The sequence below is a fragment of the Pseudochaenichthys georgianus genome, chromosome 10 (assembly GCF_902827115.2).
Source record: "Pseudochaenichthys georgianus chromosome 10, fPseGeo1.2, whole genome shotgun sequence".
Classification (NCBI taxonomy): Eukaryota; Metazoa; Chordata; class Actinopteri; order Perciformes; family Channichthyidae; genus Pseudochaenichthys; species Pseudochaenichthys georgianus.
The window spans coordinates 26,524,286-26,666,921 of NC_047512.1; the positions used below are offsets into that span (position 1 = coordinate 26,524,286).

Sequence of the window (142,636 nt, forward strand, 5' to 3'; positions counted from 1 at the left end):
GTTAGCTCACGTTAGCTGGCAACGACCCGGGTTCGCGGTTTAAATGAAGAGTCTAACCGACGATGAGCTGGTAGTAAAGCAATTGTAACAAAGGCACGTTATTTGTTTTGTTTAGGCAACAACATTCTTTGTAGCATTGAAAAACCACAACATTGTGATTTTATTGATTTGGTTCATAACGATACCCGTTAGCAATATCAAACGGTCTCAAGATGGCGCTCCCAACTTATTCACATTTAACGTCTTTAAGATGTATAGCAATTTAGTTTAGACAGAAAACGTTAGTTCAAGCATGTTATACACAATTGTACCGATACGGTAGACCTGCAGGCGTTTAAGAAAAATTGCACTAAATTCCCCTATCTGATGATAAGTACGGTGTTCTTGGGATTTACTTGGACACTAATGGAAAACTAGGTTGTTGGATAAACACCTCAACAGAAGATTGTATCCGTATCCCCAACATACTTAATACTATGTGTTTCCCCCTCAGGTATCTTCAACAGTCATGGCTGATGAGGGATATGTCGTGCGCATCAGGGGTCTCCCATGGTCCTGCTCAGTGGATGAAGTACAGAGGTTTTTCTCAGGTAGTTATCTATATATTATTATGTCATTAAATACCTAGAGATATAACATTTATTATACGAACTGACTCAATGGAACAAATTCCCTATACAGAGAGCAAAATCATCAGCAGTGGAACTGCCATCCATTTCACCTACACAAGAGAGGGGCGTCCCAGTGGAGAGGCCTTTGTGGAGATGGAAACAGAGGAGGACTTGAAGATTGCTGTGAAAAAGGACAGAGAAACTATGGGCCACAGATATGTAGAAGGTGTGCAAACTTGCTTTTAGATCGCGACTCCTTCTGTGAGTTGTCTCAACTTTTTTGCTGTGATCGCTAATGGTTATGTGTCCTGTGATACAGTTTTTAAATCCAACAATGTCGAGATGGATTGGGTCATGAAGCACACAGGTCCAAACTGTCCAGAAACAGCAGGAGATGGGCTCGTCCGGCTCCGAGGCCTTCCCTTTGGTTGCAGCAAGGAGGAGATTGTTCAGTTTTTCTCAGGTAAGGATGCGCCTTGCTCAGTGGTTAATGATAAAACTGCTTTAATGTATGTTGGTTATGTTCGTTTTTCTTCTTCCTTTTCTTGTTTCCTTTCTCCTGTGGACCCTTAACCAATTCTTGCATCTGATTTTTACAAAGATGTCAATATTCCACTGGAAAATGATTGTAACCTTCTTTATTTTTTGACAGAGTAGTAAAATAACATGTTTTTAGATTTGTGATCAGTGAGGAAATGATGCCAGAAAAGGAAACTGTTTCAACTTTAATTGTAACAACTATTTAAATACTTTGTTTAGTTCAAGGGCAGGAATCTGTAACGCAAAACAGCCCCTGCCCATCATATCCATGTTCAGCCCATTTCATCGCTATTTTCTCTATCGGTTCTGATATTTCAAAACGGCATAGTTTAATATCTGTTTTTAATATTTGGTTTAAATGTTATCTGTTTCTACTGGTAATTTACTAATGATGGAATGGGTCTCACTCACTGATTATACAGTCTCTTACCTAACATTTATAGTTTCATTTACTCAACCTTTTTAATGCATTTTCTTAAATGAACTGTAGAGCGAGTGTTGCATTGATTCTAAATGCACAAGTCATTTTAACCCTTATCACCAACCAGGTTCTTTCTCTCTCTCCATCAACACACCAATACTAGCCCGATGTCCCACACAGTGCCCTTTTCCATATTCTTCCTCTATCCTCTCATTTCTCCCCAACGTACAATAAATAAAAATCATTTATATGGCCAGTCATTGGTAAAATTAATACTGACCTGGTATGTGTGATGATGTATAGAGTTTTCCATAAGTTTTCTATCTCTCTTTAGAGAATCTTCTCTCTGTGATTGGGCATGTGATTTAATATGTCCCCTGCTGTCCTTGGGTTGAAGGGTTGGAAATCGTGCCAAATGGGATAACATTGCCGGTGGACATCCAGGGGAGGAGTACGGGGGAGGCCTTCGTGCAGTTTGCTTCACAGGATATAGCTGAAAAGGCTCTAAAGAAACACAAGGAAAGAATAGGGCACAGGTGGGGATGGTTGGTTGGTTGGTTGGCTGGATAAGTTGCTTTTCTTATGGTGTGCACTCTCAACATCTGAACCAAATGCAAAACGTACACTGCACTAATCTTGGCTAATTTAAGCATATCTGTAATAAATAACACATATACAAATTACCATGTTAGAATCAAATATGCCACACATTCACAATGTTCAATGGGAAGGTTAGTGCTTGGGCACCATTCACAAGGATGACACGAATCGTGAATTAGAGAACATGCTTAACTATGAGAACAAATGGTGTCTCAACACTAAACATCAGTCTAGGATAATGAATGGTTAGGAGTCTCCTGGTGGTAAAATCAGAGGGCCGCTGTACACATGGATCTGGAGCCACCTTCACAGGTAATGCTTATTAGAGTGAGCTGCAGAAGGGCTGGAGCCCTCTCTGTCCCTCTAAAACCAGGACAATGGCTGTCATGGCAAGGACACAGGACGCTCTATTGAATCAGATATAAACTTGACTTCAGGTTACAATTAGAAAAGTGTCAGTTAATTAGGCCCTTAACAATTTGGAAAGCTTAAGTTTTGCAACTCTGTTAATAAGTTCAATTTTTTTGTCTTTCAACAACTAGCATTAAGCACTCAAAGATATTACTACCTATGGACTACAGCCTCTGCATAGCCCAGTTTCATCAGTATTGAGCAAATGCAGCTGTGCCTGGTCCACTCCCCATGCGCTCATTGTGCTATCTCTATGCTCTTAGGTACATTGAGATCTTCAAGAGTAGTCGCGCTGAGGTGCGGACCCACTACGAACCCCAACGGAAGCCCATGGGCATGCAGAGACCCGGCCCCTATGACCGGCCCTCTGGTGGTCGTGGCTACAACATGATGGGCCGAGGGGGATCCTATGACAGAGTTCGTCGCGGAGGTTATGGAGGAGGTGGGTGCCAAGAGGACTGAAGAGAATCAGATTTAGTGATTATAAGCCTATGCTCTTGTTGTTGATAATCACTCAGCCTATCGCCATTCAATCTGCACAATATGATTAATAAGATATGAACTCATCAAATCTTGTGTTTATTCCGATGGCCATTATATTCAGGTGTGTCTGATGGACGGTATGGTGATGGTGGCTCTTCCTTCCAGAGCACAACAGGCCACTGTGTCCACATGAGGGGCCTTCCATACAGAGCCTCAGAGACAGACATCTACAATGTAAGTCGGAAGAACTCCTGCAAATAGTTTATTCAGTGCATATTGAGGATGTAAAGGTTGCATCTTACGTTTCCTTGTTTTTCTATGTCTAGTTTTTCTCGCCATTGAATCCAGTGCGGGTCCACATTGAGATTGGTCCAGACGGCAGGGTAACCGGGGAGGCAGATGTAGAGTTTGCAACACACGAGGATGCAGTGGCAGCCATGTCCAAAGACAAAGCTAACATGCGTGAGTTTTAAATGAAGGGACTTTCACCACTTCAACCGTGCATATAAATGAGATAACATATTATTTGAATTGATGTTCATGGTTTCACTCCCCTCTGCCCCTCAGAACACCGCTATGTCGAGCTGTTCTTGAACTCAACAGCAGGTGGCAGTAACGGCGCCTACAGCAGCCAGATGATGGGTGGCATGGGTGAGTTCAGTAATGGAGGTTGTAAGACTAGTGGCGTCTGTTGGTTGGGAGTCTAAGTCCTTGTTGCCTTGATCGAAAGGAAAATACTAGGTCAGGGTTTGAAGTTAATACCTGTTTTCTATTTGTAGGGTAGGGTGCTTTGTTTTGTTAGTCATTGTATTAGGGATTCTGTACATTGTGTGATGTCTGGTTGTATTACATCAGGGACCATGTTGGAAAAGTTAATACTTCCCATGGTGCCATCAAATCAGTTAAGCTTGATGCTTGGCCCTTTACTCAGGCAGCAGCAGACATGTATTTGGAATAATTCAAATTGGGTGAGGTGTTCCTGACCCCGGCATCTTCTGTCCTTTAACAGGGAACCAGTCGTCATACAGCGGGGGCCAGCTGAGCTCGGGGTATTCTGGTGGATACAGCAGCCAGGGGAATATGGGAGGCTACAGTGACTACAGTGAGTGTCAGCTGAGTGATAATGGGGTTCTTCTAAATACAACCAACGTAGAACCTTTCCTGTTCCCGAACACATTTACTGAGTGCACTTAAGTATTCATTTGCATCCCAGTGAACCCTTTAGAACAAAATGCGTTTGCTTGCTGGAGCTCCTCGGTCCTATAGTGTGTATTCTCTTTCTCTTGTTAGGTAACCAGGGCGGAATGGGAAGCAGTTACTACGGCGGCGGTGGAGGAGGAGGAGGAGGAGGAAGCAGAGGCTCTATGAATGGAATCAGTGGGGGATGGGGAATGTAGTTTTTTTTTTTGTGTGTGTGCCTCCTTAATGACGTGTTTTTTTAAGTCAGCATTTTGCTGGAAGGACTGGAAAGGCAAGTCTCACCTAGTTAACATAGGGTAGGATCAGGTGAGGTTTTTTTCAAAATATCAAGGGGGGGGTAGGGTTTGTATTTCTTTTTTTAAGTGGATGATCTTCAGCAAGAATTGAGATCATCTGTTGTCAGAGAGAAGCGTTGTTTGTCTTCCCCATTCCCAACAGTTTTGACACATCACAGAAACCGTGCTTTACATTTTACATTACCAGGAAGTGTGTCCTTTGTGTTGCCATTACCATCAGAACCCTGTCTGTTCCCCATGTTAACTCATAAGGCCGGTGGTCTTAACATTACTTTCAATGGCCGAGTGCATGAACAAAACATTTCTATCTTCTGATGTTTGAACCTTGTTTCACCTTCATAGTGTTTAGCTTTTTTAATTCCCAATCTGAATTTCAGTCTGAGCATGTTATGTTTCCTTAAGGTTTGACTGAAAGTTGGGCCGTGTTTTCTGGATGAGGGATATGTCAGGGCAAGTGAATTTCAAATCTGTTGACATGAAGGTTTCTACTGCTTTCGAATGCTATTTGTATTTCCTGTGCACAAAGTGAATAAACTAGTCTGGAATATCTAATTGAAACAAGCTTTGCAAAATGAGTTTTATTCATTTATCAAATGGCTAGATAAAAAACGTTTAGTCAACATTCCCAAATTAATTTAAGAAAATGGCTTTGTAGCAGTCGACACAATCCACAAAACCTTTGTAATACATTCTAAAATAGTTAGCTTTGTTAACATTCTACAGTCATTTACATAATGAGTTTGTGTACAGTGGGGCCAGAGCTGTAAACATAAGAATGGATGACAAGATGGAACAATATCAAAGTATATATTGGTTAAATGTAATTGCATACATGAGCCACAGTAACAACCAGTATTGGGACGTTATTACAATCTAAATCTGATTTTAAAATGGCGAGTTTATGGAGAAACCAAAGTAGCCTTGATCACAAATATAATGTTTAAGCCAAGTCAAGATTGTTTCTGAAGTATTATAGCTCATCCTGTCAGTGTTAAAATGTGGCTCCTAATTTCAGGTAGCTGAACCAAAGCTCCTGAATTTCAGGTAAAGTGGAAATGAAAAACACCAAATCACATTTCCATAAAGATTTGATGACATGTTCTGTAACGAGTCGTTTAAAAAGCATAGTGGTTGAGTATGTGCAGTGTTAGAAAGCCGCTGAAGCTTCAGATGTTTTGTCAGGAAGCTGTGGAGACGCTCCTCTGCAGCAGCAGGGCGTGGCACACATCACACACCCTCACAGGCCGGGGGTACGAGGGTAAGGCCAGCTCGTTACTGGAGCAGTTGTTGCAATAGATGTCCCCACAGTTTCTACAGTGGTGCTGCAACACAAACAAGGACACCTCAATGTCATTGCTGGGAGGATCAATACAGTGTAAATCCTTTAAAGAGATTAAACTCATTGTTATGCAAGTTTCCTAAATCGATTGAAAGACTGCAAATGCTAAGACATGGGAACAAGGATTTCATGATTTGTGACCAATTCCAAAATTGGTCATAAAATGTTTTGAATCAACTAAAGGCAACTCCAATTGATGTCATGCAGAACTTGTGGGTAGAATTGGCCCCTAAATGTGGTATTAAAACTTCTCCATCTTAAGCTGTATGAACATTAGTGGAAAATAAAATGAGAAAGGAGGCTACCTTTCTGCGTGCGATGGAGAACTCCTTATCGCAGTGCTTGCACTGAGTGGCCTCGTCGTCTTTCAGCCAGGCGTGGCCCTGCGAAGTGAACAAACAAGATATGACTTGTTAGGATTCTGTTCAATTATACAAGTACACCATTATTCACTTTTTTTTTTTTTTTACCTTCAGGGCTTTATTGACCTCTTTGAAGTCCTCCATCTTCAGCTTAGATCTTTGACAAAAGATGACAACAACCTCAGTATATGACATGGTATGTGATTTAACGTTAAAAGAGGGTAATAGAATGAGAAGGACTGACTGGCTGAGATGCAGGCCCATCTCCTGCAGAGCCTGCTCCTGCTGCTCACATGTCTGCCGCAGCTGCTGCTTCTCGTGCTTCAAATCCTGCAGCTCCTGCACCGTCACACAAAACACCACCTTAACACACAGCACTGCACAGGAGGATTCAGTGTTTCCATCATTCCTGATCCTCTAAACCTTAAATAACATTTTACTGAGGCCATTTCACCAAATGTAATTACTGCATCCCTAATATCGATTTATTAAATAAATAAAGTTGTGAAAGATTTCTAATTTATACATACTTTTAAAAGCTTTAGTTACAAGTAACTTTTCTGATTGAGATTTCCCCCTGATCAAACATTTTCTGTTCTACCCCATACTTGTGATGTTATAAAGTCTTTAATGTGGACCTGTGAACTTAATTAATGTATGCCAATCAAACTTTGCCAGACATAATTATAAATGTCATGGTGAACATAGAACTTAAGAACATTATAAAGTGATAAGGTTTTCATCAATTCCAGAGAAGAATCCACTTCTACAGCTGACTGATGCTGATAACTTGTGTGTGCGTGTCACGTACGGCATTCAGGCCCTGCAGTTGCTGCAGCTGTGTGCGGAGCTCGATGCTGTTGTCTTGTTCCCGCTGCAGAGCTTTCTGCAGGCTCTGTCTCTGCTCCCTCTCAGTGCGCAGCTCATTCTCCAGACCCAGCCTGAGAGCAGAGGAGACTTATTAACTTAGAGTATAAGTGGTACAGGAAGTACCAACCAAAATCTATTTTGGAGATACATTTGACTAAATCATCCAAAAAGTGAGCTCCAAGAAGAGCTTCTTAACTGCTCCTAAGCTTAATGTTAGCCATATTAGTACAAGGTTTAAAATCTCATCTTGAGCATTAGGTTAACTGACAGCCGTTTCTCCTCAATGTTTTGCAGTTTGTGCACTTGTTCCACTATCCTTCTTATTTTGTTCAAACTGTGTGTTAACCTTAGCGAATCCAGGTCAGTCAGTTGTTTCTGCAAAGCATCCACTTTCCCGTCGAGGTCCACCTTCATATCTTTGTCTGACTGGTCACTCTGTTTGCGCTCTCGCTCTGAGTTCTGTAATCTGTGACGTACAAAAATAACAAGAAGAACATTAGCTAAGAGGAAAATCACTAAAGGAAATGGGACAAGCACAAAACATACCTCTGCTCTAGTTCCTGCATGGATTTCTCCATTTCATCCATCTTCTGCTCAAGCTGTGAAGCCTCCGCATGCTTTTTTTCTGCCTCTCGTTCAGAGTCCTTAAAAGCCACGTAGGTTGTGTTAATGTGCGTTCTATCTGATGTGAGGGAAAGAACAAGTGTATCCATGTGTGTGTACCTGAGCTTTGTGGAACATCTGCAGGTTAAGAGTCTTCACTTGGTCGAGCTGGAGCCTCAGGGCTGCCAGTGTGTCCTGTTTCTGGTGAGAGTCCTTCTCCAGCAGCTTCATGGCCACCTCTATCTCCTGCTTCAGGCCCACCTGCAGCTCCAATTCACGCTCCAGCTCCTGATGTCAAGCAACATACAAGAGGCATCAGTTCAATTCAGTTCTAGAGTGTAATCTGTAAACAGCAGGATTGCTGATGTTTCAGCTAGATTACAGATATGTAATTACTTTAATTCTCTCTTCCAAAATGTCAACTTATTCAGGACTGTACTGTTAGCCTGATATGATAAAGTATATCATAATTTAGCTATACTCTATTTACTCCCAGTGTCTTCACACTTTTTGTCGTGTTATAATTCTTCACTAGCTCTCAGATCTTGTGCTGCTGGGTTTTTAAATACACATAACTACGCAATTATAAACACAAGGATACGGTCAGTTTTTTAACTGCATTTTGTTGAATGCTGATTCAATGCGGATAGCTCTTGGAATTCTTTTTTAAGAGAGCAGAAAACTATTTCTTAATAATAAAATTAATAAAAATAAAACAATTTCTTTAATTTAACCTATAGTTAAAGTGATTATATATTTTTTCTTTAGCAATTCTCTAATTTACATTGTCTATTTTTTTTAATTTCAGTTAAGTTTTTATTTAGCATTTACTGTCTTTCTATTGTCTATTTTTCCTTTTTTTTTGAAAGGCACTCCATGTCTGGAAAGCATTATTATTAATACTATGTGATCATCATCACACTCACACTGCTGGATTCTGTCGAACTATGTAATGACTGTTGATAATCAATACTTGTTTTCCATATGCATGACATATTATTGTGCTATAGACAGTGATTTCTGACCTGGCGAATTCTCTTTTCCTCTTTGTACTGCGTCCAAACCACATTGTACATCTCATCCAGGCCCTGTCGAGTCTGTTTGTATGTCTCCAGCTCCAGCTGGCTGTCCATGAGGGCGACCTGGGAAAACAAAACATCAACATCATACAGTATAGGTATTTGTTTAGGTTAGGTGAGGTTTAGTGAGTGACTGGTGGATTCTGACCTCTTCCTTTTTCTGACTGGACTGCACGATTGTCTCATTCTCCTTTCTCAGATGTTCCTGTTCCTCCCGCAGGGAGTTGATTCGGTCTGTCGCTGCCGTCAGCTGAGGACAAGAAAACACACGCTTGGTGGTTAAACCAACCTTACGCACGCAAATGCTTTGTTGACATTGGATAGGAATGCCTTCTAACACAGTCCACACCTCTATTACAAGCTTGCTGTTGGTCTTCTCTATAGAGTCCATCTTAGCCTGCAGGTCAGTGACGGTGCCACTTAGGTGTCGATTCAACTCCTCAATGTAGTGCTTCTGATCTAGTATGGCGGTCATCTTTGAATCGCTGAAAGGGAAAATATAAAACTGTTCAAGATTTGAATGTGCAAATGTGTCTCTTTTGATCCTTCCTGGGGTTAAAATAACAAAAAAAGATCATAAATCGGCTCAAACATGATCATTAAATCCATCTGAAAGCATGAACTCACTCTTTTGGAGTCTCACTGTTGGCAGTGTCTTTCAGATAAAGGGAAAAGTCAATAACTCCAACCTAATAGGAAAAGAGAAACAGATCACTGTGTGTAACCCTACATTTTCTCAACGATTAAAATAGGTGTGACTGGGATGTGTAGGCCCATAAAACCTGTCAGCACTCACCTGAGAATCCAGATCCTCTCCTTTTATACAGAGGTTAGCGTCAATTACATTGAGGCCTACCAGCAGTCCCCCAATCACAGCCCCCTCGTCCTCCATCATCATTGCTCCAGAGTCATAAAACTCACTAGAAGGAGAAAGACAAGGAGGGATTAAAGGAAGCGTATGAGAGGATAAGAATGCATGGAAAATGCACCAACGTAATCCTTAAACATGTTAGTATTCTAGCATTAAATAACGGTTATAATAAACACACAAAATGTCAGGCTACTAACCTCAGGAGATCTTTGCGGTCCAGCAAAGCTTTCATATAGTCAGCTACAGTCTTCTGCATGAGCGTTAAATGTAGCCAAGCCCTTCCTCTACCCAAGCCGGTCCTGAAAAGAAGAATAAGTAAACATTTAACAACCAATGTTTTACAGTTTTTACACTGTAGGTATACTGGAGAGTTGTAATAGCATACTTAATGCCGGGCAGGTCTCTGGCACTTGTGGCAATATTAACAGACTCCGGACACAACTTCTCAACAAGTTCCAAAGGTCCCCATATGGACTTGTTCTGACCAATGAAGGATTTCTTAGCTGAAAAAACAAATTGTAATAGTCATTTATGCTTTCTCTGGTACTGATATTGAATCATTAAAAACTAATCCTGTCAAATGCCAGCCTGATGGACCATCTCACCTTTCAGCCCATGTTTGAGGCAATGTTCCAGCACGACAAAGAATTGCTGCAAAGGAGGGTAATCCGAGTCCAGCGTCCTGCCCAAACTCAAGGAGGACTGAATTAATACTTTGATGCTCAGCTTCATCATGCTGAGGAGGTTGGATCTTTCTATAGCCATGGGGTCGTTGGGGGGAAGAACTGTAAGGAATGCAAGGGGAAAGGAAAAGCATTGCAATAAAATCAGTCACACATATGCAGGCTAGGAGGAGATGTCATGCATGTCTTAAATTGCAGGATAAACACTAGATGTAGTGAGAGAGGAAACAGCGTTATCTTGTCCACGCTCATTAACCCCTGAAATCGATGTTTTGCTTCTGAAGTCATGTGTCCTGACAGCTGACCAGCAGTTTACAAGAGGAAGTGAGATCAACTTGATATCTGCATGTTTTATGAATGTTAGTTTGAGTGCGAAAGTTAGTTGTAGTGTCAGCCTACCTGGAAGTTTTTTTGAAGTGTTGTTGAGGTCATTTTCTGACTCCCTCTCCGTCCGGGCGCTTGCAGCAGAGGGGTTTCTCGGGGCAGCAGCGTAGCTTACCCCGCTGCTAATCGTCTCCGTGGCCTTCCGAGCCAGAGACAGGATGGGAGCCGACCAGCTGCTCTCTGCCGCCGCAGGAGACGCCTTCTCCGGCCGCTCCGGCTCCTCGCTGCCGCCGGACTCGAGGTCGGGTGCGGCTTCAGAAACTTCTGGCTCATGTAGTTGTTGTTCTGCTTCGCCATCTTCAACAGCTGTGTTTACTTCCCCTGCCTCGTCGGCCATGTTTGTCCCCCCTCCCCTTTTCCCGTTTTCCCGAGTATTCACGTGACCACAGCAGAGCAATCAGGCCAATCAGGCGCGCTGTGAGAACGTTATTCTTCTTCTTTGGTGTTATTGGCGGTTGAGGAGTCAATTAATTTGCACTACCGCCTCCTATTGGATATAACAAAAACTCAGTCCTGCAGTTTAACTAGGTTAATCTTGAAGTCTTGACCCACTTTAAAGCCAGCACTAAAGCGCCCTACCCACAGAAGACACTTAATAAGTCACAGTAGTACAATACAGGTGTACATGATGAAAGTAATGATAAATACCATGTAGGTGCTCCAGTGTTAGGGTACTGGTATTTTGCATTCTATCACACTGTCACACAATATAGAGGCTATGAATGATACTATATTCAAAAAGTATTGAACAATAGAACAGTTACACTACTCTCACATAGCTCAGTTTCTCCTGTAGGCCTTAGAAATAGAAAACAATGAATATCCATTATTTTACATTGTTTAATAAAATATGATGTTATATGTTCCAGACTTGTGAATACATAATCTTACACATATTAAAAACATGAGTATATTTTAAACAATATTTATTAACAGTATTTCAGTGTTGCCTTGTCTGATTTTACAGTAAATAGTCTGATTATTTGCTCTGAAGTAGTCTATAATGGTCACGGTAATGTTACTATTGGTATCATAATGCTAACCCTATACTCCCAACTTGTTAAATCTCACTCTAGTAACATTAAATTGAGAAATTTGATACTGAATTGAGACAAGTACCACTGCAGTCCTCTGTACACTCAGAGCAGGTGTGGTGTAGTTCATAGTTTCAGCACCTGGTGGTGCAGACAAGCTGTGAGTTTTTCGCCTGAAGAACATCTTTACTTTAAGATCTTTAAGGTGCTCTCATCTTTAAGGTGCTCTCATTATTTATAGACCTTTAGAAATTCACCAGTCTAGTTTGGACCGTACAGCTATTATTGTTGGTCTGCACGCTATTATTGGTTGTGTCAGCCAACCATTTTTAAATATCACAAATTATTTTTACTTTAAATGTTTATGAGGGCTACTTTGCACTTTCACACTGCATATTATTAGCCTGGAGTGCAGTGTGAAAAAAGCATTAGTGTGTACGTGTTTGTAGCCTTAGGGCCCTCATCTGGATTCAATAACAACACATCCATCCCTAGCCTTATGCAGATTGAAAGTGTGAGTGAATGGGTGGATATAGGTCAAGTAGTAACAGGTAAACACCAACAAAAGTTGTAATTATTATACTATTATACTATGTGTATCTATGTGTCTGTCTGTCTGTCTATCTATCTATCTATCTATCTATCTATCTATCTATCTATCTATCTATCTATCTATCTATCTATCTATCTATCTATCTATCTATCTATCTATCTATCTATCTATCTATCTATCTATCTATCTATCTATCTATCTATCTCTATATATCTCTATCTATCTCTCTCTCTCTCTCTCTCTCTCTCTATCTATCTATCTAATAACTATCTCTCTATCTGTCTGTCTGTCTGTCTGACTTTCTGTCTGTCTGTCAAGTCTGTTGTAAGTCAAGTGCTATTCAGTTAGGCTAGGTAAATGTGAGAAAAAATGTGTAGCCTACATTAAAAAGGCGAGGAACATCTCCTTAATAATTAATACCGTAGTAATGCTTACCACTGCAGCCATCAGTCTACTTTTTCTCATTTGGCCCTACATAATGTAACTGCACACCAAAGTGATTTAGCCTGATAATCCATGAATCAAAGCACTTATGTTGTTACATTTTTCAAAAATAAAACACTCTTTGCACAGTATATTCCTGTGTCTTGCATGTCACAGCAGCAGTCTCTCCTACTGTAAAGCTCAGCCTCTGTAGGCGTGGTGAACTTAAGGCAGCAGGCCATAAATACTGCGGAGACTCTGTCCGGGCGCTCCTTCACTCTGCGCCTCTCTCACTGCAACATACGGGACACTCCAGCCCTCTCAAGTAACGCCAAGTGTTCGCAAACAGGCGGAATTAATTCAAACGAAAAAATAACCCCAAAAAGCGAAAAGAAAGGAATATTTAGAGCCGGATCAAGAGAAAGGAATACAACTCATCGTATTTTTTCCCTGATAAAAATTCCGGGACGTTTTGACATCATGAGGATTTTCAGTGCTGTGCTCTTGCTGGTTCACGCCTTGGGTGAGTTTCATGTGCGCACATTTTTGGATAACAATGTACCTTTCTTTTAAGTTGCCTATTCCGTTTAATATTACATTTCTAGCTGTGTGACATCTTGCTTATAACACTTCTCTAGTATGTCTCGTAAACTGTAAACCGGTTTTCATGATGCCAGGCTATTCGGGAGCTAGTGGGGTCATCTCTCTATTTTAGAGCATGCTTTATGTAACTGGATACATTTATTTTTAACTTATATTCTTGCCTGACATTAGCTAACTGTCTGTAAATGCATTTCATGTGTCTGTACGTACGATACATATGCCAACTTCTATTTGCCCTCCCACTACATTTCCCGTCCAAAGACCTTAAACTGTCCCACAGAGGAAGGGCCTGGCTTATTACTTCAAGACCCACTTTTCCGTGTGCAGCTGAGCAAGGCAGTGAATACCTACCAACCCTAAAAGATCATACTTTGTATCAGAGTGTGTCCATTTCCTTACAGGGATCAGTAAGATTGCACTGAAAGCCAAAAAGCCTGCCTGGAGCTTCCTTGCTCAAAACATGTTTCAACTTGTCCTCATAGTTCCTCCCACCTTGGCTCTCTAACCTGTGTGCATTAATTGCTCCCTAGGGGAAGAGTTTGTGTTAGGACTATGCCAAACCAAATTTAGATGCAATTTAATCATTCTAAACACTTTTATTCTCTCCTACAGTGGTGTCCAGAGGGGTCAGTGGAGCTGCGGTCGACAGGTATGAGAGCGACAGGCAACGGCACACAGTTGTTATCAACTTGGACACGACCAGAGGCAGGAGGGTGGAGGAGGAGAGCAGAAGCATGAGTGCTACTACAGCGGAGTATGGTCAGCAAGTCGACGAGGAGGATTATGAAGATTATTACGATGAAGAAGAGTATGAAGATGGCATGTCTGGGGACTATGATGAACTGCCACGAGGTAAGGGAGTTTGTCATTTCTCAAATTCATCACACGATTTTACTTTAGTCTTAACAAAGATTAATATATTTTTGTTTTCTGTTTTCTGTTTAGTTGCAATGGTAAGCAAACCAAAAGACCCGCTTGCCATCCTGGAGACTGAAAACCCAGAAGGAAACAGAAGAAGAGGAAAGGGAAAAAGGAAGGGGAAAGGCAAGGGAAAGAAGAGGAATCCTTGCCTGAAGAAGTATAAAGATTTCTGCATTCATGGCACCTGCCAGTACTATAGGAACATCCGCGCCCCATCCTGTGTGTAAGTATCAGCTCTGCAGACATCTACACACCACCTCCCACACTCAGAGTCCAACCAAATGATTAATGATTCCCTCTCTGTCCTGTCTGCAGGTGCCACCAGAGTTACTCTGGGGAAAGGTGTGAGTTTTACACGTTGCCCGTGGAGAAGCCCCAGGAGGGCTACAACAGGACCACAGCTCTGGCGGTTGTGGCGGTTGTGCTGTCGTCTGTGTGCCTCACCATCATAGGCCTCTTATTGTTGCTAAGGTAAGCAAAACACAAAGATTCACTTGCAAACACACACTGGCCACTATACACACATAGATAAAGGGTTTTTCTAGCAGCTTAGCTGATACTTGCCACGGTTAGACACTGAAAATAGTCTAAACAAGCCCCTTTTCTTTTGTGGATTACAGGTTTCACAAGCGGGGAGCGTATGATGTAGAGAATGAGGAGAAGGTCAAACTAGGGTTAGCGTCCAGCCACTGAAGAGACAAAGACAGGTGAGTTGTGAGGAACATAGAGACATACACTGACAAACATCTTCATTTTTTTTTCTTCCGTTGCCTGAATGAAATAAGGTTTTACTCATTGTCTCTCTCTTTGTTTCATTTTTAGGCAAAGATGTGGAAATTCTACCTCAAAATAGAAAAGGAGAAGTGAACTGCGAAAGGAGGTCCTAGAGGGAAAAGGATTGTACATGAAGAAGGGAACTGAGGTTGTCGTCTGCCTTGACCCTATGTAGACACTCAGATGAACAATGGGCAGAGGAACATATTCCTGAAGGCCTCAGAAGACGCTGGCCCAAACTGAAACTGGAATACTAACGGCCCAGAGGACGGACTGGAGATGTGAGCACGAAGGAACGAGAAGAAGGAACGTGTCTTGACTCTGTGCTGCTTCGTGTGTGAGAAGAGGTTGCTTCAGACTGAACTGAGCAAGATTTTTAACAAAAGCATTTTGTATTTTCCTGCACAAGTCCATTTCTTTTTGTGTACAGTCAACGTTATATTTATAATTTTTATTTATTTATTTAAGCTTACTGTATTTATAGAGAATTTAACCACCATCAACCGTTTTGAAAATAATGATGTTACAGTTGTTTTTTTATATTTCTTATTCGACAATATTTATTTATGAAACGAAAAGCAAACAATGCAGAAGCTCTTTGAGATATTCAGTAAAGAGATATGATGCATAATAAAATAATAAAATAAAAAAATAAAATAAATGGCACTCAGATGATCAATTGCACTGTGATTATTACATTGATCGTTAAATAGAGAATCGTTTTTTTAGTTATTCAGGGTAGTTTCAGTAAGTGCAAGGAAAGCCCTGCTCGCCCTGACACAGTTACACATATTTATACCTGGACGCTGCAAAGTGAAACTGGGTGGATGAGTCAGCAACAAGGCAGCTCTGCCGTAGAAGTTGCTCAAAGGCACATCAGCGGTGATAGTGGGGCATAGGCTGCTTTTCCAGCCCACATGTTTATGGATCTTTAGTCCACCTTAGGCCTAGATGTATGCCTTAATGTAATAAGGCAATGCGTTGCCCTGGCATATATTAATTACAGGCAAATTAAAAACTGCACTTAGCGACTGAATTGCAAAAAAAAGCCTTTAAAATAAAAGAAAATATCAGATGCACTGTAACAAGAATTTGGTATAAATATGTTGTCATGTTGTCTTACCATCATTTGCGGAGAAACTCCCTCAGATCTATGTTAAGCTGCCAAGCAAAGAAAAATGTGAATCAAAGTGTTCCACCCTTTCAAATCTTGCAGTTTTGAAGTGATTTTTATTTATGTGATTTTTTTCAAAACAAAATAAAGAGAAGAATTATTAGAATTTTGGACTCATGTAGTTTTCTCTGCATTGCATCAAACCAACGCGTTCTTGGCATTAATAGGAGTCACACATGTTTTTCTTGCAGATTAGTTGGGTAAGTTCAAGTTTATATTTGCTCTTCAGTTCACTTCCTGAGAGGCCCACACATTAACGTGATATTTTAAAGTGGCCGGTCTGACATTTGCTCCATTTAGGAGCTTTAATTATAGTACAAATTATATTTTAATTTCCCCTGTCCCTGACGTGTGAGCAGTGAGGCACCTGTATCCTGGCCATTAGTGCTATTATGTTCAGAGATCAAAATGGCTTCACAACACCTTTCTAGTTTATTATGTTACATATCTGGATATCAATGTTTGATCACTATTTTCATTTCAATTGTACTGTTTAAAATGGTCTTTTAAATTCTAATGTTTCCCAGAGTCCTTTGGACCAAATTCAAAAGAAGACACCAGCAGTTTCATGTGTTGACAACAGCATCATGAGGCTCACTGACAGATCAATCCCACTGAGTGCGGTCAGGACTCTCTTACCGCTGTGTGATCGTACCGAACCACGGGGAACAGATGTGCGGCGTATAGGCCGGGGAACACCTGATATTGAGCCACAACACATCATGCTACAGCACCACATGCCATTACTCACACAGCCAACAGATGTCAGGTTCAAAGACACACCACCAAGTATAACATCTGAAACCTCAACCAGCCCTGAATGCCAAGGAGTTCAGAGAGACCACATACGGCAAATACTAGCAGGATGCAACAATGCTGTCATGTATGCCTCACACAGATTTAATGGTGGGTAAGGAAAGTCAAAAGACCCAGCTGGATTCAAAGGAAGGCTGAGCGCCAGCCAAATGTTAGTCACCCCTTGAAGTCACCTCCTACACGGATGTTGTTACACCGACACTGTGTGTGTGTGTGTGTGTGTGTGTGTGTGTGTGTGTGTGTGTGTGTGTGTGTGTGTGTGTGTGTTTAGTAGAGAAATGCTCGGATGCTGGGTCTGCGCGTGGGTTACAGGGGTTAACCGAACCCCTCCAAGCTAAAATCTAAAAGCTAAATAGTGTTTACATGTTTGCAATGGGATTGTTTCAATGCTGTTTGTGGCTTTGATTCCCATACTTTCTATATTATACTGAATAAACAAGATACTGTAGGGCTAACATGTTCACACTGGGGAATGGTATAAAGACAGATGTGCAGCTGAACCATAAGGGTGTGGCACCTGATTCAGGACTTCGCACTCTTTATACCATCATGGGGAACCAAAAAAACAGCAGTTCAGCATTTATTCTTCAAAAGACTTTGATCTGGAAAATGTAAACCCTTAGATTATCCGACAAAAGCGTATGGTCACAAAGCTGACCACAGACCTTTGGCTTCATTAAAGCTTATTATTATGGACATACTGTTTATGCTTTTCAGGGTACATCAGCAATATGCTGACGACCATGTTTTCTCTTTCACTACTAAATGTGACAAATACACAGTTTTCCTATCTGTGTTTCTCACAAGGTTTCATGCGCACTACGTATGTGTTTGTGTGTTTGTATGTGTGACAGGGGTTAGTCATTCACAGTATTGGAGCCACCTAATCCCGGCCTCTCGATGTCAAGTAGCAGAGCACACAGAAATAGTGCCGTGCAGTCATGCTCACATAGCTGCTATTCCCGGGGCCGATGGCCACCAAAGAACCAGAATGCACGGAGAGAAGAGTTCGCTGCGTTCTGTTTCTCAGTGGCCTGGTGGACCACAGCCAGGAAATTATGTTCAGCATGGAGGGCCATCATTAGGCATCAGCGTTGCACCACTCCTGAATTTTCCTTGTAGGGTCTCAGTAACAGCTCCGCTGCCACTTGTTCTCGCCTTCTGAGTGCTCGTGAATGTTCCTAGGGAGACTGGAAGAGGTTGTTTCCACAGCAGGAGGAATTTCCTTTCAAGTTGGCCAAAATGCATTGGAAGTGGCAGATTTCATTGCATGCAACACTCTGTGGGAATTGCCAGTGTGCCAAGATTGCTATGTTTTAGAAATGTTTTGAAAGCAGTTTTTTGGTCAAGGTGTGCTCACCTAAACTCATATAACTTATTTTGTGATTCAAATTTATATTTAGTAGCAATAAACAATGTTAAAGATATACATTTATGAAAATAAAGTTTACATTATGTTGAAGGTTGTTTGCCTCCTGAAGGAATTTTAGCCACCTAATATTTAACTAACTAATAAGATTAAAGTTGATTAGCAAAGTAAAGCACTCTGTTGAGTGATATATTGCCAAATAGACTTGAGTAATCGGATGATACAGAGGTTGTATTTGATTGGATCACTGTGAGGATTCTGAGTGTGTTGTGAAAGGTGCTTCCTGCCCCGCTGAGGAGCAACAATGGGTTGTTTCCCCACTGATATGGAAGTGCGCACGCCAACAGTTGGAAATACAATTATTTTCTGACCGGATATCATCAACAGGAACACATTATTACCCAAAATTAATGAGTGTTGGTCAGAATTAGCCGGAACAGTTAGTCATTTCCGCATAAATAAAATGTGTTTGCATGGGTGAGTTTATGCTGCATATTGTTTGCATTATAATAGCACAAACTAAGATCCCCAACTACTCCTGCAATGTTTAATGAAGCGCCAGCAAAGCCCCCATGTGCACCTCAGGCCTGATTAATGAGGTGATAATAACAGCGACAAAGTAATTGTCGCATGATATAAAGAGGCTGCGATAGATCATTGTGGTGTCCAGTTTACACGGTGAGGACAGCCAAAGGAGGAGAGCATGAGGGTGGGGAGGAGGCCAGGACTGAAGAGGACTAAGAGATAAGGTTGGTGTGGTAACATGAGAGGGGGAGCGCGAGATCATGAAGAGTGGGTCAAGGTGAGAACTCTTACTTAAGAAGCTACAAACTTATCTTCGCCAGCGTGTGGATAAAAAAGATTATGGAAGTGCGGCGTCACCCTGTCACTGCCTATTTTAGCTCTCCTTCCGTGGTCCTTTACTTTGATTTACCCTTCAGTTCCTGTGAAGTAGCTTCTTTATTATTTATTCCTGTCCTCATTACATCCCTATTCCCTCCCCCGTTTCCTCATCCTTTTCCTGAGTCCCTTTTCTTCCTGTACCTTCTACCGCTAAAACTGACACGTGCTCAAAGGAAGTCTTGCCATTAAGGCATAGAGGGCCACATATGTCCTTACTGCCTTTAAACATAACATGTTAAGTAATAAAAGCTAATTTGTCATTAATTTACAAGAAAGATAATCACCCTCATGTGTTTGTTATAAAACTGGTCATTCTTGAGTCATGACCAGTACTCCCTCCACTCATCAAGCCTGGCTTGTAACCTCAAACATTTTCTTTTTACCACTGCAACAAAAGCTAAAGGAAACAAGGAAACAATATTATTAAGATGGCCTCTGCCTCAAAGGGCCACCAGTAGCACTGTTTCTTATCTGCTTGGTTGCATCATTAAAGTTACAGTTTTACATTTGAGTGAATATGCTTCTTTGGCTTCACAGCGTCCAAACGGTGGCGTGCGTTGAAGCTTGCCGGTGGGCGTGTCTGAAACTCGACCATAAACCAATCACATGCATCTCCCGCCCCAGACACACAAGCACACGGTTTGATTGGCTAGAGCTTGTACTGGCATATGATTCGATTGGCTGACGCCTCCATCGAGGCGTCAAAAGTAGAACATACTTTTGCAGCGAGCACCGCGAGAGAAGCTAGTACGCTTTGCTCCCACAATGCAGTTCGGCGACCCATTCAAAGTGAATGGGCAGAAGCGTTGAAGCTTCAATGCAGGCCGCCGTGTGGACACTGCGGTACCGAGAACATATGAGAAAAGATTGATACCCCTCTCTTGTCTCTGCATGTGTTTAAAAATAAGCTAAATCTCTTCTAAAGCTCACTAATCAACAGATTATATGTAATATATTATTTCTTGTTTATTTAACTTTGGAGCGACCCAAGCTTGCTCTTTCCTTCTTGGATCCAGCCTTTATGCTAAGCTACTGCACTCCAGTCTCACAAGTGAGTGTTATTGATCTCCTCCACTCTCGGTAAAGTAAAATTGTGTGCATACCAAAATATGATAGCCTTTTCTTTAAAAGTGACACTCTTACTTTAAAATAACCGGTGAATGTATTGGGCTTCTAATATTAGTAGTTGCAGAATTCCTTTCATAAGACACATACACTCATTTTAAGACAGTCAGGTTTTATGTTGTCCACCGCATTGCGTCTCATATGGACATGCGTTATTGATTTGAATTTCTTTGAGCCATTTTAATTCTTGAATCCTGTCTAGCAAAGACAGACAATTTATATATTTTCATTATTTAAATGTCTCAGATGAGTAGAATCCTAAAGGTTAGTTACCATTGAAAATATAGTCAGGTTAAAAATGGTGCCCCCAAATGTCCCTGCTCCACGCGGCTGCTTTGTATGTTAGTAGTATTTAAAAGGCAGCTCGGCTCAGGGCTGTCCCTCTCCCCTTGCTCCTGATGCTAGCTGGAGCTGGGCAGGAATACCAGCAGATTCCCATCTGCTGATGTCACCCGGCTGGACAGACACTTGCTATGTATCATGGTCACACTATTAAATTCTCACTGAAGTCTATTTAGGCCCCAAGGAGGCTGATGGTGGCATTGCATTACCTACTGGGTAAGAGGAGACAGAGAAAGAGAGGCTGGGTTGGGTTGAGATGATGAGGTAAAGAGGCAGAACAAGATAGGGAGAGAAGAACAGAGGACTGAAGAGACAAGCAAGAGAAAAGAAACGGATGTAAATGACCATTTCCCTAATCACATTGTAGCAAAAAACCCGACAAACAACAGCATGCCGGCAAACAGACAGGAAGAATGGATGACTGCATACTTGACTCATCTGTTTTCTTTACTACTACAGTATTCCCTGCAGTTCTCTGAAAAAAAAACTCCTCCCATATCCGCCCAGAGTATGTGTGTGTGTTTGCAGGAGCATTTAATGGTGGCTTTAGAGGATCAGCCTAACGCGTGCTGGCCAGTTGAGCTGACTGACACCACATCTTATGACAAAGGAGAGGTAACCGCAAGGAGTGGGCTCCAATCATTCTTCTTCACTGTGTTTCATATGTGGTCGGCTGCTGTTGAAACTGTGAGAACACCTCACCCCCCACCCCCCTCCACCACCTCCCCTTACCCTCAAGGAAAACAATTTCATCTTTACTGTTCCAGTTTCATCTTGAAAGGAATGTTAGGAAAGCGTACAGGGATTTCCCTTCTGGAGCAATACCTAAACGATAAGTGTACTTGGTAAACAGGCAGGGGAGAAATGCTCCTGTCGCTGCAAAGAAATTACGTGTTTGACAAACAGGATTGGTGTTGCAATATTTTCCCATATCCAAAAACCAGTCGCAAAAATGTCATCCATATTGTCTAAAAGCTGTGTGTTTTTCCGGTGTTTTGATACGACCAGAAACTGGCTTTTTCTCTTGGCTGTGCATCTTTATCCCAGCCTTGCAAACAGTTAGCTGGTTGGTTAGCGTCCAACGCTCAGAGCTGGTGGTAAACGGGCAAGGTATTCTGATCCTGATTCTGATTGTGTGTCTCAGACAGCAGTAAAACCCCAATTGAGATGCATATTGCTTGTGCGCTGTCCAAACAATGCTTCGTAAACCTAAATAATATCCACATGTAGTTTACATTCCCATTTTAAATTCAGTATATCCTCAGAGTCAGAACATATTAATGTGTCTGTAAATGTAGTTGTTGATTTGACTTTCCAATAACCTCGCTCTGTGTACCCAACTTAGTGGCAAAATCCATCTACTCGTCGTCGGGACATTTCACCAAAAACCTCAAATGCCAACCTATTTCAGTCCATGGTGGTGGACCGACCAAACAGACCTGACTGCAGTTTGAATGTGTTTGACTGTCTACATGTGTAGCCCCTTTGATATCCTGGCAAGGTGTCACCCTGTCTTCTTCTCAATGTGTAATGGAACACCCATTACTAACAACCGGAAAATGTAAAGCAAATGGAGGAACGATTTTGCCGCTTTTGAATTTCTTCATTCATCTCTCTGCGTCCTCTAAAAGTGACACCCCACTGTGTGAGGCCGCGAAAGCAGCCCAAAGACTATTAGTGGGGTCTGTGACCCCAGAGAGACCCTCCCCTCTGCTGCTCTCCGTGTCTCTGTCCACGCGCCGCCACTCTGTGTGTTCCCTCTCTCCTGACACAGTCTCGAGACAGTGTGGGAGCTGTTCAGAGAGCAGGAATGCTGAGGGGGCGCTCCGCTCAAAGCTCAAGCTGCCGGAGGAAAGGAGAGGAGACGAGAGGGAGGAGAGGAAGGCAGGACAAGGGGATTTTTCCTTGCATGAGGTCATGGATGATGACTTCTCTCAGAGCGGGAGCTGAGCTCGTGGCAGACGCGCCCCTGACCTCCCTCTGCCAACACACATACAACCACACACACGTGTACACACGTGCACACACACACACACACACACACACACACACACACACACACACACACACACACACACACACACACACACACACACACACACACACACACACACACACACACACACACACACACACACACACACACACACACACACACACACACACACACACACACACACACACACACACACACACACACACACACACACACACACACACACACACACACACACTGTGAGAAAGGGCTGAGCCAATGGAAGCACTTGGTCGGCAGAGAGATGACATCTAGTTTTCATCTCTGCCCATTACACCACAGCTAATCTCCCGATCCAGATTTTTCTGTCGTTATCATCACACAACACTCGACAGCCAGCTTTGCACAGATGATGAAGCCAAGCCCCGGTGGGCCACTTTAGTGGTATCAGCCATGTGAAAAGCCTTGCCTAAATCTGAGCAATTACTTGCTGACTGATGGAACTGATTAGTAACACGCTACGATTAGCATGCTCAGCACACAGCTGATTCAACAGCAATATTGTGTCATCTTGAGGAGTGATCTGATAGTGTATTACTGTACTGAGTCTCAGTAATAATAATTAATAATTCCTTACATTTATTATAGCGCTTTTTCAATGACTCAAAGCGCTTTTACATATACACACAGTAGTAGCAACTGTCGAGACGGAAGGATGATGGTGCTTATTATTGTGATTACTCAGCCCCTTTTCCTCCCCATGTGTGAGTCACGGAGGCTGACGCTCTGTGGCGTTGTGCTTGGGTGTGAAAAATAACTCTCCTTTCTCGAGCCCCCTTCCCCAGCGTGGATTTCGGGAATGTGAAAGCATCAGAGCTTTGTTGGGGGACAAAAGGGCACCCATTTGAATGTGACACATCCCTGTGGGAGCAGTTGTTTTTATACGTCCTCTGATCCTCATCCTGTGAGCTGGAATAGTTGGAATTACTCTTGCAACCCAAACCAAACTGTCAAGGTTTTGGTGTAAGACAACTTCTCTTACCTACCTTTGAGACTAGTGTCAAAAATCTAATTGCCCTGACACATCAAGCTAACATAAGAGTGTGAGGTGATGATGGTTTGTTGTTGAGTGTTTGTGTTCATTCTTTATGGGAGAAATGTTTTATCAGTTAAGCATGTTAATATTTGCTAAGATTAGTACGTCGAGATGATGGCCCTTGCTCCACCCACGTTTAATGTAAATCAGGATTGTCGTGTTCCCGTAACCCTGCTGACAAACGGCAAACCAACATTTTAGGTGGAGGTTATTAACATCAAGTACAGACAGGACTGCTGCTGGGCAGGTCATTCGTTTTGGTTACTCACTTATGCTGGCTAACACTTGTTGTGATGACACTCTCTCAGGGACAGAAGGAGTTTTGTGGAGCCAACTCTTCCTCAAAAATAAAACTGGGTGCCAGTGCCAGTGTGAAAAGCAGGCATATTTGCGAGAGCGAGAGTATTCCAGGCAAAGAGTAATGCTGAGAATGTAGTCGTTATTTATGTGCGTTCAAGTCCAACTTCAACAGTAGATGTGAGGCAACAGGGGGCAGCATCAGGCATTTGATAGGTCAAAGTTTGTTGCGTTGGTTCTTTGAGGCTGCTCTTCTTTTCAGCTCAGTGCAAGTGAAATTTGACCCTTCACCCCTCGTTGAATGAGGGCACTTCAGCAGGCTCTGGTGTCTTTGGATTGAATTGAATACTTCTTTTAGTTCTTCTACAAAGGCCGTGAAGCCAACTGACGTCTGTGCTCGAGATCATTCAAACATGTCGGGACTTTCAGGTTGCCCTTGGAACCACAACGATTGTGTGTGATGCTATTTTTGATCTAGTTTTCAGGACCGTCAACTCTGGAATTCAATCACAGTCCTGCCCACCTGTTTTCATGTTCGCTTTATCTGTCACACACACACACAGACAGAGACACACACACACACACACACACACACACACACACACACACACACACACACACACACACACACACACACACACACACACACACACACACACACACACACACACACACACACACACACACACACACACACACACGCACGCACGCACGCACGCACACACACACACACACACACACACACACACACACACACACACACACACACACACACACACACACACACACACACACACACACACACACACACACACAAGGAATCTCCCTATAAAGCCTCAGTTGTCTTTTCTGACAGTGTAGTGATTGTTCGAAGCTGCAGGTGTGTTTGTGACTCTGGGAGTTTCTTCACTCTAATAACAGACTGCATACTGAGATCTTTATTGACACTGAATTCCATCCCTCCTTAAACACTCCCTTCATATCTCTGTTGTTTTTTTCTTGCTGACCTTAGATTCAGGTCAGAAGCTGCTCTCACTGCTGCAGAAGCCTGGGTAGGAAATGACTCTGGTAAACCATGCAGCCGCACTGCGACCGGCCGCAACATCCTCCCGCTTTTGTGCTCATTAGCAGCCCTCTTTCTTCTCCGGCCTCTTCCGACCTAGGTCCATCCCGGTGGGGTATCACCTCGCCCCCTCTGCCACCGACAGAGGCCCCACATCAAACAGAGCTATGACTTTCCAGGAAGTTACATCACCACCCCACAAGCCTTTGTTTGAGAAGCTTGGTTTCATTCCCCGCTCGGCCCCAGGTCTGAAGAGTGGTGAGGCACTGGCTACTGTCCAAGACTGACATTCCTGTAACTCCTGTGTGAGTGTATGTAGGATCTCATTATAGCACCTTAGAGAAAACAGGGACGGTAAACCAGTGATAGAGCTTCTAGTGAATGCGGTGGACGTAGTTTTTTCTCTAATGTGACCACTGGATCGAGTTCCATCCTCTGGAGGCAGTGCCAGCCTTTGCCGTGCATCTCTATAGTTACTAAAAGCAATGCCAAGCAGGGAAAACAACACCATAAAATGCAATTGCTGTTGTGTCCTACAGTCATTATTGGATTCTATAGCAGGGTGGGCGGGTGGGAGTAATTGATTGCAGATGTTTCTCTCTTTGCGAGGCTGAAAGAAATGTTGTGTGTGCTCGTGTGTCAGAGTAGGCTTACAGTAGACAGTTAGGAGGAGGTTAGCGTTTTCCTGGTCAATGTTAGTCAGTCATCTTAAGGAGCACCCACACCCTCTGCTAATTTTGCTGTCTCTTATCATTTTCTATTTGTGAAAGCTAGGAGAAAAATATTGTCTTTGTCCCACTTTGTCGCCCCTCGTCTTTTTCCTTTGTCAATATTCCCCAGATAAAACAACTGCAGAGTAGACTTAGACAGAATTCCAAGATGTATTAAGTTCATCATTTTTTTATTAATGATCCACTAATGAATACTTTTTAATATGAACAAGAGATCAATGTAATGACAAAGGTGACGGATAAGAATAATGACCCAACTGCTCAACTTTTTTGAGTTTTTCTTTAGGTATTTGTTTTAGTATATTCTTCTCAAACTAGTTTATTTTCACAGCTCCATTTTTTGTTGTTGACAAAAGCGCTCTGATAACCCACTGCACACTTTCTTTCCCTAACAGTCCAAGTAAGTCAGGGAACCCAGTGGAGCACTTAGCAGCTAAAGAGCCACATATTTCCTCAAGATGTGGAAATGAAAAAAGAAAGGCAAAGAATGTATATTGGAATTTTGTGAGGTGGCCATACACACAACTCAACTGTAATGCTGATGTTGCTGGGAGGCAACATTGGTCAAAAACATACAGTATATTTTAATTTTTTAAATTATTACAAATTACAATTAATAAAAAGCCAATTTACCTAAATAGAAGGAAGTGTTTTGTTTTAGAAAATGTTACTCAAACTGTTGTAAAAAGTATATCTTATGGACTATTCAGCTGCCGATTAATATACATGTGTTGCTCTAGTAAGTATTTGCGGCATTAGGACATTGTGTGTGGGATTAAGTAAAAATAAACTACAGTATGTCTATTATAGTCATGGTTTGTGACTGACAGCACCACATTTTTGCATTTTCTTTCCCCTCTAGACTTAAAGGCAATATGCATAATCCAAAAGCAAAAGGAAAGTTGGCTCCCAAGAGTCAAAATACAAGGTAAGAACCTGCTTTAATTAAACTGAATCAAGTCGCTGATGACATTGTACAACAACCTTTGGTACAACTTGGCTGAAGCCTGAACAGGAATTTTGTTTTGTTTTTAGTTTTACAGCCGCACCTCCCTAACACTTGCCCGGCAAATTTCTTGAGGTTGCCCTCTCTGACACAGTTTTCATCTAGTTTTCACAGTTGGTAAAAATAACCCTTCTGTCAAGACCATTGTTTCTATATTTAACGCTATAGTCTATAGTAAACAATGCAGCACTGTCTCACTTGCCCACTCCATTTGGTGAAAACTTTTATTTTCTTCTTCCTGGTATTTTTGTATGACTTGTCATCCAAACACTGCACATTGTTGTCTGATTTTTTCCAATTGGGTATGTATTTGTTTATTGTGTGAGAAAATGGGTGGATCCTCAGCCAGGGGAGATACGCTGTCTGCTCTTAGACAGGCTCTTCCTCCTGGCTGATTATGCACAGTCATAAGCCCCACAAACGGAAAGGCAGACACACACACACACACACACACACACACACACACACACACACACACACACACACACACACACACACACACACACACACACACACACACACACACACACACACACACACACACACACACACACACACACACACACACACACACACACACACACACACACACACACACACACACACACACACACACACACACACACACACACACACACACACACACAGTCGACACACTGCTGACCCTACACGCCTGTCTTGCATAAACACAAAGATTGTTCTTTGTTTTCCTTTTTTCCCTTTCCAGTACCCCGTCACTGACAACATTTTATTCCAGCTGTCTGTCAGTGGTGCTATTTCAAGAAGATTTCTCTAGGAGTGGGTGTAAGTAGCCACAAGCACTAAAAATCCAAAATGACCTAAAAATAAACGAAAGAAGGAACCGGGGGAAGAAGAGGATGTGAAGGGATATAAGCTAATGTCTGAACATTTAGTTTGTTTGTGTGCACAGCTGTCATCTGTCTTTATATGTACAACAATACACAAACAGGCACTATTACACTAATTCCTGACTTAATGCTGTACAAAGTCACTTAGGTGGTGTGTGCTGTAAGGCTTACAGGTTGGTGATTGTACTCATGTAACCTTTATTTATGATTTGTAATTTTTCTCCAGAAGTCAGTGTTGTCCCCTTTGAGTCAATAGGTGACCCGAATAGCAAACTGTTAACTGCAGCTGTGGTAAAGGGAGGGCACTTTTTTCTTCATGGTTCAACATTCCCGCTACTTTCATCATCATAACTCAATGTCACGAAACACATACTTCAAAACTATCCCAAGAACAATGTATATGTGTTTATAGCATCTTTCAGATTATTCGGATTCCATTACTTTCTGTTTATAGATGAATTGTTCAGACTATTTCAGTGAAAATCAGCACAGTCTCTGTTTTGCATTCACCTATATCACATCAGTGTTGGTGTCTAGAAGAGTGTTTTTTTCAAAACGACCATTTGGTGCACAAAAGAAGGAAAATCTACATACAGGCTTTGACTGTTTCCCACTCCTGCGGTGAACATTTGAGATCCCATTTACACGGGAACGCTTGCGTTTCCGCACCAAATTCGTTTTCAAAAAAGTCTTCCGTTCACACGCATTCGGCTCATTTAACCGTTCACACGAGAACACTGGAAACGCTGTAGTACATATGCAGGGCCTGTAGATGGCGCTGTACTTCTGCACGAGACCGCTCGTAAGCGCTGGAGATGCTGTAGTACATATGCCGGGCCTGTAAGTGGCGCTGTACTTTCTCCACAAAATACACCAAAAGCAGCGAAGAAGACCCCCGAGCATGGTTGCCCTTCTGTTTATGCTCCGCGGTGGATTTAGCAGCATGTAGTTCATGTAATTCTCCATGTCCACTTGTTGCTGAAGGTTGTGGTAGAGGAGCTGTAGATTTTGCACTAACATCTGTAGCATGGTCAGTAGCAGTAGCAGTAGCTACTGACCATGCTACAGCAGTGAGCAGCAGAGGTGGGGAGAGGCGGGCTATGGCTCATCGTTATCAGGAAAATGATCGTATAGGGCGGCGTACACACGGAGCCGTTTGCCCCTCCAGAGCAGATCTATCCACCTTGGGACCCATTATCGTTTGCGGGGTCCGTTTCCGCGTTTCCGTTACGGCCTCGTGTGGCCGAACGGGCTAAACGAAAGAGAAAAATTGCGGATACAACCGTTGGCGTTATCATGTAAACACCACCTGAGCCTCAGTTTGAATCCTCTTAGTACTGTATTGTATCATTAAAGTTCTCCCCAAGTTCAAAACATTTATCTCTCATTCACTCTGCATAGAATGAAAAGGCCTGTTTTTTTTTACGGGGACGGGTAATAACCGGAAAACTGACCATGCTACAGGACATGGCATGGGACCTTTAACACAAATTAGGTAATTGAGACTGAAGTAGTGTGTGCTTTGGCTGTTAATAATGATCGGCTTGTTAGTTATCAAACCCCTGACTCAATTACCTCCTTTTCAAAACCAGTGACCTGTTAACCTTTGTATTGATGTTATGGGCCTGCTACTAGAATCTGAGGGATGAAACCCTCTTTAAAGAGCCTGTGACACGGTTTTCCCCCATCATCCAAACCCATCAATTTGAGTACATATTGTCCCCTTGAAAACCGTTACTGAACTGATTTTGGATATTTGTACTTTGATAACCATTAATCTGCCTTCAATGTTGACAATTTTCTGGATCTTCTCGCGGATTCTTCAAGTCCCGCCAAATGATGGGTGACGTCATTGCGGGCACAGCGCTCCAGCTGCACCGTCCAGGATCCCAGCATCTGCATGTAAACCTTTATATATATACAGTCAGATGTAAACGCACGACGGTGCACACAGCAGCAAGCTCAGACAGCGATGACAGGTTAATGTTGAACGTGTCTGAGAGCTCATATGAGGCTGAAGGATCGGTTTATGTTGTATCTGTTAGAAGTTTAGGAATGAGGTGCGTCAATATGGGCGATCATATGGTCATGTAGCCAGTGGTGGAATGGGACTACAAATCATCCCGGGACTCTCGACCGGCCCACTTCGGTACCGCTAGTAAATTGTCAACGGGGGGAGTGGGGGATGTCAGGGTGCTGTAGATAGTAAATGTAAATATGTAAATATTTGTGTCACTGCATCCTGGTAAAATACAAATATAATGTATAATGTCTGTGTCTTTGACATTAGCGCTGCTCACCACCTGTGCCCTGTACTACGAAGCCAGTTCAACAGACCCTGGATATGTTTGAGTAACAAACAAACTAACAACAACAAACTAACAAACGAGATCTCGCTAAGCGGTCCTACGACGCTGGTTATCAACTCGGTAAATCAAGCCAGGGTTTCTCTCTCCAGCTGAGAGCGCGTTCACGTCTAAGACACGAGTGGATCTGACTTTAATTACATTTGTCTCGAGTGTTTCGTCAACATAATGTGTTAAATAATACTTCTGCATCCAGTCTGTGACACTGAGAGTTGCACGGCCAGATGAGGCTGGAGAAGCTGACTCAGATAAGGAAATATATGATATATTATGATATTATATGATCGATGATCTGATTGATGATGTAATATGAATGATAAGTGCGACACGTCGGCGTCTTCTCTGCATACGGCAGTTTAAACTGTATTTCCTTGATCCTGTAATATGACTTGAGAGATTTAAACTCCGCACACTGAGTTGATCTCTTTTCTATAGACGCCGGAGGCGGGCAGCGTCAGGTAAAAGAAGTTATTTAGCCTTCTCAAACCTGAGCCTCACGCGCCGCCTATGGGGGATGTGCTAGTTACTTATCCGACCGGCCCACTTCGGTACCGGCCCATCGGGATTCGTCCCGATGGCCAGTCCGCCACTGCACCCAGCCCACGTAAATTGTCAACGGGGGGAGCCTCGCTGCGGGGAAACGGTGGACCTAGTGTCCCGATCGGAGTGGGAATAATAATAATAATCCGTGCATTTTATCCATTAATTTCCCCAACATTGTGGTAAAAAAAACACACGTTTAATCCATGCTGGTGTACTACAACTACAAAAAGCATCGGTTTGTTTTCTCATCAGGAAATGCAGACCGGCTCAAACAAACGATTTTTAATCATCATCCTCACTCATCATTTAATGTATCATATGTTCGCCGAATTGACATGAAAGCACTAATAAATGTAGTTTCATCCACTTGAGTTTACAACCACAAAAATAATCGATTTGTTTTTATATCACATCCGACGGGAGGAAATTCAGCAGCTCTCACTCCCGATTTGTAATCCTAATGTAATCATCATCTTCACCACGATCATTTATGTTTATGTCGCCGAATTGACATGAAAGCACTGACGAATATGAATATACTGTAGTCAACTTCATTAAAACGTTATTAACGTGCCTAATCTCAGTAATTCACCATTTCTACGCATAACAACACACTTTGTCCGTGTTTGGCTCTCGAAGCGTTCCGGCATTGACGTCACTTCCGGCTTCCCCCAAAACTTCAAAATGAGTCGAAGGAATTTCCCCGCGATGTTCGAAATTATTGATATTTAACGAAACGGTATCGCTTTTTCTTTTTTAAACTGACGGTTCGAGATTACTAGTAGCCCAATATTTCATTGCACAACAGTTGTTGGGATGCTGTCACAGGCTCTTTAATGGTCACACATGCAGAGCACACAGCACACAGTGACATTTGTTCTCTGCATTTAACCCATCCTATCTAGTAAGAGCAGTGGGCAGCTATTGCCAGAGATCTTCTGTTCACTTTCTATAATCTTTATTTGTGTTTACTGTAAATATGTCCACAGCAAGGATCAATGGCAACTCCCACACAAATTAAACCATGATGTACTTGAGTATACAGAACATCTATTGCTGACCATGCACATAGCTGTGCAGGAGTGTGGATATGCACACTCAGCCTTTTGGGAAACATGGGAGTAGCTGCCATGGACATTTGCTTTACATTATAGTCCAGGGTTTAAAGTTTGGTTGGACGCTGAGAGAAAGTGTTTGGTCATCCTGGTGTTGCTATTGTTGTTGGTTTACGCACCTCGGCAGAGTAAGCAGAGATGTGGAGGGAAAGTCCTTATGGTAAATAATTTGCTAGTTATGGCCCTTAAGCCCTTGGTTTGTTGCTGTTTAAGGGCTTTACAGGTTTAGAGGAGCTGAATAGAAAGTACAGTTCGCTTTACAAGCACCAAATGTTTTGTTTTTCCCATCATGGTCAGGAGGTCACAATAGGCGCTTTCACACCGGAGTACTTTTCCCAGGAATAGTTCCAATAGTTCTTGGGATTTTGCATTCACACCAAAAAGATCTGGAACTAGAACTTAGTTTGCGCTAACCTTTTCACCCAGATAGTTCCTGCTAGAGAGCAGGGACTTATGGGGAGAAAATGGTGTGTGGGCGTGTCGGCCACACTAACAATTTCTGATTGGCTGGGCGAATTGCAAACCACGCCCCGTAAAAGTTTTGTGAAGCCGCCATTTTATTTGCTCGCATTAGCATTATTAGCCCAGCGCACCAACGGAAAGAGACTAACTTATGCAACACAAAATAAAATGTGGGAGCGGTGGAGTGATGAGGAGGTGTCGGCGCTTATTTAGTTAACAAAAAAACGATCCACCGATTTACAGACGTCTCTTTCCCCATGTTACTCAATGGGAAAAAGTATTTTTGGGCCGGGTGACGTCATGGACTGCAGTACCGCCGTTTGGACACTACGAATTTTGGGCACAGAGTCCGGCGCACTTCCTGGGGGCTTGAATCCTCCCTCAGGGACTTATTCCGGTGTGAACGCGATCTACTCTTTAGTTCCAGGAACTAGAGTTCGGGGGAACTAAGTACCGAAAGCGGCTAATGTGACCAAATTCCATTCGTCAACTTTCGCTCAGATTATGCATCCTGGTGTGATGAGATGATGAAGTGAAAGACTCGTGGTTGGTCAGTACATTCTCACCACATGACATACAGTTACTGTTTCACACATATGTGTGACATAATTACTCCTAAGTACATTCTGCTGTGACTTTACTGGACACAGCAGAGGAGTCAAAGCACTTTTGATTTGGTAGAGAAACTAATCCCTCGGTTTGATACTTAATCAGACCTCCAACCATAAGTATCATCTTGAGTCACTGTATAGACTGTTAATACAACACACAAAAGCTTTCACACATGCATGCACTTTTTAAAAGCACACCCAGAAAAAGTCTTCATAGTTTACTGATTGAATGTGTCATAGTCTATGTTTTTTTACTTAGAAATGACAATTATAAATGTAGGAGGTTACACCACTTCCTTGCTTTATTTGGCCCATTGTGGCATCTTCACTTCCTTCATACAATGACGGTACCCACTGCAAATGTGGTTTTCTCTTTAATTAATGGCTCAGTCAGAAAGTCCCAGCATCTCGTTGACACCGCATTGTATCTCACCCCCCCCCCCCCTCATGACACCTTTTTCCACCTCCTCCTCCTTGAATATTTGTGTGTCCTCTGTGTCACGCTGCTATGCCACAGCATTCCTCCTTGACTAGTTCCTCTGCCGTCTCAAAACTGCACTGAGTAGGAAGAAGGAAAGAGAGAAGAACAGAGCGGAGGGCCAAGGCTGGCAGCGATGAGCAACGGAGAGACGTCAAGAGAGGGTGGCCCAGTGAGGTCACTGCTACTGTGATGCCATGGAAATGCTGGTGGCCTTAACACATGATAATTTGGAGCTAAAAACATATAAACATAACACTGCTGATGTTTATAGCTAATAGTAGAGGACAATTTAAGAGGATATGGCCTAACTAGCTCCCCATACAGCAATGGATCTTCCGCCTGTCCTCCATAAACAGAAAGAAGCTGAAATAACAACGCGTCTGAAGTGAGGAAGTAGGATTGTTGTGAGGATAAAAGGGACGAGGGCGGAGATTTTCAACCAGCTTTTTGTCTGCTGGCGAATAAATCTTTGTGTGTGTTTTACACTTTACAGAAAACTCTTGACCTTGATTTGAATAAATGGAAATGGAAAATAAGCACTGCCTGGGTATTTGAAGACAGCAGGCCCAATATACACTGACCTAGACACAATGCCACAATGGGGAGCCATTCGCATGTTGGTAGCCTTTTCCCATTATCCCCCAGTTGATAGTCACAAGCGGCGGAAGTTGCTATTTCTGTTTTATGTCAGTGTTTTTTACACATACACTAGGAGTCAAAAACAAGCTTCCTGGTTGTTTTATGGCATTCTTGGCAAAAGGCTGCTTGTGTCTAAAGGTTTAAGAGCTGAGCTTCCCGTCAAGGAGAAATTTCTTTATGAGCTATTGCTTTGTGTCTATGGAATGTGTGTAAAATCCCACGAGGCCCTTACCATGTCCTTAAAAGTATGCTCCTACCAGTCAATGCACTGCTGGAATACCGAGCATTATTAAGCAACATCACTATGTAACATTGTTATGTTAGGAGACGGCCGGGCACCAAGGCTTTTAAACCTGGATATATTATGCAGTAATGGTAAATGTGGTGTGCTTTTACACTCTGAGACAAGATCGTTTCGATGTCTCACCGATGAAAAAGGTTTTAATGGAAGCTTTAAGCATTGTCAGTATGGAAGTTAGATCACTATTTGTTTCATGGCTTTAGTTTATCACTTAATTTAAGCATTAAACAAATATTTTATTCAATGATTTATTATTTAACAGTATATTTGTGACGATGTGAGACTGTTGACTACAAAGTTTTGCTGACCCAACTTTGCCTAATCACAATATAACTTTTTTTTGTTAAAAATGTATAAACTGTTTCGACACATTTACCTGCATGTCTATTTAGTGTTGCTTGTAAATGTATATAGTTGAAACAATAAATTCCTCAGTGTGTGCTATAAGTACTCCTGCTAACAGAGCCATGCCTACAGTACATATAATGAGGTTTTATTGCAACTTGAGTTTAATATTGGAGTTCACTCCATTGAATATGCCTGTAATATCCATACAGGTCCCTCATTGCACAGGAAAGCCTTGGGTGAGCACAACTAAGTGGTTTTAGTGGAATGATAGTGACCGACATACAGCGCATGGACGAACTCTGACACAGTGTTTCACTTCAAATCCAGGTTTTGACAGGAAAACACAGGAAGGTGATAAATGAGGCGTTCAAGCAAGAGTTGCGGCAATGTAAGGAGGGGCAGGAGAGGATGTGTGCCAAGCGTGACCTGGGGCAATGTTCTTCTTTGAAGGTAAGACCTGAATGGAACGTTATTTACACAAGACGGACTGACTCACAAAGATCACACTGTTTCACCCAGCTGTTTTGTTGTCCTCTCTCTCTTTGGCCCAGTATGTGTGGGCCAAAGAGCCAGCTGTAGAAACCTGAGTAAGAGTATGACGAGGCAGCAGCACTCAGGTAACTTCAAAGATCCTTTTGCAACCAACATATCACATATCAATCCAGGAATGTTCCACTGCCACAGAAATGCTTTCAGCAGCTTTCAGTCAGAGGCTGTGTTTAATAGCTTTTGTTTAACATGAAAGCGAATCAGCGGTGAATCCTTTGAACGCTCTTTATCCACCTCTGTGTGCTCAGGCTCCCCAGGGTGACAAAGACCAGCTGAGGAGCCTGTTGTGGTCATGTAGAGCTTATTGAAGTTTATGATCTTGTACTGACACACCAATATGGTAAAACAAGATGTTCACATGCATGACATAGAGCAGAGCGCTCATGAATGTCTTGAATGAGGATGGAATAGTTTTGAGGTTCACATCATTCCTCTAAATACTTAGCGCATTGGTTATCTAAATAGTTTCCATTACTTGTTTGTCTCAGGCATTGTGAATGTATGTCAAGTATGTTTGACATCTGCTACAACCACAGCACTGAAACTACCATGGGGGCACTGGATAAACCTGAACCTGGCGGCGCTGACTCACTGTCATTGCATCACATCAGGAGAGGGATGTGATGCAATGCAATGACATTGAGAAAGTGACATGTGGCACAACTCACCCAGATATTGCACTGCCGGGACACAGAGGTGGAGACACAGCATTGTAAGCAGTTCAAACGAGACCTATTATAGTCAGTAGTATTAGTAAGCACTCAGGATAATTATATTTTCACCCCCATGTTTTTACCTTTTCACCTACTACTAGGTAGCATGATGAAAGGAACAGCAATAATTGCCAGACTATTGCCCGTGAGTTTTGTCCTAATGTGTGTGTAGAGAACCAGTTACTGTAAAGCTGGTTCTGGTAGTTTTTCATCACTCTAAATTCCCATTTGAAAGTTGTTTTTAAATGATGCGCTCTGACCAGTCACAAAGCAGTATCACTCATACACAAATAGGGATATAATTGGCAACAGAGAAGTATACATTTGGATATAATTCATTCTGAGAATAACTGAATACAAAAATAAATGATGTGTCAAATAAATAATAATAATAATAATAATAATACATGGTATTTGTGTAGCGCTTTTCCTAGTGCTCAAAGCCTTGCCTTGCCTTCATTTTTTTATTTTTATCCTCATGGATTCTTTCATAATGACGTTGATGATTTAGGTTTTTATTTCTACATTTCTTTCTTTAATATATCCTTATTTATGTATTATAATGGCAGCTTTAGTCCTCCATAATATAATACCTTTAGTCAAAGTTGTGAATGAAGAATGTTTATGTGGAGGTCAACATACCGGTCTGGGCTCTAACAATGTGTCAGTTTACAGTTTAGGGTTGGGTGAGGGCGAGCAGGACGACCCAGTGATTCAGGTAGACTGAATGGATCCAGACACGCCTGCAGGAAGGACACGGCCTGTGTAACCAACACTATTCCAGAGTTGCAAAACTCATCTTAGACTTTTTTTTAATTGGGATAATCATCAATGACTGGACACATGGAAACAAATGAAATTATTTGTAAAATAAAGAAAGCACAAAATTCAGTGGTCAGAAATATAAAACGTTTTATTTTCTAGTGAACTCTTAGTAGTCATACTGAAAAGGAAAGCCTAACTGCAGCAGACAGATATCGATACTCGTCGCTTGTCAGCTCTTAGTTGCCATTCCTGTAAATCATTCCTGAGGGCAGCCCTCTGCAAATATTTACAGTTAACCTGCCGCCAACTTGGAAACATACAGAGGGTCATTTAGCAGAAAATGCAGTGTGACGAAAGATCGCTAAAGGAAAGGAGTGGAAAGCAGTCTGGGGATAGAGATACAAAAGAGGAAGGTACAGAGGAAATTAAAAGTGAAAATTGCAGGTTTTGGTTCTCCTTTGACTCCCTTTGCAACATATTTGTACCCTTGCCCTCCCTGTGGTTTCATTTCTTGAAAAAGGTCTTTCATTATCATCTTTCTCAAGGCACCACACATTGAGGGTTTGGTCAACAGATCTTTCTCTTATTTTTAAACCCATATGACAAACAATGTTGTCACACCTAGTGGTTTAGTCAAGCAGAAACATTTTAAATCAAACCTTGGAACCTTGTCTTCAAAGTTCAAAGGGCCCCCATTATGAAATTAACCACAAGAATATCTCAAACACTGACCTATGTACATTGTCCCGTTGCAGCAGTTTAAAGCTGGACTTTGCAGCGTTCTCATGTGCTTAATTCACTGAAGTGGTTAAGTAATTTAGAAACAGAGAAACCGTAACTTACCCCAATTTCCTTTAAAGGTCACCTATTGTGCCATATCCACTTTTTCATGTCTTTTCTAGATAAACATGTGTCCCCTCTGTGTAAAGAGATTCTGAACGTTTCAGGAAAAAATACCCCCTCTCTTTTTGTCCTTACCCCTTTCTATAAAAACCTGTCTGAAAATGATCTGATTTTGGCCACTCTGAGATGTCATAATGTTTTGTTGTCTTGTGTAACCATTAGCCAGCTGGGAAGAGACCAAGGGGTAGACCTAGGACCAGGTGGAGGGATTATATCTCTTCGCTGGCCTGGGAGCGCCTTGGGATCCCCCAGTCAGAGCTGGTTGATGTCGCCAGGGAAAAGAAAGTTTGGGGCTCTCTGCTGGAACTGCTACCCCCGCGACCCGACCACGGATAAGCGGGAGAAGATGGATGGATGGATGGAACCATTAGCCAAAACCAACCAAGGTAAGCCCCCCCCCCTTATCACCTGAATCTCCTCCTAGAGCACCATTGTGTTCTTTTTTAACCAAATGTCTCTCAGAGGGGCGTGGGGAGTGGCTCCTTATTTTCATCTAAAGTAACTGACAGAGAATCAGCACTTTTGAAACAGGGCTGAAACAGAAAGGATTATGGGATGCTACAATGCATGATCTGTTTGGTATTTGGAGCCAAGCACTTCGGAGACATGTTTTGTATATAACTGAGACCTATAATATATTGATGAAAAAGAGTACAATAGGAGACCTTTAATATTGAATAGACCAAGGATCTGTAAAGGGTTTTGCTAATGGAGCGTGTGGTCCTTTTTGAAGGAAGAAGTCACTGATACCTCGGTCTTACTCACTCATCTCTGATCTGTCTGAAAGGCAGACAGTCATAATAAGATCAGAAACTCAATGTCATCTAATGCCCCCCGGCTTCGGTACGCACACACTCACACGTATGAACACACACATGCAACAACGCTAATACACTCCTTGCTTTTTATCCTGCTCTTCTCTGGTGCCTATGTAATAGGAGCTGGCTGTCCTGCCTTTCTCAAAGAATGGAAAATGTCCCAACGATAGATCAGACTCTCCTGACCTTCACACAATGCTGCTTTTGAAAGACTAAATGTTTCTGCACACGAGCCAGGCAGTTACTATGAGTGTGTGTGCTGTGCATAGTAGGACTATGAGAGGGGAATCCCGGAGACAAAAAGTGTTCTTTGCAAGCCCAGAAATGAAATGGTGCATTTTGCCAATAAAAGCGTGCTCTTACACGCTGCACACTCTTTTTCTATACAATGTGGTTTATTTTTGTCTTTCACACGGCAGCATACAATTGATATATGGAACAGAAATGTGTTGATTTTGAGAGAAAAGGGAGAGAAAAACCGTTTGTCATGAGTAAGACAAGTCTGTCTGCCTGGGGTTTCCTTGACCTGGTGATGCCTCCCATAATGAAAATCCTGCTGGTTTGTTTTTCTAACATGGACCACACTCACATCCTGCAGGGAGGGAATATGGCGGCGGTCTCAGCGCCTTGTGGATTATGTGAAATATGCAGAGGATGTGTGGGAGTCAGACAAATTCAGTTTGACGTGAAGTATACTGGAAATAAAAACCAATCCAAGCAGACAGACAGTCTGACTTAGCTGACACACAGGAGCTGACCGCTGTGATGAAGTGAAGAAACAGTGTTTATTTGTAATCACATCAGCGCTTGTATTTGTCACTCCAGATTGGACATCTTATGGGTTTGACATTTTACACAGTTACCCACACCTTACAACCATTTTTACTCATTTGATCATTTCGAAAACCTGCAGCAACTATCAATATATAGGAGCACCTCTACAGCTATAGAATGAGCTCTGTTCTGTAGCTGTGCCCTGAGAGCTAAATGCTAACCTCAGCATGCTAATTTGCTTACCATGACAATGCTAACATACATCAGTATGTTAGCATTGTCATGGTAAGCAAACTTTGAGCTTAATGCTAATTTAATGATACTAAAATGTTCCAAAGGACAATGCTTACATTTTTAACACATGTGCTATTTAATTATAAAGTTTAACTTAGGAGGATGGGAATAGTATTTGATACATTTAAAGTTTGATCTGATGATCATGTGAGAAAAAAAGTAAATTCATCACCAAGTCATCCTGAGTATCTTGTAAATTGGCTTCTTGATAAACAATCCCTTCATAAAAGTCATCTCTCAACTTGAACTTCAGTCTCGCTTCTAATTTCTTATTGATTTGTAAACAATGACTGACAAACAAACCAAACTGGAAAAAACATATCCTCAAAGACTCAATAAAAAGTCGGGAAGTGTTTCTGATTCATAGCTACACAGCTGTTTGATGTAGGCCATCCAAATGAATCATGTGTGTTGTCGTAATGTATCTTGAGAAACAATGTTATTATCAGACCACTGGCAGTGAGTGTAGAGGAAATAAACTGGTAAGGTGTGTGGTGAGGTGTTGACATGGGTGCTCTGTTTGGACATGTATGCGAGCACAACCTATCAACCTGTCATGACATCACGCTGAGTGATTACTCCTCTCACGACACAGGAATTTAGCGCAGGCTTCCCTGTCCTCCAGGAGCCTGTCTTTGGTACTTTTCCAAAGCACATCTGGAGTAGTTTTCCAAAGACAAGATGCTTAACAACACAGTTCAACAATACACTTTCTTTGAAACACTTTCCTTGCCAATAACTAAACTTTTACTCTTCCCTGTGTTTCTTCTTCCCCACAGTTTTGTTTTCTCCCTGTGTTTCTGTGAGACCACTCATGCCACACAAACACACACGTCACAGATTACAGCATGAGGATTTATAGCACCTATATCTGAGCCACTGTAGTCTCTGCTCACAGCTCAAAGGTCGTAAAACACAGTACCATTCAACAGCTGTTGCTCAGGTTTATTGCCAGGACAATGTTGGATTTTAAAAAGGTACAGTTTTACCCCATTGCATCCCACAAAAAACACTCAAAATGCAAAGCAGTTTAACAATCAACATCTACATAATAGTGCAAACAGTAGGTGTTGTAAGTGGGAGTGAAAGGTGACAGTGGGGTACCCAAACATAGCATACTGGGTGAGCATAGACAGCATTCCCCTCGATCTTACTCTGTATTTAGCAGCCGACCCCCACCTCCATGACAAGGATCTACAGACCATCATGACCTCACCATCCAGGAGGCTTGTGCATTCACATGGTCAGGGGTCTGCGGGTAGCAGGCGTGTTAATCTACATGATGTCATTAAACTGGACACGTCCACACCCTTATACACCCCAGACTTGACCCCAACATTAAAATGAACCCCATGCACTGTGTTAAAGGTGTGCACAGTATGCATGCAGCAGGGAAAGGTTGAAATAAGCTGTTTTTGTAACGTTCTCTATCCGGGTATTCGGCCTGCATTGGTAGCTTTTTTCCGCACTCATCGGAAAAAAATGTAGTTGGGGTCATTGTTTTTATCTGTAGTTTGACGAGAGTGTGTATATGGGTGTGTGTTATTAATACCCCAGAGTCAGTCAGTTCGGGGGATTTGAGAGGCTTCTTTGGTTTCAGTGTTTCTGAGCTCACAGACAAATTTCCCTACATGGCGGGTTTCTTCGCCACTCCGATGTGCTTACGACTTGGCCCCTTGCTTAAAATGCCAGCCCGTCGGACCCCATGCTGCAGGGCATAGGTGCAATCTATACGATCTGTTGCATGAGCAGAGCACAAGTGCACATCCACACACAGCTGCTCTCAGTGCAGGAGTTGAATGTAATTGAGAACACTTTTGACAGGTTTAGTTTTAATGTTATTCAAATCCTCTGAGGGTCCTGGAAAATCTGTGGGGGATCGTTAACAACCGCTGTCATCGACCCCAACAATGCTTTTCGTGGTAAACAAAAGCCCAGTCTCCTCTGGGAGTGTTCAGTGGTCAGTGCGGTTGCAAAGGGCAGCTCCCAGAAAATCACATGAGGACTTGCATAGTCAGCTTTTATTTTTCTAAGTTTAGGCAAAACAACAATGCATATAAAAAAAATATATGCACAAAAAAAACTGCAGTTGATTTAAATAGTTTGGAATACAAAATAGATGTTTTCCTTCTTTCTATATATTGCTTTAATTTGACTTATTTTCTGGATTTTTTTACTATTCAACAGGCATGTTTTCTAATTTGTGCAAAAATTAAATGTAAAATAAGTAAAAAAAAAGCATCCTTACAATCTCTCTTCAAAGTAGTTATAGTCGTGCTTTGTAGCAAAAAGGTAATCAAGGATATTGAGCCGTGACACAGCATGTTGGTCTGTCTGTGTGTCTGTCTGTCTGCATTTCATTCTCTGACCTTGTGCCTGTCCGTCTGACTGTCTGTCTGCTTTAATACTATCTGTCATTACAGGCTGTCTGTCTGGCCATCTATTTGCAGTATCAGACAGTCTATCCACAGTATTTGACAGTTGATGTGTTATTCTGTCTGTGTGTCTGAGTGATGTCATTCAGGTGCAGTGTGCCAAGTCAGAAAGCCCAGGTTTCACCATCTGCTTTTTCATCCCAGCACGCCCTTTTTTTCTGTCATCTGACACCTTGCAGTCTGGGTCTCCTGGGGATGCGTGCACGTACACTCGTAAAAAACATAAAATGCTTAAAAGGTATGCACTTCGACACATTAGAGGGCATGCAGATGTGTGGTGCTGCGCTGTAGGTCCAGTAGGACAGCGTGACCTGTAGCACTGTTGTGGTCAAGCTGTGAGGTGTTTTAAATAGGCAAGCCCTGGGATTGGACTGTGGTGACTGATGGGCCACACTTTCCCTTCCTCGCTCTCTGCCTGTCTGTGCTGCTGCATTGCGATGATGGATGCCCAACCCTCTGTAAATATAGCCCTGCCCCAGCTAGTTAGCATGGTTGGCATGACCCAGGCCAGTGGTCACAAGCTAAATATATATCCAAAATAAATACTTCCAGATTCAATTCTCAAGTGTTGTTTAGAGAGGCTGTAGCGTATATCACACATAGAAAAAGACCGAGCAATCCATTTTGTAATATAGCAAACACAGTGGTCTAAACATTGCACATTTTTTGAAGTCTAGTAAACATTGAGTGGTAAAAACAGTGGAGGAAAACACTGTGGTTCTGCAACTGTGTACTAAATCTTTGCCCAGTGCTGCGGTGACTGTGTTGGCGAGTCACTGCGGTGGTAACAAGTCATTGCCATGGTTTCCATCCAAACTGCTATTTTGTGCTCAAATGCACTGATACTGAGGAATGGATGCTGTGGGTGGGGAAGTTGCCAGCCAGCCAGCAGTGACCATAGTGAGTGACGCAAGTGGAGAGGCAATGATGCGAGTGTGGCACTGAGAGTTCATTCAGGTGTGATTGTACTAAACAGCAGTAAACAGACACACCTGCTGCGTACCGTCGATACAGAAAGAGGAACAATGGCACTTTCACAAGAAACAGATCTTCTTTATGAGATAAAGGGGCATCAATGTAGGCATTCACAAGGCCTGGACACTGTGCCACCATCAAAACTGTGAGCTGTTGTCTGGAAATAGGCCAAGGAAGTATTCAAACTGACAAAATAATTTTAATCTGGCTGAACAGGACAACAGAGTCTTTGAGAAGACGTAGCTTATCAGAGTGCAGCCACCATGACCGCGCTGGTAGGATGGAATCTGGCTGTGTGAGAGTTTCCATTCTGTCCACAACAATAGAAGGCCTTCTCCGCCTGCTCTCACACTGCTGACTCCGAGCGCTACACCCAAACATTTCGCCGGTTTTTCCCCTATGACGACTAATGCATTAGAAAGAATAGCCAACATTTGACTATATACACAGCTGTTAACATCTGGTTGCAATCATTCCCTCATCCCAACAGCTTATGTAGAAATGATATCTTTGCCTTTTAGTATGCCACACTGGAGAATTAGCATTTCAAAAAGGTGCCCTGTGGATTATACAATAACAAATAAGCGCTTTTACATTCAGTGTTACCTTACAAAAAGCATCTTGATATCCTTGATGTCACATGCTATGAAACAATGCATGAATCAAATACCAAACCTACATTTTTTAAATATACCATATTATAAACATCCACGTTGAGCTCCTAAATGCTACATAACATGATTATGAAATGTTGATGTCTTAAATTATGTCTTGCAGTAATATAACAATCAATGAGTGCAGGCTTTGCATAATAATAGTGCATTGAAGATCAGGGCTTAGTGTACAAAGTACAAAGAAATTAATTCACGATGCACATGTCTGGAATGTAGTAGGTACTTCTTGTGGCGCTAGAAAAACTCCACAAAGACTGTGTTGACGTTCAACTTGTTATTAGGAAAATTGGACATGTTACTTCAGCAAGGAAAACATATGAACCTGCAGAGCTTTTTCCAAAACATACCCCTTTGACTGATATTTATCTTGCCTTGGTTGGTACTGGATATCTTGTCAATGTCATGTATTAAAAAAAGCTAAGCCTTGGCAGTGCGTGCCGCTTAGTGCTGAAGGGAAGGTATGACCGAGAGCTCATTGATCTGTTATCACACTGTGCCTCCACCCATCAACGCAAAAACAGTCTTGACACAAAGCTGACTTCAAGCCCTGATAGAAGAGTTTCTTCCTCCTATCTTGTTGGTTTATGGGGAAGATACCCATCACATTTCTCGAATAGGAGATTGTACGTTACAACATAAACATTACTTAGTTTTACTATTGTTTATATGTGGCCTGCTGCCGGAAAAAAAAACCATCCCACTGTCTCAGGTATGACACCTTTCCAGTAATTATCAAAAACAATCCGGGGGCCAAGACCTGCATGACATATAATCAGGTCAACAAAACTATTAAGTTGAGCTCATTCAGGTTTGTTTTGGAAATCCCATAGTTACTGACTGACAGGCTCAGACTGGTTATTAGATTCAATTTAAAAGAGCCCTCTCCTGTCATTTATGTGCAGAAGTTACTTAAAGGGGACCTATCATGCAAAATGCACTTTTGTATGTCTTTTATACATGAATATGTGTCCCCGGTGTGTCAGGGAACTCACCAAGTGTCAGAAAACACAACCCTCTCTCTTTTCCTCCATACCAAAATTTCTAAAAACGGGGCTGCTACCGATCTGATAGAGACTGATCCAGATTTGAAATATCTCTGACGTCAGAAACGGGGTGCTCCGCCTATATGGCCAACTCTCCACCTATCAGGAGGAGACGTTCGAAAGCACTGGAGACACTGTAGTACATATGCCAGGCCTGTAAGTGGCACTGTAGTCTGCCACAAAAGCAGTGAAGAAGACTTCTCACAGATTCAGCCCTTGCAAAACCAGGGTTGCGTTCCAATAGTCAATTTAGCTTAGGAACCTTCCTAACCAAGTGAAATGACCCGGAAGTACGTCAGTGGCAGCCATGTTAAGTGCCGTTCCAATTCTCCAAATGAAAGGAAAGGAGGTTTCAAACTTCCTTTATAACCTCCTTTAGCTTAGGAACCACTGGACCTCCCTTAACCGACAGGAGAAGCGAAAATGCTGCCCCACAATGCCTTGCAGCCGCAGCATTTGCCGTCACTCAACAGTTGGCCGTTCACGGAAACAACCGATTATGACCGAGAAATTATATCATGAAAGTTACGGTGCTTATTAAGCATTTTAAAACGTATGTGGTAAGTTGCCAAAGTGCTTTGTTTTGAACGTTCATCAGTATTATAATCAAAAAGAGAAATATGAATGTTAGTTTTGAAAAAAAAACTTTGCAGACATGTTTTACAGGTATGGCCCTACAATATATTATTAAAATATAGCATGATAGGTCCACTTTAATGCATTGTATCAGTTCTACAGAGCTTTTAGTGTCTTCAGCTAATTCTTATCTGGGTTGACCGCCAACAAGGTCCACTCTCACCGGCGCTGACAGACGATTCCTTTTTTAGGTTTTTTTTTTTTTTTTTAAATGATCAAGCTCTGATGAACACTATGTACACCAAACAGCAGACAGACAAATTAACCGTCTAGCTGGTGACTGATGAATAAGTTGAAGTGGCATACATTTTTCCCAGTAGTTGAATCCAAAACATCTTATGTGAGTATTGAACTCAAATGTCTGTTTGCAACAAACACACCTACAAATGAAGATTTATATACTACCAAATGTGTGTGTTTAACTGAATGTCGTATACAACAGGACAGTTAATGTTCAATATTCAGAGCACCCTATGACACACTGATATGGATACTTCTTCTGTGCTGGTTGCCCTGGTTATTTTTAGAACTGTGATATTTAATTAAATGGGACTTAGCAGCTTTTACTGACTTAATAAATGAATATCAAACTTGATTAATAGCACAAAGTATGACCTCCACGTCTTTGCTCTTCCCTGTAATTTGGGGTTGACCTGTGGTAACGCTGCATTTCATGCATATTGTTCTGCCGCAGGATCTTAAGTCCTCTAAAGAATTATATGTAGTTTCTTAAGTGAGAGAAGGGAAACATAAATATTACTGTTTCCTCAAAAAATGTGAGAATTATGCATTACTATTATTAGTGTCTGCTCGACTGATGTCTACGGTTGGTAAGGCCGGGGCCACCCTTGTATGACTCATTACTTTTACCTCATGCACTAGGAATCCAGTGACCCACACACACACTACTCAATAACCTGCCCGCCAAACGAGACCAAAGGCCGATTCCCAGGAGATTCCCTCATGTTAGTATCTGCAGTTGGCTGCAGTCCATGTGTGTTATGGTCACCGTCCAACTCAATATGTACAGCTTTGAGAAACAGTGTAGCAAGAGGCTGACATGGCATGGTATCAATAAGAATTTAGACATGTCATCAGCTCTGAGTGATTCAGGACGGCGCAGCGAACAGCTTGTTCCTGTCTGTCAATAACTCACCTCTCTCTCTCTCAGCAGCCACTTACACACACTGCATGCACTCGGTCTCTCTCTGCTCATTCCTTCCATTCCTCATTGATCTGCCATGCAGGCCCTGGGAGGAAGAGGAGGCAGAAGAAGAGGACGGGTAAAGTGATCAGGCTATGACACCATTTTCTAGCTACCTCATCCTCAGCGAGAGTGTGTGTGTGTGTGTGTGTGTGTGTGTGTGTGTGTGTGTGTGTGTGTGTGTGTGTGTGTGTGTCTGTGTGTGATCGTGTGTGTGGGCTCTAGTCTAGTAGTAGTCCTGAACACACGGCTAGACTCATACTTGAACTAACAAATGCCTTCCTATGAGGGTCCTGGGACACCAGAGGGAATAGACTCGTCTAGACTCTAGACTAACAAATTCCACTATAACGGAAAACATCTCTTTACAGATACATTTGTGACCATTTACATTGTAGCTCATATCAACAGAAAAAGCAGACGGACGGCCCTACACCTGCAATGTGTTACAGGAAATGGCTTTGGAGAAATGAATGTGGTTAGTGGCACAACGCCTACATTTAAAGAAGTATGGGATACTTTTATGCAATTCCTGGAAAGTGACCAGGCTGCAATTATAGATTAAGATTGATAAACACACCAATAAGTAATTTATTTGTACGATTTCTCTTATTAAAATTAGGATTTCAATTATTAATATGTTATCCTCATATATGATTTTTTTTGGTGTGTTAATTATCTCTAAAGAGTTGAGGTGAGGACAGGGGACAGGAGTTTATTGATGTAAATTATCTTAATGTTAATGTAATACCAAACATATAATGTTGAGCTTGTCTGGGTCTGCCAAAAATCATTATTTGAGACGTAGGCCTATATTGTATAGTTGATCGAGTCATGCAAAGTGTAATCTCTTGCTGATTTGTTTTATTACTGGAGATTGGGTTGAAGCAATTACAGGAGATGACGTGAAATCTGCAGTCAGACAGGTAGGCACCCCACCTGGTGGAGAGAAGGCCTTCTGTGACACACGCGGAGTCATTATTATGCTCCGTGGTTGCTACATAACAAGCGGAATGCCGAAAGTCTCGGTTTAAAATGATCACCGTCGTCTCACGTTTGGCTGGCCCCCCTTTTCTTATTGCCCCTCTTCTTGCTTCATTCATTCGCTTTCACAATCCGCACACTCGCTGGTAGTAACCCCGCCCACATCCTCCTGGAGGAAAAAGCCCTTATATAGGCATGTACCTGAGCTCGCTCGCAGGTAAGGCAACCTTTGTGATAAAGGTGAGTGAATGTATTTGCACTCTTGTATATCAGCGTTTCTTAAAGTGTCTCCCTTTAATGGCCTTGTTAAAAATGGTCAAAGTGACATCAGGCAATACAGGTATTTAGAGCTAAGGCGAAACTGTTGATAATGGTTGACATTTAATAGGGGGAGGAAAACCGTACACTCGTGCTTTTTTAAAACACTTTATTTAAATATTTCCCCATATGTATCAGACAGCACATGAACTTAAGCTATCATCTCAGGGTAAAAATATATACGAGAAGAATATACCAAACCCAACACAAAAACATCCAAAAAGACACATGACACAAAAACAACAATAACAAATTACCTGCTGTAATGTTTTATTAAAATATCTGTAGGGATACATATTTCAGCACATTTTTCTTTAGGGTAAAAGTCAGTAAGTCAGTTGCATATAAAAAAAAGTGTGTACGGTAATGGTTTCCAAACTGGGAATAGGGTCCATCCAATAAAGGATGGGCAAGGTGCTTCAATCCTTTCTGACTTTTCCTTTACCTTTTCTGTAGTTGAATGCTGCACATTTCTAAATGTTTTAAACACACTTAAAAACACTTAAAAACAAGAGTTGTAAAAATTGCCCTCAAGTGTGCTCACCATTTAAATGCACGCAATAAGTGACACAAGTAGACACAGGTATTATAAATCAAGGAATTTGTAAAATATGATCGTATCTGTGTCGGTGACCTTTCCTAGCTAAGTCTCACCAATCTATGCTCATAATGAAGCTTTACAGCCAGACAGAAGTTACTAATATCAATGTCTGCCAGGGATCAGACATTCACTTCATGATCTGGTTTCTCCCTGTGATCGATACATTACATTCAGGCAGTCATGGACGGACTGACTGAAAAACAAAGTGCTCCTTTATTCCTCTCTGAGTCGGAGATACAGTCATCATTAGTTAAAATGTTCACTCAAAAAATTGAAATCTATGGCTGACGCACAATCAGAGGTCGCTCGCTGGAAAATGTCAGGAAGCACTTTGCGTATTTTATTCCACACAACCTACTTATCATCAGTTTACACTCTTCCCATTATCTAGCAGCCTGGCCCATGCCACCCACTTTTTTCTATGATCCTGACACTAGAAAGACAATGTAGAGAGGACTTTTCCATCAACCAATCAGCCCCCCAATGGGTAAAAACTTCAAACGTGGTTCCTGAGTCAAACCCACCCACTCACTTGGGTGCGGTAGAGATAATGGGAACCCCACAGAGTGTGTGTCCTCACATTGTGGGGTAGAAAAGGTCACAGAACCATAACAATAACAGACGCACTGGAAAGAGCCCTCCAAATGATGTCATGGAGTCTGTTTCGTGTGTTCGTGTGATAGGAATTCACCATAGTCCCACACGATGGGGAGGATGTGTCTGGAAAATGTTAATCAATGGTCAATTATCAATAGGAAAAAGGTACATTTTTAAATGTGTTTAATATATTTATCTCATTTAAAGCAGAAACACGTGTTGTATTTTTTTCACCTAGAAATCTCTATTTATACATCAATTGTTGGGTAAACTCCCGTATTATATCTGCTCTCTGATAACACAGAGAGTTGCAAGCAGCTATTGTCTGAGGTCACATGATGTAGTCTTGTTAGATGTGCCAAGAGCAAGGACTGTCTTCGGTAAGACAGCTTTTATGTGCGCAGCTCCACTTGCTTGGAACAATCTTCAGCAAGAATTGAAACTGAGCAATCTCATTCCTCTGCATGTTTTTAAAGCTAGGCTAAATGAAATGCTTGCTGATACAATGGGCACTTGTAAATGTCTATAACTATGTATCCTGTAAATATAATGTATAATGTCCTTTATTGTTTTATGTTTCATGTGGAATCTATATGCTGCAGGTCTCCCTTGAAAAAGAGATCTATGATCTCAATGGGACCAATCTGAATAAATAAAGGTTTGAAATTATGCACTCCATGTTACCTTGAATTCATAAAATAAACTTTCGAAACATGCACAACAAAACAATTGAACAAATTCTTGATGAATGGAAGTGAATAAAGGCCGCTTTTAACAACAGCAAGTTTGAGTCCCAAAACGTTTAAAAATTGAGGTTTTAGTTGAAATGCTATTTCTCCCAAAGTAAGCATATGACTAAATGAGTGGCTCAGCCTATAGGCCTGCAGCCTGTAGACCTTGGAACCGATGGGTCGCCGGTTCACGTCCCGATCGGACCAAAATAATAGAGTATGGAGCAATTTCTGATTGCTGGAGAGGTCCCAGATCACATCTGCCGGGGTGCCCTTGAGCAAGGCACCGAACCGCCGGACAAACTGGCAGCCTGTTCACTCAGACATCTCTCCGTGTTTGTATACTGTATGTATCTATGTATTTGTATGATGTACATAGGTCACCCACCTGTACACCTACTGAATATTGAGATATACTGTGTATAGGTGAATGTGTGTGTATTGTACTGAGTGAACATCCCCATGGGGATAAATAAAGGATCATCTTCACTGTGACAAATTTGACTTCATAAAGCTGCCTCTTTGAAACTGCCCATTATGTGTGGAAGTGTGTGTGTTTGCCTGGAAGTGATTAGGTGTGCCAGTACAGATTAGTGTGTGAAAGGTGTGTCTCTAATCTTTATCCAGGTTGTGTGACAATACAGTAAATAAACTTGACTTGCTGTTGCTGTGCAATTACTACGTTTGAACTGATAAACTTAGCGGCCACCTTTCTTCTCACTAATATGACTTGCCATAAAAACACGTGTTCAGTGTCCTGCTTAGTAACGAGTTGGCTGTTGTAACTTTCCAGTAACTTTCTTATCAGCATCACACATCAGCATCTCTATTATACTTCAAAAGGCATTCCTAATAATAAAGACTGGCAAGGTGTTCAGGGCTAAAAATAAGCCACAAACAGACACCAGACATTTAGCCAGGTGCTCTTAGTGTTATATCCCCTCCAGATGTGGTGCTTTAGGTATTTGAGCTGCCCCTTAAAGATGAAACAGCATTTTCTTCAATCAGGCACATGCACAGCCACAGTAAAGCCCCTCTGAGCTACTGGTCAGACCTCTCATTAATTTGACTGCCATCCACATCAAGGAAAGGGGAGAACACTTTTGTACCTCTGGACGAACAAATTGGGTTCTGGTTTCAGTTACCAGGCTCGGGTTTTGATTAGGAAATCATTAAACTGTGTTTACAGTGACTTGCTCTTCTCACGAGAGGTGAGCAGATTTAGATTTAAATTCAGGATAGGACTTCCTCTGCTGCTCTGGCGGTCTGTGGCACCCTCCAGTGGTTTATAGTACAATGTGCTGCTACAAATTCACAGCAGACATCTTTTATGAGCAAACTTAATGTTTTCTCTGTCTTATGGAGAATTAACAAGATTTCAAAACCCTTCGTTTGGCGACAAAATTATAATGGATCAGTACCAAAATCACTGATTAATATAACGTTTTTTTTGGTTTTTTTTAAATGTTAATTTTTTCTATTGTACAATGTTTAAAGTTATAGCACCCTCTAAAGGCCAAGGGCGAAACATCTAAGGGATGCAGCTAAAAAAGGTAATTTTTTGCAAAGCTGGTTTCAAAGCAGCAACTGGCTAACATTTGATACATTATTGTGTAAATATTCAGCAATGACTTTCTCCTTTATCACTAAAGTCTCTGTATCTTTTGGTCTAGTTTGAAGTATATGAATAGCTTGTTGAACTCATATATAGAAACCCCACATTGTTGCCTTTTTCATATTGCAGATGTGTCATTTTAGTGTATTGAATGGTGTCTGTCCACATAGCCCATGAGACACTATTCTCATTAAGAGTCACCTATTTGCAATTTAGCCATCTCCCTCACTGAAGATTGTTTATCTGAAAAACAATAAACTCTCTAATAAAGTTTGTGAGTTCGATTACATATTTTAAGACTGTAAAACTGTACCATGAAAGCTACATAAATGTACATTTACATTTGTAGTATTACCTACATATTAGTGTATGAAGGAATAGAAAGAAATCAATAAAAAAGTGTCATAACATTTCTTATGTGACAACATTTATTGGCATTTTCATTGCAGACATCAGGTGCACAAACTCAATCATCCAAAAAACACAATAACAACATAAATATTAGGTTCTTTTAAAACAGTTTTTTTAGATGTTTCTGTTAAAGATAACAGTAAATCAGTTAACAAAATGATGTGTAGTGCCATTGCATTACCAGTGATGTTATCAAAAGTGACAAAAAGTGTAAATATCATTTTAAATGTAGGTAATAATCTTGAGAACACCTCATAGAAAAGACTAACTTTCTTGTTTTCAAAACTATAAACTCAAGAATGATATATCTTGTGCAATTCAAACAGCCTAGCACAGAACAAGCAGCAGCAAATACACAACAACAAAATAATTAATATTTTCAGTTGCAATGTGAGAACTCAAATAACATTACAGGCTAACATTAGTCACCCCCCTTTATACACTGTGTATTTAAAACCAACAGGCTCCAGGAAGGCGGCCTCTGTCCTCTATTTCAGGACCTTTCCCCCCCTGTTGGGGGTAGGTTGGGGGGATGTTTGTGGTAATAGTCTGGTGGGGTGGTATTGGGACTTGCATTCATCCCTGTGGGGACATAATACATACTCTCCAGGTAGCTCTGGTCTAGTGGTGGATGGTTCTGGGGCTCTGGCTTGGGCCCCTGGCCAGAGGGATTTCTGTAGCTGACCCCAAGCCCCCCTGGGTGCATTGTTGATGCAGCTTCAGGATATCGGGGAGGCTGAGGCTGTGTCTGGGGGTGGGCTTGGGGAGGAGGAGCTGCATAGGGCATGTACTGCGGAGCAGGAGCATACATGTTGGGGTTGTGGAGAGATGTGCAGGGGGCTGCTGAAGGGGGGTACAAGCCTGAATGTGACATTGCTTGCTGCGGGATGAGCACTTCCACGTATTGGCCAGTCTCAGGGTCAAACAACATTTTCCTTAGCGGCTGTACAGGCACTTCAATGTAAAAATACTTCCCTGTCTCAGGATCTAGGAGCACTCTTCGAGGGGTCTGTCCATAGCTACTCTCGGAGTATAAACTGGAGCTGTCGCCCCCATATTCAGACCCATATGGCCCCAGACTTTGATTGCCACACATGTACTGGGGATCCATTGGAGGAAGGCCAGGAGAGTGGTTGTGGCCAGGATCACTGTAAGGAGCCCCAGCCATGCCAGGTGGCTGTTGCTGAGGGGATCTGTGTACAGGGGGTCTTCGAGGGTCAATATGCTGGGTGGGCACAGCAGGGCAGGTCTGCATAAGTGATGGATGGGGTGGGCAAGGAGGAGGCTGGAGGAGAGGCTGGTACATGGTGGGGGGCTGGCTTGGACCAAAGGAACTTGCTTTAGGAGAGCCGCGCTGGTAGCTCATCTGCTGAGGGTCAGGTCTGCACTGATGGGGACGGGGCGGAGGCTGAGCCACTTGGTAAGGTAGTGCCTGGCCTGGAGAGGGTGGAGCAGCTGGAGGAGTGTGGGTATGGGGGCTGTGGTGATGGTGAGAAGAGGTGAGACCAGAGTGGGAAGGGCAGCCAGCTGTGCAGGAGCAGGGAGGGGGGCGGGAGGCGGGCTGATAGCGATTTGACCTCTTTGCTGTCAGATCTGGGAGCAAGAGGGGACTGAAGCTCTCTCTATCATCGTAGCTTGGCGGGTCATCTGAGGCATAAAAACGCAGGTCATCTGTCCATTGGGAGCGCTCTCTGGACAGCGACCTGTGGTACGGCTGGTGCATGTATCCTGGCACTTGTGTTGAACCAGCAGCGGGATATTTTGTATTGTTTGAAGTTACTGGCATAGATTGTTCATTAGGGTATGCCGTCCTGGGATACTGGGGTTGGCTTTCTGGCTCCATAACAGCTGGCTGGTTGGCTCCAGCTGAGTCACGGACATTGACAGGGTTAACTTGTGGGTCAGACACTGGACCTGGACCTGAGGTTAAAACTGGCCCGGTGGCTGATATTGGAGCTGTAGCAAATGCTGTCGCTCTTTGCGTATATCTAGAGTTCTGAGGCAACACCCCTGGCTTTTGCTGCTGACCTTTGACGTTGGATGCCTCTGTCTCGGATGTGGTTGTTGACGGGTTTGAGGGATTGGAGATGGTGGTTGCTGTTGCTTTGCAAGGTGGAGGTTTGAGACTGGAAACTGCAGACACAGCAAGTTTTCTCGAATAGTTTGATGTTGATGTTGAGTCATTGGATATCTTCCTATAGATTGTTGGTGAGGACACAACAATTGTTTGAGGCCTCTCCTCGCCATATGGTTTGACAGTAGAGGTTGTTACTGATGGTCTCTGTGCTTGATTTGGCATTGCTCCTAAATCTGCAGGTATAAACTTGCAGCTTGGTTTTGGAGGCACCACTGGCTTTTGAGATTTTTTAGCTATAGATTTAACTTCAATGGCTTGAGGCCTGCTGTTTCCTGTAGAGTTTGTGGGCGTCTCTTGTTTCTGTGTTTCTTTAGACAGGGACTTAACCTCAATTGGTTGCGGTCTAAATCTTCTTACTCCAGGTGACCTTGGGGGGAAAGTTGGATCTTGTCTTTTCACTGCTTCAAAATCTCCATGTTCCTTTGCTTTGGCGGGAGATGTTTGCTCCTGCATATTCCTCAATGAAGGTGCAGTATTTTGCTTTGCAGTGTCTTTCACCATAGGCTTACTGCTTATTATCTCATTTTCTCTGGTTCTTGTAATTGTGTCTGTGTTGTCAGATTCTACTGAGGGCCCAGATGTGGGTGATGAGGAGGAGAACGTCCTCTCTCTATGAGACTCGATCCGACCACCATCTGAAGGAGCGGTGGTCTGAAGAGGGACCTCTAGGCTGTTCACATGCTTACGGGGAACCCCTTTATCTCCAGGTGCATTCTGGTTGTCACCCACCACTGCTCCAATGTCAGCATGGAAGCCTTTTTCCTTTAATAACATGGAAACTGAGTGCCCACTGCTACCTGTGTTAGCGGGCCCAGGTGAAAGTGAAGCAGCTGGGGCTTGGAGCAGCGTGGGCTTCTCTTCCCCAGCTGGAGATGCAGATGTTTTGGTTTGGCTGGATCCATCCCTTATTAATACGACAGCAGTGGAAACCTCTCTCTCCTTACTGGCCATTTTGGGGAGGCTCCTGAGCATGGGAGGTTTCCTGTCTGTTCTAACCATCGCAGGTTTGTTCTCATCCCCTTGCACTTTATGGATGTGTGTCATAGTCTCTTGTGTTTCTTCTGCCATGTTTGGACCATGTTGACATGGCTTTGCAATTACTTTATTTTCTGTGGTGTACATTGTTGTGTTAGCATTCGAAGGGGATTGTCTGCTTACCTTTGTGACGAGCTCTTGAGAAGCATCTGGTTTGTCACATTGATTCTCTGAGTCGTCCTTGCCACATGGTATTTTATGTTTGCCTTCTTTCCAGCAAACAGCTTTGTATTGTATTTGCATCGGCTGTGGACGAGCGAGAGGGCTTCCTTTCCTCTGAAGAGGTGGAGATAAGGTTGGCAGCCTTAGATCTTTTGCGTCCTCTTTCTGTTCCTCCGTCCTCTTCCCCGTCTTTATCTCCTCTCTTGCCTCTCTCTCTCTCTGTGCAACTATCGCTTCCCTCCTGTCCTCTTTAATTTGTTCCTTTCTTTCCTCATTTAAAATGTCCATCCTTTCCTCCCCATGTGATGGCAATACAGCACTAGTTGCCTTGAAGGAAAGGTTATATGTATTTTTTACAAGCCGCCTCACATCTCTAACTTTGTGAATGGGGACCTTAACTTTATTAATCCCATTGTCTTCTTCCTCTTCTGATTTCTCATCTACACTAGTGTCTAGACTACCCTCTTTTATATCTGGGGAAGAAGCCCAAGGTCTGATTTCTGCCTCAGGTGTGAGACAGACATTAAGGGAGGTTTTCTTTTTTTCCACGGCTTTGAGTGTAATCTCCTGTGTTTGTGACATGTAGGAGCCCCTGGCAGCCTGTTGAAGTTGTGTATGGTCCTCTTTGTGTATACATTCCTGGTCTCTGTGTGTCACCCTGGCCTGCGTGCTGCTGGCTCCAGTGGCAGAATGAGCTACTGTTTCACCATCCTCCGTTCCGTCCCATGTTTTACTTTCATCGGCTCGTTTCACTCCAGTTCTTGACTGCAATGGCACTTTCAATTCTGATCTTATTTCAGACTTCAGTGAGGTTGGATTCCTGCTTTGAGAATCAGCATCTTCACTCTCAGTATGTGAAAAGTTAACACTTCGACTGCTGCTGGATGAACTTGGCCTGTTACTCGATCTCCCTCCAAAGCTTTGTGTTGGTTTAGCTCTATCCTCTGTGTTTGGTTCTCTTCTCACAGGAGGACCCTCAGATATATACTCTGATTGAAGACTGGAACTCAGATTAGGTTTTGGGGACTCTTTGAGTGGTGCCACTGCACATTCTGTTGCTGGGTTATTTACCTCAAAAGCAGGGTTTTCTTCTTCTCCTGCCTGCTCATCAGAAACACTCTGCATCTTCTTGGATAACACACTTTTGATAAGACAAGTGGCTATCTTGGTTTTGGTGAATGTTTCATCCAGAGACGTAGATTTCTTGAGTTTGGATCTTCTGTCATTTTGTTGAGTGGGCTCAAGGCTTGGCTCAGACGGGTAGCATTCTTGCATTGCTGCTGGTGTACTGTGTTGTCTAATGAATGTCTCTCTGGAATGACCCTCTAGAGAGGGGCTTTCCACCATCCCTGGTAACACAGGACTGCTATTTTCACTGCTCTCATCCTGCTTCCCTTCTGCATTATTCCTTTTCTTCAGCTGGATCTGTCTCTTTGGCACTCCCCTTCTCACCCTCCTGGAGTCCTGTCTTTCCACGGCCACATCTACACACTCATAGTTACCCATCTCAGAGTGCCTTGACTGATTGAGGCCCTCTGTGTAGTATGCAGATGGTTGTTGCAGAAAGAGTTCTTCGTTGTCCAGCTTGGGAGCAGAACCCCTGAAGTCAGCATATGCCGGCCAGGAGGAATTGACCCCAGCTGGGCTCTCCTGTGTGGATGGTTGAGAAATGTTGGTGGATGAACGGTGGCTAGAGTTGTACATGTCAAGGTAATCCATCTCAGAGCTTGACAGGCTGCTGAAAGCCAAGTCTGAAATCCACTTCACCTCATCGTCTGCATCATCAAGCTCACTTCCCATACTGGAGCTGGAACTACGTCCGGGCCTGTTTGCAGCCCTGCGTCCTGGAACACTGTTCTTGTTGGGGGGTGCTGAAGGTTGAAGGCGTCTGCTGGCACCACCACCCCTGGTGTCTTGTTGGGAGGCAAGTCTGAGCAGACTCTGTTGTTGCTGTAGCTGTCTGGTGGCAAGCAAGCTCTCTGAATAGGAATGCACTGTTGGCCGTCCCTGACGAGTCTCTCTGCTTGTGGGAGCTGCGCTGCGACTCGCAGGGCCTTTTCTATTCCTGGCATTGAATGACAGCTCAACCTGTTCCCCTCTGTAACTGGCGTCCCCCTGCCAACCCTTCCCCTTTTCAGGAAACAGCTCCTCCCTCTTTTTCCTCTCTCTTTCCATCTCTCTATCCATTTGCCTCTCCCTTTCTAACTCCCTATCGTCCTCCAGCTGCATTTCCCTCTCCCTCTCCATCTCCAATTGCCTTCCTTGGCTGACCCAGTGAGCCTGGCTATTATTGTCAACATGGGCAGTATTGGGGCTTTCCCTATTTGTCACCGCTTTCTTTAAATTACCACTTGGTGAAGATGCTACAGCCTGAGAGGGGCTATGGCTTCTGTTCTGCCACTGTCTGTATGGTTTCTCAGGGGCTATAATATGGACAGGTGTAAACCTGGTAATTGGCGGAGATGGAGTCCGCCTTCTGTTTATATGGTGGGCCATGTCCTCTGTTATCCTCTCTCTGTTTTCACGTCCAACTTTGGTTGACAGCCCTCTTCTCGCAGGCTCAGGTGTACAAGATGATTTTATTGAGCAGCTGCTTTCAGAAGTTGGGGAATAAGTATTGAATTGAGGCTGTGAGTTTTCCAGTCTCTGTACAGGTGAGTTGGATGAAGCCCTGTAGACAAGGGGAATACTTGGACTCCCAGTTTTAGAGACTAGAAGATTAGGGGAGGGACACTTGATTTCAGTGGGGGGATTGATAAAAGTGACTTCTTTCTGAACTAAGCTGGGGCTAATGGTTCGTGTTTCCTCAGGAAAAGAAGCTAAACCTGAGTTTTCCTGAAGGTTATCTTCTTTTGGTGTTGCCTCTCTCTCAGTGCTTTGTTTTTTCAGTGAACTATCTACCTTTTCCTCAGCTAAGAAAGGTGAAGGGGATAAAGTTGACTGCACTGGCGAACTGCTTTTGATTTCAGCTACAACTGATATATCTCCCCTTTCTAATTCAAATAAGGGTAACACACTCTTGTTTTCCAAATGTGTGGGATATTGTGTTATAATATCAACCGATGTGGTATTCTCCTCAACCCCAGGTTTATTTCTTAGAGGAGGAGTAGGTAGTGTGTAGTGAGGGCTACCCCCAGTGGAGAGGGTTGCTGGTGAATGCTCAGGAGATAGGACAACAGGTGATGGATCTCTACTTCTATGCTGAGATGAGGGACTTTGAGACTTGTCCGATGAAGCAGTAGGATATCTTGGCTCAGGGGAGGGAGTGTGATGTTTTGGCTGAGGTGAAGGTGTTAGATACCTGGGTTGGTTTGACAACGTTTTTTCAGGCTGCAGGACAGAGTCTGTGAGGGCCAATTTGTGAGGGGAGCCTCTTGGTGTACCAGTGGACTCTGCTATACTGCTCTGAATACTGTCTCTGCTTGGGGTAGGGCTCTTTACTTCAGGGTACTCAAGTGTCCTATCAGGCTCAGGGATGGAGAGGCCAAAGAGTTCAGCAAATGGGGAAGTGTCCCTGTCCTCTGGCTGGACAACAGAGTAAGAAATCCCTGTGATATGAGGGGACGAAGTGCCACTTGTTGGTGAGGCAGAGTCAGGGTGAAGCTCTAGGAAAGGAGACGTAAATGTTGTCTCCGCCTCAGAAGGCCACTCTGTCCTACTGACCTCAGGTGAGGATGCTGTAATCCTGATTTCAGGTGAAGGAGCAGTGTCTCTGTGCTCAATGGGAGAGTTGTTGCTTTTAACTTCCGGTGATGGAGATAAACTATGACTTACCACAGGTGAAGACACCTGGGTACTGCTTTCAGAATGTCTTGAAATGTGCTCTATTTTATGTGAGAGGCTGGGAGACGGAGTTCTTGTCCCAGAAGAAGTTACACTGAGCAGTCCAGGAGAGGGAGCTATGTGTCTTAATTCAGGTGAGACACTGTTCTCCACAATTTCAGGAGATGTTGATATTGAAATGATAGGTGATGGCGGTGTGTATTGTGGGCCAGGTGTAGACACAGTACTTACAATTTCAGGAGTAAACTTTGTATCTTGGCTCTCAGGAGTAGTCACAGTGTCTCTTTCTGGAGGAGAAGGATCTGAGATCAGCTCAGGGGTGTAGGGAGATTCTTCAATATCGGGTGTGGAGCCTCTGCTGAGGAGATCAGGCAGGGATACCCTCCCTCTTAGCTCAGAAAAAGATGATGAGGCTTGAGTCTCAGGGGAGTAAGGTCTATTATTCAGCTCAGGAGAGGCCAGTGTTTCTCGAGACTGGGATAATAACTCTCTACTACTGGATGAATGTAAAGGAGATGAAAGCGTGGCTCGAGTTTCAAAAGCAGATTCTGTCAAATCTTGAAAAAATTTTTTGGATGTAGGCTCAGGTGAGGGACTGCTGTGTTGATTATAGTAAATATTCCTTGACTCTGGAGAGCCTTGTGCTGCTCTCAACCCAGTTAACGGTTGTGTGCTCACTGATTCAGAGGGGGAAGAGCTGACACAGTTCAGAGGTTCAGAGGAGGGACTGTTATGTCTATCTTTGACAGTTGGAGTGGTTGTCCTTGATTCAGATTCTCTAGCACCAGGGGAGGAGGGTGAACATCTCTTTTCAACTTGGGAAGAAGACAAGGATAATGCTCGTCCTTCTGTACTGAGGGTATAGGGGCTGTTTTGTCCAGGAGAGGGGGTCCTCTCACCACTATTTAGGACTTCAGGTAATGGGCAATCTGTACTAAGCTGAAGTGCTGGAGATTTGCTTTCTGTTTCTAAATTTGGGCCACTTTTCTCCGAAACGTCTGAATGTCCTGAGCTTATTTTCTGGCCCTCGAACCGCCTGCTCTCTGAAGACTCGCCCTGCAACAAGGGGCTGTTAAACCTTTCTCTTGAATCTTCAAAGCCCTCCTCTCCTTCACTAGAGCCCGGTGCAGTGTGGTAGGAGCCTGAGTCGTTCAGATCATCCACCAGAGGTGATGCAGCAGCTGTCCCGTCCACCTCCCTTTGGGAAATGATAAAAGCTCCTGCAGCAGGGCTGCTTGAGAGGGAGGCTGACTCACAGTCGTCTCCAAATATGTCACAAAGGCAGGTTGTCTCTGAAATGGCACTGCGCTGAGGGACGTTGATGATGTCAAAGATTTCAACGTGGTTTGGGGTGCCGTCACGATGACACAGGGAAAATTTACGATGGGGTGCACTGCGCAGGAAGGAGTAGCTATCCCCCTGTAGAGTCCAGCTGTCCATTGCTCGTCCACAAACTCCAAATTCTCACTGCGGCCAGTCCAGTTTGCTCCTCTTGCCTGCTCTGGGCTCTGTTCCTGGACTGGAAATAAGATATGGTAACCTGGAGGGTGTGTAGCTCATTCATTTATATCACCAGTTACACTGTTGAAAATCAATGAGTGGCAAAAGCCTATTTATAGGAAATATAGAGACTAAACTGTGCATTTCTCCTGTTTGTTACCTTGCAAACAGCACATTTAGATTAAATAATTAATAAATAAATGTTCTGAGGATATTAGCATTTCAAACTTCCAAAAGGGGATCAGGACAAAAATATAACACTGTCACGATGCCCTTAAAAGCACTATTGAAATGATCACAACAACACAATACAAAAACTCGCTTGAAGTTTTCCAAAACATTCAGTTAATACCAGAAAGTATGTGTATCTTTACATGTGCTTAAACATTAACAAGATTTCATCAATACATTATATTTGATGTGAAACTTTTTTTGAATTACATTTTTCCACATACAGTAAGTAGAAAAGTAGCTCTGCCAAATACATGCCCTTTCTCTAAACTCTTCACATGGCTTTGTGTAGGACTGACTGCTCCGCATGCAAGGGGAGAAAGACGAAATGATTGGTACTGTACCTTGGCCAGTGATGAGGCTTTCCCGAGGGCATGGAGTTCCTCTGTGTTGAAATATCTGCCCCTCATCCACAAAACCCTTTCTCAAAATCAAAAGCACATTCCACGCTTACGAGACCACTGTGCGCATGGTGAATCCAGGACAGAGCGGCTCGTACAGTCCAGTCTGGCAGAGCCAGTCTGGCTAGACAAGCTCAGAATGTAAAAGACACTGCCATCAGACTTGAATAGAAAAAGCAAAGAGGGGCATCTCGCTCAGACCCATCCTCTAATGCTTCCATCTCTATTTCTGCCCCTCCCCTGTCCCCTCTTAGCCGGCATCGGGGACATTTTTTATAGTGTCCAACCTGGATCTCTTTTCTTTTCCAAGCTGGGGTTTGGTTGGACATTCGCTTTCCTGTGTGACCTGGGCTAGGGGGCGGCGCTGGGGGTGGGTGGGTTTATAGTTAGCAGCAGGTGCTGATCCAGCCAGGACGGATGAGTGTGCCTGGAATCTGACACTTACAGCCAGATCAGTCACAGGGCTCCTCTATATATAAACCCATACTATCAGGGCCAGATAGCCATAGCTTCAGCCTGGGAATGCTGGAGGGGAAAGAAAGAGGGAAAACAAACCTCGAAGTACAGCCCACACAATGTCCACATAACCTCTGCTTATGAGATTATGCTTACAATTGAAGGTGTTTTTAATGTTTTATGTTTTTGTGTGTCTCTGTGTGTGCATGTGTGTGTGTGAATAGTACTGTAATGCGTAGCTGGGATACAACAGGACAGGTCAAAGGTTAACATAGACCACCCAACTTTGACAGCTCACATGCAGAACTCCTGTGCAACTACACTCTCACAATGATGTAGTTCATGTTTTTCCTTTTCATATCTGGATTTCTATGTTCCAGGAATCACTTCAGCCAATTACAATGTAAGTTTCAGGCTCACTGTAAAGCTTTTCTGTCACTCACTACCAAATATTTGATCAAAGGGGATCATATTATTCTACTGTACTCATTGCTACAGAAGCCATACCTTCTTAGCAACAGTCTGGGTGTCTGTGTGTCTGTGTCTGGGTGTCTGTAGGGAGTTTCGATAAGCCTTCTGTCCCTAACCTAATTCATTATGAGATTATACCATTCATTCTCAGTCATTAAGTCATTCAGGGCAAGCCAATGGAAAACCTTTAATTACATCCTCCCTGACTACATATTGCATAAAACGTGCATAAAAAAGATTAGACAGGACACCATGCAACATGTGAGTGTGGGAGTGAGATAGTGTGATCGAGAGTGCATTGAAGTGTTGATACAATTGAAACTCTGAGGTTATGGCAGCACTGTAGACAGCAGGAGGACTCAGAGGGAAAGAATGATGAGCACCTGAGTTATGGGAGCTTTAGTCTATACATCACTGATAGATTAGTCACACCAGCCCACTCAAGTCCAAAGACCTTACCCACCCTCAGCAATGCAACACACTGTTAAGCAATGCGTAAACAATATGATGTGGGTATCTATAAGCAATCTTACAAGAAGCTTCTAAATGAAGGGGGATTGGCTGGGGAGAGGTTGATGTTAATCCACATATTGAGCAAATCTCAAATGCAGTCTGGGACAGCAAATCCTGTCGAAAGATAAATACAACTGACTTCATTTCTAAATTCAGAATGCTACTTTTCCCGGTTGTGTGATATGATACTAAACAAAGGTTCAGTCTCATGATTATTATAATGTAGGTGCTAGTATTAATGACAGTAAGAATGTAAACACAAATCACATTTCAAATCTGTCTTTTTTAAACTGACCTAGTTAGTTAAGGTCAAGCTCTATACAAGCCGCTAATATTCAGTGGTGGTATGACACTTGATTTTACTTCCTATCTAATATGATAAGCTATATGGATAATTATGAAATTTGGACACATAATAATATATGTGAGGGTGACACCGACTGTAAGGGAATTTCTCACTTTGTACATAATTGATCGAAAAAAACCGAGGAGCAGATTAATCTATAATGAAAAAAAGGATTTTTACATTTTATCACATTCGTGTGAGTACTCGTGGTATAGCCTACTATCAGATATAATCAAATAACATCAGATACGGCTTACAAGTTATTTTTGTGGATGAAGATTTTAGATACATAACATAATATGATTGAAAAATATAATGCATTGCTCCCATTAACTCATATTTCAAATTAGAGCTACTTTGACCAGCTATAACATTCAAATTAAATACGTTACGTGATGATGCATACACTCCTTTCTCTGCAGACCTTGAAAGTATTAGTTGTGACAGCTTGATGTGCATGAGGGCATTCATATAGTGAAACTTATTTGTGTACGCTACGGTTTGTTTGATGTCGCAGAGAAAAGGACTTTTATTGTGAAATGTCCAGTTTATGCAGAATGCGACACAGGAAGATCCGCATTACAACTGCTGGTGAAGTGTTGCCATAACAGGCAAGTGGCTAACGCTAATGTTTGCTAACTAATTAGCAGGATAGGTGAGTGGCTTTTATTCAGACACATCATATCATTTTGTTCAAAGGCGGTAGATGTTTTAAGAGATCGGATAGTACACAATGTTGTAGACAAGCGGGTTGTCATTCTCTCCTGAAATAAGTTGGGCCTTGTCAGTCAGCAGCGGGCTAGCATCAACTAGCTGTTTAGCTGCTAGCAATGGCGAGCTTTTGTAGCTAGCCAGACACCGTTTGTTTATGTTAGCTCTGCGGCAGCCTTCTTTTCTTATTTACCGCATCTCATCAAAATACTTGGTTGGAAACGTGTGACACTTTGCGTAAATCATTGTTAGTGAGTATTACAAATGTGAAATGTTATGTTGGAATTAAAATAGGATATATAACTTGCGTTTATGTTGGTTAGCTCTATGACGTGAACTGCTAGGTGGACATTTTCTATATTCAGCTTATAAACTAGTGAGCTACAGCAAAGCTACACCTATCGGGGATTTTCTCTAATGGGAAGGTACATCTATCTGAATGCAGACGAGATCCCAAAAGTAATGGCTGATAAACACTGTCTTTATAGGATTAAATGACACTTTTGTGTGGTTGAGACGCTAGTGACTGACGTTAGTAAACACCAGGCCGCAGAGTACACAGTGTGCCTGTATTTAATATTTTTAAGGCCTTGCTAGTTGTTAGCAGAGTTATACCAGGCAACACTTTTAATGAGGGCAGTATTGGGACGATTTGCATCTATCTCCTGATAATAAATAATATCTGGTGCCTACCAACTGTCGAATTTCTATTTAAAACCTTTTAGTGTCAAGAGACAGCTGTGTCTGTCAAATACTACGGGCAACTGGTTTGTTACATTGCATTTTTGGCAGGATTTTCTTTAAGATTGATTCAATATCATATACATCAGCTCAGCTGGAATATTCTTTCACCATTGTCATGTATGTTGAGCTAGTTTAAAAAACATTGTTGCCAAAACTGTGGACTGAAAAGTTTGTTTCTCATCATTAAAGGGTCACGCCCTGGTGTCTTGGTCACAATTCTTTAAAAACATGCTTTAGAAATATTTTTATTTAGACTTGGGCTTTACACAATTAGTATTCTTTCTTTTTGTGTGTGTGTAAATGTTCTAATATCTGGACTGGTACTTGCCTAAAAAGAAATCAGTTCTAAGAAGGCTAAATAAATAGTTATCTGGCTTGACCTGTTCTTTGCCATTGACCTGTTTTTTCTTTTAAATCTAGGTGTCGTTGTGTGTGTGAGTGTTCCAGTCTGAATCATGGAACAGTGTGCGTGTGTGGAGCGGGAGCTGGAGAAAGTGCTTCATCGCTTCGTGATGTACGGCCACCAGTCGGAGGAGAGGCTAGACGAGCTCCTGCGCAGCGTGTGCGAGATACGAGGACAACTAGTTGCTTTTGGTAAGTAAAACTGATGAGCACAAGGCGACTGAACACCACAAAGCGATACTATTTAATATTTAAGTGTAACATAGTAATCTTATTCTCATACCTGTTTTAATATCTTTATATATGGATGAAAATAGTGCTTTAATAGTGATGCTTTTTCCAAGCTCTATTGTTATCGACATGCAGAGTTGAGACTTTTTCTTTTTCTCTTTTGCAGGAGTACAAGATGCAGACCTATCAGTCCTATCTCAGACTATGGCACAGTGTTGTAAGAATATCAAAGAAACAGTGCAGATGCTAGCATCGCGACATAAGGACATCCATGGCAGTGTGTCAAAAGTGGGAAAAGCCATTGACAGGGTAAGGACAGGTAGCAACTTTCTTTAACGTTTTTATTTGATTTCTTAAGCATGTACTTAATTTTTGATATTGTTCTCTGCAGAATTTTGATGCAGAGATCAGTGCTGTGGTGGCAGAGACGGTGTGGGACACCCCTGAGAGACAGAAATACCTGAGTGAGACGATTGTGGAGCACCTGTACAGACAAGGGATGCTGAGTGTAGCAGAGGATCTTTGCCAGGTAGGTGCCGAGTCGAGTGCCTTCAACATGTTTCATGTAAACACAGCCTGAATACAATTAATTTAAGAAAAACCACAAGGCTTCAAATGTACTTTAATCCTTGATTTGTGGCTGGATAATAAATGTAACAATTCTTGATAAGCCACATTTACCCTTGTCTGTTTCTAGGAGTCTGGTGTAGTTATAGATATGAGTATGAAGCAGCCTTTCCTGGAGCTGAACAGAATCCTTGAGGCTCTGAGGATGCAGGACCTCAGGCCGGCACTAGAGTATGTTTTTTTTTATTTTTTTATTTTGTTCTCTGTCATTTAGGCCTGTCAGGTTACCTACTTTTGTTGCACAATATATTGCCATAGAAATACATATTCATATTGTTGTCATTTTAAGACTATTTTACCACACTGATATAATGATTATAATAATATTGCAAGAACACCATTTCAAAGAGCTGTTCATTCTATATATCTATATATATACCTAACATAGTTGACTGATCTTACCTATGTCTGTGCGTCTTTAGGTGGGCCGTGACAAATCGACAGCGTCTCCTGGACCTGAACAGCAGTCTAGAGTTCAAGCTGCACCGCCTGTACTTCATCAGCCTGCTCAGTGGAGGAATCGGCAACCAAATGGAGGCCCTGCAGTATGCTCGGCACTTCCAGCCCTTCGCCTCCCAGCACCAGAGAGGTACACAGCATGCCTCGGCATCTAATGCTGCTCGTTTAGCTGATCTGCTCAATCATCGTTGTGACATTCCTGGCAAAAACGCACAACGATGCTCAACTTGATTTGTATTTCACAGTTTTTGTAAAAAGGGACATATTATGTTAACATGCTTTAATGTAAAAAAAAAACACTACATAGTTGTTTTTAAATAAAGTTTTTGCACGGGTAATTGCAAATGTAGTTCTCAAGCCGCTGTTGGAGACATTCAGTTGGGGGGTGCTATATTGTAATGAGCCTGCATGTGACGCCAAATGTGAGCTCGTTTAATCCAACATTTTTCAAAAAGATGCCGCTCACAAAAAAATGAACCAATTGTCTAATTTCACAGTTTTTAGGGTTGAATGCAAAACTGTGTTTCTGATGATATGTCCCTTTTCTAAGATTTAAATGATTTGTGTCTCTGACTCTTTTAGGAAGAGTCCCATCTTCACCTTCAGGCATATATATGATTTCTCTGAGTCTTATCACACAATTCTCTTTTAAACTTTGATTTGATTGTTTATCACACATGTTCTTTTGGTCCCTGCAGACATACAGATCCTGATGGGCAGCCTGGTGTACCTGCGTCATGGCATTGATAACTCTCCGTACCGCAGCCTGCTGGAGACCAATCAGTGGGCTGAGATCTGTAACATCTTTACCAGGGATGCCTGCTCTTTACTGGGCCTCTCTGTAGAGTCTCCTCTCAGTGTTAGGTCAGAAAACCATGAACAACACACACAAACTCACCAAAATGGATATTAAAAGATTTCAACCACAGTCAGACTTATTAATCTCCGCCATGTCTGTTTCTCTGCAGTTTTGCATCAGGCTGTATGGCCTTGCCTGTGCTGATGAACATCAAGCAGGTGATAGAGCAGAGACAGTGCAGTGGAGTCTGGACGCACAAAGATGAGCTGCCTGTAAGTCCCTCTGGATTTCTAAAGAGCATCTATTGCTCCTTTTCATTCTTATTCACCTTTCAACTGATCACGCCTATCTGCTCCCTTAGATTGAAATTGACCTCGGGAAGAAGTGCTGGTACCACTCTGTGTTCGCCTGCCCAATCCTCAGGCAGCAGACCTCAGAAAGCAACCCCCCCATGAAGCTCATCTGCGGCCACGTCATCTCCAGAGATGCCCTCAACAAACTGACTAACGCTGGGAAGTAAGTCAGCAATAAGCCTGGTTGTGTGATATGTGCGGTGTATTATAATGCATGAGATTTGTATCGTGCCTTTCCTAAAGCTTAAAGACACTTCACATAAAAACAGAACCGTATTATCTTTGAACAAAGCATTTAACTAATTTGTCATCAACCAGTGGAAAACATACAAGCACTGTTGCTGTAGATATTGAGAGCTGTTTTTGTATTATATCTGATAATCATATTATAAAAGCGAACATGAACGATTACTTGTATTTTGTTTGCAGTTAAAACGTAAACTCAGTGGGGCTCTGAAAAAAAGCAAACCGTTTGTTTAGCCTGACATACTGTGGTGACATGAATGGAAACCAATGGCTTTCTTTAAATTACATTATCAATTCAAAAAACGAATTGTTCATTACTGAAAATGGTCAGATACTAGATTTGTGTTTTATCAGAGTACACAAGAAGTATCATCCTTTTTAACAAACCACACACTGTAACATCCGGTTCCCGTTTCTCTTCCTCAGGTTGAAATGTCCGTACTGCCCCATGGAGCAGAACCCTTCACATGCCAAGCAGATCTACTTTTGATAGCGCACACTTTCTTCACGAGTAAGGATGACGTTCCCTGGAGCTCTTTGCATTTCCAGGACCATTTGCTCTGGCCCTTTTTTCCTCTGTCCCTGGCCTCTCGGCCTGTTATTGTAAGCATTAAGGTTTTATCCCAGTGCTCCTCTGGACAGCCTTGGACCCCCGTAACCCACCTCGGACCCTTCAACTTTGCGTAGTATACAGAGTCCAGCGGGGATGGTCCGTCTACAACCGGTTGTAAAGTGAGGAGTCTGTCAGTAATGAGACCTCACGAAGAAGCACCTCTGGAAAAGGTTCATTGATTGAAACTCATTTGCAAATGCCTGCAGAGTTATAGGCTTATCTTTTTAAAGTATGTAATACTTTATAGTGTTTGTTTTTCAGCTTTATCGACCGCTTGAGTTGGATGACTGCTTCTTTTTTTCTTTCTCCTTTTTTTGTGACGGAAGCAGTTGAATGATAATGAATGGGTGGGTAAATGGAATAGATAGGCAGCTTCTGATTTCAGAAGGATAATTAACGAACTTATTATACATGAGGAAGAAAGGCAGGAAAACAAACCGAGGTGAAGGATATTATTTGCTGGTGGAGGTCTCATGAATGGAACTCTGGATTGTGACCCATTAATCCTCCGTAATGTAATAAAGGCCTCAGCTGATGTTTCCGTTTGATCAGTAAAACATTTAACTCATCAAAGGTGGAACGGCTTTCTTTTTCTTTTGTTTGCGACTTACGGCACCAGCAAGATTTTCCTCATTGTAGAAGCCATGTGTCTTGTTCTATGTATGTATTTAACAAACAGTGACAAAAAGGAAACAAAAATATATACTACTGTGAAATGTGTTTTGTTTCTATTTTTCATTGCAACCGCCACAACGGCTCGTGTAAATTAAACTGAACAGCAACATGCATAATCAACACTACTGCGTAACTCTCAGAACTAGCGACTCTACAGTTCACATCCTGTTGTGCCGTCGCCTCACTCTGCCCCACATTGTGTATCCTAGGCTTGCAAGCCATGTGATTTGGAGATGTAAAATGGTGTGGCGGTAGCCGTATGGTCTGACTTGCAGTGACTGTAGGCTTGTGATTCAGCTTTACTCGTCGTGGGTGGGGAAGAAGTGCTCTGATCATTGTGGCTGTTGTTTAATATATACTTAGAAAATGCCTCTGCTGCGTAGCTTTTATTTCAGATGGAGTCAGAATACAAAAACATTAGAATCAATGCATTTCCTCAGGGCTCATTGTAACAGTTCATACCACACCTTGCAGTTATTATTACATGTGTACATTAATTTAAGGAGTCTTGAACAAAGATGACACGCATTTCACTGGTGGGGCTGATAGTTTGGGTGATGTTGGAGTTTGTATATATTATTCAGCTGGGGGGGGGGGGGGGGAAGTGTGTCACGAGGTCCAAGGCATTTGGATGTACAATAGTTTGTTTTAGATGATCAATACTAATAGTGCAAGTTCCCCGTGTCCTCTTGAAAAATGGTGATGTCAACTCGCATCAAAGTGAGGCTAATTAGTTTTGCATCGCACCAGCATAACTCCCACTGACAACGCAACATTACACTCATTCAGAGTTTAATATAAATGCTTTTAGCGTTTGGTTTTTATTTGGAAAAGGGTTAGAGCACGTGTTGTGTGGACTTTCACTGAATTTCGTCTTTTTTTTTCTTTGGTTGACAATCTTTCATAGCTTCTTCGAGTGTCCCTTCAGATAGACTGCTAGCGCTCCGTACCCCTGTCGTATTAATTTTGTTGAATGTTTGCATTTCCTGCTTTTGTGTTTTATGCAACTTTTATTGTAAATATTTATCCTCTAACATGTTTCATATACTTGCATCTGAAATGAAAATAAAAATTTATACTCCAAGTCACATTTGGAGGTGTGTGACTTTGGCATTTGGTGACGGTCCCACACTATGACTCACTGACCATTTTTCTTTATGGTTTTACAGCTGCTCGGCCCTCCGGTCATCCCCACTTGGTGGCGCTCTTGCTGTATTATCCGTACTCAGACTATAAACCCTTTAATTCTATAACATCTAGTTGTTTTCATTTGATCCTGCTTCACAACCAGGAACCATCTTCCCCTTCAGAAACGATACACTAATGTTCCACAATGAGGCGATTTCATCAGATAAACAGCACTGATGGCATTCAGCACTGCAACCCTCCTACAGTGATAACATGAGGTAAGAATCCTTTATCATCCCACTTCAGTAAACCACTCGGAGATGTGTAGTTATATTAAGCCCCAGTTTATATAATAATTTAAATGCCAAAGTAAGGGCCTTGTGAGTCAGCCACAGCTCATAGCTATTCAAATAATGACCCTGTGAAAAAAACAACCAGCGTTATGGACTCGCATGTGCTATCTCTTACTTTTCCTATAATTGTATTTATAAACTCACTTATGTAAAGCCATAAACATGAATTTAAGTGTTAAGCTTTCATCTCTGCCAAGATATCCTTAGGCCACTGTTCTAGTTTGCACATTTGATAGTTTCCATAGTAGGCCAAGTGCTTATTTTCTTGAGCAAACAGGTCCTCCTATATTTCCATCTCTGCTAACTCTCTCTCCCTTCCGCTGTCTGTCCTGCAGGAGATGGTATGTGAGGGCTGGCTGGCGGAGAGCAGGGAGGACCTAGGGGAGAGGCCTGAGATAAGGATTCAAGGCTCAACCTCTAAAAGCCACATTAGTCCCAAAAGCCTCCGCCGCTTTGTTGTTCATTCTGTCATAAAGCTCCTGTCCTTGGGTTTTATTGGCACGCTCTCTGGAGATGTTAAGCCCCTCGGAGCAGGCAGGCGTCTGAGCCCTCGGGGAATACCATCACTTACACCACTAACATTTTGACAAGCGATTTCTGGAGAGTTTCATTTAGACAACGGTAGACAGAAAACCACTTTGTAGCCACATTTAACACATGTTTATTATGAATCCAAAAACAAACGTATACTGAACAGTTTTAATTCCAGTAAATAGACAAGAGTCACAGTATGTTGAAAGGTCGGTTGACAGCTGGCTTTTGAATGTTCATAAGTGAATAATAAACAATACAAGAGAACAGCGTCACCTGTGTCATGCATTTAATTGTTATTGGCTGGGGATGTGCAACAAATGGCACCAAGCAGGGCAGTCGTGTTCAGCTTCCTTATCTGTTGATCGCTTTCGTTGCAATCAAAAGACGATACGAAAATGTGCCCATTTAAGACAGCATTGTGCTGGAAATACAATGAAAAAAGGCCAAAAACAAATTGCATTATGTACAAAATATATAGAACTCACCTGACAGGAGCTGGAAGGTGAGTGAGAACAAGTTCAACGTTCCACTAGATCACTTTAATCCTTGATACTTAACCCAGAGATGCAGCTTCTCTCACAGAGCCCAGGTGAATCCACTTAACATGTGCTGCTGAAATGTTACTGGGCCAAACTAAATCCCTTTGTTACTGACTAGACTATACAGCAGTCCAAACCAAAATGTAATTTCCAAATGAACATAACAAACAGGATATCAATTTGCTCATTTACAGGTGTGTTGTTGGATAGCAGGCTGTGTCCTTTTTACAACATTGACACCAATCCTCTGCTCGGACAGATTACAATATTTCTGTGCAGCGACGCCCGGCTTTAGTGCGATCTGTTGGAGATTTTTGGTTCACTCTTTGCAGGATTAGGGCTTTATTAAAACCAACAAGGATTAATAAGCATAGAATGGCCAACAGACCGGAAACTATGGAAGCCCTTTGTTGCCAGGAAAAGAAGAAGAGAATATAAAAAGAAATTTATGATTACATTTAAAATCATCAACAAAGTCAGAGAGATATTAAGTCAGACCTTTGATATATTATTATCTTAGACCTGAGTTAATGTATCAACAAATTGACATTTTGAAATTCTTTAAATAGTAAATCAAGAATTTGAGCTTGGACCGCATCATTTTGTTGAAAAAATGATTTGAATAAAGCATTTAAACTAGTTATTAAATCTAATCATTTACCAACTAGGAATCTTTAAACATATAGATGCCTGTCAAAATGAATTCCATCAAATGTTTGCTTAGTGAGTAAAAAAGGTTTACTTTCCTCACAATTTGGTTAACTCTTTATTTTCCCTTTTCCTGGCAGGCACATGGACTCCGGTAGAAACCACACTGCCAGACCGGTTAGTCTGGCACATTCAAATTTCAGATGATTCAATTCTGTCTATCCACGGCAAACCAGAGGACGGTCTGTCGTCTTGTTTTTCAGCCTCTCTCTCACTCCTCAGCTCTGGCACTTCTCTTTCCAGTGTCCCATTTCTGCTCCCTCCTCCTGCTCCTCCTGCTCCTCCTGCTCCTCCCTCTTGCTCTCTGCCTGCCCTCAGCTGGTGCAGCTCCTTCTCCAGCGCCTCGTTGCGGTAGTACATCTCTAAGTAGCTGGCCTGCAGCTCCTTCTGGTAGCGGATGACCTTGTCCTTTTCTGTCTGCCATGTCTGCCTCTCTTCTTCGAAAGCCATGGCCTGGCCCTCGCTCTGGCGTCTCTCCAGCAGGAGCTCTGCGCGGAGACGCTCCTCTGTGGGGCCCCCGCAGACTCCTGCAAGCAAGAGGTTCACATGGCTTCAACTACAGGCCAACAGAGCCGTAGGGGGAATATAATACAAATACACGGGCTGCTTTTAAATGGGCTGCTCCTGACCTGGTTAGTCAAATAACCAGATTTTGGTTCCAAGTATGTAGACTTCATGAATCTAAAATAACTCAAGACAAGTTACAGTTGTGTTGATAAGAAACACGGCTTTAATGTCTTAATCGCTGAGATAAAACAGGCATCCGTGACATATAATTATCTTGCTTCAACTTGGGATCTGCAGGCTTTAGCAGGTTTGTTCTTTCTGAGGTTGACAGGTTGTGAAAGAAAATGCAATTGTGTTTTTGTAAAGTCTTTTGGGAGGACTTGCTTTGTCAACAAATTAACTTAACTCTTATCTGTGCTTGTGCTATGACTCAAGTGAGTTGTATTCCTACGAACCATCAAAGAGAGTGCAAACATTGCCATACGACACAACTAAGAGACAGAATCATAAATCTACCTGTTGCCCCAGCTGAAGGATTCTCCTCCGCTCCTTTTCCGTCCTCATGTGCAGGCTGAGAGGAGCACCTGCGACGCTGCGTCCCCTGCAGGACCAGCTTCAGTGCATCCATCTGGCCCTCTTTGTTGCGCAGATCTGTGCGCGTCTCCCTGAGCTCCGTCTTCAGCTGGAAGATCTCACTCAGCTTCTGGGTCACCTCCGCCTGGGAGTCCCTCAGCTGCTGCTTCAGCAGGGAGATCTCCCCTGACTTCTGGCAAACCTGAGAGAAAATAAGTGAGAAATACACATTTTACTGACTCTTCAAACCTGTTTGTACTCATTTTAACATCCACTGTCCCCTGTAATCACTACTTTCTAAGGGTTTCTCTCTGCCATAAAGTGTCCCCCCCCTTCCCTGTCCCTGTCCTCCCAAGGCCGTACCTCCCACTGCGTCTCCTCCAGAGTAGGACTGGTTCTCTTCACCATGGCTCCAGCCTCCTGGCTCCTTTCTCTGTTCCGGCCGTCGAGCTCCTCTTGCAGTCGGTTCTTCTCCTGCTGGGCCTTAAACAGCTGCAACTGCAAGGTGCGCTGAGAGCGCTGGGCATGCTGGGAAACCTGGCGCAGCTTGGCAGCATACAGGTGTTTCAGCTCGTCCACCTCCTTCTCCCACAGACGCTGTTTCCCTTCGAAAACCTGCATGCAGACACCAGATAGGGGTCGGACTTCAAAAGAAAGGCAGGTTGATGTATAGATTGATGATAAAGAACAATACACAATCAAACTCACCTGGGCGATGGCGCCCTCACTCTCATCTAGGTTTCTCTTCATCTGTTTCAGCTCGTGCTCTTTCTCCACCAGCCGCTCCTCCAGATCACGGACCTGGAAAGGCAACATTAAGGAATCAGCCATCTGTAAATCATTCCGACCTGCTCCTCCATTCTCCCTTCTCTGCAGTACTCACCACTTCCTCCACGGACAGGGAGAGAGTCCATTCATAAGGAGGAGGAGCCTCTCCTCCATATGGAGCCAGACGGCTCAGGGTGGCCATGCTCCGACAGGCCATCTCTCCTATGGCCACGCCCCCTGGCCCGACACCCTTCTGGCCCAGAGAGGTGCGGTCCAGGGAGCTGATGGTGTTGATGTGTCCCATAGATGCGCTGGAGTAAAAGAAGAAACCCCCAAAGGCCATTAATATCTCTTACATTATCACCTCCCACAGTCATTAAGAATACAAAAATAAATCAAAGCAACACTTCCTTTGAATACAAAATAGAGCGAAGGAAATGTAGCAGTGGCAAACCTGATGTGAGACAGGTGTGGGCGGAAAGGAGGCCGGTATGGCGGCAGGCTGTTCATGGAGTTATGGCCCGAGTCTGACAGATTATCATCCTCCTGGCTAATCCCACGCACCGAGGAGATGGCCTACACATAATTATACAGTTATTAATCATTGTTATATTAATAGGTTTAGAAGATATTCATTTAGGGAGCAAATAACAGTTCAGTCCACGAAAAGTGTATTGTTTTGCTTCTGTAATCAATCCACAAAGATAAAAAAACAAAATACCTTGTTACCACTGGATGTTGGTGCTCCATGGCGGGAGGGTGAGGAAGAGGAAGAGGAGGTGGAGACAGCTTTGGGGACATGGGCGTAAGACCTGTGCAGCCCATTGGAAAGGCCATGGTCCACATCCTCAGACTTGGAAGAGGGATAGAGGTTTTGCATAGAGCTGAAGTTTTTCGGTGTGACAGGCTTGAAGGCAGACCTTAATCGAGCCTGGAGGAAAAGAACCAAGGGGTGGACAAGTTCAGGGCAGTTCAAAGGATCAGAAGATAAGAAGAAAAACATACTCGGAGCAAATGGGGCTGGGCTGCGGAACGATACATCACAGGTGATCTATTAAAGCAAAGCTGTCCCACCCTCTGTGTTCATAGAGTGGATCAATTCAAGCAAAAAAGTGAGATTTGATTGCCGCAATAAATCCAGTAACACAGTCAGGGCAGACTCTGAATCTATGCTGGAGAGCTGGAGGAGGTTTGAGGTTGATTTATGCTGGTAGCAGGCTATGGGGGTGTTGCAGCACGCTGGCAGAGATGTATAAATGTGATACTGATCAATTTAACATCAGCAGGCTGTATATCATTCATACAAAGAAACACAAAGGGACGCTGTGCCTGAATCTGTGACTTGGTCCCTTTGCTTTAGTAGCCTCGATGCAACAGGGTTTCCACACATAGACCTTACTTGGGCGGGCCGCCCAGGTATATTAACGTCCGCCAAAGTATATTTCGCGACCCATTTAGGTTTAACTTTTTTTTATACGTCCGCGAGCACGACGCCACATGCGATCGATTAACTACCCCTCCTGTACCTGTTCGCTTTGTATCGCGTGAAGGATCTGCTTTACGCGCTCCGCAATAACTCCGCTGCGAGGCACCGGCGAACAGTTAATGAGCGTGCCCAACCCCGCCCCCCCCGTTGATGTGCGTATTCCTCTAGCAACGCCCCCCCTACCGCGACAAGTATTTCAGATCTGTGGGAAACACTGTGTAAGGTGTATTCATGTCGTCATACATTCATCGCACACATGTATTGAAGTACATTTTGAATTGGAAATAGGACTACTTCACTTCACTTGTTTTTTTGTTTGCCATGGTACTTATGCTTCCCCAACATTTCAGGAAAATATAGTACTTTTTTACCAACGGTTCAAAGTAACTACTGTAAGTACATTTAATCAAATACTGTACTTAAGTAAGATGTTGAGGGACTTGTACTTTACCTGAATATCAATCTTTTTTGTACCTTTAGTAACAGATTTGGATTAATGATGTGAAATATAATCAACACTTAAATAATACTTTCTTTACACCTGGAGTAAATGCACAAGCTACCTTGGAAAAAAGTATCCTCTAAAGTTTAGAGGATACTTTTTTGAACAACAATATTATTTACCTTTTCATACTTGCCCGCACTTGGCAGGGAGTTCTTAGTCAAATCTATTTCTGTGCCGTCTTTATGGTACACCTTGGCGTATAAATTGTCCTCCTCACGGCCAGGGATAACGTCCTTCTTCCCGTCAGCGCCTGCTTTAGGCTCTCTCCTGTTTAGAAACAGACTAGGTCAAGTCCTGGCACGTTTTGCATTAGCTTCCAGACTACTTCGCCTTCATGTGAAACAGCAACACTCACCTGGTGATGTTGAGGTAGTTGAGCAGCTCTCTCTGGGTGAAGCCTTTCTTCAGGAGGCCGTTGGTCTGTTTGGGTCTCACCTGTGGAACTGCACGGCTGCTTTTAGTCGGAGACAGGTCCGGCCTCTCCACCAGACTGCCTACACTTCCCATGCCGCAACGGGACGAGAGGGGCAGCGGGTTACGGAAGGTTTTTTTGGGGCCACGGGTCAGAGGAAGTGTTTGGACTGAGGTTGCCATTGGTTACAGGGCTCGGTGGGGGGGTAAGGTGCTCTGTGAAAAAGAAAGAGGGAAATTAAGTCAGAAGATCTATATCTATATCTATCTCTGTTGAGATATTCCCTACTTGTTGGTAAATTGTGTTTTAAATAACGTGTTTATTCTTGGCTTTTTAGGCATTATAGATCTGTTCAGTTAAGTTGAAAAAGTAAAATTAAATGATAAATGACCAAGGATGACATCTTCAAATGTCTTGTTTTGTCCATAATCCAAAGACCTTTATTGTGCTGTCATTGGACTACACAGGGACCTGGAAATATACACATTTGAGAGTCTAGGATATTTCAGGGTATTTCACTAAAAACACATAATAACTTTATGGTTGTGATAGATGAAAGGTCAGGGAATCACCAAATTCTGTATGCCTCATCCTCCGGGGACCATACATCTTTGTCCAGAATTTAATAAATATTCATCCAATACTTGAGATATTTTAGTCTAGACTAAAGTAGAGAACTGACCGGCAATGCCATCAAGTCGCTAGCGTGGCTAAAAGATTAAGCTCTTAGTCTATCCTCCTTTGCTAAAATGGACTCCACCTCTTTCATCTCTACTGGATGTTGATCTTTGAAAGAATAGCATGGGCTGACTGACGTTACATCAGCTGTGTTTCTCTGTAACGACAGCTGCTTCAGAGCACAGCTAGAACAACTGAGCTTCCCACAACATCGAAGCAAAGAAAAACACTAAAAACACACACACACAAAAACACACACACACACACACACACACACACACACACACACACACACACACACACACACACACACACACACACACACACACACACACACACACACACACACACACACACACACACACACACACACACACACACACACACACACACACACACACACACACACACACACAAATTGACCTTTATGAAAAACATTTTCAAGGAAAACAATGGATGTAAATTGATGTCTTTATAAAGAAGACCAATCCCAAACTAATTTGAAAATATGTATTTCATAATGTAGTTGTAACATCCCTCTTGCCTCTCAAGAGCTCTTGTTATTCTTTCCCAACAGGCAAATCAAAAGACAACAGGATCATGTTAATCTGGTGGGGTCATGTTGTTTAATTCTAAGGCAGGGCAGTATATGTCACTTCACACTACAACGTAACTATAATCCAACCAATAAAACAGGGCTTATTATTTTTTTTAAAAGGTTAATAAAACAGACGGAATTGCTTTGGTTACAATTCACATTAGAGATAGTGCATCAGGTTTGGCTGCACCTTATTTTGTTTGCAAATGTCCTGTCTTTCATGAAAATCATTCATGTACCATTCTTTCAGTTTTGCATCACAAAACTAGCACGGCCTCAATACATAACATACAGAGCTGGAGTTTTCTGTTAGTAATGCAACATTTTGTTGAAAAAAACCCCCCAAAACAATACAATGACTCATATGTTCTCTTGACTTTTTTAAAAACCTGTTGCCAAGTTACTTCAAACACCTACATAAGAGGCACTATTGTTTTATCAATTTAAGTTTGAGCTGCAGTAAATCTTCCGTCTAATCACTCACATATTCCCGCCCTTCCTTCTTTCATACAACCTCATTAAGGCTCTCTATTGATTTCACCCCGTTGACCCTCTCTCTTCCCATGCATAACCCCCCCAGCAGCCGTAAAACATTCCAGAAACCATAAAACACACAAACACGCCGCAGTCTCTCCAGCTATAAACAGGGCCCGAGGGCCGGCTGATGTGGCACTGGTAGAACAGGTAGGGTTTAAAGGGCCATACCACACGTTTTGCTTCTTTCAGTCCATTATATGCAATACTAAACAACTTTAAAATGAATTTCCTAACTTAGAACTGTTGCTTTGTATACATGTATTATATTTTGAAGATAAACAGAGAGGCTTAAAATTGCTTCAGTTTAGTGATCACGAGAACACCTTATTTAGGTAATGCATTTGCCAACTGTGTGCATTCAAGGACATCTGATATTTGAGAAATTGCTGCCAAGTATGACTCTTCAAGTAAAAGTATGTTGTTGTCGCAAGATGCAACCTGGAGGACGGCCAATAAACCAGTTTCAGGTTGGTCACTGCAAGTATTATTTTATGAAGAACCATTACATTTACTTGGGAACTTTTTTCAGTAAAATTCATGATTTTGAAGGAAACATTCAACCTCCCTGACTCCCAGTACGCAAGTTTATCTTGCTGTCACACAGTAATATACTATGGATGAGCAGAGACGCATGCAGTGACACCCTGGGATCTCCTTTTGTTTCTTATCCAATGATATTAACATTTATTAAGGGCATTGCACTGCTGGGCTCGACAGTTATAACAATTATGAAAATGGTTAAATAGGCAGAGAGAGCCGAGCTCCAGCCTACTCCTCTCCGGCTCTCAGCCAGGCCCACATCAAAGCAGCACAAGCTGCTCATGTTTTTATTCATGAGGTACTATCTCTCCCAATGTAAAACTCTCCACTAAAGCATCCGGCTCCTAATAAGCCTATATAATGCAGGCTGAGGAAAGAAACCTGATATCAATGACGATGAATATAATCAAATATAATGTGATAACCTAACTAGTGCTGTTCTACAGGAAGTCTTTGTTTGTTTCAAGTGAGAGTAAAACATGATGGATATGAGTCAGTGCAGGTCACGCTGACTGTGTGTGTGTTTGACACCACATGAATAAATCATGAGTATGCCAACCTAATGGCCACTGGCCAAGGTCTGACACAGTATTTTTAGGTACAGTATTTTCCTCCGTTGTGCCTCGTATCTGCCAAAGACATGAGAGGCCAATCGATGTTTGACGGGAAACTGGGGCTGAGGTGGGGGGGGCTGAGGCCAAGCAATTCCTTTTGGGTAGATAGGAGGGTACAAATCCTTTTAGGCTGCAACCACAAATCTTGCAGGACTGAAGAAATCTTGCATCCAGTTGTTTTCCATAATTGCCTTCTAGTTTATGGGCCCCGAGTAAACCAGGACACACAGCGAGATTTACAGCCCAGCCACGAGTAACCATGGGGCCCAGAAATGCAACACACATCTTTAAATCACACACACATACACACATAAACACATCAAAGCTGTGATCTCTACCACCCTTGAACAGCTATGGTCTAATTGAAAAGTGCTCTGTTCTTGATTAATGTTTCCTTCAAAGCTGTGACAAGCCTTTTTAAAAGCTGCTAACTTTGATCAAGTGTAAAAATGTTTAACATCAGTGTATCACAACGCTGCATAGGAAACAGGAAACAGTGCCGTTCACATTTACCTGCATTTACTGCTGGCATTGAAGCCTCTTTGAAAAGTGAATGCTGTGAACTGGAGCTCTAAAGGGAAATTAGTCCAGGAATGGAGCACATTTATTGACTATATCTGGTAAGCACACCTTTACAGCGGGAATGTAGCGGAGCATCAATATAATCATACCCTATGGGACTACACAGCTTGTCTAAAAACAGGAGAAGGCTGATACTGAATACTGCGATTCCCAAACAAAAAGAGGTATACATTCTTCATATTTAAGTCAATGCTGTACATTCCTTGGGACATAGCGCAGCGCAGATCTGGTCTAAAAGCTGTCAGTGAGGCGACCCTAACTCATCTAGAAAACCATACAGCTGCCACTTTACAATAACCACAAAGAAAACAAAACATGCAGTTTCAAGGACGCTCTCTCCTAAAATATTGTAATCAGGTGTCCTACAGGGAAAACAAAGCTTTCAATGAAATGCTTGAGCATGAAGAGGGGACATTTTCAAACCCTCAGAGAGACAAAGGTTAGCACTGGGACGGAGACAGAGAAGAGAAGGACGGCGAAGCCAAATTCCAAAGATGCTTTACACAACACAAGCTCAGGCTCGTCAGTTTGATGCACCAGGCGCTCACTCCCACGGGTGCTCACTCACACTTGTGTGTGTGCAGGTCACTCAACACAGCCCCGAAAAAAGCAAATGCACGGCTCGCAGCTCCAGATCCTCTCTGCCCTCTTCGCTCAGCGCTCTCCCTCCCCTGATCCACCATCAACGTTTGTTTACATTTGTGGGGTAACTTTGCAGGTTACATCTAAAACGCCCACACAGCGCACACCGTTACATTATATAAGCCTTTCCAAAGCTGTGCACAAGTTTTCACAGCTGTTAGTTGTGTAAAACATTACACTACGATTACCAAATCAGCCACTGGCCTTATTTAATCTATTCCACAGAGAGCTGCAGTATTGTATTTAACTCCTGCACTGCCATGCAAGGATATGAAGTTTGGTTTGTTGTAGTGTCAGAGATGTATCATGATAAGGTAGACTCTTCTGCCATATTTAAAAGCCAGACCTGGAAATGTATGCACATTACATACGCAATGATTTCTGAGAATTGTGACGCAAAGAAACCAGAGGAGTGTCTTCTTCTTACCAAACATGTTGCCAAAATAAAACACAACTGCCCCCACAGACTGACAGGTTTAATGCCTCTCCAGAGGACAGACTTTGTTTGTTATGCAAGGACGGTTAGATTTAGAAAGAGGCTTACTTTTTGTTATACTGGTCTTTCTACGTCAACATAATATGTATTTTTATAAGGACCTACATTCATGTTCCTGGCTTGTTGACTATAAAAAACCTCAGTAAGAAACCTTTATGTAGGAATGCATCAGCATGTTTTCAGTTTTTTTGTTCAGTCTGGATTCCAAGTACCGTACTTTTCGGACTATAAGCCGCGACTTTTTCCCCCATTTTTTTTTTTACAGCTAACAATCTCTAGGGAACCTCCTAAATCTATGGATTTTACAGGTAAAATTAACCACCTTTAACACTATGGGCTCTATGACCGGTCCGCGCCCGCCACCTTTAAGCGGCGGGCTCCAGCAGGAAAAGCTGGAGGCCGGAAAAGAGTGAGACAGGTAGCGCGCCAAAGTAAAAGTGGAACCGAGAGACAGAACGAGAGCAAGACAGACGGACAATTTAGCTGCTGGATAATATGCAGGTGCGCTTTATAGTCCGACAAGTACGGTAACAATCAGATACCAGTGGTTGATCGGGATCATTCTTTTATGAAAAGTTTGATCACTGCAACTATTTTTGATTGCAAACCCACAAAGTTTGCGTAATTTATGTCTATGACAAGAACATAAAAACAAATAATCATCTTCAGCCACAAAACCAGTAAGATGTTAAATCAGTGCAACTGTTCAGAAAACAGGGATACATTACCCCAAAGAGAAATGGACATACTGAAGGACTTGTTTATACCTCAGAGATCACAAAATGTATTTCATGTAAAAAGGAACATTCTAGTCTGACTTGTAACTGATACAGTAGAGTTTCAACTTTATAAATCTGTCAGCAGCAGCAGGATGAGCTGTGCCCGAGGCCGACTAGGAAGGAACCATCCTGGATGTGAAGCAAAGGAGCACTCCTCTCTCTGATTGACTATTACGTGTTGGGTGTAATGAGAGTTTCTCTGGCTGTGAGGCATGACAGCAGAGCAGTGTTTGGCAGCAGCCTCTAATTGTTAGCAGGTTATTCATTATGGATGGTAGACGATCAGTCAGACAGAGATCCTCTTTACAGGTGGAGGCCTTTCAGGGGAGCCAAGAAGTTTGAAAGCGAGTCGTGAAGTGTTCCTTTTTCTGTGCGTCTAAAGCAGTCTCATGTATCTGTACAATCTAACAAGACACACAGACAAGGACATTTGGTCAAATGCCTCAAGCTTAACTGCCTTGAGGTGATTGTTGTCTTCTGTTTTCTGAATGAGAGAGCACAGAGAATTTTGCGTAAAAGGTCAACTTTAAATTCCTCACACTCAGGATGATGAGCAGCTCTGTGTGGAACATGGGACATAACTCAGCAGCGGCCAGACGTGCTGGTGTTAAAGCTAAAGGCCCAGTGTTCAGCCTCACACGGCCTCCATTGATGAGCAACACTTGAGTCTTTACAGAGGTCAACGGGTCATATTTGGTCATTGCCTAACATACAGGGCACTATTGAGCCCTCAGACGTTTAAGAGGCAACACAGACGTTTTATTTCTGACAGAAAAAAGCTGACACGTTTAGGGAACACTGGACCAGCCTTTACACTATACCAGGGGTCGGCAACCCGCGGCCCTTTAAGCCCTCTGCTCTGGCTCCCTTGAGCTTAGACAAAAATAAGAAGGAAATAAAATAAAAGTATTTGTAGGACTATTTATATTTTGTTGCATGGTTGAAAATGTTTCGTATGTTGTATTTTGAGGTGATACTGTGACACATAAATAAAAAACAAAACGGTTTTAATTAGGTCAACTAAAATATGCATCACATCCTGCTACGGTCCCGCGCGAGCGCCTTTTCTTGGAGGCGAATAACCCCCGGCTCGATGAGCGAACTATGGATAAATCAAAGAAAAGTACCGGAGGAACACAGGATTTAATTCTGTGTGGACAGAGTTATCTGCTTTCACAGCAAACGATGCTGGTTTACCGGTATGTTTGATATGTGGAGAGAAGTTGTTAACGGTGGTGCAGCCTTTACGTATCGAGGAACAACAAGGGAGAGGAAGACAGCTGACAATCTTCAGTCATAATTCAATGGGGTATGTAATTTATTTCAGAAAACACTTTTTGTTATATTCCATGGAATGCTCTTAACGTCCCGATAGCAATGAATATATTAAAGGCTTTGACAATAAATACATACAAAAATTAATCTCTGGAAGCCGTAGCGCTGTAAAAAGCACGACCAATCATCTGAGCCGGCCCGGCTAAAGTAACTGGATGGATGGCCTACCTGCCTGTCAGCCTTCCATCTGTGCACAAACTTATATCGTGCCCTCATTGGTCATGTGCGCGTTCATGTGTGTTGGAGGAGGGACTCTGTGAGGAAGTCTGAAGGAAGAGGCATATTTTTTCCGGTTGTGTACTTTCAAATTCTAGCGCACTCGAGCTGGCTTCTCCATTCTTACCTACACTACCTTTAACTCTTTTTAGGGTGCAGCTATATGTTTTATTTATTTCAAAGTGGGCCCATTTTAATAATATTTTGTTCCCCTTCAAATGTGCAGAGGACTCCCCAAGTGCTGTGTTTAATTTATTTTAAAGTAGGCCTGTGTATTATTTTTAATTATCCTTATAAGAGTTCTTTGTTTCTTATTAGAGGTTAACAGTTTTATATCATGTAATAAATAGCCTTATAAATGCAAAAAAAACTGTAGTTTTTGTCTGATATAACAATAAAAAACTATGAAATATGTTTTGCGGCTCCAGACAAATGTTTTGGAAAAAGGAGCAAAATGGCTCTTTTGGTCAAAAAGGTTGCAGACCCCTACACTATACTATACCATTTTATTCACTCTGAACTCATCAGTATGAATAAAATATAAGCCCAGCTATTTTGCTCACTGTGAGTTGTTGAAACAATATTTTACAGGTGCTAAATAACTGTCCATTAGGGCTGAACGATTAATCGATTTGGAATAGAAATCGCGATTTGAAATGATGCGATTATCAAATCGCAAAGCCTGCGATTTTTTTATAACTTTTTTTTGTTTGCATTAATTTTTGTTGTTCTTCTTGTGTGTCAGTCATCCACACCAATCAGAAGTGCTGTGCTCCACAAGTACCAACCATTGTTAACCAATCAGAAGTGGCCCATGATAGAAGGTGATAGACAGATTGATCCAATCACCTGCCAAGTATTTGTGAAATACTTTTCCAAATGGCTTCCAATGGAGCTTTCCTAGATGGTTTGGTGAAACAAACCGTCTGAGTCAGGTTAGTACTGCTCCATCACATGTTTCCATTGCAGGGTGAATCTTAAACTGAAGCTTGACTTTAAAGCAACCTAACGGAAGTTTCATGTAAGTTTAGTTCTTTCACTCGTAGCTCGGGCTGCGGGGGTGCTAGAGACGGGAGCATGTTGATACGACCTTCCTAACCGGAGATATGGTCGCATTTTACAATAAACTTCCGTTGGGTCGCTTAAAAACAGAATCGCAAATCGAATCACAATATCTGTCAGAAAAATAGCAATTACATTTTTTCCCAAAATCGTGCAGCCCTACTGTCCATACATATAATCTTATATTTCAATAGTTTCTGCCAAACAATACATTTAGTAATATAGAACGAAAAGACAATTGGATTCATTTAAAATACTGTCCTTGCCAATACTGACAGTTGATGACATTTTGCCACTTTTCTATTAGCTATATGATCAGTTATATTAATGTATTTGAGAAAAACCTATATTAATGCTATTCGTAAACAGTCTCATGAGTTTTAGGACACAATTCCCAAACGCATGTTCCATCTGTTACATTTTCATTGGATTAACGCCCTTGATTTGACTTGATTTTGGATAACCTCAATGTTTATCTCTAAATATGATTATGAAATCAAATGTATAAAACTTAGTATAAGTTGGCGCACAAGTAACATGTAAGACAGACCATGACTGAAGAAATTAATCTAACACCAATACAAATGTGTTGACAATGATATGTGATATATTTCCTGGAAATAATTTATTTAGCATGAGAAATAGCAAACATGACTAATCAATTTAAGAAATCTTAGTCAACTTATCCCAAAAATACCCCTTAGCAGACTAATAGGCCGTATTAATGCAATACATGTTGCCGGTAGGAAAAGCATAGGTGTAAATAATAAAATGAACAATGGTTGTATTCCAGTAGCTGGTTTTATTGTAGGTTTCCAATGTCGTGCATGATGGCTCATTGTCCATCTATACGTGATTAGAACAGAGCCATCATTAGTGTTGTAAGTAACAACTGTGCTTTTCATGCATGCTGTGAGAAAAGCATATTGCCATAGAGGAGCCTCTCATCCATCTAATTATCTTTTTCTCAATATCTATAATGACAGCGTCCTTCTCCAAATGCTCTCGGTGTTAAGTAGGTAGATAGAACTAAATGCTGTCTAACTCTCAGTAATAATTTCCACAGCAGCCTCCGTTATTACAGACCCAGAAGAGAAATCCTTAAAACTATGTCTGCCTTAGAGGGTTTGCAGATTCACAATTTGTATTACAGTCCTGATCCTGACCTGAACTGACTTCACGCAACCAGCTGTCGATACTTGAAGTGGAACCAGCTGAGCTGTGTTTCCTCACTCTGCATCAGTTAGCCTATTGATGATGGTCTGCACAGTGTGCCTTAGCCTTTATTGCCTGTGCTGACTTTACATTATTGTATTTCTGCACAGAATTCTATTACTGGCTCTGCTACAGTAGTAATGTTGGGGTTATCTGAGGTGACTGGTTGTACTGGTGTTTCATGGAACCTTGATCTGAATATAACTGATGTTACATAAGGCTGCTTCAGAGTGAGACGATGCCACCGAGGGAGGGGCAAATGTATTATTGTAGCCAATGGAAATGTATTCAACAACAACCCTGTTCTTGTTCTTTTCCAACAGAACAGTCTGTTTTGTTAGGATATCAGAGTCTTCAATCTGTGATGTGAAAAAAGATTGATTGCATAATGTGTGTAGTACTATCTGCATAAGTACCTTAGATGTTTTAATTGAGATACACTTGCCCCGTCACTCATCCAACACACACATGCATGTAAACACAAACACTCGCACACACCCACACAAACACACACATTGTTAATCTAATCACCCTGAGTGGTAAAAGCAACATGCAACCGAGTGCATCTGATACTAGAGGTAAATCTGATCACGGCAAGGCAAGTTTATTTATATAGCACTTTTCAACACAAGGCAATTCAAAGTGCTTTACAAAAAATGAAAGACATTAAGAAAATGGCATTTCAAATTAGTCATTAAAAAGAAAAGCTAATAAAATAAACATTAAAAGAAAAAATACATGGATAAAAGTTACAGTGCAGTTTAAGATGTGAATAGTTCAATTAAAAGCAGCGACAAAAAGAAAAGTCTTTAGTCTGGATTTAAAAGTAGTCAGAGTTGCAGCGGATCTGCAGGTTTCTGGGAGTTTGTTCCAGATATTTGGAGCATAATAACTGAACGCTGCTTTCCCATGTTTAGTTCTGACTCTGGGGACAGAAAGCTGACCAGTCCCTGAAGACCTGAGAGATCTGGGTGGTTCATAGTTTAGCAGGAGGTCAGAAATGTATTTTGGGCCTAAACCATTCAGTGCTTTATAAACCAGCAGCAGTATTTTTGAAATCTATTCTTTGACACACAGGAAGCCAGTGTAAAGACTTCAGAACAGGAGTGATGTGATCCACTTTCTTAGTGTTAATGAGGACTCGAGCAGCGGCGTTCTGAATCAGCTGGAGCTTTCTAATAGATATTTTAGTGAGACCTGTGAAGACACCATTGCAGTAGTCGAGTCTACTGAAGATAAAAGCATGGACAAGTTTTTCCAAATCCTGCTGTGACATTAGTCTTTTAATCCTAGCTATGTTCTTTAGGTGATAGTAGGCTGATTTAGTAACTGTTTTAATGTGAAAGTTGAAACTCAGGACAGAGTCCATGACTACACCTAGATTTCTGGCTTTATCTGTTGTTTTGAACATTGCAGATTGAAGCTCAGCGCTAACTTTTAAACGTTCTGCCTTGGCTCCAAAAACCATTACCTCAGTTTTATCTTTGTTTAATTGGAGAAAGTTCTGACACATCCAGTCATTGATTTGTTCAATGCACTTACTCAGTGTTTGAATTGGAGCATAGTCTCCTGGTGAAATTGTTACGCACATTTGTGTGTCATCTGCATAGCTATGGTAACTTATTTTGTTGTTCTTCATTATCTGAGCCAGTGGTAGCATGTAGACGTTAAAGAGAAGAGGCCCCAAGATGGAGCCTTGAGGTACCCCACATGTCATATTTGTCAACTCAGATGTGTATTTACCTATAGAAACAAAGTTGTTTCTGTCCTTTAAGTAGGATTCAAACCAATTTAGAACTGTTTCCGAAAGTCCCACCCAGTTTTCTAGTCGGTCTAGTAATATGCTGTGGTCAACAGTGTCAAACGCAGCACTGAGATCTAATGGCGCGTTTCCACTGCAGCGGGTAGCTCGCTTTAAGCGTGCCGAGCCGTGCGGGCCCGTTTTTGGTTGCGTTTCCACTTGGCCTAGTTTTGGGCCGGGCTACTTTTTCACCTTTTTTCTGGCCCGACTAAATCGTGGTTCTAGGGCCAGGAACAACCAGGCTGAGTCGGGCTGAGTATGCTAAACTAGAGAGAGAATCGCTGGCAAGGGGGCTTCAACTACAACAAGATTAACATATTTGACAGTGATTTAATTGTAATACACGTTTCAAAATGATGCCGAAGTAACAACATACTGATGCCGGTTAGTAAAAACCATGAATTAATGCTTTGACAAGTCTGCAGACAGACGGCAGGCGAAAAACCCTTTTAAAATGCTTGTTTTCTAAATGGAGCTTGGCTAAGCTAACGTTATATATGCTCTAACCGTCCACACTCACAACAACGGCCTATACAGACATAAATAAACCAGCGACTGTATTCGCCATGACACAGGCAGTCTGTGGTTTGTACTTGTTTAACTTTTGTCTAGTTTCTGAACAGATATGAAGAGCTGTGAGCTCTGAGTGCTAAGAGCTAACGGCTGTGTTGTTTTTCTGGGGCTCTCATTGAAGATGACGTCACGGCTCCGCCTACACACGTTACTATAGTAACTACCCCAGTTCCTAAACTGTAATGGAAGCGCAGCATTAAAGTGAGCCGGGCCTAATAAGGCCTAACCAAACCGAGCGAGGCCGAGCGAGGCCTGCAGTGGAAACGCGCCATAATAATACTAACACTGAAGTTCTGCCACTGTCTGTGTTTAAGTGGATGTCATTGAAGACCTTTACAAGAGCAGTCTCAGTGCTGTGGTTTGGACGAAAGCCTGACTGGAACACATCAAAACAGTTATTTAAATGCAAGAAATTACTCAACTGTTGAAAAACAACTTTTTCAATGATTTTACCTAGAAATGGGAGCTTTGATATGGGCCTGTAATTGTTCATTACTGAAGCATCTAGATCAGGGGTCTCCAACACGTCGATCAGCTTTTCAGTAGCTCGCCGCTCGATTATCGCGTAGTAAGGTTGCTTCTTGATTTTTCGGCCGCGGCCGGACAATAAAGTTTTTTTATTTTAGAATTGTTTCTGTCACACGAATATAAAATTGGTCGGTGACGCAGAGATCAAGGAACAGACGTGACAGCCGCACAGCGACACCACACACGGAGCAGTCTGCTTTCTCCAGCAACACCAGTCCAGAACCAACAGCAGAATGACCCGCTCTTAATCAGTCCGTGTCGCTGCGGCTCAGAGACACACAGGGAGGGATTTGTGTTTTTGAAAAACACTCGTTATCGTCATGTCAGGTTTTTGGTGGATTTAATCAAGTCTTGGATTGCAGAGTATGAATGTCCTCTTGCTATTTTCAGTTGATAAATACATGTGTAAAGTTTGTGAAGGCAGGAAGAAAGCTTCCGCGATCACCGTCTCCTCTATGTTCCTCCAAACCCCGCCCCCTCCTGAAAAATAATGAGTGACAGGCTGATAGTGACCCGATAGAAACTTTATTATTCACTTAATCACTGATTGAGATGATGAAGCTAACTTAATCTCATACATTCATGGGACTTATGTAACAGTAAGACAGAGAATGTGAGTGTGCACCCACATGCAGTATTTTTGTTTGTATATGCTGTTGTAAATACTCCTGTTGTCTGCTGTGTTCAGACTTAAAGAGCCTGTGACACGGTTTTCCCCCATCATCCAAACCCATCAATTTGAGTACATATTGTCCCATTGAAAACCGTTACTGAACTGATTTTGGATATTTGTACTTTGATAACCATTAATCTGCCTTCAATGTTGACAATTTTCTGGATCTTCTCGCGGATTCTTCAAGTCCCGCCAAATGATGGGTGACGTCATTGCGGGCACAGCGCTCCAGCTGCACCGTCCAGGATCCCAGCATCTGCATGTAAACCTTTATATATATACAGTCAGATGTAAACGCACGACGGCGCACACAGCAGCAAGCTCAGACAGCGATGACAGGTTAATGTTGAACGTGTCTGAGAGCTCATATGAGGCTGAAGGATCGGTTTATGTTGTATCTTCTAAGTTTAGGAATGAGGTGCGTCAATATGGGCGATCATATGGTCATGTAGCCAGTGGTGGACTGGGACTAAAAATCATCCCGGGACTCTCGACCGGCCCACTTCGGTACCGCTAGTTAATTGTCAACGAGGGGAGTGGGGGATGTCAGGGTGCTGTAGATAGTAAATGTAAATATGTAAATATTTGTGTCACTGCATCCTGGTAAAATACAACTATAATGTATAATGTCTGTGTCCTTGACATTAGGCTGCTAGCCACCTGTGCCCTGTACTACGAAGCTAGTTCAACAGACCCTGGATATGTTTGAGTAACAAACAAACTAACAACAACAAACTAACAAACGAGATCTCGCTAAGCGGTCCTACGACGCTGGTTATCAACTCGGTAAATCAAGCCAGGGTTTCTCTCTCCTGCTGAGAGCGCGTTCACGTCTAAGACACGAGTGGATCTGACTTTAATTACATTTGTCTCGAGTGTTTCGTCAACATAATGTGTTAAATAATACTTCTGCATACAGTATGTGACACTGTGAGTGTTGCACGGCCAGATGAGGCTGGAGAAGCTGACTCAGATAAGGAAATATATGATATATTATGATATTATATGATCGATGATCTGATTGATGATGTAATATGAATGATAAGTGCGACACGTCGGCGTCTTCTCTGCATACGGCAGTTTAAACTGTATTTTCTTTATCCTGTAATATGACTTGAGAGATTTAAACTCCGCACACTGAGTTGATCTCTTTTCTATAGACGCCGGAGGCGGGCAGCGTCAGGTAAAACAAGTTATTTAGCCTTCTCAAACCTGAGCCTCACGCGCCGCCTATGGGGGATGTGCTGGTGATTTATCCGACCGGCCCACTTCGGTACCGGCCCATCGGGATTCGTCCCGATGGCCAGTCCGCCACTGCACCCAGCCCACGTAAACTGTCAACGGGGGGAGCCTCGCTGCGGGGAAACGGTGGACCTAGTGTCCCGATCGGAGTGGGAATAATAATAATAATCCGTGCATTTTATCCATTGATTTCCCCAACATTGTGGTAAAAAAACCACACGTTTAATCCATGTTGTTGGTGTACAACTACAAAAAGCATCGGTTTGTTTTCTCATCAGGAAATGCAGACCGGCTCAAACAAACGATCATTTAATGTATCATATGTTCGCCGAATTGACATGAAAGCACTAATAAATGTAGTTTCATCCACTTGAGTTTACAACCACAAAAATAATCGATTTGTTTTTATATCACATCCGACGGGAGGAAATTCAGCAGCTCTCACTCCCGATTTTTAATCGTAATGTAATCATCATCTTCACCACGATCATTTATGTTTATGTCGCCGAATTGACATGAAAGCACTGACAAATATGAATATACTGTAGTCAACTTCATTAAAACGTTATTAACGTGCCTAATCTCAGTAATTCACCATTTCTACGCATAACAACACACTTTGTCCGTGTTTGGCTCTCGAAGCGTTCCCGCATTGACGTCACTTCCGGCTTCCCCCAAAACTTCAAAATGAGTCAAGGAATTTCCCCGCGATGTTCGAAATTATTGATATTTAACGGAACGGTATCGCTTTTTCTTTTTTAAACTGACGGTTCGAGATTACTAGTAGACCAATATTTCATTGCACAACAGTTGTTGGGATGGTGTCACAGGCTCTTAGTCATGTGTGTGATGCCACATTCAGGACATTCAGTGTCCTTTCTTTAACAGAAGGCCGTTGCTAGAAGCTGAAGCTAGACTGCAGAAGCATTCGTTTTTTGTTTTTGAGGATGGAACAATTTCACACAGATATAGGGAGGCTAGACCTATACAATTGATTTATTATGGTTTATAATTTAATGTCAAGACGAAGAAAAAGAAGAAGATGGCTGAACTCTGCCAACCCTGTGGAGATGGAGGTTATACATCTCCAAAATCATGTTCAGCTTAAGTCTCAGCAAAACTCACAACATTTCTGGAGCCTTGTAGACTCAGACAACTCTAAGAACATTCACCAAGCAGCACTGAACATGTCTGCTTTATTTGGCTTTACAGACCTTTGTGAAGCAGCTTTTTCTGACACGAATGAAATCTAAATACAGAACAAGACCGACTGATGAACCTTTAAATGACTCTATTAGAGTGAACCTAAGTGGGTACACTCCAGCATACACCTCTATGGTGGACTCCATGCAGTGCCATTCATCTCAATATAACTGTGAAAAAGAGTGAATGCACATATTTTATACATGTGCCATAAGATGTTTGTACGGTGGTGATTAAGGTGATGCATTTACTATGTGGGCCATAATAAGAAGTGAAAATATTTTCTTTTTTTCTTGGACATGTATGTGAATCTTCAGTGATTACTATTTGGGCCATAATAATAGTGAGACATTTTCGTTTTGTTGGACCTTGATGTGAAGTTAAGATTTTTGATAAGCTTTGGGTATTGATTTCACACGTGTACAAAAGTAGCTTAATTCAAAATGATGAGTGCTATGTGAATAAATGTAAGCGATGCGATGCAAGTAGCTCTTGGCCACTTTCATTTTTTCAAAGTAGCTCTCGGATGGAGAAAGGCTGGAGACCCCTGATCTAGATTATTCTTTTTTAAGAGTGGTTTAATGACTGCAGTTTTCAGGGCCTGTGTAAAAATACGTGAGTGAAGACTAAGAGATGTGTTTACTATATGAAGTAGATCTGAGGCCATGCAAGGCAAAACATCTTTGAAAAATCCCGTTGGAATAATATCAACCCTGACCAAGGTAAATGTTTAAGAACACATTGGGTTCCTTTACTAAAACACACTTTCTAATTGTGTATGTATTGTACAGTATCTAGCAGCAACTGCATGTATCACTATCTATCCAAATAATTGTGAGTGCTGCACCATGGTGGTTGAACTGGAAATAATCTCAGATCAAATCAAACTGCCTGCAAACTAACAATGTGTACACCCCCCTTAGCTGTTGTTGTTGTTACACCTGCCATCATTCTGTTGTTCTACAGGATGTTATGTAGTTTACAGTTATAGTGGTGGCAAGTTCTTCTACAAAGAATTATTGAATAAACTAAAAGGTAAGTGATGACAGACAAAAGCAGCACCTCAATTTCCGAAAGCTGTCCGTCTTGCCGACTAACTGTCGCTAACAGATTTGATCAGCTTTACCTAGCCTGTTAATTGACCCAAATGCTACTGCCAAAACTTGATTTAAAACAACGATTCTTGCGGACTTCTTAACTAATGCTGTAAAAGATGTCATGAAAAACATGCTATTGTGCAGACTAAGGCAACACATGTTCAGCCTAACCAGTTAATGATATAGGAGAGATGTATTTGGATGATTAACATTAACTACTAACTAACACTAACCCTGATTGGTTGCCGCCTACTTGGCCATATTTTAGAACACCTGTGTTTTACTATTTATGTAACACAAGGAAAGGCTAGCAGTACCAGGAAACATTGGCTTGGGTTGCTGACAGATTACTAATGTTACTTTTAGGACGTTTTCTGAGGTGCTTAAGAAAAAGAGAATGACTGTGTCCTTGGACCCTAGACAAATGACACATTAATCTTCACACTGCAAGTACAGTTTTCACCAATCTTGGAAACATGAGACACTTTGGCACCATGGTATATTTTTCTTACGATTATGGCACTATTTCAGGTGTTAATATTTGAAATAAAGTGTTTGGCTAAATAAAAGTGATATAATTGAAAACAAACACTTGAATTGAGAATATAACAGTGATGATAAATTTCCCTCCAGGTTCTTTCCATAGCCTCTATTTACCCTTTTCCACAGCAATACCACATTGGATTAACACATTTGAAATTCTAGTTTTCCCCTGATGTCATCAGGAACGGTCAACAACCGCAAAAACAGCAGCATACAGGAATATGTTCTTGCTTAGTTCATTGGAATTTGTGAGAGCAAACAGCAGAGCGGCATACAATTTATTTCACCTTATCCTGAATACGGTTCAAATTCTGTGTTTGGTTTCTATTCACCTTGTCAACAAGCAAAGTCTGTACAGTGTTTGCCAACTTCTGCTATCAGCACAGTGAGCTCAACACAGTGCACAAGTTCAGATTGAAGAATGTAAAGGGAGAGTGCGATGTGTGGAAACAAAATCACATTCCTTACATTTCTCTCTAGGTAATTATTAATGTGCACTCACATCGGCCGAACAGCACTGATATGACTATAACTGTAGACAGGGGTCTGCTTCTCTGCTTTGGGCCCTGAAGTGTTGTGGGATACTAAAATAAAATGTCTTTTATCCAAATCACTTAAGTTCCCATGAGAGCTAAATTGGTAATATCAGACATTTAATGACTGATAATTCTTCCACATAATCAGAGCGGGGGAGCCATACAGAGTTAAATTGAGCTTATAAAGACAAAAGCCTAAGAGCTAGCTACTTATTAAATTCATTAGAGCGAGGAGGATAGGAGGGCTCTCTTTCTCTTTTCTCTCTGTGGCTCCATTGTTTCCTGGAGCGGTTCATGTAAGAGTCACCGTTCTGTGATCACACAGATAGAAATCGAGTGGTTCCCACATCGACCCACACCTGAACCAATTCTACTTAACAGCTGCAGTGAATGTGCATGCATGCATCCATCCACACACCCTCCATGATGGACCACACAGGAACACAAACAGGGAAAGGTGTGGGCTGCAGCTGAATGTTGATTGAGATAGAGAGGACTACACATGTATGGATTTTCCCAGGGAACAACTGCTTTAAGTGTTAGGGCTTTAAAATGTAGTCTGAGATAAACCGCAAAGATGAAACTCTTCTGCAGTGTAACACCAGAGGAAGAGCTGAGCAGGCTGCGTGTCAGGTAGTAAACACTGGTGCTGACGCACGCTGATGCCGAGTCAGACCATCAGCACTTTTTTCTCCTGTGGAGTTTCTCTGTAAATAAAGAGTGTTTGTTGTTTGTTGGTGCCGAGCAGCAGCACGGTGGGAACTTGTGAAAATCAGCTTGTTCAGCCAACATGGGTCACAACTCCACTGTTTACAATGACAGCAAAGCAACAAGATACAACAAGTAAGACATCAACATGAGGAGAATTTCACCTTGTGTGGCAAGGACATTTTGCCTTAAGCCGTATAATTCAATAATAACAATAAAAGTCAGTCTCATGAAATCTTGTTACCCAGCGGTACAACATGGAGCCATGAATACTCCTCAGGGGGAATCCCAGAAACACAAATAGACCATCAGATCGCCAATTACCAAACACAGAAAACAACTAAATGGAAAGGCGCACAGCTCAGCGGAGCAGGTAATCCTATATATGGTTCTTTAATCGCCATGTGGCTACGTTTTAGTACAATCAATATTTAACTGTTAATTAGCATATTTGTTCAGTGCTGGAAGTGAATGGGGAGGCTGAGGCTGCCGCTTAGTGTGACGTCATTCGTCCTGGAGAGAAGATTTAACTTAAAAAGTTAGCTAATTCCAAGTCAACTCCACTGCAAACAAGCATGCCTCCTGGGGTGAGTAATTAACAATTAGGCTGCTTTCCTCTCCCTCTGCAGCTCCAGCTGTTCTTCAGACAATTCAGCCTTAAATCACAGTGAGTTCAGAGCAGGTTGAGTTTGCTGTCATGTTAATAGGTCAAACTTTCCCTGAAGCAAGTTCAGGAATGTATACAATAAACACACAGGTAACCGAGATCTTGCTCTGATCTGGAGACCAGCAGGACACAGGAGTGTGTACAAAAACAAATAGATAAAGAAAAAGATGGAAAAAAGTCACTTGTTTACCTGTTTGTTTGTCCACCTGAAACTTCACTTTGCAGCTCCTAAATCCATGCTCACTCTAGTTCAGTCCTCATGCCCGCACTACTGATTATGATGGCAAATGACTTCCTGTTTCTCGGTCTGTGATGGCAGATGGGAGGTGTGGATAGGAGGGAGCTGCCCATTCCAAACCGCTGACCCAAGGGCCATGACAAAATGACTTGGGTCGGATTATTGTAAATGTTGTGTTTCAATACAGAAAGCACAATCTCTGGAGATTAACCTGTGTTTCATATAAGAAACTGAAATCACTAAAGTCGACCTTTGTAGCAGCTATAAATCAGTTTTGACTCCCTTGAGAGAATCTGGTACACTCACCCTCTCCTTTTCCTCCTCACCTGCTTATCTCTTTGTGCTCTTTCAGCCTCTCAGGGGCCAGTGTGGTTGGACTTGTTCTCCCAGTTTCACCAACAAAAGCTCCGCATGTATGTGTACCGGCCTTGAGGCGGTCAATCCGGACTCTGCATTGACATACTGGAGAGCCAGCGTCACTGGACAAATACATTACAATGCATCTTGTTTGCTCGCAGGTAATAAGACAATATGAGGGATCAGACTCGGGTTAAAAGACAGACAGCAGGAACACAGAGGATGAGGGTAAGATAAAATAGGAGAGCATACATGAGGAATGAGTGGAAAATGAGAGCATGTGGGGGTTGTCTCAGCGTGGACCGTCTGGACAATAGTCTGAGTGTAAGTCGCCCTTCCTGAGGCATGGTTAGTGGACGGGTTCTACGTCGTATCAAATTACATAATTCAAACTGGAGACGCTCACTTGTGAGGGGAGAAAAGAGAGGACATTGTTCTCTTTTAACCAGGAGAAAGCGACCCCTTTCTTCTTTCTTCGCCATGTGATGCAGGCGACAGAGCTGAGGGCAGGAGGTATTTGGACTTCCTAAAGCTGGCACCAATAGGTGGGCACACAGGAATCCATGCTTATATAGCACCTTGACAACCAGAGATGCACAATATAGCAATTGGCACTCTATTAAAGGCATTCCAGAGAAATAATGTGATTTTTTTTCTTCTGCTGCCCTTTGGCCCGCTGAGAGCAACTTGGAGAAAAATCAGCTGAAAAATGAAAGGAGGGGATAACCCCATCAAAGCGAGGCAGCCCGGTCTAACACTTGAGCAGGTGACGCTGTACCCCTGTCATTACCTTTGGGCCTCACAGGCATATCCAGTGTCAGATTCCACAGATTTTCAGTTGTAAGTCTCTCAGCTGGCAGACAGAGCAGCACCAACAAGAAAGCTCTGGGAACCTCGAGAAGTATTGAAGGTGGTGCATGTATGTGTATGTGAATAAAAAAAAAAGGCAGCAGCAGGAGAGGTAGGTTGAAGAGAGAATAGGAATGTCGAGGTTCGTAGATTGGAATGTGAGGCAGAAAGAAGAGAGGGACGAGTCGGGGCCTGCTGACAGTTACTGTACCTGTCTGACCAGTCAACAAGACGAGACAACAGCACGAGCTAGGCTCATTTCCTCTGCCTAAGCTCTTCTGGACAATAACATTACAGGAAGCAGCTATGGGAGGCACACTGGATGTCTGGCTCTTGAGAAATTACATTAGCCTTGGTCATCAGACACGCACCTGAGCTTAGTGTGTCTGTGAGTTCTACTTTAGAAAAACATGACAGGAAATTCAGTCAAATAGGATTTAAAATAGAGTACCTTATTTACAGAGACAGATTCTTTGAATATATTTACAGAGACTTTTCTTCAAGGGGAAGTTTGTCATTTTGGGAAACTAACCCTGATGCAACTCTCATGTCTGTATGGTAATATGAATATAGAACCAGCAAATGTTTAGCTTAGCTTAATTTAGGCTAAAGACTGCACATTTGTTAAAACAGCTAACCTGGCTTTGGTTTGTAGGTAACAATCCACCTACCAGCACCTTAAAATGTTTGTTTACCAAATCAGTTAAAGTTATTTTGTTCCCTTTGGGCACAGCCAGGCTACTTGTTTCTTGTGCTAAGCTATAAGCTAACTGGCTGCTAAGTGAGCATCCATATATAAGAAACAAATACAAGTGGTATCTCGAACTCTTAACAAGAAAAAGAAAGATTGTATTGTTCAAAATGTCAAACTGTTTCTTTAAAAACCAAACATGACAATGCAGGTGAGTCTTAACTTCCACTTTGCTACCTGTGTGACCTGAGCAAGACATGCAACCTTTAAATACACAGTGTGATTTCTTATAAAAGAACAGGATGTTACAGCAAACTGAAAAGCTGTTGGAAAAGATGAGCTGCGTCTGCCTCGACCACTGCTACTTATACACGCAGATAAAAATAAACAACAAAGCCCACTCGCAGAGGAGGGCTTAGACTCATGGCCTTTTGTTCTCAAAGCTACAACTCTTCAGACTAAATAAAAGAGACAGGGGCTAGGTACTCAGCACGCACGCGCGCGCGCGCACGCACGCACACACGCACACCTAAGGCAGGTGTGGGCTCTTCTCCTCACTAAGAGATAAGCCCGATCAATAAAAACATGAGGAAACGATAAGGCTGGGCTGACTCATGGGGCAAAGAGGCTACATTCATTAACAGGACAATAGTCCTAAAATGAGATTTTTCCAGAGTTAGCGGCTATTTCCGTGGGCCCTCTGCGTTGGTGACATTTATAGACAAAAGGTCACAGTATGGGCTCTGTCCGTCCTCCTACACTCTCAGACCTTTCCCCTCTGAAGGTCAGGGGGTCCTGCTTGTCCCATGAGGATAAAACTATTGTTCAGCAGTCAAGGGGCAGGCCCAACAACCACGCAGTAAGTCAGTAATAAAAAGAAATACTGGACACAGTAGACTTTAAATGGAAGGCATTGCTTAACAGGTTCAGCTGGACACAGAAGACATTTTGATTTATAGAAATAAGCATGTGCCTACATGCTTATTTCACCAAGTGAGCTTCTCGTTATGCCAGATCCACCAATACATACTAATGCTACGTTCACACCGGACGCGATGCGACGTTTGGGGGCGGCGCGATTACATGTCAAGTCAATGCAGAGACACGATCAGGCGCGAATTCGCTCCGACGACGCGCATGAAGCGGTGGACGCGGCGCGAATCACGCGATTGAAGGGGGCCGCGTCAAACGCGAGAGTTCAATTTTTTCAACTCGGGCGTCAAATTCACGTGACGCGTTCTCGCGGAAGCCAATCAGCGGTGAGGATCTCAGCCTGCCGTCACTGACGTTCAACCAGAAAACATCAGCCATTAGCTATTAGCAGTTAGCACACAGAGATCACAGCTCCTCATATCTGTTCAGAAACTGTACAGAAGTTAAACAAGAACAAACCACAGACTGTCTGTGTCATGGCGAATACAGTCGCTGGTTTATTTATGTCTGTAGGCCGTTGTTATGAGTGTGGAGTGAGCATATACAACGTTAGCTTAGCCTGGTCGACCCAATCTCCATTCAGAAAACAAGCATTTTAAAAGGTTTTTCGCCTGCCGTCTTGTCTGCAGACTTGTCAAGCATTAATTCATGGTTTTTACTAACCTGTATCAGTATGTTGTTACGTCGGCATCATTTAGAAACGTGTATTACAATTTAATCACGGTAAAATATGTTCATTTTGTTGTAGCTCCCGAGCCAGCGCGTCTTGTTTGAATGATGCGAGTAAACACAGCTGGCAGCCGCGGTGAAACTCGAGCGACGCGATAGGAGCGTTTAGAGCGAAGCGAATATTCGCATCGTGTCCGGTGTGAACGTAGCATAACACTTATATACTTGCATATCATTGATCTGTGATGTTCCTCACTTTCCATGACTGTAGTGGTGTGAAATCTTTTCATAGGTTTTTTTTCTTCTGGTTGATCATTAGAGAATCTCTTCCTTATCCTGCATTTTCAAGTTGTGGTCAACAACACATATACGCTGACATAATATGACTTTATAAAGCTGTGACGTTGCAGACTGAAAAATCAAAACATCAGCTGGGTGATGAGGAAATGTCAGGAATGTCAAGATAATTCAAAGTTCAATCTCCAGCGTTGAGGAAGAACACCTGTCACTTGGGGATAATGATTAACTCAGGTGTGTTCTCTGCATTGGCATTTGGAAAATTCAAGGCCCCTGCAACTAAATGTGTGAAAATAAATAATATAACACACAAGACTTAGGATGACCACATGTTTGTGTAGTCACAACTTATCTATTGCAGATATACAAAGGAACTTTTATTTCTTCAATATTTTCCAAACAAGGTCAAACATGTTGATTCTACTTACATTATTGCATGCAAACTTTAATCATTTACTGTGCCTGCTTTGAGCTAAACAGCCTTATGTGAAACAGTGGCAGAGTCCGGGCAGTGGGCCTGACACGCCTGGCCCGGCCAAGCCCCACGGTGATTTTCCTAATCGCAGCGACAGACGGCCCACAGAGCGGATCAGACCAGCCACTGGCAGAGGGATGAATGAGGAGTGAAAGCTCTAAGTGTAAAACTACAACACTTTCTCCTCAGAGAGATCAGGCATGGCGTTGTCTATAAAAACTCTATGAGATGAGTGCAGACAGGAGGGTGAGAATAGGGATAAGCCCAAGATTAGGAGGAAATAGGGTGAAAGGGGAGGAGAATCTGAGGAAATAGTGTTGAGGAGGGGAGACATACCAAACTCAAAAGGGCTGATTAGTGTTTGATTAGCTGGCTGGCCTGAGGGGAAATCTCTACCAACCATTATGACTGCGCTCTCCTCGCTAAGCCATCTGCTAGAGCAGCTAGACTGTCGTATGCATGACTGACCTGCAATGCACTTACACGCTACAGAACTAGAAAGACGCTTTGTTCTGTAGTTCACATTGGTGATGGTGGAATTATAAAGTATTTAGTTGCTGCACCTTTGTTCAAACTTGAAGGGTGCTTAATGGAGAGGAGTTCAAATCCTCCTCCACTTGGTTAGTCAACACGAAGCAAATGGTCAGCAGACATCTGAACGATCATCAGCAGAAATAGTGTTTCATCAGCTGTCAGTCCTTTAAGGAGTCTCACCCACATCCACACACACACACACACACACACACACACACACCTCCTGGGAGCTCAAACAGCTGAACGAAGACATCACATCAGCTGCCTTGTTGATTCTGTTGAGAGAAGAGCAGCAGAGAGACAGACTGCGCTAATAGGTTGTTGTCAAAGAAATCCAATAAGCTTTTAGCTAACAGATTGGATTTATTGATTAAATCACAGGTACTTTTGGTTGAATATCCCAAGGCGAATAATGATGCAATAATCATTAATAATAATTTCAATTCTTTAAATTTTTTTGAAATTTGTTGACATCAAAATTCTCTAAAATGTTCAAAACAACAACATCACAACATGTGCTGTTGAATCAAAAATCAACTTTTTGTGCTTTCTTTACGGCCCGTCCACACAGCGGCTTTGGAAAAAGCGTGCCGGCGGGCGTGTCTGAAGCTCCACCAACAACATGAATCTCCCACCCCTGACACACAAGCAGTTGGAAGAAGCTTCCAACGCCGCTGTGTGGACGGGCCGTTACAGGCAGAAATGAATTGTTCTTATTCCCATTTTACTTAGTTGCTGGAAGTCTCATTAAAAATGAACTCAAAACTTCTTCACACAAAACTGAAGGAAACAGAAGAAAATATTATTTTGTTTGTGATTGATTTGGGTTGACTGCCACTTTAAACCTTGCAGTCAATCCTGACCTTATACCCCTCCAGCTAACACTGCACAATTTCATCTGTTTTTGCATTGGGGATGAAGGAGACCTTATTGCAAAATCTCGTATCTCAGTCACCTCTGTGTCATAGAGAAGTGGGCAGGATGAGAAGGAGAAATGCATTTTTGTGTGGTGACTTGAACCCTAAACAATAAAACAATAAAGCTGTCTCCGTGATTGCCATGCAGAGATCAGTCTCACCGGCACTGGCAGTATATCACCCGCTATCACCTCTTTCAATTCTCCTATGATTCCTAAATTACAGGGATGGTTAACACGCAGCCTCCAACAGCTCACACATCTATTGTCAGACTATCTCCTTCACTTACGTCAGCAGGCACCCACCATCACCACACTCAAAGGACTCTTCCTGCAACGCTCCAAGAGTCCTCGGGTCAGAGGTCACCTGTGGCCTCTGGTCTCCACGACAACAGCCCAAAGACTGGGCCCTCCACACACACACACACACACACACACACACACACACACACACACCACACACACACACACACACACACACACACACACACACACACACACACACACACACACACACACACACACACACACACACACACACACACACACACACACACACACACACACACACACACACACACACACACACACACACACACACACACACACACACACACACACACACACACACACACACACACACACACAGCTTTTGTCCCCAAACTCATGGTGCATCAAAAGAGACCCTGGAGTTTGAGCTTCAACCCAAACATGTACAGGCCACTGCAGTCAGTGGAGACCACCAGAGCTGCAAAGTGACAGGAAATAAATGGCAAAGAAAAATCACTGTTCATCCATCAGTCTCCTTTTTCTTCACTCACAAACACATACATAGACACACTCCGTCAGTAGCCAGTGAAAACAGTGCAAACTAATTGTAAGTATAGCCTACAATTTAAAGTCATGATCCAGTTGAGGGTTTTACTTTACATGGTGAACAACGTAAAGTATTACGTTTATTTCTCAGGTTTAGTCTGCAGAAAGTTTTGAACAAACCATTTTCAAGATGCACAACAAACCATGCACTGACACTAGCTGCAGCGCTGCATGTGCAGGAAAAAGCGGATCAGGGAAATATTGAAACAAGTTGGCGCCGCTCACCATGTTCTGCACGCAGGACATCTCTCGGAGCAGCACGGGAACTCTGCTGCAGTTTAGTCTCTCGCTGCTTATGTAAGGAAACGGCGTTTACGTGGCTCCGCAGGATACTTTCCAGGACTCAGAGCAGCAGACAGCGATCAGCCTGCGTGCAGAGAGAGGAGCGCAGACTGTCTCTTTTCCCTCTCGGAGGTTTGAACAGAGTGAGAGGAAACATGAGAGGCGGGGAAGCATGTGCCTGTCCCCCCTGTGGCTGGACGGACACACTTCGGGTTGTGGATGGGGACACCGCCATCTAGCGATTAGGCATGTAGGTGAACCACATAAACAAAAAGTCCCACATTCATTATTTGTCAATTGGGGTTTTATATTCTGTCGATTGGGGTTTGATATTTTGTCCATTGGGGTTTGGTAATTGTACCAGTTGTGGTGCAACATCAACTTATATATTTCATTATTAGGGCCCGATAACTGACAGAGTCGTAGTGCAGGACCTATTGAAATTGCTTGATGCTGATTGATAGCCTTAGCATGTTAAATCCTGGAGGTTTTTTCCACATTTCTCAGGACTTGTGAAACAATTTTTTGTTTAAGGTGTCTTAATTGGTGCAAGCTAAATGGTTCTTTATACTATTAAACACCTGAACCTTTTTAATAACATCCATAAACATTCATCTGTTTACACTTCTAGATTATTTATCTAGCCTAATATATAATTCCATGTACTTGTGCATAGACTCTTCTTGCACTATTTCTATTATATTTTATTTTATTTGTATTAACTTGCACATATCAAAACATTCTCTTGCACTATTTTATCTGTTTGATTTGTTCTATGTCCTATAGCCTATCTGTTAAACTGTTGGAGGAGCCTGTGACCTACGTTTTTTTTAATTTCAATGACAATAAAGCCTTGAAACTGAAACTTGAAACTATAGCGCCCCTACACATTTGCTAACAAGCAGCCCTTCGTTGTGCTTTCGCCTGTGAAATATGCTCACATGGTACATATGGATGTATATTGTTTATTACACACTAACTTGGACACACAAATAACCTCAGTCTGTGTAGAATTATTGCTTTTTTTTAATGTTCTTTCGTAGTGCTGGTTGGTCTCCGAGCACATAATGAAGCTGCCCTATGTGTGCTGTGTGCAACATACTCGATGAGCACTACCACAGGGTCAATGGTGGGGGTCAACAGGGCCCCAACATCAAACTGTTGCCACTATGCCCCCTAAAATAGTAATAACTGTCTAATTGCTATTTACAGTATTCCTCTGAGGGAAATATCATTATAGTTTCTGCAAGGCTGCCACTCACTATTATTTTAATGATCAATTACTGAAAAATGTGCACCACAAGTCTTGTGCCATCACATGTCTTGTTAAGCCTGAACAATAATCAGAAACCTAAATATAGTAAACGTACAAAATATAAAACTGAAGAAATCCCATTTAGGAAGCTAGAATGAGAAAATGTTTGTTTGTTAAAATGGCAAACAATGTGTTTGTCCATTTGACGACTAACTGACCAATAATTTCAGATTTTCAAGATAAACGACAGTGTTTCTTGGTGTATGAACATTTTTACATTATTGTTATTGTCCAAATTCTTAATTTAAAATGCCAAATTTACCAGAGGATGGTGTTTATGAAAAATAAATGACCATTCACAGTCTAATGTTAATAATTATAATTAGTAACATAATTATTACCTCGTATATCACACTATTATGAAATTAGAATCAAGCTATGTTTATGGATACCATTTCTCACACACAGAAAATACTCATAACTCAATAATAATAATGTTTATTTTTATATGAATAAAAAGGCAGGGTAATGCACAATAAGAAAAAGTAGAAAAAGACAGGTAACAATGTGTATATAAAACTTAAAAAACACAATCTGCTTAATGCACAACGCTTTACATACATTCATCTAAATCTAAACAACAACATTTCTCTTAATTTGTAGGCTTCAGTGTGTTTACAGCAATAGAAAGAGAAGATGATGTTTGTTGCATTTATATATTGATATGTGACTGATTGAATATGGTTCAGTACTTTTGACAAAGCAAAATGGTGCTCCTGATCTCCACCGTCTCATCTAGTTGTTATGGTTTTTGTTTCTTAGGTTTTGCTTTGGGCACCACTTTAACAGTAGTAGAAACTGATTTGGCTCCTTGCAGGTTCTGGGCGGTGCAGGTGTATGTTCCCTGGTCCACGTCCCGCACCTCATCGACCAGGAGGACAGACTGGGACTGCTGTCGGGCCGCTCCTCCACCCACTGGACTGATGCTGTCCTGAGTGTACAGAGGCCTCCCAATCTGCAAACAACACGATAAACCAGAACATTTTTAATAAATAATCAATAGATAGCTGGATGCTCTGTAGTCCATAGGTCAGAGGCCTCTTAACTAGACAAGCAATAAATACAAAGATTATGACATAGGATGTACATAACTAAAATGTATAGTACAGCAAACATGCCATATTGTAGAGTTCTATTTCGTCCCTACTGACCGCCAGAGGTGGTGCTTTAGCACTGGATATGTCCATCGCGCGCATGCGCCGTACGAGTATAACAACAAAGTCACCTGTGACCCACGTGACACCGGCTATATCAGCTGGTGTCATCAGAGGATCTGTTCCTTTCATCTTCTCGCTGCACGAGGATACCGTGTCCGTGGCTACAATATTGTAGCCTACAGCGTTCAGTTGGAACGTTTGATTTAAGGATTTCTCTGCATCCAGCTGGCTGCGTGCAGCTTCGCGAGTCGCGGGGTTACCCATCCTCCAGGAGCTGTGGCCGGCTGCGCAGAAAACTTCAACGGACAGGTTGGTGTCGGCTTGGTCGGTGACGGCAGTCTTTCCACTCCCTCTCCCAGCTAGGTTGTCCTGATTTCTGTTTTGGTTGCTACCCTGGCTTGAACTTTCTGGTGACGGCAGCGTTTACGCCCCCTCTCCCAGGAGTTGCCCTTGTTGCGCTCTCTGTACTTTTCTGATAGCGCGGCGTTGCGCCAAGCTATCATTAGCATCTTGAGTTCCAGCTTTTGTCGTGTCCTCTTGTTTAGCTAGTTAGCAGTAGCGCGGCTCAGCCTAACGGCCCCTACACACGGCGGCGTGCGTTGTCGCTTGCCGGCGGGGGCTGAAACTTGACCAACAACCAATCACATGAATCTCCTGCCCCAGACACACAAACACACGGTTTGATTGGCTAGAGCTTGTACTGGCATATGATTCGATTGGCTGACGCCTCCGTCGAAGCGTCAAAAGTAGAACATTGCTCTACTTTTGCAGCGAGCACCGCGAGAAAAGCTACGCTTTGCTCCCACAATGCAGTTCGGCGAGGCGTGACGTCACCCCATTCAAAGTGAATGGACAGAAGCGTTGAAGCAGCATTATCAGTTCCGGGTACTTCCCTTCGGTCTCTCCCTCTCTCCAAGGGTGTTCACCAGGGTCGTGGCGGAAGCTCTCGCACCCCTGCAGGCACAGGGCATGAAGGTCCTGCCGTACCTAGACAACTGGCTGGTTTGTGTGCCGTCCCGGTCCCAAGTGGCCCAGGATACGGCACGCCTCTTATGTCACGTAGCGCGGTTGGGCCTGACAGTAAACACCGGGAAGAGCTGCCTGGTCCCCTCCCAACGGGTCACTTACCTGGGATTGGTCCTAGATTCGGTCGCCATGAGGGCCTATCTGACACCTCGTCGTGTGGATGATATTTCCCACCTTCTCCCCATCTTCAGGCTGGGCAAGAGTGTGCCTTACATGCAGTTCCTCCGGCTCTTGGGCAGACTGACTGCTGCCTCAGCCGTTGTGCTCTTAGGTCTGCTGTCGCTGTGCCCTTTGCAGATGTGGCTGAACAGCCTTCACTTGGACGCCAAGTGGCACAGGAAGGTCAGGGTGTCGCACCAGTGCCTTCACTCTCTGTCACGCCGGAGAAACAGGGCCTATCTTCTGATGGGCGTGCCCATGGGCGCCATCCCATGGGCGCCATCCCATCCCACTGTAGATGCATGTCTCTCAGCGTGGGGTGCGGTGTGGCAGGGCAGGACTGTTCAGGGTCTGTGGTCCGCCCAGGAAGGTGCATATCAATATCACATCAACGTGCTAGAGCTTCGCGCTGTGCTGCTTGCGCTCAGGCACTTTTTACCCCAACTGACGGACAGGCATGTGCTTGTTCGTTCGGACAACATGTCCGCGGTTTCCCCGATCAACCACGAGATCCGCACAGCTGCTCCGGGTTTCACAGAGCCTCTTCTCTTGGGCGTCTCCCCGCTTGGCCAGCCTGCGAGCAGTCTTTCTACCAGGAGACCGAAATCAGGTGGCAGATTTCCACCAGGGGAGTGGACAGTGGCGTTTTCTCCCGGAGGCCAAGGGAAGCCAGGCTTCCCCTGTTTTTTCGGATTGTAGTTATAATTTAAATAAATAAATAAAAACACTTTGTTTTGTTTCTGTAATTCTCCTTTCATGTGTGTTCCTGCCGGACCGTCTCTCCGTCTCTTCCCCATTCTCATTGAGTATTTTACAAAGAGTGAAACAGCGCCCCTCTAGATGTCATGGTGAAACAGTAGATTGCATTCACTGTTGCGAGAGGAGGCCAGCAGAATCTAGCTTCCCTTGGTGAAAAAAAATTGAGGGATTGACCAATCAGATGAGGCCCACGTGATGTCCCTGCCAACCTGTGATTGGTCAGGGCCATGCCAGGGGAAGCTAGCCGCCTCTAGCTTCCCTTCAGGGGCGGCTGGCGGCTGGCGATTTGATTGGACACTGCCATCCAATCACATCAACATCAATTTTAATACTGTAACTGTCATCACCGCCGTTAGAAATTATCAAGCAAATGAAGCATTATGGAGGGAGGAGATTTGGCGTACTTAATTAAGCATAACTTCACTAAACTTCCGCTACAGCAGCAACTAAAAATTAAAGCAGATGGCAGGACAACGCCCACACTCGAGCTGTGTACACAGAGGAATAAGGGATCTAATCGGACGTTCAATGAGGACAATTATTTCCGCACGGAGTGGCTAACTGGAAGCGCTAAACTTCAGCGTCTATTTTGCTGGCCATGTCTTCTTTTTGACAAGGGTTTGTGCTCCCTGAACAATCCTTGGGCAACTTCAGGATTCATCGACCTTGCCAACCTGTCACGGGCAATTGAGAGGCACGGTAAATCTAAAAATCATATAGATTGTGCTGTGAAATTAAAGCTTTTTGGACGCGTCAGGATTGCTGCACACGCTGTACAACAACAGGTTGTTTCACAAGCCACCAGGAGAGCTGATACAGCTTCTTATTGAGGATGACCTCGGCACACTCTCCGAGGTCTACAAGCTGCTCCAGCTCATGCTCACGATACCAGCCACCAGCACATCAGCAGAGCGCTCCTTTTCCTGTCTAAAAAGGATCAAAACGTATCTGAGGAACACATGTGGACAGGACAGACTTGTCAACCTAGCCACAATATCCATTGACTCTGTTGTTGTGGAGGACCTAAAGGCCGCTGGGAAGTTCTATGACATTGTTATTGACCACTTCGCTACCATGAAAGACAGGAGAATGGCCTTCCTCTTCAAATAGGGTGAGTGAAATGCACACCCCTTTCTCTCTGTGCATACCTGTTGCCTGAACGGCCCGTGTAGCTATGTGTGCAATTTCTGATGTGGTTCTGTTGGTTATTGTGCATTGCTTGCCTGGATTTAGCTGCAGGTGTTCCGTCTGAAGTAGTTGTTTGCAGTTGTTTAATTAGCACAGGGTGCTGCTATCCGGAAATCAGCACTGCAGACAGCATGCCCGATCACCTGAATAGATGAGAGTGTTTATATTTTTGTGTTACTTTTGGACTACGGACTGAACTAATTACAGAGACGAGGACTGTTGCTGCACTTGCCGTGTGTGTTAGTGTAACAGATATTTAATCTTGTATAATCACACACATTCTGTGTTTTATATTATTTCATTCTGTGTTCTTCATTTTATTGAATGTTAAATACCTGGCAAGATCGGAGAGCTGTGCTCAGGAGTTTATTGTTGTGAGGACTTTCATTTCCTTTCTTTGTGATTTTACTTTTTGTATATATTGTGTCCCTCATGTTTCCTCTTCCCTTTTTGTAAACGTTCCAGTGAGAGGAGTCACTGAGGGAAATGTATGTAAAACTGATCATTTGATCTGTTATCAGATTCAGACCTTAAACAGAGATCGTCTCAACTTTACGCTGACTCGGCGGGTCTCGTCCATTATCAACACAACGCATACTGATACTTTGATGTGAACGTAAAACTTTAAAGGTCTCCTGATTTAGTTTGTGAATGAATGCTTCTTATTTATTAATTACCGAATCTGCACTGCGCATTGAGCGGCTGGTATTGCATTGGTGGGGGGAGGTTGGCATAAATTAATAAGAAAATGCTTAAATTAATAAGACGAGAGAGTTTCAGCTGGAGAGTGCGTGCGGACCTGTCGCTTAGATAACAGGCGTGTACAAGTCCTGCATCTGTATGATACACATGTGTGTAAAATGTTACCGGGCGCTGTAATCACTCATCTGGTTACGTTATTGACCATCCCCCCGACCCAAAAACATTGGCTTCCCCTACATTTTCCCCCACCCCACGCTACTGGGAGTGGAGGCTTCATCCAGAAGTGGTGGAGACAATCTGGAGCCTTTTCGGCAGGGCCGAGGTGGACCTCTTTGCCTCGGAAGAGTCGACTCGAGCACAGTACAGTATGAGTGCAAATGGAAGCTCTTCTCCTACTGGTGTTTGAGTAAGGCTGAGAATCCGGGACATTGCTCCGTGGCCACCGTTTTAGAGTTCCTGCAGTCCCTTCTGGATAGTGGACGTTCTCACCCCACTATCTCTGCCCGACATGTCGGAGTCGATGGCGCCACAGTGGGGAGCCACAGGTTGGTGTCCCTCTTTCTAAGAGGGGCTCTACGGCAGCGTCCCCCTAGCACCCCAAGGGCCCCGGCTTGGGACCTATGCTTGGGACCTGCCCCTAGTGCTGGATGCCCTATCATCACCGCCAGTGGCCGCCCCCTGCCATCAGGGGTGAGATGCCACTCTACAAGGAGCGTCTCAACGTCTTGGGCCACCCTGAGAGGAGTGCCCCTGGAGACCATCTGCGCCGCGGTGTCTTGGGCGTCTTCTGGCACATTCTCCAGGTTCTACCGGGTCAATGTCGCCACCCCCCATCCTTTGGGCGTGGTCCTGTTGCCAAGCTAGGTGAGTATTTGGTTTCTTCATGACACGGTTGGTATAAGTCATCCAGTGCTAAAGCACCGCCTCTGGCGGTCAGTAGGGACGAAATAGAACGATAGTTACGTCTGTAACTACGGTTCTATGAGTCCCGGATGACCGCCAGAGTTTCCTGTCACTCAGAATTCTTGTGTGCTCGCGAGAAGATTCTGGGAACAGATCCTCTGATGACACCAGCTGATATAGCCGGTGTCACGTGGGTCACAGGTGACTTTGTTGTTATTGGTACTCGTAAGGCGCATGCGCGCGATGGACATATCCAGTGCTAAAGCACCGCCTCTGGCAGTCAACCGGGACTCATAGAACCGTAGTTACAGACGTAACTATCGTTTTAAATAAAAAATATTGTAATGATGACTGTCTTCCTGAGTGTCTGACCTGCTGTCCTGGGTAATCCCAGGTGAACTCCACAGCCACGTCCTGCTCCCCCACCACAGAGCAGCTGACACGCAGATTCTCCCCCGCAGTCACTGAGCTGGACGAGGCCTGGATCACTGGAGCAGGGGGAGCCATGGGGTCTGATGGCAAAACGTGGAATGTAAGTAAGTTTTATCGGTGATAAGTAACCGAACAACAATTAACAAAATGCAGACTAATGAAACTGAGTACTACTCCCTGCATGTTCTGCCTGTTTTATCAGTTTTTCTCGAGAAAATCTTAGTTTACAAGTTTGTAAAAAGAGACAGTCAGCAACAAGTGCCATACAAATAGTTAATTTTAGCTCAGAAATGAAAATGTATTGTGGAAGTACTGCTGAAAATGTTGTTCTTAAAAGATAGAATACTGAAATGGCAGGAAGAAAAAATACATTGTGTATGAACAGTTGAGGTTATCGGAGTTAGACAAGCTGCATACAAGACAATGTGCAAAGAGTAAATGGGTAAGTGTTGAAAGAGTATTACATACATTCTGTAAAACAAGAAAAGTTGCAGTTCCTTACCGTAGAATAGGAGTAACCAAATATGTTTGGTTGTTCGCTTTATAAAACTTTCCAAAAAGTGTTTATCAAAATCATTGTTTATCAATTTTTGTGATTATGGCTTTTGTAATAATTTGACCATAATTTTAGTGCTTGTTACTTACTGCCCCATCAGGCAAGTTAGATGGACTTGGGACTCTCTGTAGCTCATGGTTGCAATTATCTTTAAATGTACAAATATATTGGACAACATTTGCCTGCCTTCCTTTCTGGTGCAAATGAATTCACAGTTAAGCTTTTGGACTGTGCGGAAGCACTCACAGTTAACATAGATGAGCATGTACTTGGTGGAGCTCTGCCTCAGGTTGCCCAGACTGGCGACACAGAACAAGGCTCCAGCATGATGAGGCCGGGGGCGATGAATGGTGAAGCCCCTCTTGACGTTAAAGGAGATCTCTGTCCCGTCAACTTCCACCTCAGCTGGAGGAAACTCACGGTGCAGAGTCACTTTGGCCTGGGGTGAAGTCACCTGGCAGGGGAGGAGAGTAGGCCAGTTGGTTCTCAGCTGGATCGCCTCGTAGTAGTCAGCCGACGGGACAAATAGTTCTTGTGGATCTGATTGGAACCGTGAGAAGATGTCCGATTCAAGACAAGATAACGTGACGAGTAGCAGTCAAATAAAGCAGGGGCAGTTGTAAGAATTGTATGTGTAAGAATCAATTAAAATGCACTGTACCTGGAAAGAAGACAAATACTTTGACAGCTTTGTCATACTCCTTCCTGCAGTCTGTGTCTTCACAGTACATCGGATAACAGCTGAACTCCCCTGTGTCTGCACCCGTAGTGTTGACCAACGTCAGGACGCCATATCGCTCCTGTTGGACCATACTGCAGAGCCAAAAGAGGAAAGTCAGAAAACGTACTGACTGAGGAGGATAATTGCATTAATATTTATTATGTATTTGCTGCTTAGCTGACCTGAGCCTTCCCTCATCATCATCCTCCTCCAGGTACTTTGGGACGCTCCACTGCACAGGTTTGCCCCTGCACCTCAGCTCCAAGGTGTCTCCTGACTGCACACTTATACTGTCTACCACCTTTTTAAACTTCCCTCTGTTTAGCACCTTTATGTGTCAGATATGAAAACACATAGTTACTGTATACACTGATGCAGTCATTTCTCTGTGTTTTACTGAATGATCCTTGGACACCATTCGTGCTGTTTCCTACCTGTGTGAGGAAGGTCTGTGCCGGGGCTGTAGTTTTGATCTTTGGTTTGGCTGTTACAGCTCTGGGCGATTTGTTTGTTGACCTCCCAAGTTTGGTAATGCTCGGCTTTGGCTTCCTTCCTGGATTAATCTTCTGTTGTTGGGCCTCCTCTTGACAATAAGCTACACAGTATACACAGTAAATGAAGCAAGAATAGTCCACAAATAAGATTAGATACCTTAATTGATTCCCAGCAAGGACATTTCGAGAAAATGTTACATTGACCGGGAATCAAACCTTGGTTTATTGCTTGGAAAACATGTGCTCACCACTATACCACAATTGCTAAATAAGGATACCGGCAATTGTTAATTATACGAATCAAGGGATAACAGTTTTATCTTGATGTGCCAAATGGCATCATGGTGGATCAATGGTTTTTACAACATGTAAACTCCTAGAATAGGCCATTATGCTTAAGGGCAACAGAAATGTCCTCTCCTTAGTGATTCTAGGAACACATGTTCAGATAACTGTAGTGAATCAAATCACTTACCTAACTCGAGGATGACAGCACAAACAAGGAGAGCGCTCAGCACCAGCCTCCCCTTTGATCCAAACAAGTTCTCCAAAGGCATGATTGATAAGTGGAATAATATCAAAGTGGCTTGTTAGTTCATGCAGTTCAACACAGTACTGCAGAATCCAGAGAGAAGAGGAGGAGGGCAGAGCTCACAAAGTGAGAGCTCAGCTGTTTACCAGAATCACAAAAATTCCTCCTCCTGAGTGGCATTAGTACCCCAAATTCCTCCTGCCCGGCTCAATGGAGGCTTTCAAGCCTGTCCGGACCAATGAGGGTCCAGAGACAGAGGCCCCTGTTTGCTTAGCTGCTGGACTGGAAGTGTATGAGCAGCATGAGTCTGGCCCTCTGAAGCAGCCTGAATGAAGTCTGTGGCGAGGTAATAAAAGCATTTGGTGCCCAATAAACCCTTTGTCCTGTGCTTACTGATTGTCGTTCTACTGGTAAAGAAAAAGCTTTGACTAGCTTTCGAGTCAGAAAAATCTAACAGAAAAATATGATCAACTTATCATCTACAGAGATTTATCTTGTTAAGTAAATATATCTTTGGTATTACTATTGCTGTGTTTTGGTGCAGTGTTTCTGTTGTGAACAATTTAGTTAAAAAAACGTGATTTTATTATAAACTACAACCAATATATGAATTTAAATGTTTCTAGAAAAAGGATTTTGCATGTTTGATTAAAATCACAGAATGCTGTTCCCAGTGAGAACTATGTAAACCCTGCATTTGAGCGACAGTCTTGAACATGAACAGGTACGCTTCCATGAAAGGTCCTTTTGTTCTCACTGAACTCCAGATCTTTATCTAAGATTGCAAGGGGAACTGGACTTTTTTTTAAATTAACAAGCCCTGCAGAAAATGAACTCCATTCGCCTTAAAACTGGATTCTTTATTTTTAATTAAGGAATACATTTAAAATATTTAATTAGAATACATGTACAGTTTCCATATATACACTTTAAAACAACAGACATTTCATACATTACATCTTGAAACAGGCAAAAAAAGATATTACATTTTACAAGATTGTATCTTATATAAAAAAATATTATTTTGCTATTCATAGTCATTAGAATTGTATACAATTGCAATACATCTCTACACTTTACAATTTATATGAAACATTTAAACTTGTCATCAAACTAATAATATAGTAATTATCAACTGAACATAGTGTGAGCCCTTTTTGTTTTTAAACACAGGTGTAAACTACTTTGAGAGTAGATTAAGATGCTCCAAGACAACAGGCAATTTATACAGATCCAGAAATACATCAAGCAATGCTGGCAACGACAATATTTAGATAAATTACAAACTCCATCATAATGAAGAATAAAAGTTAACAAGTTGGCCTATCTGTCTATTTCTCTGCATCAAAACACTGAACACCTGTTGCAGATATGTATCAATGCAGGATCAGATAAGCCTGTTTAACAGTTGTTTCACACTTAAAGCAGTTACTCATGGAAACATCTTAATGTATTTCCGCTTCAGCTGTGCTTAGAATTGTTCCTCTTTAATGACGTCCATGTCTGTTTGACCGCTGACAGTTTCAATCCTTGGCTGGGTGCCCATCAGACGCTTCTTCTGAACACTATATCGGATACCGTAGACAAAATAGATGACTAACCCTGGAGAGAGAAAGGTGGGTCATTACAGTTCAGAGACTACCTCAATAGAATAACTTTACTTTTCAAGCAGATATAAATTCTTACCCACTAACATCCAAATAGCATATCGTATCCAGGTTTCTCTACCTAACTGGACCATCAGGTATACGTTGATGAATGTACTCACTAACGGCAAAGCAGGGAGTAAAGGCACCTGTGAGCAGAAAATAGAAGAGATGAATATATTTTGTAATTAATGTTAACTAGAATGTATGCACACAATGTGTCTAGTTTCTCGGATACACAATTGAAATGTTCTCACCATGAAGGATGCCTTGGAGCTATTTTGTGGATGCCTCCAGATGAGGAAAGTGTTAAACAGCACAATCAAAGCGAGGATTGATACAAGCACCAGACTCCATACTTCCAAATTGGCCAGAGCGTCCAATGCTTGGCTCAGAATGACACAAAGTGCTACCAAACATGCAACTGGAGAAAAAATATGAAAAAGAGTGATCAGTTCGTGGAGCAGAGGAACAAAGACTTTTCAAAAGCATTAACTTTGGGGTAAAGAAAAGGAAAGTGCCTAAAATATAAAAAGGCACTCATGTTTGCCGTTCGTACCAGACAGTATGGTCAGGATGGTGACTCTTCTGGAGGTGGATGAGTTAGGGGTTGATGGAGGATTAAAGAGGCTGAACTTGGTGTTTGTCTCTATGATTTGTAGGTCTGAGTCTTCCGATGGATCTGGTTGGTACCTTGATTTAAAAAAAAGATAAAGATGAAACATAAATTCAGTTTGGCTAAGTATTTCTAGATAAAGCCCTGGGTGAGAAGAAGCAGATACAATGAATATACCTCAGTATCAAGATGCATATGGCCACGAGTGTGTAAGCAAACAGAGTGCCGATGGACATAATTTCTACCAAAGCTTCCAGGTCAAACAGCAGCGACATGATGGCTGGAGATGAAAATAAGAGAATACAGAGTTACTTTTAGTCCAAACACTTTAGCATATAGAAACCTACAGCTGTAACATCTGTACCTGCAACAAATCCAGATGATATGGTTGCTAAAGCAGGACTGCCCTTGGCCGTGACTTTGGTCAAGAAATGGAAAAGCAGGCCGTCTCTTGCCATGGCGAACAGCACCCGGGGCATGGGGAACATCGAACCCAGCAGGCTGGAGATAACAATGCAAACAGGCTCAGTCAACACTCATCAAAAGGCTTTTAGTACCAGGACAGTTTCAAATGCATAGAATAATGCTACATAGTAATTATTAGTATCAGTTTTAATCTGGAAAAATGAGTCTACACACTACAGCCATGCTAGAAACTCTGTGAGGTTGAGTTGTATTGGTGATTTAAGCAAAACATAATTATGTCAGCATGCTAACATGCTCACAATGACATGAATCTGAACATGCTGATGTTAATTAGGTATAATGTTTACCATCCTTACCATCCTTGGTTAAGTATAAGCATGCAAACATCAGGAATATCATTAGTGTTGTAGGTATGAAGTCATTACCCAAGTATCAGATGAAGAGAATTGTTGACCTGATGAAGTTACTACAAATCATCCTGAGGAGAACATAAATGTCTGAATCACATTTCATGGGGATCTATCCAATTGCAAATGTCAATGGAGACATTTCACTCAAAACCATAATGGTTGACCTTGTGATGGCTCAACAGGAAAAGTCAGGGATCACTAGAGTCACTATGAGGACAATGAATCTCTGCACTAAATTGAATGGCAATCCATTCGACAAGTGGTGGATTGACCAAATTACCCTGTGGGAGCACGACTAAAAAACAGTTGTTTTTATATACATACATACATATAGATTACCAAACTGTAAATTGAACAGGTATACGTTTTCCTTTATTCCACTGTCAATCAAGCTGCTGAACAGTCAGAAACAATTGTGATTATGCTGTGTCAGGAGTTGTCGGGAGGTGCAATGTTTACAGTGTAGTTTGTGCAATCGAGAAGGTTAAATAGGGGAAGTGCATTATGTGTAAATAGGTATGGACACAATAGGGATATGTGCAATTTGACGGACACTATGCGTAGGTGAAATAGGGAAAGTGCAATAATGATTTGTGTATGAATTAAATAGGGGAAAGTGCAATATTTGATTTATGTATAAATAAATACAATAGGGAAAAGTGCAATATTTGATTATGTATGAATGCAATAGGGAAAGTGCTGTACCTGTCTGTTTCTTTGCCATGTGATATGTGATCTCTGTTCTGTATCTATGACTGATTGACCTGAATGTTTTATGTGTATTATCTCGATGCCCAATACACATTTCTCCTAAGGGAGACAATAAAGCTCTATCTTATCTTATCTTAACATCTTGTTTTCTATAGATCTACATTGTTTTCTCCAATGACCCCGTTACCCAGACTTTACACCCAGTCGTTTTTACCTGGTGGACAGGGCACACAGCGACCCCACAGCCACAACATATTTGGCTGGACCCCACTGAATGTAATCAAAGGCCACTGGCAGGGGGCTTTTTTCATCGAGCAGGTAGTAAGGCATCATCAGGGTAAGAGCAGCAGACACAGCAAAGTAGGCGACGAAACAGATAACGAGTGAGGCCACAATGCCCAGAGGGATTGACTTCTGGGGGTTCTTCGTCTCCTCGCCTAGGAAGAAATAAACAAAGAACCTTCAATTATATTCCTCCTCCAGCTGATTGGGGTTACATGACAGTAAAATAATACAATCACATTAATATGACAATTGGCAGAATGACAAACACATCTTTTTCCTGTTTCCACTTAAAGGAAAATGTTTATAGTGTGTAGTCACATCTGATGACCTTCATCAGACAGCGTTTTCTCAGGGTTACAGTGATGATTCAGTTGTTATCAGTTTACTGAGGTCAGATGATAACAACTGAACCATCTTCGACACCAGTGAGCAAAATCCTTGCCATGATGAAGGCAACTACAGATGGATAATTAAAAAAATACATAAGATAATGGAACAATTTTGTCTCGTATTTTTATGGTAAAGGATCTTATCCTGATATATACAGTATCTTACCATATCTAACCTTACAGTATACTAATCACTCTGGACTCTGCACATTTCCACTGCAGCGGGGTAGCCCCGTTTAAGCGTCCCTAAGCGTCCTCGCTCAGGCCTCAGGCTGCTTTCGCTGGCCGTCGGAGGCCGTGGCGCATTTCCATTACAGTTTAGGACCTGGGGTAGCAACGCAGTGTAGGCGGGGCGATTGGCTTTTTTTTGTTCACATTTCGAGTTGTTCCGTCGAGCTCCCGCTGGATTTTATCATCCCCAATGAGATGTAGGAACGTCGTCACCTCCTCGGTCGACCACGGTGTGCTTTTCTTTGACGTTGCCATTTTTGTAGCTCCTCCGTTTACAAAAATGCTGTGTATAAAAATGCTGCAAGCTTGCTTCTAGATATATATGCGACGCTAGGGATGATCTCGCGCGCGAACTTGTGACGATTCTCTCGGACCAATCAGCAGTCGAGAGTGTTGACGTCACTAGTTCAGCCCTGGCCCTGGCCTGATAGAACCACGATTTTATGGGGCCGGAAAAAGAGGGAAAAAGTACCCGCTAGCCGGTGCCACGCTATATGGAAAGGCCACCAAAAACTGGCCTGGCCGCTTGAGGACGATTAAGGACGCTTCGACGGGGCTACCCGCTGCAGTGGAAATGCGCCATTCGAGATAGACGTTGTCCTCTTACCTGTTGTAGCGATGCAGTCGAATCCAACAAAGGCATAAAAACATGTTGCAGCTCCGGCCACCGTTCCACCAATGCCATAGGGGAAAAATCCACCCTCTCCATATATGCTTGTCACATTGGCAGTAGAGCTTAAGTTCCTGCATTTAGGAGAAAGCATTATTTTGTGTTTATCTGCTGTGAGATAACCAGGGTAGCAATATTACTGTACAGGATCCTGCCCACACCCAAACACAGACTATATTATGCTCTTTGACATTACTTGAATGCTGCTGTGGCGTTTATCAGAGCCTCTTCACTGATTTGCCAGTTGGAGATGTCCCCCTTAATGAATCCAGAGATGACCACAAACAGCAGCACCATGATGTTGATGACTGTGAAGATCTTGTTTATTAACGTTGACTCTTTCACTCCAAATGCCAGGATACCTTGATGGAAAACATGGTAATTGTCACTTTCTTTGAATGCACTGCTACTACCGTCCAAATGACATATCTTTCATAATTTTACCTGACAGTATCATGATTAGCCCAGCAGCAAAGACATCTGGGTAAGGTGCCAGGCCCGGGAGGCCAATGGCTGCATTTGCTTCAAAGAATTTGGATATGACGCCGCCGATGAGGTCATCAAATGTCCCACTCCATGCCAGAGCAACACTAGATGTCCCTGCAGATAGTGAGTGACAGATGCAATAAATTAATCAGCCTGAGACACCATTTAAGTGTAGTCATAAACATAAAATACTGATGGTGATAGTTCCTACGTCTTCAACGCTTTATGACTTAGTTAATTTAAACAACAATCCTGGTTCATGAGGTTAAATTACGACAATTACAATCACTCAAGTAATGAATTTGAAAGTGGCATGAAAGTTGTGTTTTGTCTGAAGAACAGTAAACTTCCGCTGTGGAAAAATGGTCTTGTGACGAGGTAAAAGGTTGCAGAGTCTTAAAGAGTGTCATGTTGATGGTTGATCATTTATGAGTTTCAATGTTCGCACTGTGAGAAACATGTTATATAAGTGGAAAATACGTTATTAGAGGGTATAAATAACAAGTTTGAGCCGGGGATTAATACTAAGCCATAGACTAAATCCATAGATTATTTTTGTTTCTCTACATTTTTGGTGTATACCAGCAACTCTTTTTTCAAAACAACCTTATAACAGTAAGAAACGTTCATCACTAAATACACTGGGAAAAATGCTGCTCCAAAATCAAGTAAAAGAATAATGAAAACAAGGTGTTTTCGCTTGTAATAAGTAAAAAAATCTGCCAATAGAACAAGTGAAGATTTGCTTGGTTAGATTTCTTGAAATAAGATGGGATATTTAGATAAAGGAGATCTTAATTAGCTGGGAGAACTTACTAATATATATCTTACCCGGATCAGTAAATGTTATTACAAAATAAGCCTGAAATACTCAAAAGTTTTCAGTTTTCTGATGTTAGTTGGTGATTTTCCAATAAGAATTTGTTTTAGTTTTTTAAATCAAGTAAGATTTATTTTTTAAAACAAGATGAACCATCTTTTACAAAAACCATAGCAGCTTAAAGAACTTGTTTCATTTGAGATATATAAGATGTTTTCAAGAGTCTTGAAGATGTATTGTCTAAAAACAAGACCCTATATCTCACTGCATTACCTCTTCAGTTATTATGTCTTATATCAAGTGTAAAGACATATTCTGACTAGAGATTAGACATATATACTTGGCAAGATTTCTAGTTTTTACAGTGTATGAGACATTCTATTATTTTTGGTATTGAATTCAAATATTATGCAGTGTATCAAACTTGCCTATGACGTAGGAGAGTAACAGATTCCACCCAGTGATGAAAGCCAGCAGCTCTCCAACCGTCACATAGCTGTAGAGGTATGCTGAGCCTGTTTTGGGAACCCGAGACCCAAACTCTGCGTAGCATAGTCCAGCAAATATGGATGCCAGGGCGGCAATGCCGAAGGAGAGGATGATGCTGGGTCCCGCAGTGTCTCTGGCCACCTCTCCAGACAGGACATAGACCCCGGCCCCCAGGGTGCTGCCCACGCCTAGGGCCACCAGGTCCATAGTGGTGAGGCATCGGTTAAAAGTGGACTGCTCCCCGTCTGGCTCCAGTGGCTTTCTCCGAGATAGACTCCCCAAGAAGGACTTCACACAGCCACACGCCATGCTTCTTTGGGTTTGGATGTTAAGATGTGGGAATTCTGATGAAAGGGACAGTTGGGAGGTAGGTTAAATGCTGTAGCGAATGAAGAGGAAAGAGTGAGGAGAGGAGTGGGGGAGAAAGGGCAAATCAGTGAACCTTAGAGTGAATAATTGTCAGGTCAGCCCCTCAGTAGAACATTTTTTCTCAAGCATAACACATTTCCTCTAAATGTGTTGTTAATGCAACAGTTACAAAGGGATCTATTCATCAAGGCAAAGTCCAATTAACAATAGAGATTTGGAAATATTGCAATTTGTTAAAGATTATAAGATTATATTAGAAGAATTTACTCACATGTTTTGCTAAGATTCCACTAAATGTTCATTAGGGTCAAAGAAGACTGAATTCACTCACGTCCTCTGTGTATTTCCTTCACCGGTGTGCTTAGAAGAGACAATTACATTACTCCGTTATACATGCCCTTCTTTATCACCCCGCTGATATGATACTGCTGATGCTTGGAGTTTTCATTGCCGCCCACAGCGCAAAGCAACGCCCTGCTCGAGAACTGCACTTTACTCAACCTTCAATTACTTACACAATTACTTACGTTAGAATGTATGAGGAATGCAGATTGGTTTATAATTTGGCAATAAAAGAAAATAGTTTTCTATTTTATAATGTGTTCTCGCCTCGCCAGCAGTATCATGTCTAAGATATTTACTCCTCTCAGATTGATTTATTGTTTTTATTCCCTGTGTTGACCTGCTTTTTTTAAATGAAAAAGCCATTTTTATTTTTGTAAATGACTCTAAACAAGAATTATAATTCAACCCATTTTAAAATATCTGACAGAGAGGGACACATAGGAAATTAGAATCTTCTACAGAAAACTAAAGAGGACCAGTCTTGTATTTTCTTAATTATTTTTCAAATGTGACTCACTTGTATTATACGTGAGAGATTATTTGGCTTTCATAATTGTTTCATGATTGTGCCTTCAAGATAATCCAAGACTTTGGTTCACATTCGCCTATGACTTTGAATTGTGTCCTTCCCAAACAGAAGGTGAAGGTGGCAACAAAACTGAGAACAACTCTACATAACCACATTCCTGCTATCTGATGTGACACCTTTCAATAAAACATGTTTTTTTATTATAGAAGTATGCAGAGGTACGTCATCCCACACTGTTCTCAAAGTATGTTTACATGCAGGTACATGTTACACCTTATCACTGTGGCTGTGTTGGAGTTTTGCTGCTTATCTAATAGGAGCCGTGACCCCATTACTACTTGGAGGTGTGAGCCTGCCTGCCAGAGTTAATGAAGGAGGACAAAGCTTCATTCATAGCCGGCTGCACACTTGTTTTTTGAAAGGTAGCTTTCGCCTTCTGATCTCCCATCAGGGTATTTCAGCTCACATAATCCCTCTCGGCATCTCCTTCAGCAGACAGGAGGCGAGTGGGAAAGCAGCCTGTGTGTACGGTCAAAGTACCTTTGAGAAACTTAAAGCTCTGGCTGCCTATCTGCAGATCTCAGGGTTTGAGATACCGTTTCCAGAGGAACAGTAGGGTAAGGCCTAACTCAATAACAGCTACTACACACGTGATGTGCAGCTTTATGATCAGAGGGTTGATCTGTTTCCCAGTGAAGCTCAGTTAATGATCACTGATGTGTTATTTATGGCTGTCTACTGTGCAATTAAAGACACATCACAGATACATATTACAGTTCACACTCAAATACACAGAAATTAAAGCAGAGGTCAGAGATTTTAATCTAACTGGCTGACGGTCATTTAATTCAGAAGATACAGAAGTTGTTTACCTTGTATTCAGTCCCACGAGGAGTGGCTGGTGACTGTGTGGTGAAAACAGCGCAAAGAGGCAAAAATATCCGTGCGGTTGACTTGGATGAAGGAAACATGATTTTTACTGCGATATACAAGACTCCGAGTCTCTGTGACCCTCCCACTGGAATTACTTACAAAGTCGCCTTTCTCACTCAGCACCAGTTTGGATAATAATGTGCTCATTATTGCACTGACGGCACAGGGTGAGAATTGTGAACAGCAAATCCGATTCAGAATGTGAAAAATGCTTTTGTGCTCACTTAGTTGTTTTGTTTTCACAAGACTTTTTTTTGTATTCATTGATATGTGGTGAAAGATTATTAGGAGTGTTGAATAAAGAATACATGATATAATAGATTCTGAGAAATTGCTGGGAAATGTAAAAAATGTATTGTTGAAATAAAATAAAAAACAACAGTAGTGAAATCATGGATGCAATCAAACCATTTAAAAAAAAAAGGTTTTAACAATTTCTAGTTCTGGATTATCTCAATTAAAATAATCTCAATTCCTAACCTTGGGATGTTAATAATTCAATTTTTTTGTCTATAATTTAATACAGTTGGGTTGGCCTTTTGAAATGTCCCATCTGACAGTCAGGTTCTCATGATAAGTGTGCAATGCTATTTTAAAACAGGAGAGATCAGTGTACAACACTTACTGGTGCCTCGTAGTGAAACATTGATATTACCACAGGTTGGATTCCAGTCACATGAAACACTAAACATATTGAGTAATGCCTCTGCTATTCATGGTAGGCTACTGTGCAGTATGTAAGCCTCCGTGCTTCCTGGAAGTCACCTCTTATCCACCCTTCGGCCAGCAAACTCAATAAAATGTCACCAAGGATCAATTGAGGTATCACAAATCTATCTGCATCAAACACCACAGCCAGCACACACACATATAATAAATATTGGGGCTCTTCAAAAAAAAAAGTTCTAAATAATGTCTGTTTCCAGACTTAAAAGCAAATGTGGAAGAAGTACTACAAATACAGACAAAAGTATTGGTATCAAATTATACTTAAGGCGAGACACGGCAGGCAAAAATATCGTTTTTCAAGTAGGCCTACTGGTCAATTTTGACATGTTGTGCTATTTTGATTCTATAACATGTTTTCTTTCAGGCTTTTGGAAGGAAAACGTACAAAATACACATTTAAGTGTTTATTTGACTATAGTTTGTCTATTTGCGTCTGTAGATTTCTCCTAAATTCGCCAAAAGTTAGCATTCTAACGTAACATAAAGTACCGCGACCGCTGTGTGCACCATGTCAACAGAAATATCGTTGGAAAGCTGTGTCTCTCCTGCACAATCTCATCGGATCCAAATATGGTCATTTCCTTTGTATCATCAACCAATCGTGAAAGCACAAAAAGAAACAAAATCTCATTGGCTGGTGTCAATTTCTGACAACGTGATTCGTTCAGATGTGTCACGTGATGTGCTAAAACACTTCCTGGTTAGCTTTCCGCTAGAAATTGAAATCTCAAAATGGCAAAAGAACGGCGAAAAAAACATTCACAGAGAAGGCGACAACAATTGTCACTTGCACGAAGCAAGGTTATACAAAAAACAAATGACCCCGAACATATGAAATACCTTCACGGAGTACGTCTATGCGCAAGCTATCATCCAAAGAACAGGAGGGTTTAGCTAGCGCCTCACTGCAATCTTTAAAGGTCGTTTTCTCAAAATGAGTTTTTTCTCCTACTCTGAGTTCGAAATTTCAACTTCAGTAGCACGTACATACACCAAACCTTCCAGTTATATTCCTATCAATATTATGAAGGCTTTTACGGAAGGGTTTCAGTGTGAGAAAACGTTTTTAGAGAGTACTTGTCCATGGACAAGTGAGTTTGGCAATTTACTTGTCCGAATACATTTTTCACTTGTCCAGAATGGACAAAAATTGGGGCCACTGGAATCTTCTTCTTCGCCATCGTATTTTACATTTTCCCACGGTTTTTACGACACCGCTAACGTAAGTGAGCGGTAAGATTTTACTGCATCACACATAGGGTTGGGTATCGTTTGGATTTGAACGATTCCGGTTCTGCTTTTCGATTCCGGTTCTGCTTTTCGATTCCGGTTATTTTCGGTTCTCTATTCCGGTTCTTTGAGAGGGTAAAAATAATTCCCATGACAAACTGGGAGAAAAATATATATTATTTATCAAATCTGTATTCCTATTTACAAATCACTTCATACTGTTTAATTTCTTACAGTTATTGAATAGAATTATATATAATCTCTGCATTGTTTAGTTAGTTCTAAGTGGTGCAGTTTGAGAATGTACAATTGGCCCAGTCTCCTCTGATGTTACACTGCAACCTGCCTGTGAGACAGAGTCCAACCACACATGTCCAACACATAGGCCTAATAATAATAATAATACATTATATTTATAGCCTATAGGCCTAGCACTTTTCTACAACAAGACGCTTGCACGCTTACACATGTCCTGCAATATACATGCTGCAGCTGCCCAGCTGCTCACTGTTTGTAAAAGTAAATAAATAGTATTTTCATTTCAATAATGTACTTTCTATACCCTGCTTCATAAACAATATTGACATCCCTGTGCTCCTCCGAGTCTGGGGGTCCGGGGATGTGAGGACAGCGCGAGGACACAGACAGGGAGGCTGCTTCACTTCATAAAGGAAATGGCGGTCAATATTAACAACACAGGAGCTAAAACGCTTAATAACCTTCATTACGTGTTAGAGGAAGAACATAAGAAAGTTTGACAAAGGTGAGGCTGTTAAACGGGCAGCGGATCCGCTGTGTGGAGAGAGAGAGAGAGAGAGAGAGAGAGAGAGAGAGAGAGAGAGAGAGAGAGAGAGAGACGCTGAGCTGCACCATGCAGCGATCAGCTGATACGGAGCATAGAGAGAGAGAGCTGCAGTCCGCGGGGCTCGGCCTCGCCTCCTGTCCTCACAACTCTTATTAATCCCGGTACTGGACAATGGTTATTTGTTCCTACTCGGAACCGAGTATTGCTTCCCAACCCTGCCACTGTGCTACACTTCCCGCCCCGCCCCCATCTAACTGTACAGAAAGCGGCGAGATGCATTTCCTTAGGAATCGACAAGCAGAACCGAAACTAACATTTCTAAACGAACAATGGCGGACACGTACAATTTGCGAATGAGTTCTGCATTTTGTAAACTGAATTTATCAATAATTTGTCAATAAATCAGGGCGAAAACCGTCACTTGTCCGCCGGACAAGTGAATTGAAAGATCTACTTGTCCGATATTGTAAATAAAGGCCCTGACACACCAAGCAGTCACCAGAGGACAAGCCGACGCTGAAGTCGGCTGTTGCCTGGCCGTGTTCTCCTGCGTTTTGGCCATGTGTCGCACGGGAACACACCGCGCCGACTTCAGTGCGTGAGTGGCAATAACTCTCCTTACCAGCAGGCGGCGGTAGTGTGTATTCGTCATTCAAAAGAGGCAACAACCGGAAGACAGAGAAGAAGAAGAGTATCTTTTCTCCGTAATATCATACAGAGCTGGCCTCTCCTGGATCAAGGTGATGAGCCGGTCTTCGTTTGCATCATTCCAGATCGCCATGATGAGATGAAAATGAATAGCAGTCTGTGTGTGCCTTCTTAAATCGTTTGTTTACGTCCCTCACTTCCGCTTCGCTTCTCATGCACTGATTTGCTAGCTGAACAGCCAATCAGAGTGATTATTTGGTCCGACTGCCAGACCCGATGCATGGCCGATTCAACATGTTGAATCGGCCATGCATCGGGTCTGGCAGTCCAAATAAGGCGTGTCACGGTCGACGGTGCGGGACACACCAACCTGACTACGGCGCCGCGAATGCCCGACAGCCTCTGACGGCCTCTGACTCCCAAAATCGGGTTGGTGTGTCAGGGCCTTAACACGTCGCGGACGGTGGGACGTGTACTTTTTCGCACACTGGGTTTGTTCATATATCATTAATAGCCTGAATTATACAACATTGTATACCTAAAAACATGGCGAAAATGGATATTTTAGGGCTGTTGACAGTATTTTCTGATTTATGGAGTGATAAAAAGAGATATCCAATATCCCTTCTGTAAAAGCCTTAGATACTAATATGACTACAAAATTAAACAATAATTTTGAACCTGGCTTTATCCGAAGTTCAGATTTTGATTCCTGAAATGTGTTAAAATATGAGCATATTTAATAATAATAATAATAATAGATTTAATTTGTTAGCGCTTTTACAGGTGCTCAAAGACGCTTTACATTTATAGTGAAGAGAAAAATAAAATAAAGGGACAACAAATAAATATATAGTTAAAGTTAAAGTCAAATAATACAAAAACAATCACACATTAAAAGCCAGATTGAAGAGGTGAGTTTTTGTGAGTTTTCGAAGGTGGTGAGGTCAGTGCAGTCTCTGATGGGTTGTGGGAGTGAGTTCCAGAGGGAGGGGGCAGCGATGGAGAAGGCTCTGTCCCCCCAGGTCCGGTGATTGATGTGGGTGGGGATGGATAGGAGGTTGGCTTCTGATGAGCGGAGGCAGCGGGAAGGGGTGTGGTGGTGCAGCAGGTCTGTGAGGTAGGGGGGGGGGGCTGATTGTTGAGGGCTTTGTAAGTAATCAGGAGGACTTTGAAGTCAATTATTTGACGGACGGGGAGCCAGTGGAGGTTCTGGAGGATGGGAGTGATGTGGTCTCGGGAGCGGGTGTGGGTGAGGAGGCGGGCAGCAGAGTTCTGGATATGTTGGAGTTTATTGAGGAGGTTGGATGGTATGCCGTAGACTAGAGGATGCTATTGCAGTAGTCAAGTCGTGAAGTGATGAATGCATGAATCAGGGTTTCAGCAGCAGAGGAGGAGAGTGATGGGCGGAGACGGGCAATGTTTTTGAGGTGGAAAAAGGCGGTCCTGGTGATGTGATTGATGTGGTGGTTGAATTTGAGCTGTCGAAGATGACTCCGAGGTTGCGGATGTGAGGGGGGGGGATAGAGTGTGGCTGTCAATGGTGAAGTTGAAATTCTGGATGTCTTTGATACGGGATGGGGGGCCGATGATGATGATGTCTGATTTGGCACTGTTCAGTTTGTTTGCATCCATGCTTTTATTTCTGAGAGACAGTTGGTGAGAGTGGAGTGTGTTGTGGGGGTGATGGTTTTTGTTGAAATATAAAGTTGGATGTCATCGGCGTAGCAGTGAAATTGAAGGTTGTGGCGACTAATTATTTTGCCAAGGGGGAGCATGTAGAGCAGGGGTGCCCAACCTTTTTTGAACCGAGAGCTACTTTTAAAGTTGCCAGTCTGCCGAGATCTACCAGTCCAATAGAGAGGCGTAGCCATTACTGACAGCCTACTGCCAGGTAAATACACACTTCTACTTGTATACAACTGACCTTTGTACGATTAATACTTCATAAAATACTGCAGATCCTTTATCTCACCTCTTTCTAATCTACACACATACAAGTATTTAACTGAAGTTACACAACAGTGTTGTTGATACAGAGTTGGAGTTTATTCACACGTCACTACCCGTAATGTTTTCAAGACATATTGAACAGTGCTGCCACATATGACACAGGAAAAAAGAAAAGACTCTGAATCCTTTCTTTGCCATTATATAAAAATAGTGTCGCTACAAAAGTATAAATTAGGCTTACTAATAAGACAACTCAGATCTGAAGCTACTCAGGAATCTGCTGCCTAAGTGCAATAAAAGAGACAAAATTAATAGAATCAAACCCTTTTTTGTAGCATTTTAGTTGATTATAAAAAGAAATGCCTTTTTAAAATAGGATGCAAGCAACACTAGTTTCTTAACCTGAATTGATAATAGACTATAATCAATTTAAGTTTGCATTCTTATACCATTTTGTACAATAACTATAATGAATAAGTTCAAACAAACTAAAACTTACAGCTGATTAATAACGGTAGGCTATCTAACGTGAGTTTTTATTATATCAAAAACCTGTTGAAATGCTACTGTTATTTTTACTGTCCCCCAAAAGCGCGTCGGCAGCCTCCAGGAAAGCTTCTTTCACAACTTCGCCGTCTTTGAAAGAGGCCCAGGCTTCGGCATACCTTTTGTCGTTATGAGACCTATTATTAAATACATGTTATTATTTATTAACTACAACGTCACTGAAATCAACATATCTGTATAATCATGACACTCCCTCCTTTGAGCATAACATGCTCAATCAATATTGCAATGATTACCCTATTCTGAACAGGACACGCAAAACCCATAACGTTGCACAAAATAAATATAACTTCTCCGTGTAGCCATAAGGCGTACAAAAAATATCGTATGATGTATGGCTTTCTGATGGTATAAAAACATTCACTCAAATTTGCCATTAGCACAAAAAATTGTTTATACCCCTGGTGTCGCTAATGCGTCTCAATAATTCTAGGATTAGAGGATTGTTTGATACTGCTGAACAAACTCTCTTTCCTTCTCATAATTACAAAAATAGTCTGCTAAATGTTCTACTATGTTTTATGCTTTATGTGTAAATGCAATATGCTACTCACTGTCATGTTTTACATTAAACCTCTCCCTCCTGTGGTGACAGATATGGCTCAATGTAGCTGAAGATTTCAAAATACCCTTGTGCTGAAGATGCATCACCTGGTGGTCTGGCCCTCTGAGCTTCCTCATTGTTGTGGTTGATGCCAGGGTGTCAGTGGCATTTGGGTCATGTTTGGCACCCCTGTTCGTCTTTGACATCTCTGGGACCCCCTGCCTCCGTCGTCATCATGGAAACCTCCCCAGGGTATCTGCATGGAGGGCCGTTGTTTGGTGCAATGTTCTGCGGACACTCTCTGGACCAATGTGTCAGCTGACCACATTTGTAGCAGCCTTCATCTGTTCTTCGTCTTGATCGTGGCTTTCCTCCTCTGCCACTTTGTCTTCCTCGGAATTGTTGATTCTGCACCTGAATCTCTGGCACCTCCCGAGCTTGAATTGTTGGAGGTGTCTGACCTGCCTTCTCTGGTTCTATGGCCATCCCTGATGTAGCTGCCATTTGCCTTGCCGCTTTCTTGTTTTTAATAGCTTCGGTATCTTTCTCAGCTATTTGCATCTTCAAGAGTCTCAGTTGTAGTGCTTCCATTTCTGTCTTTTGTGTTTGTCTTTCTTCTGTGATTTCTTCTAATCGTATGTTCTCTTCTATCAGGTGTTTTGATTGACTGGTTAGCACTCTTACTTCATACTCCAATTCTTTGAGATGTTTGTTCATGGAGACTCCATCCAACTGCAAGACTTCTCCTATAGAACCAACATTCGGGGAGGGAGGAGGGACTTCGGCCAGGCTTAGATACAGCTTCGGAGTTTGGATAACTGGAGCCTCTTTGGTTTTTTCTGCTATGTCTTCCCTCACTGGCAGGTCTGCTACTCGGACCACATTTATGCTGTGTGCCAATAGGCTGGCATATTCCAGATGGAGTATCAGACTTGTAACTCTTATTAATCTTTCTTCAGCTTCTCTCCATATAGTTAGCTGTTGTAGGCATTGTTCGTGCTCATAAGCCGCGTTCACACCGCAGGACTTTCCCTGGTACTTTAGTTCTTTAGTTCCGTTAGTACCAATAATGTCGCGTTCACACCGCCGGGACTACTCAGTGCCGGGAACTCTTTTGGAACTCTTTTGGTACTTTTTAGTCCCTGCTAGAGAGGTGGTACGAACCTGGTGACAAAGAGTGCCAATTTCTATTCTATTTCTATTGGCTGGGCGAATTGCAAACCACGCCCCGTTAGACTCTGAATTTGTTTTGTTAGGCAGCCATTTTTTTCCTCGCTACAAAACCACATCCACACCTGAGCGAGTAGGTTGTTTGTAAAGCAGTTATGACAACACGTACAGCACCGGAGCGGTGGAATGATGAGGAATTGTCGGCGCTTCTGTCCATTTACTCAGATGCAGGGATGCAGCAGCTTCTACAAAAAGCAGTTCCCAACTCAAAATGTTTTGAGCGATGTTCGCAAAAGCTACTTGAGCTGGGAATCGTGCACAGTGCACACGGATGCCGGGTAAACATTTAAAAACTCAGGCAGGACTATAAAAAAATTAAAGACCACAATAACAAAAGTGGTAACGATAGAAAGACCAGTAAATGGTACGAGCGCCTGGATGATCTGCTCGGCCAGAGACCCTCGTTCTCCGGGACAACGGCGACCATCGACTCGGGCAAGCTGCTGTGGGAGCTCGCTGAAACGGCGGATTCAGTCGGCTGTGAAGTGAGCAACGACGACAACGACGAAGGTAAAATAAACTACTTGTACTGGGGTTTTTAATATGCACATTACTGGTCTCAGATGCACTTTTATTTGCTCAGTAGATCGAGGTAGCCATGAGCAGGCTGAACTGGCTAACACTGTTAGCCGGCCCTGAGCTGGCTAATAACATAACATCTAACTAGCTATTCTCGGCCGCCATGAAAACGTGTTGTCTTGTGAATAAGTGGGCAGTGTTTTCTGTAATATGCTTCACTAACTCATGGCACTACATTTGTTTGTTTCAGGCGAGGCGGGACAACTCGCTGGATTGGAAACGAGTGGACTTTCCTTTCCCGATCGCAACAGCAGCCGTTGCTCGTCTCCCTTTTCATCAACCAAATGCAAAAGTACGTTCACACACACTGTAGCTTCACAATCACGTTTACTTCCTTCATGGTACAATTATGAATTATGAAACACCGTGGAAAACGTGTTTGCCTATGCAGGCGTTTACACTTTTCGCGCCCATTTTACGCTCACAAAATTGTAAACATCCGGGCTAGGTCACATGACTTCCGGTAAGAAAACGTAACGTGTGTCTCTCTCGTGTGTGTGTGTTTATGTCTTTGTGTGTCTGTGAGTGTGTGTGTCTGTGCCTAACCCTATCAGTCGGAATAGCCCTAACAGCCTGACCGTGTCCCTTCTGCCTGTAAAACTACATGGTGATTAAATAATGTTTCCTCTTAGGAAAGCGCGCACAGGACACACATGATGAGAACTTCTTTGCCACCATCGAGACTATGGAGGACAGGCGTGCCATGGCCAGCAAGGCGATCCACGAGGACCAGATGATGCTTTTACACAAGGCCCAGGAAACAGAGGACAGGGTGATTGCGATGATGGAGCGCCAGGATGAACGGGACGCAGTCTTGGCACAGCAAATGGAGCAACAAAAGGCTTTTCAGCAGGGGTTTCTGGGAGTGCTTTCAGAGCTAGTGAAGTCAAACAGGCCTTCCTCCCTGTAGTATTGTTTTAAATATTGACACACAGCGGTGTTTCCTGGACATGGAAACATTCAGGGCTTAGCCCACAGTTAAACTGCTATTTTTATATATTTGTTTTGGGTACATTTGATTGAAGTTGATTTTCTATTGTTATTATATATATATTGCCACTGTTTTTTAATACTGACACCTAACTTGCACTAAGAAGGTGTGTCTGTTACATTGTTTTGAACTTCATCTTGGTGAAGTTGATGCTGAATTCACTATTTAGTAGATAATCATGTGACACTTTAACTTTGCACTACGGTCTGTCTGCTGAGCCTACCTATTGTATTTGCCAGTGTTATGTTTTGATACTGACACTTATTGATCTGCTGCTGATAAATAAATGATAACCTCCATGGCGATTTCTCCTCTGACACTATCTTTACAGTGACCTGTGTAGCATCCTATAAATCACATTTAAGTGATTATTCTGATACCATCATGTTTCATCGGTTATAAACTGGCGAAGCTTTAGTTGTGTCCCACCCACAATGTGGCTTTGAAATAGATAATTTCATTGTATTTCAAAACGGCGTCCATCAACACAAGCACTATTTATTTATTGAAAGAGAAATGGTTAAGTTTGTAATTACCAGTGTTGTGAGTGTTGTTATTTTAATTAATTATAGTAAGGGAACATCTTAGGAGGATATATAATAAAGGTGTGTTAACTGCTGAGCCTATTTAATGTGTATATGACACCTGGCAGTTTGTTATTATATTGCCACACTGTTTTGATACTGACATATTTTCTTTGCACAAAGGTGTGTCTGCACTATTGTAATTGTGCCTGTCTTGAATGTGGTAAATAAAAGAGAGAACCAAATGAACTGTACAAAGCCTTCCATTGTCCTGGAAAGGTTTCATCAGCCATCTTTGCAGGGGGTAGGCTGAGTCCCCAAGGATATAGTAACCCACATCATGTCCCCCAATATTCCTTGTTACATGAGGAAGTAGACCACCCCTATCCACAAAACTAACCAGTGAGGACATGCTGAACACTCTGCTATCATGCATGCTACCTGGTAAGCCAACAAAAACACTCCAAAAGAGGCCCCTAGCATCCACAACACCCTGCAGGACGAGCGAGTGCCAGCCTTTGCGGTTGAAATACTCGTTATGGTACGCCTTCGATTCCGAACCAGCATTGCACTTACAGCATCCGACGCGTGGGTCAAATCCTTAGTTGGCTGCAATAACCCAGTTACAAAGCTGTATAACATGAGCACAAAGACAACAAGCTCATTGAACGCCATCATGTCTGAGGTCTGAAGTAAACAAACGCCTCATACAGCGGGTGAGCTTTATACCCCCTCCCCCGTGTAGTTCTTCTTCTCTTGTTTTTTTGTTGTGCTCGCCGTGAAGTGGTTTTGCGGCCTGCCAGTAAACCCAGAGAAGAAGAAGACGAAGTGACGTCAGCGTAATCGTGCCTCAGGGAAAGTACGGCGGTGTGAATGCGATTGGCACTAGCCCCCTGGCGGATTTAGTGCCGTGGTACTTTAGTGGTACTTTAGTGCCGGCACTAAAGTACCGCAAGTCCTGCGGTGTGAAAGCGGCTATAGTCGAGTACTGCTCTTCTATGGGCTTTTGTTGGTCCAGGTTGATCATCTGCTGGAACCAGTCCTCTTGTTTGCCACTGTTCCAACAGTTTCTCTATTTGGTTCCATGTCTTCTGTCTAAGTTTTGGAACTGTTGTAGCATCTGATCTGATTTGTACCCTTTCCTTGATATCTGCAGTTGAGCCTGGCTCTGCTTTTGGTCTCAACTTAGTTTCTTTCGGTGACATGCTCTCTAACTATTCGAATGATCAAAGCACTAGTCCTCTGAATAGTACCTTTGTATTCCTTCAAAATATCCTACATCATCAGAATTGTTAAATCTGTTTTTTTTTTTTTTTTTTTAATAAAGTTAATTAAAAGATAAAAATTATGCAAATTTTAAAATCTGAAATGCTAAAAATAAAAATTGTACAGTGTATGGTTTTGACTATGAAATGTGAAAATTAAAAATCTGGTGAAAATCTTCCACTTTCCGAAGTGTTTGTAATTATGTAAATGTCATAATTTGTGTTAGCTTCAATACATTTGTTTGCTTATTTGAAAGAGTATTATATAAAGTGTTTTATCTTATAATTAGAAACCACTTGCAATTCTATCTCGGCAATGAAGCATGTGTGTATTTATAACACTTAGAATTAGACTTCAAAATGCTGAGTGTTTCCTCTATGTAATAATGCTGTACTACCAGCATAGTGTGGTTCATTTTAAACATGCTGGCAAAACAAGATGGCAACTTTTCCAACCTTTGACCTGAAGAACAAAGGGATTTTACAACACCTCGTGGCGTTTTTAAAAAAAAATTCAACACAAAACAACAATGCAGTTTAAAATAACATTTCTATTTAATGTACAATTTATAAATGGGCCTCATACCCTTACGTCACAGTTCTCTACCCATGCACGTAATTTTTTGACTTTAAGAGCCAGTATGGTTATCTCCTCTGTTTAAACACGCTATAATGGGACAAATTTAAGACGCAAATCAAATACAATCAGCAGAATATCGTCTAACTAACGCACGAATGTCGCACTTCTCATCGTAATCCACACGCAATGTCTGTTTGAAAACAGGAAAACAACCACTGAAAGTTTCAAAACTTTCAGGCCTTTTCCTCGAAAAGGACTTTTTTATAAGAAAGCCTCACACTGTAATCAAAACACTCACTCAACTGTGTTCTTGTTTAAATAGTCTCCAACCATTCACGTTAACTTAAAACGTAACAAGAAACGCAATTTGAAATGATTGCCAAATCACACAAAGGACTTTTAAAAATAAAACAAACACTCTCTCCAATAATCTCAGCTTCCACTGTGATTTTGTTCTTTTGTTTAAATAGCCACACACTATTCACGTTAACTTAAAACGTAACAAAGAACATATTGGAGCGATTAGCCTCTTGCCGACATGTAATAACAGACAAACGAATAGCATGCAGGGTTAGATATAAGAAAAATAAGTAAATTGAACTCACCCTGCTTGTGACAAAGCAACGCCCCAAGGTATATAATTCTTATTGTTATAAATGTGGTTGTTTTAACATTAATTTAGGCAGTCTTTCTCAGGAGTCCAACTTACCAGACAGACACACACTCCTATTGTTCACTATGTAATCTATTGAAGATTTTGAATAAATGTCGCCAGTGGGGATGGGATTTTTGTATGTCATATGATGATGCATTATATTTACTGTGTGTATATGTATTTTAAGCAGAAGTGGGGACAAATGTGTGTTTCCATTCATAAAAGGGTTAGCCTGTCAGGTGGGCGGAGTATGTGTGTTTTCGCAGCTGGTGTGAATCAGCTGGATGAGGGCAGCGTGATTGGCTGCTGCCTGCCCAGCCTTCCAGGGAGCTACGTGGATTGGCCGGTGGGTGGTTAAAGCGAGGAGCCGGGACATTTACCGGGAGAGCCGGGAGAACGGAAAAGGTGAAGCTACGAGGTGAAGAGGGAACGGGAAGCAAGGCTCTGGACGGATCGACGAGGAAGTGACCGTGAAGCGAAGGTCCACTGTGGAAGTACTGCTGCACTGCGATTTACTGTACGGCTGCCAGCCGCTGATCGACGGGTCGGTTGAAGGCAGAATTGCGACGCTCCCAAGTTCCTGTCTATTGCCACGCACTCAAGTTCCTGTGTATTGCAACGCTCTCAAGTTCCTGATATTGCAACGCTCTCAAGTTCCTGATCATTGCAACGCCCTCAAGTTCCTGTCTTTCGCACCGCGCGCTGCTCCTATCAGGGCCTGTGCGCATCTGAGTCGGACGCGCTCCGAACTATTGGGAGACGCACGCCAAGTCTCCAACTGCTTTCTTCCGACCAGAAACACGCTGCGCTTAAGGAAGGGTGAGAAGAGATAACTTTTAACTCCTCTCGGTCTGAGGTGTTCTTGACCGAGAGCGGACCCATAACTATTTTAATTCGGGCCATGTCTTGCTAGGCTGTCACTGCATGGTTAAATGAACAAGGAGAGTATGGGGTGCAAATAGTGCCACTTGCAGTCATTTGCCCACTAGTGCCAGTGACTGTTCCATTTTACTCCTTAGCAGCCAGTGAGTGGGAGAGCATGTTCATTGTGTGATGTGTGTAGCGCTTTCTTTAAATAGACGTGTCATGTGTGTAGTGATTCCCTAATAGAAGTGTCATGTGTGTAGTGATTCCCTAATAGAAGTGCCATGTGTTTGCGTTATTTGCATGCTTTGTGACATTTTACTTTTAGTTGTACCATTCATGGTCCCTCCGGCCAGCAGGGGGTGGGTAGAGCAGTAGCAGCCTGAAATGACGGGGTGGTATATAGGCACTGCATCACTTGGCCTTGTGATACATTTCCATGTGAGAAGCTTGGCTGATATGGTCCCTTACTATTTATTTAATTGCTAATAAAGATTATTGTGTTACCCGATATCTGCCTGCTCCTCGTGTGTGTGGGTCAATTGGGGGATTAAAATAACTGGGTGCCAGCAAGTGGGCCATTACATAGAGGGCTCACTCGCGACACCTTACATTTTTGGCGTTGTCGGCAGGATCTCCCTTGCACACACGGTCAGCATGTCGGTTGAGGGTAACGAGGGAGTCGCTGGCGCTGTTAATCCAGCTCCCAATGTTGTAAATCACATTATGTTATCTTGGTACATGGGGGGGCCATGGCTTCCTATATTTGAAGGGAAAACCGGAGAGAAGGTGGGGGAATGGCGGGAAAAAATTGAAATGTTTGTACGGGCTCAGGGTCTTTCAAACGATCAGATAGTTGACTATCTTAAGTGCTCTGGGAGGTGAAGCTAAACGGGAAATGTTACTATTACCCCTTAGTGAGCGTGACACTGGGAAAAAAATATTAGATTGTCTGACTTCATTGTATGCGGGAAGTCAGTCACTGGCAACACTGAGGGCTCAGTTCTATGAATGCAGGCAGGGCGCAGAGGAGGGAATGGGAACTTTCATTCTACGCTTTCGTGAGCTCTATCACAAGTGGCAAGCGAGGGAACCACCAGCTGAGGACATTGAAGATGAGCTTCTAAGGACACAGTTCATCAGGGGACTACAAGAAAGCCTGGTGAAACAAGAATTGAAACGACTTCTTCGTCGCACGCCGGGAATGATTTTTCCTGCTATCTGCACCGAGGCCAAAGCGCTTGAAAGGGAGCAGGCTAAAGATGGAACTGAGACATGGGCCTGTCGCACTTATGCCCCCAGGCCTCCACAAATCCAACCACCTGCCACTCCTTTATGTTCCTTAGTACCCCCACCTGCCCAGGACAGCCAGGCATTATGGGACTCCCTGCGGGCAGAGCTCCAACAGGACCTTAAAGACCAGATGTTAACACTGGGCAAGTCTCTCATGGAAGAGATGCGTGGTCAAATTGCTAACCTCTCTCTGGGGCCTGCTGACTCAACTCTACAGAGGCAAAACCCACAAGCAGGGCCCGCATTTCAGCCTAGGCCTCGTCAACCACCCCTGGGCACAGCCAGGACTCAGTTCCAGTGGGACCCCCAAGGTCGGCCAATCTGTTTAGAGTGTGGGCAGGCGGGTCACACCCGCCGGTTCTGTTCCAGACGACGCTCTGGACCTTCGGATTTTTAGTCTCCTCGGTCGCTGCCGGGCAAGCGGTCGAGGAGGGGACCCAGACCACACCCCCAACAAAGCCTGCGTTGATTGGTACCTGCCCAGAGTTGGATGTAATTATAAGTGGTGAAAATATTCCTTGTATATTGGACACTGGTTCGCAAGTCACTCTGTTCAGTTATTCTCTGTTTCAGGAGAAGTTTGGAGAAAGATTGGTCCGAGGAGACATCCCCTGGCTCACTCTGAAGGCTGCAAATGGGCTTCACATCCCATACATTGGATATGCGCTTTTGGACTTTGAGATCAATGGGGTGAAGGTAATGGGGAAGGGTGTGGTGGTGGTTGAAGATTCCTGCCTGCAACAGGAATGTGCCTTATTGGGGATGAATGTGATTGGGGACTGTTGGCAAACTATCTTCCAGGATGGCCACCAAGGAGAGGCGGCTTTCAGGTCAACACTGCCACCTGCGGTCAGCACAGCCTGGGGAAAGGCTTTTGCTGTTTGTCGACGAGTGGGCCGGGTTGGATCCCCCACCGAACTGCAGGGGGTTGCCAAGCTGCCACATCAGTCTGCTGTGTTGGTTCTCCCAGAGACAGAAATATTATCTGGACCCAGGTTCCCCAAGCAGTTGGCACCCCAGACTGCTGTGTTATGGTGGAAAATCTCCAGAGTGATGACCAGGAGTGGCGGGTGGCGAGGACACTGAGCTGGGTAAGGAGTGGAAGAGTGCCGATAAGAGTGTGTAACCCCCATCCCTTCTCCATAGAGATCCCCCAGCGTCGTGCCCTGGCTACAGTGTCCCAGGTGGATCCTCAGGCTGTGAAGACCGAGGAGGAGTTGGTGTTGACCCACACAGGGCCATCTGCGGTGGAGGTAGAGGTGAGGAGTATAAGCAGCACTCCAGTCCCGAATGTTACTGTACCTCCAGATCATCCGGCCCTGGCATTGCAAGGAGAGGACCTCAACCATAACGAGCAGCAGCGGTTAAGTGATCTACTTCAGAGGTGGACCAAGGTTTTTGCAGCCAATGAAGATGATTTTGGCCACACAAGTGCAGTCTTGCATCAGATCCCTACCGGTGATGCACCTCCAATCCGACAGAGACACAGGCCAGTTCCACCAGCACTCTATGCTGAGTTACGAGCCCTACTGGAAGGTATGTTGGAAAATGGGGTTGTAAAGGAAAGTTCCAGCCCCTGGGCAGCACCTGTAGTGTTGGTAAGGAAAAAGGATGGATCGTGGCGTTTTTGTGTAGATTACCGGAAACTTAATGCCATAACTCACAAAGATGCTTTTCCTTTGCCCAGAGTCGAAGAGTCGCTCACCTACCTCAAGGAGTCAGCTTGGTACTCCACACTGGATCTGGCTAGCGGGTACTGGCAGGTTGCGGTGGACCCCCGAGATCAGGAGAAGACCGCCTTCACAACACCAGTGGGTCTCTTTCAGTTTGAGAGGATGCCGTTTGGTCTCTGCAATGCTCCAGCCACATTCCAGCGGCTCATGCAACGCTGTTTGGAAGGGCAAGTAAATGACTTTCTATTGATATACCTGGATGATATCATTGTGTATTCTCCCTGCTTTGATAGTCATCTCAGGCACCTGGAACAATGTTTGAGAGACTACACCAGCACGGCCTAAAACTCCAGCCCCACAAATGTCACCTGTTCAAGAAGGAAGTGAAGTACTTGGGACATGTGGTCAGCAAGAAAGGGGTGGCCACGGACCCAGAAAAAACTGCAGCTGTGCAGGAATGGCCGGTCCCCAAGACAGTGACTCAAGTCCGTTCTTTCTTGGGCTTTGCAGGCTACTACCGCCGATTCATCCCTGCCTTTTCCCGGCTGGCAGCTCCCCTGAATGTTCTGCTTCGGGGTACGGCAGGGGTTAAATCAACAACAGTTAAGTGGTCTCAAGAGTGTCAGGGTGCATTTGAGGAACTTAAGCGAGCTCTATTACAGGCGTCTGTGTTGGCGTATGCAGATTTCAAATTACCCTTCCTGTTGTATACAGATGCCAGTTTGGATGGGCTGGGTGCAGTATTGTCACAGGTTCAGCAGGGGAGGGAACGAGTTATTGCATATGCCAGCCGTAGTCTAAGCCCTGGTGAAAAGAATGACCAGAACTATAGTTCTTTTAAGTTAGAGTTTCTGGCGCTATTTTGGGCAATCACAGAGAAGTTCAAACACTACTTGTGGGGCACAGAATTCACAGTGTTTACAGACAACAATCCCCTGGTACACCTGGGGGCCGTGGAACAGAGGTGGGCAGCCCAGCTGGCAAACTTCACCTTTTCAGTCAAGTATCGACCCGGTGTGGAAAACCGGAATGCAGATGCCTTGTCCCGGCTCCCAGGGGAAGTAGATATCAAAGCAGTCTACAACGTGCCCGGAGCTCAGGGAGGTCTAGGAGTGAAGGGTCCACCAGCTGGACAGGACTGTGATCCAGGGTCTTGGCTGGAGCGCCAACAGGGAGACCCGGAGTTGGACAAAGTGAGACAATTGATCAACCAAAAGTTAAATGTGTCTCAGGTGCGACGGTCTGAGTTCCCCCAAGTGCACGGGTGGTTGCAGACATGGGATCGGCTGGAACTTCGTGACGGAATCTTGGGGCGCTGCATTCAGGAACCCGACATGGGCCAGCAGGCTTTCCAGTTGATTGTCCCAACCCAACATGCCCGGGAGCTGTGGGAGGATTACCACAAAGCGGCTGGACATGCCAACAGCGAAAAGGTTTTGAGTATCTTGCAGCGCAGATTCTACTGGCTGGGGATGGCTAAGGACATAAAGTCCTGGACAGTAGTATGCCCACAATGTGTGACAGGGAAGCCTGGTCCCAAGGTGAGGGCCCCTCTTCAGCCCATTGTATCCAGTTACCCATGGGAGGTTGTAGCCCTGGACTATTTATCATTGGGACGGCCAGCCGACACCCACCAGTATATCCTGGTTATGACCGACCTGTTTTCCAGGTATGCTGTGGCAGTGCCCACCAAGGACCAGACAGCCCAGACGACGGCGAGACATTTGTGGACCGCCCTCATCCAGCCTTTCGGGTGCCCAGAACGGTTCTTGACGGACCGAGGAGGTGCCTTTGAGTCTGAGGTAATGCGGCAGCTCTGTGAACTGTATGGCTGTACAAAGAGCCGCACTACCCCATACCATCCCCAGGGAAATGGGGCCTGTGAGCGTTTCAACAGAACTTTGCTGTCATTATTGGGCACACTAGGTGCAGAAGAGCAGGTACGGTGGAGGGAAAAGCTGCCAGCTTTAGTTCAAGCTTACAACAACACTGTACATTGTAGCACTAAACTGACTCCCTACTTTGTACTGTTTGGCCGTCACGCCAGACTGCCTGTTGATCTGTGTGTAGGTGTTGAAGTGTATAGCCGGGTACGAGCTCATACCAAGCAAAGGCAGAACTGGGACCAGGCACGGTATGATAAGAAGGCCCATGCTATCCCCTTGTTGCCCGGAGGGAGGGTGCTGATCAGGAACTTCAGACGGAGAGCCAGAGGCAAGTTGGAACCACATTGGGTGCCTTCTCCCTATGTTGTTGTCTCACAGGTACGGCCTGGCCATCCAGTGTATAGCATCCGGCCCGAGGGGAAAGAAGGACCGATACGGACGATGCACCGCAACAACCTGCGTCCCTGCCCAGCAGGATTATGGACTGAGCCTCAGGTGTGTCCTCAGGAAATTGATTCCCAGCCTAACCAGCCTGTATTCTTGTTGCCTTTTGGCCCTGTAGCTAGGTGGGGCTCTCAGCCTACTCCAGTCATACCAGGCCTAGTGCCGGAGCCAGAGCAGTTTGGGGAACTAGAGCAGGTCCCAGCTCAATTGGACCCTGAGCCTCAATTGGAGGGTGGGCTTGTGCCAGGGGAAGGACAAGGCCCTGTGAGGAGGTCGCAGCGTCGAAACTTTGGGGTGCCTCCACAAAGGTACCAGGTCTAAGGGGTAGTCGGGACGACCACCAATATCGAGGGGGGGAAATGTCGCCAGTGGGGATGGGATTTTTGTATGTCATATGTTGATGCATTATATTTACTGTGTGTGTATATGTATTTTAAGCAGAAGTGGGGACAAATGTGTGTTTCCATTCATAAAAGGGTTAGCCTGTCAGGTGGGCGGAGTATGTGTGTTTTCGCAGCTGGTGTGAATCAGCTGGATGAGGGCAGCGTGATTGGCTGCTGCCTGCCCAGCCTTCCAGGGAGCTACATGGATTGGCCGGTTAAAGCGAGGAGCCGGGACATTTACCGGGAGAGCCGGGAGAACGGAAAAGGTGAAGCTACGAGGTGAAGAGGGAACGGGAAGCAAGGCTCTGGACGGATCGACGAGGAAGTGACTGTGAAGCGAAGGTCCACTGTGGAAGTACTGCTGCACTGCGATTTACTGTACGGCTGCCAGCCGCTGATCGACGGGTCGGTTGAAGGCAGAATTGTGACGCTCCCAAGTTCCTGTCTATTGCAACGCTCTCAAGTTCCTGATATTGCAACGCTCTCAAGTTCCTGATCATTGCAACGCCCTCAAGTTCCTGTCTTTCGCACCGCGCGCTGCTCCTATCAGGGGCAGTGCGCATCTGAGTCGGACGCGCTCCGAACTATTGGGAGACGCACGCCAAGTCTCCAACTGCTTTCTTCCGACCAGAAACACGCTGCGCTTAAGGAAGGGTGAGAAGAGATAACTTTTAACTCCTCTCGGTCTGAGGTGTTCTTGACCGAGAGCGGACCCATAACTATTTTAATTCGGGCCATGTCTTGCTAGGCTGTCACTGCATGGTTAAATGAACAAGGAGAGTATGGGGTGCAAATAGTGCCACTTGCAGTCATTTGCCCACTAGTGCCAGTGACTGTTCCATGTTACTCCTTAGCAGCCAGTGAGTGGGAGAGCATGTTCATTGTGTGATGTGTGTAGTGCATTCTTTAAATAGACGTGTCATGTGTGTAGTGATTCCCTAATAGACGTGTCATGTGTGTAGTGATTCCCTAATAGAAGTGCCATGTGTTTGCGTTATTTGCATGCTTTGTGACATTTTACTTTTAGTTGTACCATTCATGGTCCCTCCGGCCAGCAGGGGGTGGGTAGAGCAGTAGCAGCCTGAAATGACGGGGTGGTATATAGGCACTGCATCACTTGGCCTTGTGATACATTTCCATGTGAGAAGCTTGGCTGATATGGTCCCTTACTATTTATTTAATTGCTAATAAAGATTATTGTGTTACCCGATATCTGCCTGCTCCTCGTGTGTGTGGGTCAATTGGGGGATTAAAAGAACTGGGTGCCAGCAAGTGGGCCATTACATAGAGGGCTCACTCGCGACATAAACAGGTACTTCTTTTACCTTTCCTTATTGGGCCCGAGTGTATATCTGCCAGCATTGTTCAAACTCCTTTGAAAACTGCAACTGCTCTCCCGGTGGCACGAGATCACGTCGGGGTCATTCCAATTGTTATGCTGTGTTCGTTATTCTCACGTCCAGGTAAGAAGTTTAAAAAGGAGACTAAATGGAGTCTCTGAGAAGGTTTAAATTGGTACTTTAATTAATAAAAACCGTGGTAATGTCACAAACAGAATATAGTCCGAACAGAAATACAGCTGTGATCTCTGGCTCTGGTAGTGAAGAAAGAGGACGTCCCCTCAGGTCGCGCTGCTATATATCCTCTGCTGGCTCCTCCCTGCAGGCCGACTCACCACATTTCAATATCCGTTGTTACGCATATCAGAGGATAAAAACATTGTACATTCAATATATATCTAAACACGCCTTTTCTCTTCCTTAACTCTTTCATGACTTTTCATTTAACACATTCTAAACGCTGTAATCAATACTCCTAAAAATACAGGAAATACTTCACAGCAGTTTGGTTTCCGGTCAGTCTGAATGTTGTCACATGCTAACCACATCTGTAAACAATAACGTAATCAAATAAACTGTACCTTATCCAACAATAATAATATCTCGACGTCTATAGTTGTAGTGTTGAAATCAGTAGGTTTCGCTGTGCAACATCATATCATATCGGTGCTAAATTCACCTCTATAGTAAATGGTATATTAGCCTCATGCTAACCGGAGATGAAGGATTTTCAGAATAAAAGCTTAACACCTGGTTGTGTACAAGAACTTCTGGTTTTTCAGTATAAAACAGCAATTAAACTGACTGTGTGTTTAAGGTGCACTATGCTCTCAAAACATTGATTTTAATTTCTAACAATTCCCAACAAAGTAACGACATGACTCCCAATATTAATTGAAATGCTTTTGTGGATTTAGAAAATTATTTTATTGATTTAAAAAATAGTTGTATGTATTTAAATGTACATGCATCCGCTAAGAAAAATAGTCCGTTGTTACTGTTTGAACTAACGTAGCAACGGCAGGAACTGC

The 142,636-nt window shown here is 42.9% G+C and overlaps 9 protein-coding genes across 16 annotated transcripts in view; 4 read left to right on the plus strand and 5 right to left on the minus strand.

The window, feature by feature from the left end:
- Positions 1–5,123, plus strand: part of hnrnph1 (heterogeneous nuclear ribonucleoprotein H1) — a 5,559-nt gene extending 436 nt beyond the window's left edge. The window contains exons 2-11 of one of the 2 annotated variants that reach the window (XM_034092400.2): positions 494–590; positions 682–837; positions 931–1,074; positions 1,970–2,108; positions 2,847–3,025; positions 3,188–3,300; positions 3,393–3,528; positions 3,634–3,717; positions 4,076–4,168; positions 4,357–5,123. In XM_034092400.2, coding sequence (XP_033948291.1) covers positions 509–590; positions 682–837; positions 931–1,074; positions 1,970–2,108; positions 2,847–3,025; positions 3,188–3,300; positions 3,393–3,528; positions 3,634–3,717; positions 4,076–4,168; positions 4,357–4,463 — 1,233 coding nt within the window. In that variant the 5' untranslated portion in view covers positions 494–508 and the 3' untranslated portion in view covers positions 4,464–5,123. The remainder of the gene's footprint in view (positions 1–493; positions 591–681; positions 838–930; positions 1,075–1,969; positions 2,109–2,846; positions 3,026–3,187; positions 3,301–3,392; positions 3,529–3,633; positions 3,718–4,075; positions 4,169–4,356) is intronic. The other variant, XM_034092401.2, reaches the window with a different exon arrangement.
- rufy1 (RUN and FYVE domain containing 1) lies at positions 5,115–11,123 on the minus strand. Its single transcript, XM_034092399.2, has 17 exons — positions 10,769–11,123; positions 10,292–10,471; positions 10,072–10,189; positions 9,884–9,985; positions 9,612–9,735; positions 9,443–9,504; positions 9,165–9,300; positions 8,964–9,065; positions 8,762–8,878; positions 7,857–8,024; positions 7,680–7,777; positions 7,480–7,599; positions 7,075–7,204; positions 6,508–6,602; positions 6,372–6,420; positions 6,207–6,284; positions 5,115–5,884 (listed from the first exon to the last, which is right to left on the minus strand). The coding sequence occupies exons 1-17, from the start codon at positions 11,088–11,090 to the stop codon at positions 5,741–5,743; spliced, it is 2,145 nt and encodes a 714-aa protein (XP_033948290.1). The 5' UTR covers positions 11,091–11,123; the 3' UTR covers positions 5,115–5,740.
- A 1,893-nt stretch (positions 11,124–13,016) lies between these two features.
- On the plus strand, positions 13,017–16,341 carry hbegfa (heparin-binding EGF-like growth factor a). Of its 2 annotated transcripts, XM_034093580.2 has the most exons (6): positions 13,017–13,286; positions 13,979–14,218; positions 14,312–14,510; positions 14,603–14,758; positions 14,908–14,994; positions 15,110–16,341. In XM_034093580.2, exons 1-5 carry the CDS (start codon positions 13,244–13,246, stop codon positions 14,978–14,980), a joined length of 711 nt encoding a protein of 236 aa, XP_033949471.1. In that variant the 5' UTR covers positions 13,017–13,243; the 3' UTR covers positions 14,981–14,994; positions 15,110–16,341. The 2 variants fall into 2 exon arrangements, with proteins under 2 accessions (XP_033949471.1, XP_033949470.1); XM_034093579.2 differs by lacking the exon at positions 14,908–14,994 and having other exon boundaries at positions 13,154–13,286.
- Positions 16,342–51,716: 35,375 nt separating this feature from the next.
- LOC117453798 (mucin-5AC) lies at positions 51,717–61,291 on the minus strand. The gene is made up of 2 exons (XM_034092782.1): positions 60,926–61,291; positions 51,717–60,369 (listed from the first exon to the last, which is right to left on the minus strand). The coding sequence occupies exon 2, from the start codon at positions 60,288–60,290 to the stop codon at positions 52,227–52,229; it is 8,064 nt and encodes a 2,687-aa protein (XP_033948673.1). The 5' UTR covers positions 60,291–60,369; positions 60,926–61,291; the 3' UTR covers positions 51,717–52,226.
- A 2,023-nt stretch (positions 61,292–63,314) lies between these two features.
- Positions 63,315–69,716, plus strand: rmnd5b (required for meiotic nuclear division 5 homolog B). Of its 4 annotated transcripts, none has more exons than XM_034092807.2 (11): positions 63,315–63,423; positions 64,644–64,817; positions 65,023–65,165; positions 65,248–65,385; positions 65,554–65,654; positions 65,906–66,072; positions 66,525–66,548; positions 66,641–66,806; positions 66,911–67,013; positions 67,103–67,257; positions 67,767–69,716. In XM_034092807.2, the coding sequence occupies exons 2-11, from the start codon at positions 64,679–64,681 to the stop codon at positions 67,828–67,830; spliced, it is 1,200 nt and encodes a 399-aa protein (XP_033948698.1). In that variant the 5' UTR covers positions 63,315–63,423; positions 64,644–64,678; the 3' UTR covers positions 67,831–69,716. The 4 variants fall into 4 exon arrangements, with proteins under 4 accessions (XP_033948698.1, XP_033948701.1, XP_033948699.1 ...); XM_034092808.2 differs by having other exon boundaries at positions 63,321–63,379; XM_034092809.2 differs by lacking the exon at positions 63,315–63,423 and adding an exon at positions 63,585–63,730.
- Positions 69,717–70,754: 1,038 nt separating this feature from the next.
- Positions 70,755–102,281, minus strand: n4bp3 (NEDD4 binding protein 3). 3 transcript variants are annotated; one of them, XM_034093688.2, is made up of 10 exons: positions 102,067–102,281; positions 76,085–76,356; positions 75,849–75,996; positions 74,460–74,669; positions 74,193–74,314; positions 73,854–74,049; positions 73,679–73,771; positions 73,334–73,585; positions 72,914–73,172; positions 70,755–72,417 (listed from the first exon to the last, which is right to left on the minus strand). In XM_034093688.2, the coding sequence occupies exons 2-10, from the start codon at positions 76,321–76,323 to the stop codon at positions 72,023–72,025; spliced, it is 1,914 nt and encodes a 637-aa protein (XP_033949579.1). In that variant the 5' UTR covers positions 76,324–76,356; positions 102,067–102,281; the 3' UTR covers positions 70,755–72,022. The 3 variants fall into 3 exon arrangements, with proteins under 3 accessions (XP_033949579.1, XP_033949582.1, XP_033949581.1); XM_034093691.2 differs by lacking the exon at positions 102,067–102,281 and adding an exon at positions 100,270–100,760; XM_034093690.2 differs by lacking the exon at positions 102,067–102,281 and adding an exon at positions 95,197–95,282.
- Positions 102,282–103,860: 1,579 nt separating this feature from the next.
- On the minus strand, positions 103,861–112,207 carry LOC117454243 (platelet-derived growth factor receptor-like protein). The gene is made up of 7 exons (XM_034093407.1): positions 112,011–112,207; positions 111,476–111,636; positions 111,224–111,369; positions 110,982–111,133; positions 110,567–110,860; positions 109,705–109,844; positions 103,861–104,393 (listed from the first exon to the last, which is right to left on the minus strand). The coding sequence occupies exons 1-7, from the start codon at positions 112,090–112,092 to the stop codon at positions 104,181–104,183; spliced, it is 1,188 nt and encodes a 395-aa protein (XP_033949298.1). The 5' UTR covers positions 112,093–112,207; the 3' UTR covers positions 103,861–104,180.
- Positions 112,208–113,118: 911 nt separating this feature from the next.
- LOC117454175 (cationic amino acid transporter 2-like) lies at positions 113,119–119,555 on the minus strand. Its single transcript, XM_034093297.1, has 11 exons — positions 119,186–119,555; positions 117,896–118,051; positions 117,648–117,813; positions 117,389–117,525; positions 116,091–116,313; positions 114,694–114,830; positions 114,507–114,609; positions 114,273–114,406; positions 113,971–114,137; positions 113,754–113,862; positions 113,119–113,669 (listed from the first exon to the last, which is right to left on the minus strand). Exons 1-11 carry the CDS (start codon positions 119,553–119,555, stop codon positions 113,539–113,541), a joined length of 1,833 nt encoding a protein of 610 aa, XP_033949188.1. The 3' UTR covers positions 113,119–113,538.
- A 1,144-nt stretch (positions 119,556–120,699) lies between these two features.
- Positions 120,700–130,970, plus strand: LOC117453448 (uncharacterized). The gene is made up of 5 exons (XM_034092266.2): positions 120,700–120,707; positions 120,982–121,101; positions 129,478–129,638; positions 129,898–129,999; positions 130,340–130,970. The coding sequence occupies exons 1-5, from the start codon at positions 120,700–120,702 to the stop codon at positions 130,615–130,617; spliced, it is 669 nt and encodes a 222-aa protein (XP_033948157.1). The 3' UTR covers positions 130,618–130,970.
- Positions 130,971–142,636: the final 11,666 nt, after the last annotated feature.

Coding starts and splice junctions, on each gene's coding strand:
- rufy1 (XM_034092399.2), bottom strand. CDS start 11,090: ATGGCCGACGAGGCAGGGGAAGTAAACACAGCTGTTGAAGATGGCGAA. Junction 10,190..10,291: donor CCTCAAACATGGGCTGAAAG/GTGAGATGGTCC, acceptor TTGTTTTTTCAG/CTAAGAAATCCTTCATTGGT. Junction 5,885..6,206: donor TCTCCATCGCACGCAGAAAG/GTAGCCTCCTTT, acceptor TTTGTGTTGCAG/CACCACTGTAGAAACTGTGG.
- hbegfa (XM_034093580.2), top strand. CDS start 13,244: ATGAGGATTTTCAGTGCTGTGCTCTTGCTGGTTCACGCCTTGG. Junction 13,287..13,978: donor CTTGCTGGTTCACGCCTTGG/GTGAGTTTCATG, acceptor TCTCTCCTACAG/TGGTGTCCAGAGGGGTCAGT. Junction 14,511..14,602: donor ATCCGCGCCCCATCCTGTGT/GTAAGTATCAGC, acceptor TCCTGTCTGCAG/GTGCCACCAGAGTTACTCTG.
- LOC117453798 (XM_034092782.1), bottom strand. CDS start 60,290: ATGGACAGCTGGACTCTACAGGGGGATAGCTACTCCTTCCTGCGCAGT.
- rmnd5b (XM_034092807.2), top strand. CDS start 64,679: ATGGAACAGTGTGCGTGTGTGGAGCGGGAGCTGGAGAAAGTGCTTCAT. Junction 66,073..66,524: donor CGCCTCCCAGCACCAGAGAG/GTACACAGCATG, acceptor TGACTCTTTTAG/GAAGAGTCCCATCTTCACCT. Junction 66,807..66,910: donor GAGTCTCCTCTCAGTGTTAG/GTCAGAAAACCA, acceptor GTTTCTCTGCAG/TTTTGCATCAGGCTGTATGG.
- n4bp3 (XM_034093688.2), bottom strand. CDS start 76,323: ATGGCAACCTCAGTCCAAACACTTCCTCTGACCCGTGGCCCCAAAAAA. Junction 73,772..73,853: donor CCCTGTCCGTGGAGGAAGTG/GTGAGTACTGCA, acceptor TTGCCTTTCCAG/GTCCGTGATCTGGAGGAGCG. Junction 73,173..73,333: donor TGGAGGAGACGCAGTGGGAG/GTACGGCCTTGG, acceptor ATTTTCTCTCAG/GTTTGCCAGAAGTCAGGGGA.
- LOC117454243 (XM_034093407.1), bottom strand. CDS start 112,092: ATGCCTTTGGAGAACTTGTTTGGATCAAAGGGGAGGCTGGTGCTGAGC. Junction 111,637..112,010: donor TGCTGTCATCCTCGAGTTAG/GTAAGTGATTTG, acceptor TATACTGTGTAG/CTTATTGTCAAGAGGAGGCC. Junction 109,845..110,566: donor CATGCTCATCTATGTTAACT/GTGAGTGCTTCC, acceptor TTTTGCCATCAG/ACCCCATGGCTCCCCCTGCT.
- LOC117454175 (XM_034093297.1), bottom strand. CDS start 119,555: ATGGCGTGTGGCTGTGTGAAGTCCTTCTTGGGGAGTCTATCTCGGAGA. Junction 114,610..114,693: donor ATCATCTGGATTTGTTGCAG/GTACAGATGTTA, acceptor TTTCATCTCCAG/CCATCATGTCGCTGCTGTTT. Junction 113,670..113,753: donor TGCTATTTGGATGTTAGTGG/GTAAGAATTTAT, acceptor TTCTCTCTCCAG/GGTTAGTCATCTATTTTGTC.
- LOC117453448 (XM_034092266.2), top strand. Junction 129,639..129,897: donor CAACGACGACAACGACGAAG/GTAAAATAAACT, acceptor TGTTTGTTTCAG/GCGAGGCGGGACAACTCGCT. Junction 130,000..130,339: donor TTCATCAACCAAATGCAAAA/GTACGTTCACAC, acceptor GTTTCCTCTTAG/GAAAGCGCGCACAGGACACA.